This window comes from Marmota monax, unplaced genomic scaffold (genome assembly GCF_021218885.2).
Source record: "Marmota monax isolate L192 unplaced genomic scaffold, Marmota_monax_Labrador192_F-V1.1 WCK01_AAM20220418_F8-fsc00076, whole genome shotgun sequence".
Taxonomy (NCBI): Eukaryota; Metazoa; Chordata; class Mammalia; order Rodentia; family Sciuridae; genus Marmota; species Marmota monax.
Window position 1 is genome coordinate 471,940 of NW_026692843.1, and position 143,667 is coordinate 615,606.

The window sequence follows — 143,667 nt, forward strand, 5'->3', positions numbered from 1 at the left end:
CTGGTACCAGTCCTCAGACACACTAAGCGCATGGCACGGGTTGGTGCACAGACTGTTTGTTTGTTCAGGGTTGCGGTCCTCAAGTGTTCCTTTATGCTTTGGTATATGAATCTACAGCCAGCGTTTTTCTCAGGAAAAGAAAGCTCTGAGAGTTTACTGTCCACTCTAGTCTTGCTATAGGACAAAAGCTAACTCCCTCCAACAAAAGGAGGGTCACCAACGCCACCATCTCTCTGGCAGGAGACAGAGGGGCCTTGTTGGGTTGTCCAGGGCTGCCCAGAAAGGCAGGAAGCCACACTGATGTGTTGAGAGAAGGCTGGAAGCAGGATTTGGGGACTGTGGGTGTCACCCTGTCCCTCCCAGTATCCCAGCAGGGAGGCCACCCACATGAGCGGAATCTTTACTGCCATGTGAGCTCTGAGCCTCAGGATGAATCCGTGTAGCATGATTTCAAAGTTGTGACTCCCGTTAATTTACAAGATGGTACTGGCAGTTGGGATGGCCTTGAGTGTTTGCTGGAGGGGAGGATCTCCAGGATCACCTCTAGCTGCCCTCCTAGGTGGTCATCACTTCACGGATAAAGCAACTGGCCTCCAAGGGCCCGAGTGCTCCGCCAACGCGGTGCAGCTGGCGAGGGCAGAGCTGGGGCCGGAATGTGGCCACTCGCCTTCAGAGTTCCTACCTGCAGCATCATGCCATCTCCCTGGGCAGAGGAGGGGATTTCATGGTTTACCAGAGAAAGATTCCCTGGCACAGCATTCCCGGGAGTCAAAGGCAAACTCTGGGCACTGAAACCGTGAGAGCAAGGATTCAGCCACACACACACTGAGAGTCCAGCTGCTTGCACTGGAGTGAGTATCAAAATCATCTGGGGCTTGTTCCAACACGCTGCCTGCTCCTAGCCCCAGCCACTGTGACTCACCAGGGAGGTCTGGGCAAGTCACAGAATCTGCACTCAGCAAAGCAGCCAGTGATGCTGAGGCTGGTCCCTGGCTCACGTTTGAGAACCAACTCCTGGTGTGGAGACAGGTAGGATCCCACCCTGGCATGCTCTCCAGATAGGTCTGTGGCTTCCTAGGGAAGCGCATGGGAAGGAGGGAGGTCTGACGATCTCTCTCTCGGTTCCAGGGGTCTCCCCACCACCCCTTCAGTTTATAGACTGCTCTAAAGAGCCACCAGTTCTCTAGTGCCCCCTGGGCCATTGCACCCAGTGCCAGGCACACAGCAGGTGTCTGCTAAAGAGTCCCTCTGACCACCACATCTCATGAATTCTGGCAATCCCCAGGGCGGAGGAAGAGCTCAGGATGCTTTTTTTCTTCCCAAGTCATCTCACCTTCAGCTCCGGAGATGAACTGACCCAACCCAGATATGACAAGGGGAGGCCATCGGAACATGAGATTCCAGGAGGCAAATGAAAGAAAAAGGAGCATTTGGCCCAGGGTTCTCTCGATGCCGGGGACAGGCCCTCAGAGCCTCAGAGCCCCGTTCTGGGGGAGGGCGGGACTCAGTGGTAAAGTGTTTGTTCATATTGAGGCCCTGGGTTCAATCCCAAGCATTGCAGAAAAAGAGAGAGAGAGAGAGAGAGAGAGAGAGAGAGAGAGAGAGAGAGAGAGAGAGAGAGAGAGAAGAAGAGGAGAAGAAGAAAGGAAAAAAAAAAAAAAGAACCCCAGATGCCTAGGTGGGCAGTGACGCACCTGGCGGCTGGAGAGAAGGGTCTGCTGCAGGAGCCCTGGAACGAGCTGGTGTCCCATCCCCCTGGGAGCTGTGGCATGCTGGGAGCCCTGGGGCTGAGCTCTTAGCACACTCCCCAAGACACCTGACTTCTGTTTTGCCCCATGGGGCCCGTGCTCCATTTCCCAGCTACGTCTTCTACCCTTCTACCCTTCTATCTGCAGCAGAGATACTGTGAGAACAGTCGGGAGCCTTGGAAGGTCCATGACTTCCTTGGGATTGAGGAGATAATAAAAAGCGCCAGGCCATGATCAGCGTTTAAATTCATCCTGGCCTCACCTCACTCATGACAGGGGCAAAGAGCCATCATCTTCCTGATGGGCCTGGATTGGTTGATGTATTTAAAAGGCCTTCTTGGTGAATTCAAGGATCCTTTTGCTTCTCTTCCCGAAGGAAGAGCCAGTGGTGTGAGAGCACACGCTTCCTAGGGAAAATGGAAAGGGATACATGGGAAGAGAACATACCTGGATAGGGCAGGTATTGCTGGGGACACTGCGGGAAAAGCCTTTGACCTAATCACCTGCAGCCTCTGCTCCTGGCCCGGGAGTCCGGGAATCCAGCCATTGGAAATCCCTTCTTCTGGGTTAAGACACTAATGCTTCCAGAGGTCTGGGGTGTTCGCTCATCTTACGGAAGGATCTGTCTCTTCTGGCTGTGTATCTGTGGGCCGCTAGCTCTGTCCCTGGCTTCTGTCTTGCCACGTGCACCTCAGTGTTAGATGTGTGTAGAGGAGGTGGAGGAGGTGGGAGGGGTTGGATTCTCTCCCCTAAATTGTTCACAGCCTAGTGGCAGAGATAAGATGTGGGCGGAAATAATCGCAACCGAGGAAGTAGAATGTGTGCACAATGTGTCGCGAGGCTTCGGAGGCAGGAGGTTCTCAGCCACTGAGGAAATGACCCCGGCGCAGTACTGAGGATACTTTAGAGCGGCATCTTAGTGAGGTCAGAGGGTGAATGCTCTTCAGAAGGAAGAGGCAGGGGAGCATGGTGTCATCCTCCATGTGTAAACTGAACCCCTCCTGGGGGACGGGCCCTGGTCCTCCCTTGCTGCTCAAGCAAAGATCTCACCCACGGGCCCTGGGGTCTCTGGATTGGCACCCATCACTTTGCAGCTAGGAGGCAGCAGAAGGCCTGAGGGTCTGTGGCTTGAGTGCTTGATTAGATGGAGGTCTGCAATACGGAGAAGCCTCCTGTACTAGTAAGAGCTCGTCGGATCAAGAGCCAGGATACATGGCTGGCCCTTTCACTGGTAGCAAGCCAAGGCAGGACAACAGGTGCCATTTACTTGTCATGACATGCCCACGTTGCCCTGGGGAGGGAGGGGAACTCGAGGACCTGGAGCAAAACTTTGGAGGATGAGATGGAATACAAAGGCCCCAATAGCTTAGCCATGAGTGGGGCCTTGCTCCCCTGGACCTGATGTCACACTGATTCCCCCAAGGCCCCTTGGGGATTGTAGAACACAGCTCCAGGTTGGTTTCGGGGAAGGAATTCTGAGGAGGTTTGCAAAAGGGAATTAAATATTTAGGATCTGAAACATGTCGCTCAAGGTTAAAGAGGGAGGGGTTTCTCCATCTCGGTGTGTGTCAGAGATGTCCGTCAAAACTGGAATGTTTTTTAGCACATGAAAAGTTTTCTCTGAGAATCTACCATTTCTCCTCAGGACCCAGCAGGCTTCACTGAAGTGAAGAGCAGAGAGGACCTTAAGTTACAGGCAGAAGTTTATCATCAGAGAATGCTGACAGACATCAGAAGGCATAGCAAAGGCAGAATTGTTGTTTGTTGTTGTGCCTGAGATCAAACCCAGAGCCTCACACATGCTAGGCAAGTACTCTACTACTGAGCCCCACCCAGCCCACACACAGGGAGAATCTTAAATAACTATGATTAACTTAGTCCCCTATGGGTGCATAAAATTATATATTTTAAAAGGTCTTTTATATAATATTTGTTTTAGCCCATTCTCTGTTGTTAGAACAGAACACCTGAGACTGGATAATTTATAAAGAGCAAAGTTTTATTTTTGCTGCGGTTCTGGAGACTGGGAAGGCCTTGTCATCTTCTTACTTCCCAGAGGACAAATGGGACAAAGGAGCTGACCCCCTTTATAATAACCCACTCTGGCAAAAACGAATCCATTTTCCCAAGAACAAAGTCAGTCCCTCCTGGATGGCCCCAGATGTCTCCTACGTGTCTCTTTCTCAGCACCATCCCACTGGGACTAGGCCTCAACATGAGTTTGGGTGGGGACAAACCACATTCAAAACACAACAGAATCTCACATTTTAAAAACTAGACTGAATTCTCATCAGTAAGTCGCTAGTGTGGTGAGAACTGGAAGTTCGGGAAGTCAGGATCCTTGCATCTTGCTCTTCAGGTTCTGAGGAAGAGCAGGCAGAGATCCCACCCCTGCTACGCCCTGAGAAGGCCTGGGATTGGACAGGCACAGACTCTGGGGAGGGGCGGGGAACCTCTGGACTCCAGCACTCTGCAGATCCTTCCTTTTCCTTCCCTCAACTGTCTCCGTGGCAAGCAAAGCAACTAGGCGGCCACCCCACGGAGTGCAGGTTGGCGTTCATGCCAGGAGGCCAAGTCTCCAGCCAGCCTGGGTGTACACCGGACCCATGAGAAGCAAGCGGGGGTTGAAGGGAAAAGAGGGAGGCGTAGCTACAGGGCTAACCTGATGTTCAGAGGCCCTATGGGCCCAAGACTCAGAGCTGGCAAAGGTGGGGATATGGGTCCTTTGCATCTAAACCCACAGGCTTTCTAAAAAATTGAAAGTCTTCAAAATTTGCTTACCCGCTGCCTGGTATTCTACAAAGTGCAATTTATTATTAGAATAAAGCACACAAACATATATAAATGTGATTGTTTTGGGAGATTATTCAGAAAAAAAATCAAACTGGCCATTAATAGGTACTAATCAAGCAAATTAGAGGATATGCATTTAACTGAACTTCATATGTGGACTTACATTGACATGGAAAAAGATATACAGTTCATGCTGTTGAGTTTAAAAACAGAACATAGGCCTGGGGTTGTGGCTCAGTGGTAGAGTGCTTGCCTAGCACCACATAAAAATGAAGTAAAGATTTTGTCCACCTACAACTAAAAATAAATAAATAAATATTAAAAAGAAAAAAACAGAACATAGCTGGGCGCGGTGGCACACGCCTGTAATCTCTGCATTACGGGAGGCAGAGGTAGGAGGATCGTGAGTTCAAAGCCAGCCTCAGCAAAAGTAAGGTGCTAAGCAACTCGATGAGACCCTGCCTCTAGATAAAATGCAAAATAGGGCTGGGATGTAGTTTAGTGGTCAAGGGCCCTGAGTTCAATACTCCTCCCCCGAAAAAACAATAACAACAAAAACAAAACAAAGAGCCTAGCTATCCACTGGGCACAACTAAACGCTCTATAGATAATAACTCTGAAACAAGTGTAAGAAGACTGTGTCAGGCAGAGAGAGGTCAAGACTTGATAGTGAGTTGCGTGGCTTTCGTTTTGCCTCCTATGTTCTAGAAAACACAGTGCAAAAGCTTGTAACCTGGAAACAACACCAGTGGGTGCAGACAAAGAGAGTTCTCAGGAAGCCCTGCTCCCTCTGATTAAAGGAGCTTGGAAAGAGCAACCCTGCCCAGCTCCAGAGTGCAGCCACTCAACTCCAGCCGAGCGAGCGCCGCACTTGTCCCTGTGGGGCTGGAACCCAGAGTCTGACTCCACACTCACCCCCGCCCCACCCCCTGGGGTGCTGTCAGCAGGCTGGTGGGGAGATAAGACGTGCAGTCACAAGTCTCCCTGCCCTCTCACCGCGTGTTTTGGTGGAATCTGTCCAAGGAGCCTGGACTTCCACTGCCATGCCGGGATTATGAGGTCACTCTCCTAAGTGGGGTGGTGCAGAGGACGGCCAGTGGGAATTCGAACTTGAACTACAGATCAGCAGTCACAAGGCCACCCCCACCCAGTGTCAGTGGAGGCAACCTGCAGAGAAAAAGGAGCTCCCTTGCCCTTCACAGCCAGGCTGGTGTCTCTGTGGCCTCGCAGAGTGTGCTAGAACATCCACGTCCACCCAGCAATAACAAGGAGTGCCCCGATCAGTGGCAGGGGAGGTCAAGCGGAGAGCCCAGAAGTCCATCTTCACCTAGTAGTAAAAGGCAGCATTTTCCTACCTGCTAGGGTAGTGTTAAAGAATTCCTGGTAAAACACAAGAGTTGAGTAAGATCTAGATTCTCACAGCACTACACCCAAATGTCTAGGTTTCAATTTTTTTTTTTTTTTTTTGGTACTGGGAATTGAACTCAGGGACCCTTGACCACTGAGCCACATCCCCAGCCCTATTTTGAATTTAACTTAGAGACAGGGTCTCACTGAGTTGCTTAGCGCCTCACAGTTGCTGAGGCTGGTGTTGAACTCTCGATCCTCCTGCCTCAGCCTCCCCGGGATGACAGGCATGGGCCACTCACTGTGCCTGGCTTAGGTTTCAACTTTTTAAAAATCACTCACCATGCCAAGAACCAAGAAGATCTCCATTTGAATGAAAAAGACAACAGACTGCACTGAGATGACACTGATTAGAATCCCCTGACAAAGTCGCTGAAGCAGCCATCCTAAAAAGGCCATCGTACATAAGCAATTGCAAAAACGCTTGACGTCAGTGAATACGTTCTCGGCACAGAAACAGAAATCTCAGTAAATAAACAGAAGCACCAAAGAAGAACCAAATGAAATTTTTAGAGCTGAAAAACACAATGACCAAAATGAATAATAATGATAATAAAAAACCCTCCCTGGATGGACTCAATAGGAAAATAAAAAGAACAAAGAATCATGACCTTGAAGATCCAGACTACCCAATCTGAAGAAAAGGGAGAAAATAAATGGAAAAATAAAAAGGAACGAAGCCTAAGGTACTCATGGGACCGTATGGAAAAAACTCTGTGACTGGAGGCCCAGTGTGAAAGAAAGAGGTGGAACTGGGGGCATTCAGAGAAACCATGGCTGGGAGTGTCAAGAGATATAAACCTACATGTTGAAAAGCCAGGTGGACCCTAAGTGGGATACATCCAGAGTCATCTATGCCTAGAATCATCCTCGCCAATTCCTGAAATCAAGACAAGTAAAACACCCTCCAAAGGCAGCGCAGAGAGGAGATGGACTGCCGGGTGTGTGAGGGGGGGGTGGAGACACACGCAACAGACCCCAACAGAAAACAACCAGCAAACAAAACCCAGCACATTGGAAGGACAGCAGAGTCTCCATCAGAAACGGTCAGAAGGAACCCACACATTTCTTTTTCAAGGTTGAGGCAATCAACATAGAAGTGCACTCCCAAGTCCAAGGCCCGGTCTTTTGGCAGTGAAAAGGGAGGGGCAGTAACACTCTGCAGGACTGTGCTCTTCACATGCTTGACCTTCAGGCTTCCCACCTACAGGGGAAAACAAACCCAGAGAGGCTGGATGACCTGTCCAGAGACAATCAGCCAGCAGGGTACCAAGCCAGGCTTCTACCCTGGATCTCCTGGCACTACAGCCACACCATGCCTTTTCCAGCTTTGGTGTAATGTCACTATGAAGTCCTTGCTTTCCCTTGAATTCATACCACCATCCCAGGAGATGCTGGAATAGCCCTCCTGAGCAAATAAGGGAAGTGTGGCTCAGAGAGGTTGTGTGAGATACTGCAGGCCACACAGCTACTGATAGGATAGAATAGAATAAAATAGGATAGAATCTGAACTTGAACTCAGATCTTCTGACCACAAATGTTTTGTTCTTTCCATGGCCTTGTGTGCTCTCAGAACTAACTGCATAGAAGTTGGGCACAGTGGCACACGATAGTAATCCCAGCAGCTAGAGAGGCTGAGGCAGGAGGATCGTGAGTTCAAAGCCAGCCTTAGTAACTTAGCAAGATGCTAAGCAACTCAGCAAGATCCTGTCTCTAAATAAAATACAAAAAAAAGGGCTGGGGATGTGGCTCAGCTCAATCCCTGTTACCGATAAATAAATAAATAAATAAATAAATAAAAGAATCAGCTGCATAGGGCAACAAGTTCCAAGTAGTTCTGTCCCCTGGGTATGTGGAAAGGCCTGGGTTTGGTGGGTAGGGAGAGATGATCACGTGCTTGGGGCCAGAGAAGGCTTTCTGGAGGAGGTAAAGCCAACCCAGGCTTAAAGGCAGGGATGTTGCAGTGAGACGGAGTGCCCAGGGTGCTCGGGGGCCTGGTGTTGCTGGACACCTGGACTGGGCAAAGGGCAGTCTGGCTGGAAGGTAGGTGGGCCTTTTACATCCAGAGAGAAGCCCAGGTCCAGAGGCCTCCTCGACCCCTGTGCCCCCGGCCCCCAATTCTGTCCTGTCTTTCTCTTAGAGTCCCTCAATATCCCTCTCCACTGTCCCAGGATGAAGTCCACGCCCTGGGCCTGTCTCCCGTCCTCTGTCCTGTGGCTCTGCCTGGACGTGTCCCTGTGGATGCTCGGCGCTGGCTTCTCCCAGCAATGACTCAGTGAGACACTCTTGTTTCAGGAACCGCATGGGCAGGCCCGCCACTCCCTGGCCAGCCTCCTGCATCCAAAACAAACAGTCTGGCAGCGGCATGTGGGCACCGGGACGGAGGACAGCAGGGCACTTGGGGACAAGCAGGAGAGCTTCCAGAGGAAGTCGCTCCTTGTCAGGAGGCAGGGACGACGGACCAGGATGGGCAGACACCACCATCAAAGCTTCTCGCTGAGCACTTACCACAGACCAAGCCCGTCTTCACAGCCTGAGGTCAGCAGAGGGACCATTTGTCCAGTAAAGGAAAGAAAGCTCCAGGACACAGGCCACCATGCCTCCTGGGCCTTGCACTCAGGGCTGAGGCTCTAGTCAAGACACGGCTGCCACTGTGAGGAAATCAGGATCCTCTATCATAGGTTACAGACACACCTGAGTTAAAGGTGGGGAGCAGTGGGGTCACAGAGGAAAGAGGCCACTACCCCCTGAAAACTCAGAAAATGATCAATTTTGAATAGCAGACAGATTTTTATTCATGAGAGATTAGGGATGAAGGGAAAAGCCATTCTGGGCAGAGGAAGCCACAGGAAAAAAGATGAGAGGAAATGACCTGAATGTCCATCAACAGGTGAATGGAAAAATAAATCGTGGTTTACCCATACAGTGGAATAGTACTCAGTAGTGAAAAAGACTAAATGATTGATAAACACCACATGGATGGGTCTCAAAAATAGGCTTACCAAAAGAAGCCACACACAGAAGAGCACTAACTATGCAACTCCATTTATACAAAATTCCAGAAAATGCAAATGAATCTATAGTAACAGAAAACAGGCCAGTGCTGACAGTTGGGTTGGGAGAGGCAGGAGGAAAGAATGATAAAAGGGTAGAGGAAGGACACTTTGGGGGTGAAATGTTCCTTATCTTCCGGTGATGTCTTCACAGGTGTATTCATAGGTCAAACTTATCAAATTGTGCTCTTTACATGTTACTGCATCTCAATGACACTCAGTAAAGCTATCTTCACACACTAAGGGCTAGAGTGGTCTGGATGTGAGAACCCCCGGCCACTGGAGGAGCCTAAGAAGGCTCTGAGGCCAGGGCAAGGTTGTGCCAAGGAGTTCAGATCTTACCTGAGGCAACTGGGAGCCATGGAAGGCTGCTTCCCTGCTCGGAGGCAGGAGTGGCAGCACCTGGCATTTGGTGGATATGGGGCCAGAGGACAGGAAGGAGTCTCAGGAGGTGAGCAGGTTACTTTTCGTGTGACTGGAAGAGGGGAACACAGCAGGACTGCACTGAGAATTCACAAGGGAGGTGGCTTTTCTGGACAGGGCCTTAGTCCCTGGCTTCTTCAGGGACTAAGAACAGCTTGAAGCTTCCTCTGCCCCTCGGGTCATAGAGCTACAGAGCACTCCAGCCTCTCCGGAGCCAGCCTGAGGCGCTTCACCAATTCCTTCAGCCTGGCAGTGGGCAGACATGGTAGGCCCACCTAGCTGCCAGCCCAGCCCTATTCTCATTCTGACAAGGAGGCCTAAATCCCAAGCAAGCACCCAGGGGAAGTTCATGGGAAGAGCCTGGACCTGGAGTGGGGAGCCCTGTGCTTGACTTGGGCTCTTTCTTCCTCTTAGCTTCAGTTTCCTTATCTACCAACCAAGGTGGATAAGATCCTGGACCCTCAGCCCTGGCTGTGCATTAGAATCAACCGAAGAGCTTTTGAACAGATGCTGCAATGAGATTCCATTACATGTCCATCAGAAGGGCTAGAGTGAAAGTTTGGTGAGAAGACAGAGCCCCTGGAACTCTCTGCTGGGGGGAGTGGAATTGGTGTAGCACTCCGGGCAGCAGTATGTTTATAAAGTTAAGTGTACTCTTATCCTGTGACCCAGGAACACCACTTGATATGCAAGGGAAAAGAATACCAACATCCACCAAAGTGGTCCACAGAATGCTCCAAGCAACTTTATTCATAACAGCCCCTCACCGGAAACTCCAACATCCACCCACGGGAAAGCAGATCAATTGTGCTTTTTTTACACAATGGAATATTACCTACAATACAACACACACTGACCTAGATCCGTTTCACAGATATAATGTTGAATAAAAGAAGTTAGGACCCCAAAAGTATATAACCTACTATGTTATTATAGGAAGTTCCAGAACAGGCAAAACTAACTTAGGATGATAGAAATCAGAACAGGGTGAACTTTGGTTGGCATAGGAATCTTGTGAGGTGTTAAAAATATATCTTGCTCTGAGTGGTGGATACACAGTTTATTGAGCTTTATACTTAAAATTTGAGGACTTTAAGCTGGGCATGGTGACACATGCCTATAAACCCAGCTACCTGGGAGACTGGGGCAAAAGGATCACATGTTGCAGGCCAGTCCCAGAAATTTAGTGAGGCCCTGTCTCAAAACAGAAAGGAGGGGCTGGGGATATAGCTCAGTTGGTAGAGTGATTGCTTAGCATGCACAAGGCCCTGGGTTCAATTCCCAGCACCATAAAAAAAAAAAAAAAAAAAAAAAAGCCCAGAAAGGACTGGAAATGTAGCTCAGTATAGATCCCTGGGTTCAACCCTCAGCATCACACACACATGCACACAGAGTTGTAGACTTTTAAGACTTTAAGTTAAGTCTCAAAACAAAAAGAAGAAGAAAAATAGAAGCCAGTTCCTGAGAGCAGGGATTCTGAGTGAACTCTTGTAAAGCATCCCCAGTGACGACTGCCCAGCAGGGCTTCAGGCCCCTAGCATGATCTCTCTTGAACACCTTGCTTCTCCAAGCTGCAGGGCCTGGTGCACAAGGCAGCTGGGACCTGGTCCTGGAATGTGCATCTGCAGGGTCCCAGGAGGAAGCAGGTGCAAGGCACTCTTTTACCTGAAGGAAGTCTTGCATTAAGTGCTGGTGCAGAGCTGCCTGCTGCAGTCTCCAGCACGGGGCAGCCTGGCTTTGTCCCCAGCCACCCTGCAGACTTCTCAGAGCCAGCCCTTGCAGAGCTGTACACCTGCTCTGGGTGGGGGCCCAGGCTTGGCATCTCTGCTCACCCCTCAAGAGCCTGCTAAGAGGGCAAGAAAGCTGTGGTCGAAAGGAGCCACAGTGGACTGGTGAATAATTGTGAATGGAATCATGCTGCCAACTTCTGGTTCTCACAGCTGCAGATGGGAGATCACCCTGGGAATTCTGAGTGTTGTTCTGTGCTGACTGCAGCTTCCATTGTTGGGCTCTGATTACAGCTTTTGTTTCACCATAAAGTACAGTTATTAAATGCCAGCCTGAACAAAGATGTATTTACACGCCAGGGGGTCGGTGGAGGCAAGCTATTTTTAGAGCTGCCTCTGCTGTTGGGGTGGGGGTGGGGCAGTTGTGGGGGAGGGGAGCAACCTGGAGCTTTTATTTTTATTTATGTATTTACTTTTCAGTACTGGAGTCCGGGGAGCCTTTAGGTGAAAGCGAAGTGTTTCTGAGGGAGCCAGGGAGGATTGAAACCATCACAGTCCTGCCCTGGCATCTTGGGTCCCTCCAAGGCAGGCTCTTCTCCTTCCCCAACATCAGACCCACCCATGTTAAATTCCCCAAGATCCTACACTGTAATCCCATCTCAGTCATCCTGATACGTAATCAATCAAATAAGTCCTAGGGCTGGGGATAGAGCTCAGTTGGTAGAGTGCTTGCTTCACATGCACAAGGCCTTGGGTTCAATCCCCAGCACTGTGGGGGAGGTGTGAATCTAGAACTTTCCTACTGCCTCAGCCAGCCTTGGCAAGGCAGGCTCAGGAACTGAGCTAAGCACTAACTGCTGCCGTTTTACCTGGCCAGGCTGAGAAGCAGGAGCTATTGTCATCTACTTTACAGATGAAGAAATGTTAGAGCCCAATGAAATACCCTGGGTCGGAGCCCACGGTGGCCCCGGAAGCTGTGATTCTGTGCTTTTCTTCCTTGGGGGGGTCAAAGCACAGGTTGCAGCCAGCCTTTAGGGACTCTGGGGGCATTTGTTCTTGTTGTGGAACATCAATAACCTCCTCTGGCGAATGGAGATAGAAGAAAGAAGCCAGTGGCCTTTGACTAAAGGAGCAGGACAGGTCAGGGCAGGGTGTGAGCTCCTCTTTCCATAGGCCAAGGAGCTTGTGAAGCCAAGATGGGCTCATCCCCAGTCTCCCTCAGCTTCTAGAATGTTCTGCAGTTCAACACAGCAATTAGCCACCTAGCTGGGGCTCTGGATGATAGCCTTGACTTCAGAAAACCTTGCTCTTCAAGTCCGAATGACACATGGGTGCAAGAGTGTACGTGTTTGGATGATAGTGGGTAATCCTGCTCCTCAATTTTAGGGTTTACCAGTATCCCAGAATGCCATATGTGGTCAGCACAACACAGATCATAGGACTTCTGGGGAGCTTCAGGACCCCAATACTACCAGGACATTTACTATCACATTTGTCCAGATGTTTAGGGTTAGGCTTCTTATTGCTGGATGATCTGAGGGTCAGAAAGACCTGGTTCTGCCCTCCACAAGTCTTGGAGGCATCACCTCCCCCAACTCCCACTTTTTTCCTTTTGTGGGTTTGGAGCTCAGGCCAGACCCAGCCACCCTGCAGACTTCTCAGAGCCAGCCCTTCAGAAATCCTATTCTTGACATCTGTAAGCAAGAAATATGGGCAGTCCTTCATGTTCTTTCCTGAAGGAGGACTGTGGTCAGCTCTGGGAAGTAAGAACTGGCCGTAGGACACTCCAGTCATCTCATCTGTAGTCTGAGCAGGTCCCTTAACTTGGCCTGCCCTGGGTAATTAACCTAGGACCGTCCTCCCTGTCACTAGGTTGTTGGTGGTCGGGAAGCCTCCTGGCTCCAGTCACAGAAGCAACGCTCTGACCCCCGCAGGGTCTGGTTCCATTTTACACTAAAAAATAGGGAAGAGCTTATTTTTAACTCTCTGCTACTCCATTTTTGGAGGGGACACAAAAGAACAAAGCTGGGTTCAGAGAGCGTACTGTTCATGTTTATTCTTGTTTATTTTAGTTCTGATTTCTTGTAAGGGCTTGACTTCTGGAATTGTTCCTCCTGTTTAACTCCATCCATAAAGCGAGTTTGTGGCATTCATCGTTCAGCAGATGTACCTGTTTGAGGCATTAAGGTTTGACTAGAACAGAGAAGATCTCTGTCCACGTGGAGACTACATTCTAGGACAAGCAGAAAATAAACAAGATAAATGAAATTATATATATATATATATATATATATATATATATATAAAATATGTAAGATATATATTATACATACATATGTAAAAATAAAGTGGAGAAATGAGATACAATATGTGCACAGGAGTGGGGAAGTCAAATACTGTGTTAGAGAGGCAGCCAGAGCTCAGTGACCTTCCCTGAAATTTTGTATAAAGTAAATGCCTTCTTAAAGGGGCTGATGTCTTTAGGGAGGACCCAGGGCCCATGCTAAGCATGAGGAAAGGGATGAAGAGATGTTTTCTAGTGAAACACTCAAGTACTTTATATGTGCAAAGCACCATGATGACAATGACAGTGATGTTCTAAAGGTAAACTGCTGGTCCTTGAATTCAGAGTTTGTCCTTTTCCTTCTGATAACAAAGATCGATGGAATATTCCATCCTGCCTCAGTGCCTTCGTTGTGTCTTTAGTTTCTTGGTTTGCTTTCAGACTGTAATTTCAACAGGGAAATATTCCACATTTCTTTCTTTTAAGTAACACTGAAAGCACTGTTATGTAACAAAAACCTCTCCATCCAAAAAAAAAAAAAGATGAAGAAAAGCAGAGACAGCTTTTTTGTTGTTGTTGTTTGTTTCCTTCTTCTTCCTTTCCTCAGTCTCTGTACTTACTGGCTGATCAGGAGCTGTCAAGTTCTGCCTCAAAGCAGCCCTGGGATTACCTTGCTGTGTGGTTTTGGGCAAACGGAGTCATTTCTCTGGCTTCCCTCATTGTATACAGATTTGGTGCTGAAAGTCAAACAATATTTGGGGTTTCTTTTTTTGAAGGGGTAGTACTAGGGATTGAATTCAGGAGTATTCAGCCACTGAGCCACATCCCCAGCCCTGTTTTGTACTGTATTTAGAGATAGGGTCTCACTGAGTTGCTTAGCACCTCAGTTTTGCTGAGGTTGGCTTTGAACTCACCTCCATCTGCCTCAGCCTCTTGAGCTGCTAGGCTATATTTGGGGTTTCTTTTTTTTTTTTTAAATATTTATTTTTTTAATTTTCAGCGGACACAACATCTTTGTTTGTATGTGGTGCTGAGGATCGAACCTGGGCCGCAAGCATGCCAGGCGAGCGCGCTACCTCTTGAGCCACATCCCCAGCCCCTATTTGGGGTTTCTTATACAAAAAAAAGAGCAAAGGAGCAATATTATACTTCTCAGTTGATGATGTCAAATGGTAGAAACAATTAGGAGAATGATTCCCTCTGCATCCAGAGGGAGTTGGAGGCTCTCTGCCTCAGTGGTCTGATTTCAGGGTTAGGGTTTTCAGATTAAAAAAATCTGTTAAGTATGTCTCAAATATCCCATCTGGAATCTTCTAGGATTCTAGAGCTAAAAAGCTAGAGACTTCTTCCAGATCTTCAAGCCAGGAAAGCCCACCCAGTTCAAATGCCTGGAGGAATCAGGTGACATCTGGATTTTTACGTGAAAACTCTTATTTTTAAATATCAGCCACACATTTAGTTAAACCAACACAAACTCATTGTGTGGATCAAAGAAAACAGTCTGCTCATAGACTCTGGTGAGGCCAAACCCTTTCAACCATTATTCAGATGAGGAAATGAGGCCCCAAGGAGCGACAAGTGTCATTAAGGTTGCATGGGTAAAAAGATTTCTGGGAAGACGACAGAATAATCACCTGGGAGGAAAGGCAGCTGAGGAGGAAATCTGAGAGCCAGCACTGGAACATTCCATGCAGTTTGCAAGGTGTGCTCACCTTCGTCAGTTTATCCAACTCTGAGAACGGTATGTCCTACCTCAGGACATTGTCTCCTGCACCATCTTCACATAGAAAGGATGTTCTGAAAGGTTTTGAAAAAACATTTGGAGGGAGAAGAATGTGATCTAAGGTTGTGCACGGAGAAGAAACAAACACAAAATTATTCAGAGTCTAGTGTGTGCTATGTACCGAGAAAATTATAGTATGTAATTCTTCTCTAACTCTTAGTATCTTTGAAAGATTCTCATTCTTCAGATTTTGGCTCAAATATCACTTCCTCAGAGATTTTTCCCTGACCACCCTTTCTGACACTACCTTTGCAGTTTGTCCGGCTCTTCACCGCATTAAAATCTTTAATGATCTTGCTGGCTTCTGGACTAGCTCCCCTTACCTACCGCAGGATCCCTGAGAACGGTACCTGGCACATGGTAGGTGCTCAACAAATATGTTATAAACATTTGAGAAGACATCCGCCCTTAAAGAATTTCGACTAATTCTTTAAGTTTCGCGTAGCCACCTATACTATTAACAGCATTCTAATTAGGAGGTGGAGGTGCATTTCTAAAGGAGAAAGAAGTGGTTAAGAGCGAAAAATTGTGCTCAGAGGTAGAAAGCACTTTTCTCCAAATCACACTGCAGTCTGTGAATTAATGCCTTCCGTACCGACTGTGAGACGGTTTGCAAACAAATTTATCTGCAAGCGAACGAAGCTTCATTTTAAAGATCCTTGCGCCTCGCAGCTCCGGGCGATGACATCAGAGAACCCGGAGTTCCACCTCCAAGCCTAGCCTCGAGGTCCTTGAGAACTACGCATCCCAGGATGCACGGCGGCGCAGGGGCCCGCACTCCGCGCGCGCCCCGCCCCGGCGCGCCCCGGAACGCGCCCTGGAACCAGGAAGACGTCCGACGCCCGGCTCGCCAGGCCGCTGGGCGCGCGCGGGGCCTGCCGGGACTTGGAGTTCTCGCGCACTGGGAGTGCCCGCTCCGGAATCTCAGCCGCCGTCTGGGGGCTAAGGCGACGCGGCCGCGCGTGCGCAGTGCGCGGGCGGGCCGTCGTGGGCGCCGCTGCCGGCCTCTGGGTGCCTGTAGGAACCGGGGCCGCGGCGGCGCGGGTGCTCCGGGCCAAGGCCGCGGTAAGGTGGGGCGTGTGGAGCGCGGCCGCGCCGGGGCGGGCGAGGAGGGAGACGAGGCCGGATGCGGAGCGAGGCGGCGGCGAGCGGGAGGCGGCCGGGCGACCGCCGCGGGGCTGCCGGGCCGGTGAGCGCCGGGCCGCGCCCCCTCCCGCGCGCCGTGCACCTGACGAGGCCGCGGGGCCGGCTCACCTGCGCGCGGGCTGCGGGCGGCGCCGGGCGGGCGGGCAGGGCGGGGGCCGCGGAGCCTTCGGTGCCCTCGCCGGGAAGCGCGGCGGCCCCTCCCTCCCTGTCTCCGAGCAGCGCCCGGCAGCTGTCCGGGGATTCCCGGCGGCGGCGCCTGTCGAGTGGCGCGGCTCCAGGTCGCGCCCGGCCGACGGCGCTGGGCATCCTCATCCGGGCATCGACTGCGCCTTCCCTTCGGGGTCGCCCCGGCGGGCGTCGCGCAGGCGGGGTGACTTGCCCTCGCGCTGCAGGGGTGCAGACGGCCAGTGGGAGAACCGACTGGTTTGCCCAAGGTCACGCAGGTGGGACCAGGGAGGCGACCCGGAGCCGGGTCTGGGGGCTTTGACGCCAGCCTGCAGCAGCCGCCGCCGCCGACGGGCGGCCCCGCGGGGTTTGTGGTTTGTTTCCGATGCTTTCTATTGACCTCCGGGTGGACGAGCCGAGGGGAAAGTGGTGTCTTAACGAAAGCGGTCCTGCTCTGCTCTCCAGGTGTTGGCAGCCTTTGTGGGTTCTAGGTGGGCTGCGCCGCCCGGCCGAGCGTCGAGGGCGGGTGGCAGTTCCCAAACTCGATTGCTCTGTTGGGGGCAGGTCCAAGAGCAGGTTTAAGGAGCCCTTGTTCAGGCAGTTTGTGCCATTTTCGCCTTCGAGTCCTCTGTAATAACTGGTTTCTTTACTTTGCTGTTGATGGCTGTTTGCTTTAATAAGATTTTCTTTGCCTTAAGTAAGTCACTGCCCTTTGCAAATTAGTTTTCTAACAAGAAAATCTTATTTCCTGTGTGTTTAATGACTGGAACAAGTAGCACACTCTGAGGTTTCTACCATTGTCTTTCATCTTGGAACTACTGAGCGATCTGCATTATTTCCCGCCGAGTACCCAGCGCACATACTTTCTGTGTTTAATGCCATTAAAAGAATTTGCTGCAAAATTTGGGTGAGTGGTATGTGATTCAGAGAAAAACTTCGGAGAAAAAAAAATTCACAATTTTGTAAAACTATTTTCCTTTGGAATCTGAAGAACTTGAACCATTATTTCAGAAATATTAAGACTTATCCTAAGATACCTGTTACTTTTCATACTTCAGTTTTTTTCATATTGACACATTTGAGGCAAAAAATATTTCCGCAAATAAGTTTGTGTGAATATACCTGATCTGGTCAAAATCTTCCTAAGAGACATTACGTTTTAGACTACTGATACACTTAAACAGGAGTATTAAATTTGGCAGAATGGCAGTTAATTTATTTTATAGTGCTATAAAATGGACAACGTATCCATTGACAGGTTTCTCTTGAGAGTAAACTGCATCAAGGTATATGGCTGTGGATTTGTCTTTTGGGCTAAGCAGAGGAAAACTTCTGCATCACTAAGATGTGACAAACGTGTTGCTTTCATCTCACTTTATCTTGTTAATTTGTAGTTTTGTTTTAGTTGGGGTGTGGGGGTGGGGAGCAGGTTTTTGTCTTTTTTTCTTTCCAGATTTAGCGATGTAAGAAAGTAGAAAGAGGTGATAGTAAATTTGAGTTTGTCTTAAACTAGGAAAGACAGTGGAACAGGATAAGTATACAATTGTGAGGAAACTGCCATGAGTTCATAAGCCGGAAGGACCTTTTTAGAAGCATTTAAGGTTGTTAAGAATAGCATTGGGTTTTTTCTTTAAAAAGTCATTGTGGGCATTATTCAAATGCTGGTTGATAATCTCTGGGATGTAATGTTATTGAAGATTCCCAGGAAGATACTTGGGAAAGGCGGAAACATTTTACATTTTCAGAGGGCCTTTTTCCTTAAAAATACTTGCTAGAGCTTTTTAAAAATTGACATTATTGCCTGAGCCTGAAAGTTTTTAATTGTTATTCATAGTCATACTCCAAATCCCACAGTTTATTTGCCTGTATAATTTGTAACCCAGAGTGAAATTTAAGCAGAATTTATAAGCATAATTTAAGTTGAATTTTTACATTGATGTTTTTTGCTTAATGTTAGTTACTCTTATTTTTGTATAAATAAGCCTGTCATTTAAGAATGAGGGAGATTGGGGCTGGGGCTGTAGCCAAGTGGTAGAGCGTCTGCCTCTCACATGTGAGGCACAGGGTTCGATCCTCAGCTCCACATAAAAATAAAGATATTGTGTCCATCTACAACTAAAAAGATGTTTAAGGAAAAAAAAAAGAATGAGGAAGATAGTTTTGTCAATAGAATGTACTAATTATTCAGATGTGACAATAGCTACATTTTGTTTTTATTAGATAAAAAATTATCTAATTTAGTAGATAGAAAATTTTGAATACTATAACAGTAACTGCCTTAAGTACTTCTCCCTTGTGCCAGAACTGTGAGCTGAGGTAATACACAAATTTTTTAAAACATGCTTGAGCAGTGTACTTTTGGTAATATTAAAATGTAATTTTTAAATTTCAAGATTTTTTTAAGCCTAATTTCAGGTCTGCAATAAGTGGATTCAGAATATAAATATTAAAATTTAGTTTTAGAGATTTTTTTTGACCATTTGTGAATACCCATCCTTTAGAAACTTACTGACATGGCGTCAGAAAGAACTTCATGGAGCAGGGGCTTTTGGTAGCTTCCAGTGCTTGTCTATAATGTTTATATAATTTTAAAAACATACATATGGGATGTTTTTATGTGAAAATAAAGTTCACATTGGTATTTGCTGAAGCAAAGTCACTTTTTAAAAAGCTTTAGCAAGTATTTTTAAGGAAAAAGGCCCTCTGAAAATGTAAAATGTTTCCCGCCTTTCCCAGTATCTTAAAATTAATGAGTAGTAAAACTGTTGAAGTAATATTTTTTCCTTGTTCGTACAATGTGCATTTGTAATTCCTAGAAGATATTTAAGCAAACATTTGTTTACTGTTTATTTTAGAATAGCCTTTTTGACTAGTTGAATAGCTTTGCTTCAGAAAGATACTGTTTTGGGGGATTTTTATGTTAAACTTTCTTTGAACTGAAATTTTTGTTCAGTGTAAGAGAATTAGAGTCATTTAGGATTTTTAATTGAATATGGTTTAGAATAAAATATTATTCCCAAATGCAGCTCTGTCAGACTTGTCCATCTGATAGCTCTTTATTCTCCCAAAAGTTAGAGTTTTACTAAATCTTTAGGCATCGTATGTTTTTTATAGTTTTTAACCATTGAGTTCTAGATTCTGGATTCATTTAACCTCTTCTTGAAGAACAGACAGTAGAGTTGAGCAGTTTCAGAGAGCTTCTAGCGTAGTTATTACGCAGTACAGTAAATCACTCTTGAGAATTCCCACGGCATGTGTTCCTTCCCATTCGTGTGTCATCGAGGTACTGAGCAGTCCAAAACTGGTGCAAACAAAAAGACAGTTTTAACTTTCACCATTCACTGCTTTCAACTGTGCTTTGTAGGATCTTCTTCTCCCTCCTCCCTCTGCTTCATGACATCATGGGTAAATGATAGCTTTTCTATCATTTACAGCTATTAAAAGCTCCAGTCTATTCTAGTTTAAACCTTCAATCTCATATTCAGTTTAGAACTCCTTTCCTCCCTTACTCAGGGTCTGGCTGCGGCAGCACTTGGGGAAGGGGGGATTGTGGTATGCTCTAGGATGCCTCTTTTCTCTTAAGACATCTACTTGGACAGGAATTACTCAGAAGAGAAATGGAAAAAGGCAAGTATTTCTTACCAGTTTCTCCTAATCCCTCCACCTCCTTTATTTGTGTGTGTGTGTGTGTGTGTGTGTGTGGACACGTACTAGGGATTGATCTCAGGAGCATTCTACCTCTGAGATGGTCCTCAGACCATTTTATTTTTTGAGATGGTCTCACTCAATTGCCCAGCTTGGTCTCAGACTAGTCATCCTCCTGCCTCAGCCTCCCAAGTCGCTGGAATTATAGATATGTGCCGTCACACCCAGCTGAGATATGAAACTTTGTTGGGTCTAAAGGTCTCTTGATTAACGATGGCAGGCCATTGATATCCACTGGTGAACAACCACACTGACGTTTTTGGTGAACTCTTGCCAGGAGACTCCCTACTGCACATAGTTCCTGGGTATGAAATTCTCTGTAGCTAAACCTTTTCCAACCCACACACCACTTGTCTATTCCTGTGAATGTGGAGTGTGGGTGAGTTTGGGTGAGGATCTTTTTGCTCTGCAGATTTTTTGATAATGGCAAGACTGCTCAAGTATAAGTGCTTTTGCATTTCCCCCTAATCCCGCTGAAAACTCACTTCCTCTGATGCCGTATGATGTCTTATAGACTGCATAAGTAGTGCCCTTTTTCTGTATCCTTCTACTTCCCATCCATTCTCCTTGTTCCCCTGTTCAAATAGGCAGGCAGTCACTCAATCTACCCAATATTTAGACACTGAAATGGAGGATGAGATGCCAGTCTCTCCTCCTTCTGGGGACTTTGATCTTAGTGAGTGATTTTTCTTGGAGGCCTCCACCTCTGTTTTTGGGTGAACACCACCTTATGACTCCTGTGTTCTCTCTGAAGACTTGGAAGATATCTAATTCTTTCCTCTCCTCTGCCACTTGCTTCCATAGAGGGCAGGTGGTGGTTAGGGTGCCAGGGCCCTGAGGTGTTTGTGTGTAGGGAGATGAGGGGGCCAAAACACCACAGAGATTTGATCTTTTTTTTTTTTTTTGGTACTGGAGATGGAACCCAAGAGTGCTTTACCACTGAGCTACATCCTCAGTCCTTTTTATTTTTTATTTTGAGACAGTCTCACTAAGTTGATGAGGATGGCCTTGAACTTGCCGTCTTCCTACCACAGCCTCCTGAGTTGCTGGAATTATAGGCTGTACCAGTGTGCCTTGATCCTTGATGTTTGTATAATCCATTTTCTTTTCACAGATTCAACCAACCACAGTTAAAAAATATTCGAGGAAAAAAATTGCATTTTTACTAAACATGTAGAGAGACTTTTTTCTTGTCATTATTCCCTAACAAACAATATAGTCACAACTCTTTACATAGCACTTATGTTGTATTAAATATTATACTATAAATATCCTGGGTATGCTTTATAGTACAGGGAGGATGTACATAAGTTATGTGCAAATACTATGTAATTTTATATAAGGGACTTTAGCATCCACCTAATCCCTATGGATAAGGAGGGAATGACTATCTTCTCAGCTTTTTTTTTTTTTCCCCAGATTTTGGGGCAACGGGACTAGGTCCACTCGGCATCTAACAAACAATATGAAGTCCTGTAGGCCTAAGAATGTCTCACTGTGCAGAATTCAGTTTTTCCTTTTCTTTTATTTCTCTCTTTTTGATTTTTTTTTGGTTTGTTTTTTGTTTTACTTCCTGGATCCTGACTGGTAAAGTGTTAACTTGTGTATATCTTAATTTATGACTCTTGTAAGATATCCCTACACCTAAGAGCCTAAGTAAAGCTGAAGGACAAATTCAGGGGTTAATAATCTAATTTTAATTATTCCTGCCATATGCTGGCTTTCCTAGGAATATAAATGCAAACAGAAATACAGTATTGGAACTTTTCTCCTTCTGTTAGCTAAATAAACCAGTTAAATCTGCTAAGTGATTTTTTATATGATGAGGAAAAAGTAACTTTCTATCTGAAAGCATCAATATTTGATGTAGTAATTATGGGCTTATTTAATACTTCATTCAGCAAATAGTTTTTGAGTGTCTTCCATGTGCCAGCTGCTGTTTTAGGTATTAGAGAAATAGACATGAATAACATTTAAAAGAAAAAAATTCTTGCTCTCATGGAGCTTGTATTCCAGTGTGGAGAAACAGGCAAATAAATGGCGAAGTATATCAGTTGTTACTTATTGACAAATGCTAAGGAGAAGAGTAAGCAGGAAGGAGAGGGGAGGTGGGAAGAGGCAGGTCAGTTTGGAAGATTTCCAATTTTAGATAAGGTCTTAGGGAATGCTTCATTAAAGAGCCATAGTTGAGTTAAAAGTTCCTGAATGGGGCATCTTGTTTGGTGCTCCAGTAGCCAGATGAGTGAGCAACCGGGTGGGGATGGGATGGGGGTGGGATGGGGTGAGCTGGGAAGTGACGCCTATAGCGTTTATAAGGCTTTGGCTTTTACTTTGAGTAGGATGGGGTCCTATTGAAATAATGCTTCTTAACTTTGGCTGAACAACAGAATTATCTGGTCAACAGAGTATTCAGGGCTGGAGGTACCAATTTGAAATCCTCACTCTTTAGACCTGTGAAACTAAGTGAGCTCACTGAGTGACAATGTAAATAGAAAGAGGTCCACAGTCTCCCTGAGACATTCCAACATACAGAGAGGTCTGGAAGACGAAGCGTCCATTAGGATTCCTGATATTCTTTAGAATAAAGACAATTACAGTTGTTTCATTTTTTAAAAAATAGCTTTATTGAGAAATTGTTCACATTATTTAATTCACCCATTTAAAGTGCAGAATTCAGTGGTTTCTAGTGTATTTGCACTACAATCAATTTTAGAATATTTTTATCACCCTTGGACCTTCCATCCCTAGTCAGCTCATTTCCCTCTTATCCCCCATCCCTAGACAGCCATTAATCTACTTTCTATCCTCAAGGGTTTGCCCATTCTGGGTATTTCCTATCAAGGGAATCACATAAGGTGTATTCTACTGAGAGAGAAGTATTATCTATTAGGACGTACCTTTTAGGTAGATTTGATTCTAAATTGTTTAGTAAAGGTGGTAGGGTTCCAAAAGCTTTTCCATTGTAAAGATGCATTTTCCTCTTTAATACTTCAGTAAGAAAACTGGGGTGGGACTTTAAGGCTTTAATAATATTCTGTTCCCTAACAGTGTCTCATCTGGTGGTTATAGTGTTTATTAAAGATTTTTGCTTAAATTAATGAATAAACTGGGATTGAAAAGTGGTGATTTTTTTTTTTATTACTGTTGTACTCTGAAAGATCATGAGTTTGTAGTTTGTAGTAATTCAGATACATTGTACAGAGGTTTTCCTTCTGTTTTGTGTTTGTTCTTTTTTGTTTGCTGTGAAAATCTTAGTTCCTTTTTTTTTTTTTAGAATTTTTTTAATATTTATTTTTTAGTTTTCGGCGGACACAACATCTTTGTTTGTATGTGGTGCTGAGGATTGAACCCGGGCCGCACATATGCCAGGCGAGCGCGCTACCGCTTGAGCCACATCCGCAGCCCAAGACTTTAGAATTTTTTAAAAAATATTTTTAGTTGTAGATGGACAAAATGCTTTATTTTGTTTATTTAGTTTATGTGGTGCCTGGGGATCGAACCCAAGGCCTCACACATGCTAGGCAAATGCTTTACCACTGAGCCACAACCCCATCCCAGACTTCGGAATTTTTGCCCGTGTGGTAAATGAAAATCATATTTCTATGTAGTTCAGATATTTCTTTTTTTAATGTATTTTTTTAAACTTTTTAAAATTCTAATTTGTTATACATGACAGCAGAATGCATTTCAATTCATATTACACATACAGAGCATAATTTTTCATGTCTCTGGTTGTATAGTAAATATTTCTTTCTTTTTTGGGGGAGATATTTTTTAGTTGTAGTTGGACATAATACCTTTATTTTGTTTTTTTATTTTTACAGGGTGCTGAGGGTTGAACTGGGCACCTCGAACGAGTGCTCTGCTGAGTGCTCTGCTGCCGAGCTATAATCCCAGCCCTAGATATTTCTTGTTTTAGAAAGTTTTTATTTTTATTATTATTATTACTTTTGTACTGGGGATCAAACCCAGCCCATTTTTTTTAATTTTAATTTTTATTTTAAGGCAGGGGCTCGCTAAGTTGCTTAGGATCTTGCTAAATTGCTGAGGCTAGCCTTGAAATTGTGATTCCCCTGCCTCAGCATCCAGAGTTGCTGGGATTATAGACATGCACCACAGGTTTAGATATTTCTAAACTTTACTATTGTGGAGAATTGTGAACATCCACAAAAAGTAGACAAGAGTAATATAAATTGTCCTCATGCATCATCATTTAGCCCAAACAGCCCTCAGCCTAGGCTTCCTTCTCCATTTGTTCCCATCTCCACAATTATTTGGAAGCAAATCCCAGACACATTTTGTCTCTGTATCAATAGACATCTCTAAATGATAACCCATTTTATAACAGCAATAATACCATTATCACCACATAAATATCTTTTTTTAATATCATTAGACATTATTCAAATTCCCCACATTTCTTAAATAGGATTTAAATAAGGTACATATTTTATAATAGGTTTAATCTTCTTTCAAAGTCTTTTTCTGGTTTGTAGGGTCTGACCAGTTCCTTTCTTCCTTACTGCTGTTTTTTTTTTTTTTTGGGGGGGGTGAGATACTGGGTATTGAACTCAGGGGCACTTGACCAACTGAGCCACATCCCCAGCCCTATTTTGTATTTTATTAGAGACAGGGTTTCACCGAGTTGCTTAGCACCTTGCTAAATTGCTGAGGCTGGCTTTGAACTCACAATCTTGCTGCCTCTGTGTCCTGAGCCACTGGGATTACAGGATGTGCCCTGTGCCCGGCCTCTCCTATTGCTTTTTCATTTAATATTGAAGAAACTAGTTGTCCTAAGAAATTTCTGATAGGATAGATTTTTATCATTTGAATCCCTGTGGTGTAGTTTCTCATGCTCTGATTTCACTGCCTTCTGTGTTTCCTATATAGTAGAGTTGGATTTAGAGGATTGGATTCAGAATGTTTTTGTTTTTTCCCCCCAAAGTGTTCATGAATGGTGTCATACTCTTCTGTGAGGAAGTATAGGAAGTCCCCTTGCTTCTTTTTGTAATGTTAGTGGTAATGCCACATTTCTGGGGTTTTTTTGTTTTTTTTTTTTTTTTAGATTTCTCTTATGCATGGTGTTAAACATCTTTTTGTATATTTAAAGGCCATTTTTTAAGAAAGTGTTTTTTTAGTTGTAGATGGACCCAATACCTTTATTTTATTTGTTTTTATTTTTATGTGTTGCTGGGAATCAAACCCAGTGCCTCATGCATGCTAGGCAAGAGCTCTACCACTGAGCCACAACCCAAGCCCTAAAGGTCATTTTTTTTTTTTTTTAAGAGAGAGAGAGAGAATTTTTTTAATATTTATTTTTCAGTTTTCGGTGGACACAACATCTTTATTTTATTTTTATGTGGTACTGAGGATCGAACCCAGCGTCCCTTGCATGCCAGGCCGCTTGGGCCACATCCCCAGCCCAAAGGCCATTTTTAAAGGCATTGTCTGTTCAAGTCTTTTACTCATTTTTTTTCCTATCATACTTTTGATATATTTTCTTTGACCATTTTTTGTAAACTCTTTATATGTTAGGGAGATGAGCACATTGTGATAAATAAGTAGCAAATATTTTTTACTTTGATTTCACTTATCAAGTTTTTGACAAGCAGAAGCTTTTGAAAAGTTACTTGTAGTCATTTATCAATGAAATGAGTTTTTATTTCTTCTGGATTTTTTTATTGCTGCTTTTTGAAGTTATATACAGCTGTCTATTTAAAATGTACAGTTTAGCCATGTATATCACTGTAACTCCAGAAACCAAGGAAGCTGAGGAAGGAGGGTCAGGAGTTTTAAAGCCAGACTCAGCAATTTAGCAAGACCCTGTCTCAAAAGTGAAAAAGGACTAGGGATGATGCTGAGGATGGAACCCAGCGCCCCACGCATGCCAGGCGAGCACGCTACCTACCACTTGAGCCATATCCCCAGCCCAGTAATTCCTTTTTACTGTAGAGCAGTCTTCAATTACATAGATATTACTCATTTTATTTATCTGTTCACCTGTTGATGCACATTCTGGGTTATTTCTAGTTTAGGATTTATGAATAGTCACTCTAAACTTTTGTCAGTCTTTGTGTGCATATGTTTTTCTTTCTCTTGGGTAAACAGGTAGGAATAGAATGACTGGATTATAGGATAGGTATATGTTTGGTTTTATTGAGAAAACTTTTTCTAAAGTGGTTGTACCATTTTACATTCCCATCTGCAGGGTATAAACTGGATGTTCTACATCTTTAATGACATTTTGTTATCAGTCTGTATAGTTTTATTTGTTCTGGTAAGTGTGTATTTTTTTTAAATTTAAACTCAGGATTATTGATTTATAATATAAATTTTATAAATATAAATATAAATTTTAAAATTTATAAACAATCAATTTTACCCATTTTTAAAATGGGTCTAGTTCTGTGAGTTTTGGCATTTACATACAGATGCATAATCATTAGCAATCAAAAAAAGAAAATAATATTTTCCTCCTGTCCTTTGTTGTCAATTCTTCCCTCTGTTCCAAGTCCGAGCAATTCTGATCTGCTTTCCATCACTGTAGGGTTTTTTTTTTTTTTTTTCTTTTGTGGTGCTGGGGATTGAACCCTGCAAGGCATGCACTCTACCTATTGAGCTATTTCACCAGCCTCTTTTTACTCTGCATGTGATTAAGGTCATGCAAATGTGGTATTTAGGCTTAATAGTTTTAAGACATTCATAGTCTTGTATCTCACCACAATTAAGATGTAGATCAGCTCTCCCACCTCCAGAATTACCTTCTGGAATGAACTTCTTCTACCCAGGGATCTGTTCTCCTGACTTCTTTAACTTAGCAAAATACGTTTGAGACTCATCTGTTTTATATATTAATAGTTAATTCCTTTGTATTGCTAAGTTGTATTCCATTGTACTGAATATACCATTGTTAATTATTTACTCACCAGTTAAAGGACATTTGGGTTGTTTCTGGATTTTGCCAATTACGAATAATGCTCTAAAAGTTTACATGAACAAAAATACCTAGGAAGGGAATTGCTGTGCTGTATTATAAGGATTTGTTTAACATTATAAGAAACTGCTGCTAAACTGATTTCCAGAGTTGTACATTCCCACCAGGAATGTATGAGAGCTCATTTGTTCCACATTTTTGATAACATTTGGTATTGTCACATTTTTTTGTCTTTGTTTCAGCCATTCTAGTAAGTACATTGTAGTATCTCATAGTTTTTTTTTTTTTTTTGGTAATAACTTGTAGACTAATGATGATGAACATCCCTTTTTTTGATGCTTATTTACTATTTGTGTGTCTTCTTCGTTCAAATACCTGTTGAGTCTTTTGCCTATTTTCCTGTTTGATTGTCTGCCTTACTGAATTGTAATAATTACCTGCCTGTCCTGGATCCCATTTTGTGGCTTGTTTTTATGTTTTTTTAATCCCAGTTGCTGGAGATTAATGCATCACCCATCATGCCAAATGTGGGAACACCTGTAAAAACTTAAACTGAGCAGCACATTTACTATTTACAAAATAATTATGGTTTGGGAGATCTATTCTTTTTTTAAAATATTTTTTATTTGTCGATGGACCTTTATTTTATTTATTTATATGTGGTGCTGAGAATCAAACAGTGCCTCACACATGCTAGGCAAGTGCTCAACCACTGAGCCACAACCCCAGCCCCCAAGAGATCTATTCTTTTGAAGAAAGGTAATAGATAAATGAGCATTTGGACATACGTGTTTGTGAACATACATTAAAAGGATATATAAGCTCTGGATTATGATTTCCAGCCTATTTTAATGCATCTGTATCAATTTTGTTGAAATATTTGCAGAATTGAAAACTTGCGACTCAATGGAAGAGCAGACTTTTTTAGGGGGAGGTTGGGTACTGGGGATTGAACCCAGGGGCACTTAACCACCGAGCCATTCCTAGCACTATTTTGTATTTTATTAGAGGCAGGGTCTCACTGAATTGCTTAGCACCTCGCTGAATTGCTGAGGCTGGCTTTGAACTCATGATCCTCCTGCCTTAGCCTCCTGAGCCACTGGGATTACAGGCAAGTGGCTAAGAGCAGACATTTTAAATTTTGATTAAATTCAATGCATCAGTTAGGTGGTTTAGGCTTTTTATATCTTATCTAAGAAATCTTTGTCTATCCCAGAGGCCATGAAGATATATATATATATATATATATATATATTTTTTTTTTTTAAACATTTATTTAGTTGTAGACAATACCCTTATTTATTTATTTTTATGTGGTGCTGAGGATCGAACCCAGGGCCTTGCACGTGCTAGGCAAGCGTTCTACTGTTGAGCCACAATCCCAGCCCTATTATGTATTTTCTTCTGGAAGTTTTATAGTTTTTAGACTATAGCTTTGTGTGTGTGTGTGTGTGTGTGTGTGTGTGTGTGTGTGTGTGTGGCGGGGGTGCTGGGGATTTAACCCAGGGGTGTTTTACCACTGTGCTACATCCCAATTCTTGTTTTTTTTTATTTTGAGTCAGTCTATCACTAAGTTGCTGAGAGTCTTATTAAGTTGCTGAGTCTGGCCTCAAACTTGCCATCCTCCTGCTCCCCCTCCTGAGTTGCTGGAATTACAGGTGTGCACCACTGTGCCTAACTCCTAATACTGGCTTTTGCTCTCTTTTTCACTTGGTCCACATAGCTGTAGATTCATACATTTTTTTAAAAAATTATTTATTTATTTTTATTTGTTCAATTAGTTATACATGACAGCAGAATGCATTTTGATTCATTGTACACAAATAGAGGACAACTTTTCATTTCTCTGGTTGTACACGATGTAGAGTTGCACCATATGTACACAATATGTATATTACTCTTGTACCTAGGATAATGATGTTTATTTTACTTCACCATTTTTCCTGTTCCCATACCCCCAATTCTTCCCTCCCTCCCTCCTCTTTGCCCACTCAAAGTTCCTCCACCTCTCCCCCCATTATGGATTAGCATCCACTTATCAGAACATTGGCCTTTTTTTTTTGGGAATTGGCTTACTTCGCTTAGCGTAATATTCTCTAACTCCATTTATTTACCTGCAGATGCCATAATTTTATTCTCTTTTAATGCTGAGTAATATTCCGTTGTGTATATATACCACAGTTTCTTTATCCATTCCCCTGTTGAAGGGCATCTAGGTTGTTTCCACAGTTTAGCTATTGTGAATTGAGCTGCTATGAACACTGATATGGCTGTGTCACTACAGCATGCTGGTTTTAAGTCCTTTGGATGTAAACCGAGGAGTGGGATAGCTGGGTTAAATGGTGGTTCCATTCCAAGTTTTCTGAGGAATCTCCTTACTGCTTTCCATAGAGTTGCAGCACTTTGCAGTGCCACCAGCAATGTATGAATGTACCTTTTTCCCACATTCTTGCAAAGACTTACTGTTGCTTGTATTCTTGATAATTGCCATTCCGACTGGAGTAAGATGAAATCGTTTTGATTTGCATTTCTCTAATTAGAGAATTTGAACATTTTTTCATATATTTGTTTATCAGTTGTATATCTTCTGAGAAGTGTCTGTTCAGTTCACTAGCCCATTTATTGATTGGGTTATTTATTTTTTGATGCTGAGTTTTTGAGTTCTTTATATATCCTGTAAATTAGTGCTCTATCTGATGTGTATATAGTAAAGATGTTCTCCCACTCTGTGGGCTCTCTTTTCACATTATTGATTGTTTCCTTTGCTGAGAAGAAGCTTTTTAGCGTGATTACATCCCATACATTCTTGATTTGATTTCTTGTGCTTTAGGAGTCTGGTTAAGGAAGTCAGGATCTTTTTCTTCTATTAGGTTCAGGGTCTCTTGGTCTAATTCCTAGGTCCTTGGTCCACTTTGAGTTGAGTTTTGTGCATGGTGAGAGAGAGTGGTTTAATTTCATTTTGCTGCATATGGACTTCCAGTTTTCCTAGCACCATTTGTTGAAGAGGCTATCTTTTCACCAATGTATGTTTTTGATGCCTTTGTCTAGTATGAGATAACTGTATTTATGTGGATTTTGTTTCTGTGTCTTCTATTCTGTACCAGTGGTCTACTTGTCTATTTTAATGCCGATACCATGCTGTTTTTGTTACCATAGCTCTGTAGTATAGTTTAAGGTCTTGTGTTATGATGCATCCTGCTTTGCTCTTCTTGCTAAGGATTGCTTTGGCTATTCTGGGTCTCTTATTTTTCCAAATGATTGCTTTTTCTATTTCTATGAGGAATGTTATTGGGATTTTAATTGGACTTGCATTAAATCTATATAACGCTTTTGGTAGTATGGCCATTTTGACAATATTAATTTTTTCTTTCCAAGAACATGGGAGATTTTTCCATCTTCTAAGGTCTTCATTGTCTTTCTTTGGTGTTTTGTAGTTTTCATTGTGTAGGTCTTTCAACTCTTTTGTTAGATTAATTCCCAAGTATTTGATTTATCAGTTTTGTTGGTTTGTTTTTTCAAACCAGTTTTGGTTCTAGTTAACTTACTTTATTGTTTGTTTTCTTTTTTTTTGGCACTGGGGATTGAACTCAAGGCCATTCAACCTCTGAGCCACATTCCCAACCCAATTTTATATTTTATTTAGAGATAGGGTATCACTGAGTTGCTTAGTGCCTTGCCATTTCTGAGGCTGGCTTTGAACTTGTGATCCTCTTGTCTCAGTCTCCCGAGCTGCTGGGGTTATAGGCATGCGCCACCACGCCTGGCTATTGTTCGTTTTCTATTTCATTAATTTCTTTTTTTTAATTTTTAATTTTTATTTTTTAATTTTAGTTTTAAGTGGACACAGTATCTTTATTTTACATTTATGTGGTTCTGAGGATTGAACTCAGTGCCTCAAGCATGCTAGGTGAGAACTCTACCACTGGGCCACAACCCCAGCCGTCATTAATTTCTTTTCTAATATTTATCATTTCTTTTTTTTTTTTTTTAATATTTATTTTTTAGTTTTCGGCGGACACATCTTTGTTGGTATGTGGTGCTGAGGATCGAACCCGGGCCTCATGCACGCCAGGCGAGCGCACTACCGCTTGAGCCACATCCCCAGCCCTATCATTTCTTTTTTATTTTGTTAAATTTTCTTTTGGTACCAGAGATTGAATGAACTCAGGGACCCTTAAACACTGAGTCACATCCCTAGCCCAATTTTGTATTTTATTTAGAGATAGGGTCTCATTGAGTTGCTCAGTGCCTCAGCCTCCCAGGCCGTTGGGATTACAGGGGTGTGCCACCACACCCGGCTATTTTGTTAATGTTTAATTAGGTCTATATGACGGCAGAATGCATTTTGATTCATGGAACACTACTTTTCATTTCTTTGGTTGTACACTATGTAGTGTCACACCATATGTGCAGTGATACTTGTACCCAGGGTAATGATGTCATCTCATTCCACCATCTTTCCTGTTTCCATACACCCTCCTCACCCGCCCCCCTCCTCTGCCCCATCAAAGTTCCTCCATTTTTCCTACCCCTCTCCCCCAAGTTATGGATCAGCATTCACTTATCAGAGAATATTCGGGCTTTGGTTTTTTAGGATTGACTTATTTCACTTAGCATGATATTCTATTTTGTCAAATTTTAACTGTTCTTTTTTAGCCCTTTTTGTAACCAATTAAGGTGGCACTTAACATCATTGATTTTAGAGCCTTTTTTCTGATGAGAGCATTTTAAAGCTGTAAATTTTCCTCTAAAACACTTCTTTAATTGCATCCCACACAGTTTGACCTTTTTCTTTTTCATTTTCATTCAGTTAAAAAGATTTTTGGATTTCTCTCAATTTTTTTTTCTTTCATCTGTGGTTTACTTAAATGTACATCATCTTAATTTTCAATAGCTGTCCAGGTGATAATTCGATCTATAGCATTAAAAACTAACAAAAATCCAGAATGTTGTATGGTAGTATATACCTGTAATCCTAAAACCACAAATTCGAGGCTAGTCTCAGCAATTTAGTGAGACCCTCAGCAACTTCACAAGACTCTGTCTCAAGATTACAGAACTGAAAGGACTGGGCGGGTAGCTTAGTGATAAAGCACCCCTGGGTTCAATCCCCAGTACCAAAAAGAAAAAAAAATCCAGCAGGTTATAATAATAATACAATTCCTTGAATGTTTTATGCCGGTTTCTCATTTCAAATTCACAAATCTGAAATGCTTTGACATCCCAAACCATTTGAATGTTATGTTGGCACTCAAAAAGTTTCAGATCTCCACTGGGCATGTGGTATATGTCTGTAATCCCAGCTACTCTGGAGTCTGAGGTAGGAGGATCATAAATTCCAGGCCTTCTGGGCAATTTATTGAGATCCTGTCTCAAAATAAAAAAGGGTTGGAGATGTATCTCAGTGGTAGAGTACTTGCTTAGCATGTGTGAGGCTCTGCATTTAATCTCTAGTATCATACAAAAACAAAACTGTTTCAGATCGTGGAGCATTACAGATAGCAAATTTTTTGATTAGGAATGCTCAACTGGTGAAGTCTATGCAAAAATCCCAAAATTCTAAAAACTCTGAAACTTGAAATGCTTCTGGACCAAAGCATTTTAGATAATGGGTAAGATTGTTTTCTTTTTTCTTTCTTTCTTTTTTTTTTTTTTTTTTGGCGCGTGCACACGTGTGTGTGTGTGTGTGTGTGTGTGTCTGTCTGTCTGTCTGTCTGTCTGTCTCTGTCTGTCTTCTAAGAACAATTCGTTGTCTTCCACTGTTCTTTGAATTGACCCAGCTCACTTGGGCAGTTTCTTCCCTGGCTCCCTCATGCAGTTGCTGTCCCACGGCAGCCAGCACTCCAGTCCTCTGCAGCTTGACTAGGCTGGATGATCACCAGAGCCAGCCTCTTGCTCTGCTGGCATGACCAGGACAGCTGGGTGTGGGCTGGCCACTTCTCGCTACACAGCTTCTCTGTGGAATAGTTGGCTTTTACACAACATGGGGGTCTTAAAGGTAGTCTCATTTTGCATATAAGTTGTTTTTACATAGGTAATTTATCTGGTCTACTTTTTCAAAATAAGTAAGGTAAAATTCATTGGGGTAATAAGATATCCTGTAAGTTTACTTTTATAAATTGAGGTGAAATTAACATAAGACAAGCATGTTAGTGTTTTCATTTGCTGGCATTTAATACATTGTCAGATTTATGCAAACCACCATCTTAATCAAAAAGTGTCAAAACACTTTTATACGTATTACTTATACTTCCCTCTCCCCCCCACCCCCCACCTGGCAATCACCAGTCTGCTTTCTGTCTCTTTGGATGTATCTTTTCTAGATCTTTCATGTAAATGAGTTGTACAATGTGTAGCTGTTTGTTGCTGGCTTCTTTCACTTAGCGTTTAGAGGTTCATCCAGACTGTGACATATATCAGTACCTTAATTCCTTTCTCCTGTTCTGTCTGAATAATATTCCATTGTAGATACATACCCTATTTTATTTATCCATTCACTTGTTGGTGGCTGTTTGGGTTGTTTCCCCTTTTGGCCATTATGAGTTGTGCTGCTATGAATCATTCATGTTCAAGTGTTTAGTACTGATTTTCAGTCCTGAGTATGTCTGGAGTGGAATCGCTAGGTCTTATGTAATTTTATGTTTAACCTTTGAAGAACTGCCAAGCTATTTCACACAGCTGTGGTACCATTTTACATTTATACCAGTAATGGAGAGTTTCAATTTCTCCATGTCCTTGCCAACATGCTATTTTCCTGTCTTAATTATAGCCATTCTAGTGGGTATGAAGTGGTATCTCATTGTGGTTTTGGTTAGCATTTCCCTAATGGCTAATTAAATTGTGCATCTTTTTGTGTTATGATTGGCCATTTTTATTTCTTCTTGAGAAATATCTCAAGTCTTTGTCCATTTTTAACTTAGTTTTTTTTGTTATTGAGTTATAAGAATTATTTATATAGTTTGAATGCTAGACCCTTATTAGATATATAATTTGAAGATAGTTACTCCCTATAGATTGTCTCTTCAAAATATATAATATGAATGAACGCCCCCCCCCCCAATATGGGATTGAACCCAGAAACACTTAACCACTGAGCCACATCCCCCGACCTTTTTATATTTTATTTTGAGACAGGATCTCACTAAGTTGCTTAGGGCTCTATTAAGTTGCTGAGGCTGGCTTTGAATTTATGATCCTCCTGCCTCCTAGTATTACAGGTGTCCACCACACCCAGCTATTGATATCCTTTGATGCACAAAAATTTTTAATTGATGAAGTCCAGTTTATCTTATTTTTTCTTTTGTTGTTCATACTCTTAGGGTTCATCTAAGAATTCATTGCCACATCCAAGATTAAAAAGATTTACCCCTTTATTTTAGATTGTTAATGCATTTTGTGTTAGTTTTGGTGTGGTATGAGGTAGGGGTTCAGCTTCATTCTTATACCTGTGGATGTTCAGTTACATCAGCACTATTGGTTGAAAGGCTGTTCATTCCCCTTGAATGGTGCTAGCATCTGTGCTGAAAATCATTCAGCAATAGTATCTGGGTTATTTCTGGGCTCTCGGTTTTATATCATTGGTCTATGCCTGTGCTCATGGCAGTACCACAAAGTTGATAGTTTTTACTGTAGTGTATGTTTAGTATAGAGTATTAATTTTTTAAGCTTTGATTAGATTTTAGATTTGGAAAACTTGAGTAAAAAGATTATTTCTTTGTAAGTGCTAGATTTATAACACACTTTTTTTCTCTACATTTTTTTTGGTGCATTATTGTACTTATTGGTTGTTTTTATGTATTTATTCATACACAGTCAATATAATCTGACCAGTGTCATTTCCTGATGTTTCCCGTTTTCTTTCCCTCCTCCTTCCCTAGGGTCCCTTTCCTCTACTCTGCTGATCTCCCTTTGATTTTTCATGAGATCCCTTCCCCTACATCTTTTTTTTTTCTTTTTCCTCTCTGCGGACTCCCTCCCCCGCCTGGGGCTTAGGTCATATGTTACAAGAGAAACATATGACCCTTGACCTTCTGAGTTTGACTTATTTCATTCACCATAATGTTTTCACATCCCATCTATTTTCTTAAAATGACATAATTTCATTTGTGTGTGTGTCTGTGTGGTGCTGGGGATTGAACCCAGGGACGTGTACATGTGAGGCAAGCGCTCTACTATATCCCCAGCCCTCCTTTTTTTTTTTTTTTTAATGGCTGAATAAAACTTTATTAGCTGGGGTGTAGCTATGTATGTGGATAAAGCATGCTAGCCCAGCATATATAAGGCCCTGGGTTTGGTCCCCAGCACCACCAAAAAGAAAAAAACAAAAACCTTCCATTGATAACACACATTTAATGGACAACTTTATTTGAAACTTTTTGATGTGTTTCACTATTTCTCTACATATAAAATAATGATATACAGTGCGTATATCAAACTACATTGTTATTGAATCTTCTGTTGTCTTACAAATTTAAATATTCTAGTTAATTTACCTTGAGCCTTTAAATGAAGAACTAATTATACAAATTCAGTCTGCCAAAAGGTATAGTGTTGCTGGCTCTGCCAGTATAGGAACAGCTATCCGCAGAGTGGACTAAGCTTCATGTCAGGAAGATTATACATCTATAGTTTCTAGATCAAAAATGGTTGGAAACGTCACTGTTTACCCAGATCCTGGTTTACAACAATAGTTTCAATACTTTAGAACCAGAATATGTTATACTTCTTAAGTTTCTTTTAACCTGTACCTCCTCTTTTTCTCTCTCCCTTTTTTTTCCCCTGTGGTAATTTATTTGCTCAAGAAACTGGGTAGTCTGTCTTTTAGTTTCCCAACCTGGCTTTGGATTGGATCTCAGTGTTGCTGATTGGATCCCTGTGGTGCAATTTAATATGTTCCTGTGTGTTCTGAATTTCTGTCTTTGGTAGTGGGATATAAAGGGACCGAGTAATTCAGATTTAGATAACACATTTTTTGATGTTATTACATGTTCACTTCATAGAGTTTTAGAGAGATAGGGTGGTGTAGAGTTTAAGAAAGGAGCTCTGGAGTCCAGGAATCTGGGTTTGAGTTTTGATTCTTTTCCTACTAGTTCTGTAATCCAGGGCAGTTACTTACTGTCAATGTTGACGTTTTTATTTGTGAAATGGATTGGTGATGCCTACACTTAGGGTTGTTATGAAGATTAAGATAATGCATAGAAAGGAACATTGCACAGAACCTATACTAGAGTAAGTGGTCTATAAACATTAGCTATTATTACTGTTGTCTTACAAATTTAAATATTCTAAAACAATCCAAAAGGTAGATTTTCTTGCTAGGAAATTAAAATATGGAAAGCTAATTTTTGACTCACTTGAATTTATTTTAGGGTAAAAGTAAGTAACTTATTCAGCTAAGGGGTACACAACTCTTCTTTGTCCCTATCAATGTGAACATAAATTTATTTTCTAAAGTGATGTATTTTCATGCTTTAGATGTTGGCATAAATTCTTATTAACTGGTTTCGCCTAACATTGAGAAGAGTAGGCTTCTTATTAAACGACTGCATCATAGCACAGATTTAATCTTGCTTCCTATTGCAAAATTCTTTTCTTTTTTCTAGGGAGCTTACTGTTAATGTTTTATTTTACAGGGTAATGTTCAAGCCCAGAAATGCCTTATGTGGATCGTCAGAATCGCATCTGTGGTTTTCTAGACATTGAAGAAAATGAAAACAGTGGGAAATTTCTTCGAAGGTACTTCATACTGGATACCAGAGAAGATAGTTTTGTATGGTACATGGATAATCCACAGGTGTGTAAAATCCAAAGATTACCTTTAAAAAGCATAGTAAAGTTTATTTATTACATGATTTGACATGCTGTATAGGCTTTAGGATTTGTCTTTTTAGGTTATACTATGTTTATTATTACACTCTCTGTCTTATCTGTACCTATGACCCTTATTGTCTTGTTTGAGTTTCAGAAGGTAAAACTACATCATTTGATAAAAATTGTGTGTGTGTTTGTATGTGTATATCCTTCTTGGGAGAGAAGTGTTACCTCCAGTGGGATTTTTTTTTTTTTTTTAATCTTGCTATTTATTTAAAAAGTTGAAAAGTTACATATTCTAGTTTAACAGTTACTTTCCTGGAAATTTCTGTCCTTTAAGCATATGTGTAATTTAAAATTTAAATTAGCAATATTTATCAATCTTTTAAAAACAAATTTTTGTAGTTGTAGATGGACAGAATGTCTTTATTTATTTGTTGGTTTTTTATGTGCTGCCTCACGCATGCTAGGCAAGCACTCTGCCACTGAACTATAGTCCCAGCCCTTTATCAGTCTTAATACATCAAAATGATAAATGTTCCAGAAACTTGGAAGGCTAAGCAGGAGGATTGCAAATTCAAAGCCAGCCTCTGTAACTTAATGAGGCCCTAAGCAACTTAGCGAGACCCTATCCTAAAATAAAAAATAAAATGGACTGGGGATGTGACTCAGTGATTAAGTGCCCCCTGAGTTCAATCCTGGGACCAGAAAGAGGAAAAACAACAACAACAACAAAACAATAATCCCTGTTACCAAAAATACAGGTATAATAATAAATATGTACAGATTTTTAAATTTAGGTTTGTATACATTCAAATAATTTAATATAAAATTCTGTGAACCAAAATTACTGCATAATTGTGACCTACAAAGAGGACTCAGTCTATCTGTGGCACTGAGTAGGAACCACACCTGGGATTAGGCTTCTGCAAATATGTTTTCAGCTTGTATACCTACCTTGTTTATGTTCACATCTTAACTACCACAAATGCTTTTCCACCTATCTAAAATCTTATTCCTTTGAAAAAATAGTATGTATAGATGAGATATAAAACCCTTTTTAACTCTGAATGTTAAAAGGGGTGTACATAGTTCTGGTAGAAAATTTTTAACTCATTTGGTTGAGATGTTGTATGTAGGATAGGGATGATGATGATAATTATTATTATTTTAATGTGGTGCTGAGGATTGAACCCAGTGCCTCACACATGCTAGGCAAGCACTCTAACACTGAGCCCCAGCCTCAGCCCAAACTATTACTTCTTTTTTTTTTTTTTTTTTTTAGTTGCTCAAGACAATACAATGATCATGACATATCATACATTTGATTCAAATGGGGTATGGAGGATATACAATCAATCAACAATAACACGAAAAAATGCTCACCATCTCTAGCAATCAGAGAAATGCAAATTAAAACCACTCTAAGGTATCATCTCACTCCAGTAAGAATGGCAGCCATTATGAAGGCAAACAATACAAGTGCTGGCGAGGATGTGGGGAAATAGGTACACTTGTACATTGCTGGTGGGACTGCAAATTGGTTCAGCCAATTTGGAAAGCAGAATGAAGATTCCTTGGAAAGCTGGGAATGAACCACCATTTGACCCAGCTATTCCCCTTCTCGGACTATATCCAAAAGACCTAAAAAGAGCATACTATAGAGATACAGCTACATCAATATTCATAGCAGCACAATTCACAAACTGTGGAACCAACCTAGATGCCCTTCAATAGATGAATGGATAAAAAAAATGTGGCATTTATACACAATGGAATATTACTCAGCACTAAAAAAACCCAAAATCATATATAGTTCTTTTATAGTGTAAGACTTGACTGTCAGTCATTGTAATGCCATATGTGAACTGAAATATATTTAAATTTTATTGTTGCTTTGCAAGTCATTGGGATAAAGATCACAAATTAAAAATTAGGATCCCAGTTTCAAATTATGTGAGAGACTTAAAAATAGAAATCATCTGTGAGTAATTTTAAAATTTATTTGTGGGACTCATTTCAAATAAAACTTGATACAAAAGTTAAAAACAGAAATGTATGCTACAAGAAAATATATGCAAAGCAGGGGTGAATCCCTAGCAAATGTCTTGCCCAGTGGGTTTTAGATATTTGAAACACACATTACTAAAAAGTAATTATATTTGAGACAGTGTTTATTATTTTTTTCTGTGAGTCAAAATCTAGTTCTTTGCATCATCTAACCATTAATCTCACTTTTGCCCTCCAGTTTTCTGTTATCTAAGTTTTAAGTCTTTATTTATAGGCAGCCTTTCACTTTTAATTCACTTGATATTTTTTGAGTAGTGACTTTGTATTAGACATATTTTGCTGGGAACTGTTTGCTACTACTATCTTTGCAGAGCTTATTGACACCCTGTTTTATTGCCTTACCTCTGGGTCTAACCACCTTTCTTTGGAGTTAGCCACCTGATGTGTAGTCACAACTTATTACCTTTATTTACTTGGCTAGAATCAGTGGGAGGAACAATAGGTCAGCAAAAATCAAAAGTTCATCTTTGCTTTTTTTTTTTTAAAAAGTATAGATCAGATTCCTCCCTTTTAGGACCGCAGTTCTTTATCTGGGGCATGGTCCCCTCATAAACTTCTTTTCCCCAGGTAGAAACTGAGAACTCCGTGACTCCCTATAATTGCTGCTTGCCAGATTCCAGCTCCTGGTTCTTCTCCAGAGCCATCACATAGTTTAGCCTGTGTTCTCTCCCTGATAGACCTCTCTCTTTGCAAGGTCTGTGCAACTTATATGTGGTAACATCAAAATTAACCTAGAATGTTGGATATGATTTTGGTCAAGAGGTGATAACAAGTAGTTTATTCCAGGGCTCAGAGTGCTGTGGACAAAGCAGTCAAGGCAAGAGGACCCATGGCACATTTGGACAACAGTTTATCTCTTTGGCAGTGGGGGGTATCTATTGAGGGTTTCAGCAGGGTCTTTGTCACATGAATTTTGGGGAGTGAGGGTGTTACTGGGGACTGAACCCAGGGCCTTGTGCATGCTAACCACAGGTTCTACCTCTGTGCTACATATCCAGGCTCTCACGTCAACTTTTTTGTCTCTCTTGTAATTAGTTCAGTGATTTTTCTGGCTATTTGCAGAATTTAATTTTTTTTAATTCTTATTAATTTTTTGTCTTCTTTCCAGCTTATGAGAATCCTTAAAATCTTGACCTGCTGTTAATAACATTTTGTGTCACCTAAATGTAATGATTAAGACATAATTTTTTGCATGACCAATGTGATTCTGCAACCTGTACACTCAGAAAAATGAGAAATTATACCCCATCTGATTCAAATGTATGATATGTCAAGATCATTGTACTGTCATGTGTAACTAATTTTAAAAAAAGACATAATTTTTTTATGGAAACTTTAGCAAAACATCTTGTTAAGATTATTACATTAGTTAAATCATATTAAATTCCAGTTTTTAGTCATTTTGAATTACTGAAAAATATCAATTTCAAATGATTCAGTCTTATTGTTTTTGTGGAAGTGCGAGACGTGGTTATACTGATTGTAATAACTCTGGTAAAGAAAATCTGTTTGCAACTGTCTTTAGAGAGCCAATTCCTCTCTTAAGTGCTTCCACTAATCACTGGTTTAAACAAATCAATGCTAATGTATTACTAGGTATCAGTTGGGGGCTTTCTGTGTTCTGTTGTGGATGTTGATAATAGTGGAGAATTAAATAATTAAGTAACTGCTAGGAAGTGAATTTGAAGAAACCTTAAAAAGTATTTGGCAAAATGAGTTTAGGAGCTCGTAACTAACAAATGGCTTGTTTCCCTTTGTATCTTAGATGTCTTATTAGTTTATTATTTCTTTTTCATTGTCAAGTAATACATTTTGAAACCTGTTTTTTTTTTCTATTTGAACTTTACAACAGTCCTTCTAGTCCATAGATGTATTTTTAAATATTCCACTGATATTTCCCTCTACTGTGCTACTGTTTATTCTGTGATCCTACGTTTCATACTTTGATTTCTCACTTTCTTACCCAAAGGCTTAGCGCTCTGTCCAGTGAGTTAAAACAATACACTTATGGAAGATTTAAAACAAAAAAAGTTATTTTGAATTAAAGGGTAACTGTTTAAAAAAAATCACTTTAATATGAGTGATTCTTGAAGACATACATTTCCTTATCCAAAATTTTTTTTTAAAAAACAACCTAAGTATAAAATATTAGACTATGACTAAACTTTTAAAAACTTAACATTAAAAACTATAATTTTGTTTTATATACATATTTATTGATTTATATTTGAAAGTTTGGACATCATATACAGTTCAAAGCAGAACATAATGCAGTTTTACTCTACATAAGAGTAAATATTTTGAAAAGACTGTCCCTATCAACAATAACCAGCTCAAGTTTGGGAACCTTAACACTGAAATGTCTAAGCTTTCAATAAGCTTATCTGATGAAGGTACTTCCTAACTATTCATTGGAATAAGCTGTAGATTTGTTTTTTAATTATTTTTCAGTTGTAGTTGGACACAATACCTTTATTTTATTGTATTTATTTATTTTTACGTGGTGCTGAGGATTGAACCCAGGGCCTCGCACATGTGAGGTGAGCACTCTACCACTGAGCCAAAACCCAGCCCCTTTAGATTTTTTTCTTAATGTGCATTATTATAAAGTCAGGAGAAAAGTTGATCCTGTTTCATTTTTAGCAGAGATGGTTTTCAAAGTCAAGATTTAGTTTTACTTTTAAAATCTTATATCATTCTTTTCATTTATATTCTTCATTACTTTTTCCCAGGTTCGTTTTTTTTAGTTTTGCTACTTCCATCTTCCTCTTTTATAAACTACCTAGTTATTATATTTCACGGTGCATTGATTAAAGCATAATTTTGATTATGTATCTGCTCACCAGCCTTCTTCATTGGTTTCAACACTATAAATTCATTTATCCTCATTTGTCTCAACATTCCCTACGTATGATTTAGGGAGAATCAATATTTTGAAAAAAAGTCATCCATATAGATTAAATGTGGTATGACAAACACTAAGCCATTTAAATGAGAGAAAAATCCAGCATTTTTTTTTCAGGATATACATTTGATAAAGAAGTTTTAATAAAACAGTAATATGTGTAGTTTTCTAAAATTTCTTACGGTTTTATTTGTTTATGTTTTCAATGTCTTATCCTTTTTTGTGGCTTTTTAAGCTTATGAAAAAGAACATTAGTTTGACTACAATGATAAAAACAGACTTTCAGTTATAGACTGCATACAAATGGAACAGAGGAGTTGCCACTTTGTTATCCAAGTTTCTATCTTAGTATCAAGCCTTGTGATACATAACAGAGAAAAGCTGATTTCTAAAATGTGACCTTAACAACTCTAATTTCTTAGCTTTAGAATATATGAAACATTATATTATAAATAAATGTATAATGTTGGCTATTAATTATATATTAATAATTTGTTTCTAGAACCTTCCTTCTGGATCATCACGTGTCGGAGCCATTAAACTTACCTATATTTCAAAGGTAATCTTTATACTTTGTTTTACTTTCATATGTGAACTAAAATTCCTCCTAGTGCAAGTGTGAACAAAAGCAGCAGTTTCTATTCATTTAAAGGGTATATCACTCTGAAAACAGTACCTGATTACTACAGGTAGGAAGATCCTTAAATTGACAAAATTGGGAAGAAAATAAATTCAATCTTCAGGATGTGATGAATTACAAAAGTTAATACTAATGTTTGTGGTCAGATGCTTGAACATCAGAATGAGAAAAATCAGTTAACTATTTTGAGAAGATCTGGAGAAGAGTTTTCTAAATGTGTGGTTGTTTTTTGTTGCTATTTTGTTTTCTTGTAGTGCTGGGGAGCTCAGGGGTGCTCTACCATATCCAGAGCCTTTTTAAAATTTTATTTTGAGGCAGGGCCTCGCTACGTTGCTGAATCTGGCCTGGAACTTGAGATCTTCCTGCCTCAATAGCCACCGTATCTAGCTCCTTTATTCTTTTTAATTTTGTTTTAATCATTACTTTATTGCAAGATAATGGATTAATTTTAAATTTAAATTGTAACTTGGTAATCTTTCACCAGGCAATATGTTTTAATAAAAGCAAACCAATTTTTAAAAAGCAATCAAAGAACAACTCAAAATGCAGAATAATGATGAGAAATATTTGGCCAACAGATTTAGCTGTCTCACTAAAAGAAACTTGAACTTTTCTTTTTTAGAAAAAATAAACTGTAATTTCAGTAGATAGCAGTAGAGAAAGATTTTGTCCCGTAGAATAGTTTTCATTTACCCAGTCAGTTGTGTATAGCTGTCTCAACTGGGACAGATACATTTACATAACCGGCTTTGCTTGAGCCTTCTTTCAAGCAGCTGGAGATCTGTAATGCACTTGGCAGTCGCTTCATTTTCCTGCTGTGCAGAGATGCTCTTGTACACAAGCTTCTCCACCCAGTTTATCATGTGTTCCTGTTCCTTTCGATGCATCATATTCTGCACAGAGATATGATAATCCAGGCAATTCTTTACCTCCCTCCAAGGCCATAGCAATGTTATTCCCCTGGACATCAAAAAGATAGTGGTGCTTCTGAACCAGTGCCTGCTTTGACTTCTCCAACTCAATTGGAAAATTCTCCTGGATATGTTTGATGGAAGCCTTCAACTCTTCTAGTTGGGCAATTTTTTGTTCATTATCAATAAATTCTCCAGTAGAGGCACCATATTTTTTAATTACATAGACGAGTAACCCCACTATTGATATGGGAGAGAAGGTCTCTGGGGTAATAATCACATCTATTTCTCTGGATATAAAATATAAGATAAGCCCAGTTCCAAGCATGGAGGGTCCTGTTACTCCAGTTTTAGGATAAAGAAACTGGAAGAATTCCTCAGGGATCAGCCCAAGATGAACTTTTCCTCCATATCCAGGAAGAGGTGGTAGAGGGGCAAGATGTGACTGCCCAGTATGAAAGATCCTTGTTGCCTGCAATATCCCGGTCCTAGGAAGGTTGCATTCCTGAGACAGGGCCGCTTTGGCGGCAGCAAAAAGTACCACCAGGAGACCATGGTCAGCAAATGTCCAGGTAGCAGGCTTAGTGTCCCTGTGACTCCGACCAGAGACTGTAGGGACCCCAGCTCCTTTGTTTTTGACATTATGTTTATGTTTTATTTTGAGGAAAATGTGGACTATCTTCACGTTGAAAGGATGATTTTTATTCCTTCTTTTTACTTTGTTTCTATTAGTTTCTGTTTTCTTTTTTATTTGTTTTTCTGGTGCTCTTATAGTACTATTTTTCTATTATTTTCAAAAATAGAGATTTTATATTGATCAGATAGCTGTTTCCCTTTTCTTTAATTAGTGTTTTAGAAAGAGACATGGAGGTGCTAGTGTGTGATTGTTTTGTTTTACACAAAAGCCATAAGAAGTTTGTTGGTAAAGTATGAGATGCGAAAGGTATCACACAGTGCTGTTAAATAATGTACACTGATACACATACTGTGATTATTGGCAAAGATGGATCATTTCAATAGAATATTGATTATAGATGGGCCTCTGTTCAGAAGACAGATACTTTTTTAAATAAAAGACTTCATCAGTATTACAATAAAGCTATTCATTCTCATTGAAAAAACATATTTTTCTTAAAAAATATTTTTTAATTGTAAATGGATCTTTTATTCTATTTATTTATTCATTTATATGCGGTGCTGAGGATCAGACCCAGGGCCTCACACATGCCAGACAAGTGCTCTACCACTGAGCCATAACTCCAGCCCCGACAAAACATATTTATTAGCCTTCAGACAACAAAGAGGCTGAGGCAGAAGGATCACAAGTTCAAAGCCAGCCTCAGCAAAAGTGAGGTGCTAAGCAACTCAATGAGACCCTGTGTCTAAATAACATACAAAATAGAGGGATGTGGCTCAGTGGTTGAGTGCCCCTGAGTTCAATCCCTGGTACTAAAATAATAATATTAATAACAACAACAACAACAACAGTAACAACAACCTCTTCTCTGTGCAGTTCTGACTTTCTGTCTGTCCTACGGCTTACTGAAGTTTGAGATTTACAGTTTGTACTTTAGTTTAGACATTTCAACTTATTTACCCAGAATTTATTCCCGGAACAAAGTTCAGTGTGACGCAGCTGTGAATTTGTAGTTGGGATCAGAATTCCTTTTGAAGGTACAAAATAGATGCCACAATTATGAGTTCTTCCTCTCGGCAACAGCATAGTGATAGTCATGCATGGGATTCTGAGAGCTTCTTATTTGGGGATAGCAGCAACCAGGTGTAGCTAGTTGCTTCACTTTCTAAAAGGAACCTTGTGCTGCACTTAAGTAAGTGGCCCCATTACCCTCTATTCTCCTGTAAAAGTGGGGATTAAGTACCTTGTTAATTTCTCATAGCATATTAATGCCTTCTGGATTTGGGGACTTCAAATACACAGTCTTCCCCTTGCCCACCCCCATTTCACTTAGAGTTCACAGCTGATTTTGAAACATGACATTTGAGAACAATTCAGAGCTTATAGATTATTCATTGAGGGAGTTTTAAAGATGATGTTAAATGAAAAATATTTATGTGTGTGACAAAGCCTACTGTTTTACTTTCAACTTCTTCATATTTCCTTCAAAGAAAAAAACAAGGTTTTTCAAAGAAAGCATGGAAGTACCATTTGTTTTAAACATTACATGTGAAACTCAGATTCTATACTTAATTGCTGCTGTTTTTCAGTTGCCTTTGAAGTTTAATTTCAGATTTATATGATAAGTGTTCATCATTGTTGGGAAAGTATACATGTGAGAGTTTATATGATATTTGAGTTTGGTTAGAGTAGTGTTGAAGAATTGAATAACGCATCTCTCTCTTTCTTGTTAGGTTAGCGATGCAACTAAGCTAAGGCCAAAGGCTGAGTTCTGTTTTGGTAAGTAGCCATATTTTATGTTACTTACTTTAAATTAGATTGATATAATTAATTCCATCAGAGTAAAAGAAAACAGTCACAGAAAACACAGAGAGTAAACCTGTGGCTTAAAGAGTTATTTTAAGACAAATTTCTTTGCAGTCACCATCCAGGTAAGTCAATAAAACTTTGTCCCAATCCCCAAACCCAAAACTTCTTTCTGTGCCCTATCCTAGTCACAGCCTCCTCCCTGCACCCATGTTATCTTGACGTTTATAATAATCACCTTCAGTGAGATTTTAGGTAATTTTTAATTTTATACCTAGTATTATTCCATATTATTAAACACGTAAATAATGAAAAAGATTTGGTTTTGAGTTTGTCAGTTAGGAGAAATTTATAGTTTGGAGGCAGGAGTAGTTGAGGTTATTAGATTGCCTTGTTGAGCAGATATTTAGTGACTACCTTGTTTGTGGCAGACACTGTGCTTACATTGGGATGATGAGGTGAACAGGAGCAGTTGCTGCCTCTAAGGCTCTCAGAGGCTGGTTGTCTCACATGCAGACACAATGTTAGGTTATTATCATTACATTTATCAAAATACATAAAGGGGGGTATAGTCTATTAAAGGAAGAACCAAGAAAGAACTCCACACCTTCATAGGGGACCTCAGGAGTCAGGGGAACCACACTGGATGAAGTGCTGAGTTTGAGGCCAAGTAAACTCCTGATCATCCTTTACATTGGGGAGAAAGGTAGGAGGACCACATGGGCAGAGGTGTGCCAGGTAGAATATGGTGTGTGTGGGCTGAGCACTTGGTGAAGCTGGGGGCAGTCGTGAGAGGCTGGAGTAAAAAGGCAGGCATAAGTCTGCATGGGGTGGGTTGACAAGTGACCACATATAAATAAATAAAATAAAGTCATTGTGTCCATGTACAACTAAAGAAAAAAAATTTTTTTAAATAATAAGATTTTTAAAAAAAAAGGAAAAAAGGAAGAGAGAAAGTGAAGAGCATATGGAAGCAACCCATAGGTGAAGTAGCTTGGTTTGGGAGAGCCTTGATGCATATTGGTTCAGTCGCATTTAAATTGCTGTACTTAAGGGCCTGAATTACCATGGTACCAATGGGAGAAAGAAGAAGGTTGGAAAAACATTTGAAGTCCCCAAAACTTGGATGCTGGATGTACGGGAGCTGAAGGGAAGAGAGAAATAGCAAGGAAATTTATGTTAAGAAATGAGGGGGCTGGGGATGTGGCTCAAGCGGTAGCGCGCTCGCCTGGCATGTGTGCGGCCCGGGTTCGATCCTCAGCACCACATACAAACAAAGATGTTGTGTTGGCCCAAAACTAAAAAATAAATATTAAAAAAAAATTCTCTCTCTAAAAAAAAAAAAAAAAAAAAATGAGGGAGCCAGGCATTGTGGCGCACGACTATAATCCCAGCAACTTGGGAGGCTGAGACAGGAGTATCACAAGCAAAGCCAGCCTCAGCAATGACAAGAAGCTAAGCAACTCAGTGAGACCCTGTCTCTAAATAAAATTGAAGATAGGGCTGGGGATGTGGCTTAGTGGTTGAGTGCCCCTGAGTTTAATTCCTAGTACCCCAAAAAAGAAAAGAAAAAAAAAAGGAATTGAGGAGATCTGATGCGACAAGGCAAAATGTTTGGTAGGAGGTTGAAGGGGTGAGGGAACTTTCAAGTGGAAATCTTCTGGTGGCAATAACTGATAACTGGCTAAAACTGGAAGATTAAGAATGGAGAAGGTCTAGGGGTAAGCACCACCAAAAAACAAACCAACCAACCATGAATGGAGAACTGGAGAGGGAGATGGTTGAAGCTGGGAGAATTAATATTCTCTCAGAGAATATCCTAGTGGACACTGGTAGTGGGAGAGACAGAAATTAGGAATGGCCAGCTGACATAAAGAGAGACTATTTACATTGTTGTAAAAAAAGTTACTTTGGGAGGCAGAGTTAATGTTACAATTCTTTGCTCTCTCTTACTTGCAAAGGGCAACTTTCTTTGGCAGGCCATAAATTAGGAATAGCATCTGATGGTAATCATATATCCAATAAGAAAATATGATAGGAGCAGGATGGAATACAGCAGTTGGAAAAGTAGCTATGAAGCTATTGCATGGTGGTGCAGGCCTGTAATCCCAGCAGCTCAGTAGGCTGAGGCAGGAGGATTGCAAGTGCAAAACCAGCTTCAGCAAAAGGTGAGGCCCTAAGCAAATCAGTGAGACTATGTTTCTAAATAAAATACAAATAGGGCTGGGGATGTGGCTTAATGGTTTAATCCCCAGTCAACCCCCTAAAAAAAAAAATAACGTATTTACTACAAATTATACTATTGGTTATTAAATAAGAACATACCTAGGAGCCTTACAAATGATGGCTATTGGGGGCAAGTCAAGTAAGAATTTTGTATTTTAGAATATTTAAAGAATATACTTTTTGACAAATCTTTATTTGTAAAATTTCAAACTTAGAGTTTGAAGGAATAGTATAAAGTAATAAATTTGACATTCATAATTTTGGGATATTTAAAATAGATGATTTATTTGGAATCAAAGATTAAGATTAATCACTTACTGGTCTCTCTATAGTTAGTTTATTATTAGTCTTCTATTGCAGTAGAGAAATGAGTCATAAAATGCTTACTTTCAGAGAGAGAGAAAGAGAGAGAGAGAGAGAGACAGACACTGGCTTCTAAAATGAACCACAATTTCCATTTCAAGTTGCAACCTAATCTGACAAATTGCTCCAGAACAGTGGGGACAAGAAACACTCAAACCTCTAATAGACATGTATGAACCTCACTGTATAAAGATAGAAGGAAGATAGAGGAATAACAGGTACCTAGGCAGCTTAGAGGAAGAGGCCAATGAAGAGCTAACCATTTTGGGTCCTTCCCTACCCTGACTCTAGACCTGGAAATTTTCTTAGAAGAGTCAGCAGCCCCATAATCCAAGAGAGTTCACACGGGTTTTTTTTTCCCAAAAAAATTCTTCCCATATTATTATATATATATTTTTTAGATACCTTTATAGTTATACATAGTAGTTGGGTTCTAGTCAGTCTTTTTAACACCTCTTTTTAAAACATGAATAGATAGCCCAGAATTACTTAATATTTAAGGAGAATTATCAAATAGGAAAAGAGACATGAGACAATGCCAAACTCACGTGAAAAATAAAAAAAAAAATCTAAAGGTAGGACAAAGGTAAAGAGGTAAGAGGAGAGAATTAAGAAAATTAGACACACTCTCAAGGAAGTCCAGCATCTAAGAGAGGAGAGGGCAGAAAAAGAATAGATTAGGGGAACCTGACAAAGAATGAGATAACGTGTTTTATCATCACTTAATATGTAACCACAGTTGAGCCATAGTCAGTGCTGGGTTGTGAGATGATTTGTGTTTGCAGTTAAGCTAATGTTTATGCTTTAGTTTTTATTTCATTTATTTTATTTATTTGGATGGTAAAGATTTGGAATAAAGTTGTCCAGGGAAAAGGCAGGAAGCACTCAAGCCTTGGGCACATTCATTGTTCATTGAGCTTAAAAAGATGACAACATAGAGATGTCCTAGTTTTTTTTTTTTTTTTTTTTTTTTTTTTTTAATTCAGAGTCTCTTTCCCTGTTTCCTCTTGCCTCTGATATTGCAAATATACCGCTTTTCAGTAATTTGCTTTATATTTTCCACAATATTTCCATAGTTCGTGAAATCTCTGAGGATGATGATGGAGAATAATATTCTGTCCCAGGCACTATGCTAGGTTTTTGCATGTATCATTTCTACCTCTCAAGGAAGGGGTAGTTGGCATTTCTGTTTCACAGATGTAGAAAATAGGGCTTAGCAGTCAAATGATGTTTATGGGATGATTCTGCTTGTAAGAGCATCAGCCAGTCAGGTCTGACTGATTTCCAGGCTCTGATTTATTTATTTTTTCTACAGCAGATCACTGTGCCTCTCTTGCTGTGATATAATAAAAGTATGTGAGTTTTTATTCAGACTTCAAGGTGTGCCAGAAGTCTTTTAAGAGATTTAGCAGCCTCCCTTCCTTCTCTTAGAAGAGGTTTTTCTAGAAATGTTATTCATTCAGAAATGTGTGTATTAAACACTGACATTGTACCAGGTGTAGTATATTAATTACTGTTGAGATTTTCAAACTCTCAGCATTCTGAGTGGATGCCCAAACAACACTGAGCTGGGAGAAACCATCGTGAGGGCTGAGTCTCAGCCCAAGCTGTGAAAGAGTCTGAAAGCATACTGTATTGACAGCTGAGAGTTAAAAAACACAAGTTGTATATTGACATATATGATGTTCTTGCTAAACATATGTAACTCACTAGTTTATCTTAAAATTTTCTTTATGGTATTTATCATTTCTCCAGTCTTTAGAAGAATATAAAGGAACAATTTACAGTGTGTTAATATTTAGTTTCCAGACTAGTTGTTCAGTGGCACTTCATGAACATTTTTATTTCCTTTCTGAGACCCTCACCTTAATCAAGGAAGCTCTGGTTTGGTTCCAGTCCCAATTTCAAAATCTTGTGTGTTGGTAACTTTTTTTCCCTTGAGGGTTTTCATTTCTTCCTTAGTCTTATTCAGCTGGATGCTAGTACATCATTTCAAGTTTTGGTGCAGACTTTTGAAAGTTATTTTTATATTTTAACAACAGTGTAGCTATTCACATGCAGTGTAACACATTGCAACAGTGTAGCTATTCACATGCTTTAGCTTCTGTAATAATATTTATGTTTTTAAATATAAATCCACATTTTATATAATAAATAGCTTTAATTCAGAAACTATCTTTGTAGCCAGCTATATATGCAGATGTACTTTGCTTTATAAATAGCCCCAGTCCCTATGTATATGTAAATTGCGTTAGAGGCTCCAAATATATGAAAAATTTAAATGTAAAGAAAACTCCTAAGGGCTTGAAAAATGAAGGTCTTTATTTTTCTAATCTTTTTTTTTTATTTTAATTTTAATTTGTTCTTTTTAGTTATACATGACACTAGAGACTATTTTGACATTTATGCAAACTTGGAGTATATCTTATTCTAATTTGGATCCCAGTCTTTATTTTTCTAATTCTAAGTAAGGGAAGTTCTCTAAATACATGAAATGTAGAGGCATTAAAGGAAAAAATTGGTAGAATATTTCTGTTTGATCAAAAAATACCATGAACAAAGTGAAAAGTCAAAATGACAGACTAGGGGAAGTACTTCATGAAACAGAAAGGGTGGATGATAAACAAACAACTCAGGAGAAATATGAGTAAAGCTCATGGAACAAGTACAGATGACTAATAAATGTGCCAAAGTAATTTGTCACAATAATTAAAGAAATTCAAATATAAACAAGGTATAATTATCCACTGATTAGGTTTTAAAGATTTCTCTATCAAAGTCCAGTCAAGAAAACATAAGTCTCAGGGGATTTAAATTATTATAGGTAATTGGTTACTTAAATGTTGAAAGAACATAAAGGGAATGTTGAAGTCACCCACAAATTAGAAAATGTGTGAAGCAGTCTACCCCAGGACCAGAGAGACAAAAATGAAAAGGTAGACTATCATCTAGGATTTGGAGAAGCAACCACTAGGGAGCTGCCAGGGCTCCTGAGGTGCCTGAGGGCACCCTGCCAGGATGGTGTAGGGAGCACCAGAAGGTCCTGGAACAGTAGCTAGTTGTATGCTGCTGTTGGTGGGAGGTCAGGAGCAGAGTAGTCAAGAGTATCCACTCTCATCCTCCTCCCTACACCTTTCAGGCTTCTACTAGTACCTCCCATGGGCAGAACATGACCCTGTTTGTAAGGAAGCCTAGGAAGTTACTTTGTGCAGACTTCAGCCCTAATGTTACATAGCCCTGGGGCTGAAAACAGTAGGTCTGTAACTAGCACAGGTACTAATGACCAGTTCTGGTGAGGAGGAATAAGTGAAAGGAATAAGTAAGTATAAATGGATTCAGCCTTTTTACAAGACAATAACTAATACCTATTAAAAAATTTAAGTGAATTCCCTGTGACCAGCAAGTCTGTGTCAAGAAATCTCATAGAAATACTAGTCCAAATATGGAGAAAGATATGATGGGTTTTTTTTTTTAATTTTTTTATTAGTTGTTCAAAACATTACAATGATCTTGACATATCATACATTTGATTCAAATGGGTTACGTAATCTTAATCTTATTTTTCCACGTATACAGATTGCAGGATCACATTGGTTATACAGCTGTGTTTATACATAGGGCCATGTAGTGTCTATTGTATTGTGCTGCCCTTCCTATCCCCCCCTCCCCTCCCCTCTTTCTACCCAATCTACTGTGACACGTTTCTCTCTCTTTTTTCTTTCCCCCCCACACCATCTTATATGTAATTTTGCATAACAATGAAGGTCTCCTACCATCTTCCGTGCAATTCCCCTTCTCTCTCCCATTCCCACGCACCTCTCCTCCCTATTTAATGGTAATCTTCTTCTCATGCTCTTCCTCCCTGCTGTGTTTTGAGTCGCCCCCCCCCTTATATCAAAGAAGACATTCTGCATTTGTTTTTTAGGGATTGGCTAGCTTCACTTAGCATAATCTGCTCTAATGCCATCCGTTTCCCTGCAAATGCCATGATTTTGTTGTTTTTTAGTGCTGATGTTTTGTTTTGATATTTTATCTAATTTAAAAAATTGGAGATATCCTGAGTGTCTATTGTTGGGGGATTGACGCACTGTATTGTGGTATATCCATTTAATGAAAAATGTGCCCATCAAAGAATTTTCCCTATGTAATTGGGTTATTTTATATAGGCAAATATATTTTGTCAAATCCAAGAAAGTCTCAAAGTGTTGAATCTAGCAAGATTTTTTAGCTGCTGTGAACAAGTTTAGAGGTAACAAGTATAATATTTTATGTTTATTTTTCCTTCCAACAGTTATGAATGCAGGAATGAGAAAATATTTCCTACAAGCCAACGATCAGCAAGATCTAGTAGAATGGGTAAATGTGTTGAACAAAGCTATAAAAATCACAGTAAGTATTTGGATTTTTTTTTTTTTTTTTTTTTAACAATTTTGAGTGTCTGGAAGTAATCTTAACATTTTGAAAATGTACCTACCAAATGTCCCCAGCTTTCTGTCAGGTCACATACTTGAGCTTTGTTTAAAAGACAGATGTTCAGAATGTGAAATAGTTCTCTTGTACCTGGTGACCATCAGACATTTTATCAGCCCACAAATGCATTTCACCCATTATGTACCAATAAGGATATATATTATTGGAGATTTTAACCACTTCTTATGTTGCTGGGGGAAATACATGTAGCATGTAGAGTTCTATCTTGAGGGCATGTCATTTTTTCTTCCAGAGTAGAAGAGGCTTTCTGCCGGGTATGTACCCAGGTGATGGTAATAGGCCTAAGCCCCGATAGGGCAGGAGTTGAAGATGGGAGCAAAACAAAGGGAAATGAAGGCTAAGAAATGAGGTACAATATAGGGATCCAGTGGGAAGATTGTGGCAGCTGGATGGTTCTGCCCAGGTGGCCCTAAGGAGTTGACCTTAGGCACTAGCTTTCTAACCTCTCCTGTGCCTTTTCCTTGAGTTCCAGAGCTTGGTACTCTTTGGACCTTCCTCTACTCCTACAACCTCTTTGCTTCTGACATGAGCTTTTTTTTTCTGTTGAACATTAATATTTATTGATTATTTATACTATGACAGGCGTTGAACTGAAGGTTTTACCTAAAAACCGAGGCTTAGAAAGATCGAGTGACTTGTACAGTTTTCAGAACTGGTGAACTGTGGGACTGGGAGCCCGGGGATGGTCTATCAGGTTTTGGAGCTTAGCTAGCTCTGAAGTGCACTGAACAAGAGCCTATCCTGATGTTTTATTTTACTACTGATGCTGATGGGCAGGAGCATAGGGTGTACTCCTGACTGAGCCTTGCTGCACCTTCTACACTAACAGAGAAACACATTGTAGGCTGCCTGGAAAGGCTTGGGAAGGAGTTCCTGTGAGGATTGTGTCAGCTGAAGGGTGTTTTTTTTGTTGTTTGTTTGTTTGTTTTTTTAAGTTGTAGTTGGACACAATACCTTTCTTTTATTAATTTATTTTATGTGGTGCTGAGGATGGAACCCAGTGCCTTGCACATGCCAAGCAAGTGCTCTACCGCTGAGCCACAACCTCAGCCCCTAAAGGGTGTTTTAATTGTGAGGTTATTTACTGGCTCTAAACAACTTGCTCTTAAAGAACAAAAGCCCAAAAAGTCAGCTTGTTAGTCACTTGTTAGATTCCTTCTAAAATGAATGATCCCACATTTACATTACAGCAGAAGGAGTTACTGTAGCTAAAGCTGTTTACACAGGTGGATTGAATTTTTTGTCTTCAGAACAGTCGGTTACCACATGATGGAACATTAAGTTATTTTGGGTTTGCAGTTTTAGGAAAGGAATATTTTGAACTGATTCAAAAGTATGTATATATTTTTAAAATATTTATTTTTTAGTTGTAGGTGGTCACAATATCTTTATTTCATTTTTATGTGGTGCTGAGGTTTGAACCCAGTGCCTCACAAGTTCTAGGCGAGCACTCTACCACTGAGCAACAACCCCAGTCCCAGAAGTATATATTCTTAAAAAGTTTTCATTGATCATTTTTTCAGTAGATACTCTCTACTTGAAAAATAAAGACAAGGGGCTGGGGTTGTGGCTCAGAGGAGAGCGCTTGCCTAGCCTGCATGAGACACTGGATTCGATCCTCGGCACCACATAAAAATTAAATAAAGATATTGTGTCCACCTATAACTAAAAAAAAAAAAAAAACAATATGTGGTATCTTTCCTGAATTATTTTTTTTACAATTTACAGTAATAAGCATCCATCTTTTTAATGTTTTAAAATGTGGATTTTTAATTAGCTTTTGTGGTTTTGCAGCTTTATTTCATGTTGAAATTTTTAGTTTTTTTATTGATGTTTTATAATTGTGCATAATATTCAGATTCATTGTAACATTTGTACATGTACATAACATAATTTGATCAATTTCATTCCTTGGTACATCCCCTAAAATTTTTAATTTTTGAGGTAAATTTGTTAGTAATGGTTTTTATGATTCACATTTAGGAAATATAGAAATCCTTGACTCAGCTGGGTAAGGTGGCACACACCTATAATTCCAGCAGATTGGGAGTCTGAGGCAGGAAGACTGAAAGTTCAGTCAGCCTCAGCAGTGGCAAGGTGCTAAGCAGCTGAGTGAGACCCTGTCTCTAAATAAAACACAAAACATGGCGGGGGATGTGGCTCAGTAGTTGAGCGTTCCTGAGTTAAGTTGCCAAGGCAAGTTTTGATCCTCCTGCCTTCCTTGGCCTCCCAAGTAGCTAAACCTGGGAGTACAGGTGTGTGCCACCATGCTCAGCTCTACTATAGATTTAATTTAAAAGTCAATTTTAATGTAAAAATTAATCTTTTCGGTTGTGTTACAAACTCAAATTTGACTTTTTTTTTTTTAATGGCCACTGAGAGCAAGTTGAAGTGTGAACTGAGTATAAGACTTTGGTTCTAACAAAACGGTATATGTGCCCAAGAGTGTTAGCTGGGCCTTCTGTTTTAAAGTAATATTTTTAACTGGCATGTCAGGTGGAGAGCACTGCCTCTAAATAAAATACAAAATATGGCTGGGGAGGTCCAGGAATTTGTGTCTGAACCTTTCAGGTTTTAGCTTCAAGTACTGTCTAATTAGTAAATTGAACATCAACCTTCCCTTTAACTCTAAGAAATAAATAGCATTTCCATTTATTTCCGTCATAAATAACAAAGTCTGTTTTATTCATCTCTTTACTCTCTAATTATTTTTACCTTTTCTTTTTTTTTTTAATATTTATTGTTTTTTTAGTTTTCGGAGGACACAACAACATCTTTGTTTGTATGTGGTGCTGAGGATCCAACCCGGGCCACACACATGCCAGGCGAGCGTGCTACTGCTTGAGCCACATCCCCAGCCCCAAATTATTTTTACCTTTTCTTTTCCTACTATTGGAATTTTTAACATTAGATTCATAAGGAAATACATGCTAAAATGCATCCAAATCTCACATGAAAAACAATCATGTTTTTAAAAAAAGAAAGAAAGCAGGGAAAGGCAATAGTCGGACCAGACCTGCTTAGTGTCTGACACTTGCTCTCACCCTCCCCTGTGAGACCACATTTCTGATTCTCATTAACAGTTGACTTATTTGGAAACTTGTGGCTTAGGGTTCTTGAAAATGTAGCTTAATGGCTGAATTTAGACTAACTTTTCATTCAGAGTACCTAAATTTAAAAAAAAAAATTAATTGAAAATGTATTTAATTAATTGTGTGTGTGTGTGTGTGTGAGAGAGAGAGAGAGAGAGAGAGAGATACATTGAAGGTTGATTCTAGGGTTTTGTGTATTTAAGGCAAGTACAGTACTACTGGGCCACTTTCCAAAGCCTAAGTACCTATAATTTTTAAGGGAGTTACATATATTTATGGATATTTGGCTTGTATTGTTCTTAAGATAATAAGGTAACTATAAGTTAGGTAGTTTTTGTTACAAAATGCAATTCTGAGTTAATTATTAGACTTGAACATTGGAGTTATGCTATGTTTAACTTTTGATTTTATTATAGGGACAAATTGGAAGCAGTTGGTTTAACAGCATAAGGAAGGATTTTGTGGGGAGGGTACCAGGGATTGAACTCAGGGGCACTCAACCACTGAGCCATATCCCCAGCCATATTTTGTATTTTATTTAGAGGCAAAGTCTCACTGAGTTGCCTCAGTGCCTTGCTTTTGCTGAGGCTGATTTTGAACTCAAATGATCCTCCTGCCTCAGCCTCCTGAGCTGCTGTATTACAGGTGTGTGCCACTGTGCCCAGCTGAGGATTTTTAATATACTATAATTTTGGAAGAAAAATGGAAAACCTAATATAAATTTCAGTAGATTTTTGAGTTACACTAAAGATTTTTCTTAGGAAATTACCATATACAGCTGAACTCTCAACTTCTTGTAAAAAGGAGAAGCTACTACTTTTTTTATAAGTCTCCTCTTGACAGCACATCTCATCTAATGTAGTTAAAGAGATCATTTTCTCTCTGGTTTCAAATTCTCTTTATGGTGTTTTTGTTTTTTAGTAAGATAAAAGGCGACATTTTCACTGTCAAAATCATTTAGATACATGATGCTGTTTATTAGAAAAGTGTATGTTTCCTCAGCAGGTTGTTCTAGGGCATGATGTTCTATTTTTCGTTGGCAGCTAAAATTCTGTGTACTCCTGTGGTGCCTTTTAAGCAGTCTAAAATGTATAGAACTTGAGGTATCCAGGATTCACTTTCTGATCTTCCTTTACTGTTTCTCTTTTTCTCCTTTGTTTCTGCCAGTGACTGGCATTGTAATATAAGTTCACATCAGAAGCTGAAGGATTGGGCCCAAAGACTGAGTGGAAGCATCACCAGGGAGGCAGGGTGGAAGGGAGAGGTGAAGGAGTTTTAAAGGTCACCTATGAGACAAATCATTTATATCCGTAAACAGTTATGTCCAAGTTTGTGTGGTCTGCTACAGCTCAACATCCTCTCTCACAGGCATGGTCTGTGTTTGCTAATTATTTTGCAAAAAAGCTGCTTTTCTATAAACCTAATGAGAGTGGCATCATATAAAAAGAACACAGGTTTTGGAACAATGTTTTCTTGAACTATGGTTTGTGAAACACATCCCTCAAAAACACTTAGTGTTTTCTCTTACAATATATTGTTTTTGGGATTGCACTCTAGATTTTTTTTTAAATCAGAATTTCTGGATATAAAGCCTGAGGATCTGAATTTGTCAATAATGTTCCTGGGTGATACCTTGAGCACATTTCAGTTTGTGAGAATCCACCCTACCTTGGGATCATACTACTGCATGATTAGGGACTTTGGATACAGCATGAATGGAGTGTCCTTTAGTTCTCTTGGGACTTTGTTAACAGATTAACTATGTAACATTTAATCTTAAATGTTTTTATGCCACTAGTTTTGTGATTTTCAGTAGTATTTATTATAATGTTTCTAAAAGACTGCAAGATCCCCAAATGTCCTTTACATTATGTTAAGTATCATAATTGATGCTGTAGGTTTTACTACATTTTATTCATAGCCTTAAAAATTTATCATTCAAATTCAAACCATAAGCTGGGCGTGGTTGTGTACATATAATCCCAGCAGTTTCCAGAGGGCTGAAGCAGGAGGATTAAAGGTGGGGATGTGGTGCCCAGTGTTCAATTCCCAGAAAAACAAAAAAAAGTTCATACCATGTTTAACAGTCTATAGACAAAAATATTGATTAGCTGAGTATTTTATTTGTGGTCCCTAGTTGGGCCACAAATAAAAGCTAAAGTATATGCTAAATATGATTCCACATCAGTTAGGCATACATGTATGAGATTCTCCTGTTATCACAGTCATTATTTGTTTATACTATGAGTGATTTATCATTGATTTCAGAATTGGAATCTCATCTTTAAATCCCTAATAAGTGTTGTGTTATTTTGAATACCTTGGTTTTTTTTCTATCTTAGGAATTTCGTTCTTTTTTTCCTGCTGATTTTAAATGTGTTTATTGAGTCAGTTTTTCAGCCTTTATTGAATACTTATGTGTTTAGAAATAGATTGGGTCTTGAAGCCATTAAAGATGACTGTGCCACGATCTCTAACCCCCAGACCTTGCGGAATCCTAAGTAGAAATGGAGGAAAGGGAGGGTGGCGGCAAAGATCTACAATCCATGTAAAGTTCTCTATTGAGCAGGGTCCATGATGGTTTGGAAGAGAGTTAAACAGACTTGGCTAGATCTAATACAACCAGGGTCTGAGCCTGTTCCCTAATGCTTCTGGGTCTCTGTTTCTTACTTCTCAAATGGAGATACTGCTTCTTTGCATAGGGTTCACAGAAGGAGTATGAAGAAATGGATCAAGCAGTACCTGTGCCAAGTTAGCACTCAGTATTTGATGGCTGTATTGTAAAGCATTACTAGATCAGAAAATTAATGTGACAACCTATGGGATTGGTACTCACATGTGTGTGCCTATACACTCAGATGTATTTGTCAATTATATATAAATGAACAATTGGAAATTCTTTGAATGTTTCATATAAAACACTGATTACAAACTAACTTTGTTTCAGGTACCAAAGCAATCAGACTCACAGCCTAATTCAGATAATCCAAGTCGCCAGGGTGAATGTGGGAAGAAGCAAGTGTCTTACAGAACTGATATTGTTGGTGGTGTACCCATCATTACTCCAACTCAGGTAATAAATAAATCTTCTATTGTATGAGGGTCTTATTATTCTATTGATTTTTATATTGTCATCAAAACCAAAACAGTGTGCATCTTTACTAAACGAATTCAATACTCAATACTGTAGGAAACTCTTATTTTTGTGTTTCTTAATTCCAAAGTATATGTTTATTACTAAGAAAAATGGAAATCACAGATTAAAATACATAAATTTCATGTTTTTTTCTGAGCCTTCTGTGTACTCCTCCCCATAAATGGAGATGTGAATTATATATTAGATATTTTCCACTTTTATCATGAACATGTTCCAAATCATCTACAGTTACTCTGCTCCCCCCTCCCCCCAGTATTGGTGATTGAACCCAGGGGTGCCCTACCACTGAGCTGTAACCTCAGTCCTTTATTTCAAAATTTTATTTTGAGACCAGGTCTTGTAAAGTTGCTGAGGCTGACCTTGAATTTGCTATCCTCTTACCTCAGCCTCCTGAGTCACTGGGATTATAAGCAACCCACCACTGTGCCCAGCTTTCAATATCATTTTTATTGACTCATAGTAGTTCTGCCATGAATTTACCATAATTTTACAAATACTCTATTGTGGACAAATGGAGTTCTTTTTCCCTTTTCTTTCTTCTTTTATATATAGTGCCATGATGAACATTCTTAAACGAGACATTATTGGTATTTTCTAAAAGATAAGTTCTTGGAAATAAAATTGCTGATTCAAAGAATTTGCAAAAATGTACAGTTTTTAAAACCTGTTTTCCTAAAACCTGTACTAAGTGAACTAAAGAGAGTTCTTGAATACTGATTTTATTGTATCCCAAAAGAATTGACATGCTAGCCTCACTTGGGTACTAAGAAAAATATAAATTTGTAGGCATTTTTTAATGAAATTATTACTTTTTATGAGCTTATATTTCTTGTTTTGCTATTTAGGGAATTAATTTATAATGCAAATTTAATTACTAGTAATTGAGAAACCAGGAATTTTAAAGTAATTATTATTGCCAGTGTTCGTGCATTTTCATTAGCTTCATATCTCTTGAACTTAAACTAACATTTATAAACCTTTTAAATCAAATTATATTATACACCATATTTTTTAGATCTTTGGCAGGGGACAGTGATTAGTGGAAAGAAAAATCATACCATTAATTAATTAGCTGTTCAGTGTTTTCTTTATACTTGGCAAAGGATATTAATTAATAAAACTCCTTGTTCTAGTAGAAGCTTACAGTTTTTACCAAAGTTGGATAAAAAGATACAATAGGATTGCATCTGTATTTACTTTTTTCTAAAAGTAATGATTTTAACTTGTTAAACTTCTGGTGAATATACAGCTAGACTAAGCTGCTTTCACCTGTATTGTGACTTGCACTGACAGTAGGGCCAAGACTCTCTTTAGTTTTATTTAGATATTGTAGCAGTTTGTATCTCCGGCTGTTTCAATTTGGGTTCTGAGGGGGGTGCCATTTTTTAAACACTCTATAATAAAGAATTTTATTGCTTTAGTATTTACCAATAGTTTATAAAATAATAAAGTAGTATTTACTCATTATAAAGCATTTAGGTAATATAGTATCAGGAAAATGTTAAATCTCATTTGCATGATGAATTTATTCAATAAGTTTTATGAAAGCAGTGAGTTAAGTATGTAAGTAGTATTGTCCACCTGTCTAAATGTAGAACAGGTTGAAAAGCCTTAAGGTACGTATACAATTTAGATGTAGGTTTTTCTTGAATTTTAGGAGTTTTTGAATATACCTTTGGCTTATTTGTGGGATTTTAAATTGTTAGATGTTGAAACAAACAAGAAGCCAGTGCTCTGAGAAACATGAAATCCTGGTATAGTTAGAGGTTAAAAACACTGGGCTTACATATAAAACTATACTTTTAGAAAAAGAATATTGTAGAAAATCTTCAAGATCTAGGACTAAATAGAATTTTTAGACTTGACATCAAAAGTATAATCTGCAGAAGGAAAAAATTGATAAATTGCACCTCATCAAAATTAAAAATAATTTGCCCTGTGAGAGACCTTGTTCAGAGGATGAAAGGAAAAGCCTCAGACTGGGAGGAAACATTTGCAAACCACATAGCCAGTAAAGAGCTTGTATCTAGAACATGTGAAGAACTCTCATCAATTAAACCCAACAACAACAAAATCCAATTAGAAAGTGGACAAAATTCATGACAGACATTTCACCAAAAGATGAAATCACATATGATAAGCACTTGAAGATGTTCATCAATAGTCAGTAGGGAAATAGTAAGACCACAATATCATACCTATCAGAGTAACTGAAATAAACTGGTGACAAGACAAATGCTAACAAGGATGAAGGGAAAAAAACAGTCTTTTATCCACTTTTGGTGGGAACGTAAAATAGTTCAGACATTCTCAAAAAAGAGTTTGGCAGATTTTGCTGTTTTGTTACTATACAAATAAATTAACAGTTGCTCTCCAACCCAGCATTTGTACTCTGTATTAGTCAGCTTTTTGTCACTGTGACAAAATATCTAGGAAAAACAACTTTAAGAAGGAAAGATTTAATTTGGCTTACAGTTTCAGAAATTTTAGTCTATGGTCAGCCAACTCTGTTGCTGTGGGCCTGCAGTGAGGCAGAGCATCATGGCAGAGAGGGCATGGTGGGGCAGAGCTGCGTACCTCATGGGAGGTGGGTAGCAGAGAGAGCAAAGAAAGAACCTAGGACAAGATATACCCTTCCAGGGAGTGCCCTTAGTGGCCCACTTCCTCCAGCTAGGCCCCACCTCTTGCAATTTCTACCGCCTCCCAGTAATGCCATCAGATTATGAATCTTTCCATGGCTTCGTCCACTGAAGTGGTTAGAACCCTCATTATCCAATCACCTTCCTGAAGGTCCTGCCTCTGAATACTGCTGTGTTGGGGACCAAGCCTTCAACACACGAGCCTTTGGGGTGGAAAGTATTGCAGATTCAAACTACAACATAATCCTAACCATTTATCCTAAAGATATGGATTATTATGTTCAGATAAAAAGCTTTACATAAATGTTTATAGTACCTTTATTCCTAATTCTCCTAATAGCTAGGAGAACATGCTGTTTAATGGGTAAATGGGTAAAAGTTAAAAAACTGGTACAGTACATTTATACTATAGAATGCAGCAGCAAAAAGAGTTGAACTACTGATATAAGGAATGACCTAGATGAATCTCCAGAGAATTATGCTGAGTGGAAAAAAAAATCAATTTCAAAGAATACCTTCTGCCTGATTTCACTTATATTCTCAAAGTGTCAGATTACAGACAAAGAGAACAGATAAATGACAAAAGGATTGGGGTGGGATCTCTAAAGGGGTAAAGCCTTCTTTATCTTGATTGTGGTGTGGTTACACAGATCTACACATGTGATCAAATTGAGTAGAACTATATGTGCACACAGACAAATGAGTACCTATGGAACTGGTAAGCTCTGAATAAGGTTTATAGGTGTACCAGTGTCTGTTCTGGGTTTTAGTTATGTAATCTATAGTTATACACTTTTCTTATTGGGGGAATCTGGTTGTAGGGTCAGAGGATGTCTTGTACATTTTTGGTGAGGGGGATAAACTTCCTATCAAGAATTTGTATAATTATTTCAAAATAAGACATTATAGGGCTGGGTTGTAGCTCAGTGGTAGAGTGTTTGCCTAGCATGTGTGAGGTTTTGGGTTCTATTCTCAGCACCACATATAAATAAATGAATGAAATAAAGGTCTATCAACAAGTTAAAAAAATAATATATGTATATGTATATATATATATATACATATACATATATTGAGTTACCTGTCCCCCATAAAAGCATTAGTAAGACTTTGTAGACTCACAGAAGTGGAAATTTGTGTTTTAATCAATAAAAGGTAAATTATGATTATATGATTAGGTATCCTGGGTTTATTAGAAAATTCCTCTCTTCAAAATCTGTGTTCCTACTGCATTACAGTAGATACGAAGATTTTCTACTAGGATAACAATATGAAATGAAAGTATGCTTTGAAGTCAAACATGCAAGAAAATTTGTTTCTTTTGTTCCATTTTAGAAAGAAGAAGTAAATGAATGTGGCGAGAGTGTTGACAGAAATAATTTGAAACGATCACAAAGCCATCTTCCTTGCTTTACTCCAAAACCACCTCCTGACAGTGCCGTTATCAAAGCTGGATATTGTGTAAAACAAGGAGCAGTGGTGAGTAACTTAATAAAATGTGTGAGATTATGAAAATGTGAATGTACTAGAAAACTTGCAAGTTAACATTTAGAATGTTTGCATTATTTTATGAAAGTAGAGACTAGCATACTGGGAAGGGCATTAGGACCTAGAGCAGGGGTTGTTCTATGTTTGAAATGTAATGGTAGTATTTCCTTGGTCTAAGGGTTGTTGGGTAAATTAAGGCCTATTACCATTAACCTTCAGTTTAAATGAGCCTTTAACAGTTTAAATTTATTTTGCAAAGTTTTTCTGTTGATACTCTCTATCCTCTAGAATGGGTGAGGGAAAGAGCTCTAGTGCAAAGTGGCAGCCAATAGAAAGTAGAAAGTATAAACTTACCAGTATTTCTAAGGATTCAAAATGCTTTTCTTTAATTTATTCTTTCTGTGTGGGCTAAATTTTCAGAATTGCATGAGAAAATAAACTTTACAATTTGAAAATAGAAGAGGTGGAAAAAACAAACCAGCAACTCTCTTGGCAATTCTGTTTGATTGCTTATCCCTTTCTGGCAACTCTGATTCCCCTAGGTCAGCCCAGGGAAAGTTCTTCCAGCTCTGTTTGACTTCCTCTAGGTGCAGGGAAATGAAGGCGATGATTGAAGGTCTCTCCCTATAGAGTGTCTAGGGGTAGAATCAGAATCGTCACCAAGCCGTGATGCTCTGTTGTGTGTTAATGAGGGATTCCTTTTTGATTTACTCCCAAGTCCAAAATATCATTTAGAGACATTTCAGTATACCCATTAATAAAAATAATTGTAAAAATATTTAAATATATATAAATGTGTGTTTATCATTAACTATTTCATGAATTAAGTATTTATTGCTTTGCTACTACATGTAAAATACTTATAGATGGTTTCTTTGTCTGTTTATTTATAGATAGAGAAACCCAGTGGTTTAATAACATTTCCTGTGCTTGCTGTTTACTTTGTGGGGATGACGAGGAAATAAAAGTGCCTCTTTTAGAGCATTAAAAATATAAAATATCATAAAATCATTAATAAAAGCTGAAATCTAGACACCAAAAGTTGAACCAGAAGTTCAAGTCCTGGGTAGCAAAAGAGAGCCAGTGTTTCATATATTGCCTCACTGGGGGAAGGTAGTGAGGTGTTTTAATCCTTAGCATTTCTCATTGGGGGTTTATAGTGGAATGAGTAAGTAGTGATTAACATTTGACATTCTTGGAAATAAATCTTATATCTGTGTTTATTTCTGGTAGATGAAAAACTGGAAGAGAAGATACTTTCAATTGGATGAAAACACAATAGGCTACTTTAAATCTGAACTGGTATGTTGCTACATCATAAATGTTGCATCTAAAAATGCTTGAGAAGTGTTACAGTGTGGTGGTGTATGGTTTTGTGCGTTCTCTATTTTTAGAATAAGCTGCTTCTAGTTTTGAGAAGCACCTAAAGTTCAGTTTACTCTACTATGAAACTGTTGGTTAATGGTATATTTCTTTCTTTTTTTCTTTTTTAGTTGTCAGTGGACCTTTTTAAAAAATTATTATTATTTATATGCGTTGCTGAGGATTGAACCCAGGGCCTCTCACATACCAGGCAAGCGCTCTACCACTGAGCCACAACTCCAGACCCCCTTTTTTATTAAATATTAATTTTTTAGTTGTACATGGACACAACACCTTTATCTATCTATCTGTCTATCTATCTATTTTATGTGGTGCTGAGGATCAAACCCAGGGCCTGGGGTGAGTGGTCTACCACTAAGCCACAACCCCAGCCCAATGGTATATTTCTTAAATGCATCTTAAATGAAAATGTCATATCATCAAAGAGATTTTCCACCGTGAAAGATCTAAACTTAATTGTCTACAGATGTCCTCCTGAAGGGTTGTCCCTGCAGGCTAACAACACCTTGTATTTCTGCTTTCTCCTGATATTTTCTTTATCTTTTCAGATCAACTCTTAAGTTGTTTTATGTAAGGTGTTTCTCTCCTATCTGAAGGTAGAATCAGAAATTGAGATTCCCTTTCTCACATGTTTGAATGATATCCTTATTTAAAATGTTGTCAGCTGACCTGAATCCTGCAATTGATGGTTGCATAAATTAATGCAATTCTGTACCTCTTCTTGTTGAGGGGAACCAGGCTCTTTATTTGAATGAAGGCACCAGAAAAGCACTATTCCTGTAGAACCTTCTGCACAGCTGGGAGTGTTTGATATCTGTGTTGTCCATACCAGTGGCTGCCTGTGGCTTTTGTGTGCTAGAAATGTGCCTACTGAGCTGAGGAATTGACTTCATTTTACTTTAAAATGAAAACTGAATTTATTTCATTTTCATTAATTAAAATTGACATAGTTACACAAAACTAGTGACTACTATATATGGCAGTGGTGCTCTAGAAAATAGGAAGAGACTATTTTAAGTGTCATCTCAGCTATCAGCTCTTCTAGGAAGCTTTTGTGGCTGTAGAAAAGAGGGAGTAGTCAGCATAGCTTGGTGTGGGCAGTCAGCAATCACACAGGATGAGTTTGTCCTCTTTCAGGGATAGCCCAGCATGGAGTAGGGAGAGGAAAGTGTCATCCTCATGGGGAAGAAGATGGTGGCAGAGATGGGAGAATGGTTACAAACATAAAAGGATAAAATGGGGAAATATATTAAAGATAAAGGAAGCCAAGTTTCTGTCAAACCAAGGAAGGACAAATAAGAAAAATGACAAAATTTTGGTCTTAGATTGGAATTGGATAAATCTGGCATAACTTAGCACACTGAGATAGATGTGGATTTAAATGTATTGTGTGTGTGTGTGTGTGTGTGTGTAATGCATTCCCTAGCTCTGTGTCCCAAGAAAAGTATCATTTCAGAAATGGTTTCCAAAGAGAAATAGCAGATTATAGAGTGGGATAAGAGAAATAAATGGAAGGTGAGCATGGAATGTCTTGTATCAGAAAGCAAGTACTCAGGGGCTGGGGCTGTAGCTCAGGGTTGGCAGAGCATTGTTTAGCAAGTGTGAGGCCCTGGGCTCAATCCTTAGCACCACATAAAAATAAACAAAATAAAGTCATGCTGTCCATTTACAACTAAAAAGGAAGTACTTGTAGAATGATAAAGACAGGTAAAAAGACCCAAAAGCCACTTCCTTCCCTTCCCCCCCCACCTTAAATAAAGAAAGAAAGAAACCAAAAACCAGAGCATTCTACCACAGAGCCATATCCCTAGTCCTTTTTATTATATATTCAGTGCTCATCCCATGAGCCACTTTGAAAACATTCCCTCTCACCAAATTTGGGACAATGAGAGCATCAAAATGAATAATAAGGATAACAGGTTATAGCTCACTGGATAAAGTAGGAATACATATATATATAAATAAATGGTTGAATGGTAAATGATTTGTATGTATAGTAAGGAATGTGATATTTACATTTTCAGAATACTTATTTATGGGAAAAGAGCAAATTTATGGTGAAAAAAACTGGCAGAAAACCCTTTAATCAGACAGGTAAATGATTCAAATGAACTTTTTAAATAAGAAAATTAAAATCACTTATCATCCGACAGGATGGTATGAGAAGGACCCAGCTTTACTTCTATGATATTCTTGCCAAATATGCATAATATGAATCTAATCATGAAAAAACACCAGACACACCCAAATGAAGAACATTCTACAGAATAACTCTTTTTAGTTTTACGAATGTCAAGATTATAAAAGTCAAGGAAAGGAGGAGGAACTGTTCATACTAAGGGAAGGAAAAGTGAGATGGCGCAGATGTAGTCTGATTCTGAATAGAGTGCGTTTGCTCTAATAAAAGACATTTGAGGCTGGGTGTGATTACACACATATGTAATCCCAGTGGCTTAGGAGGCTGGAGAGTTCAAAGCCAGCCTCAGCAAAAGCAAGGTACTAAACAACTCAGTAAGATCCTGTTTTTAAATAAAATACAAAATAGGGTTGAGGAGGTGGCTCAATGGTCCAGTGCCCTTGAGTTCAATCCCTGGACCGGGGGAAAAAACCATACATTTTGGGACAGTGTCCTGACTTATTGGCTATAATGTGATTATGTAAGAAGATGTCTTTATAGAAAATGAGCACCAAAGTACTCAGAGGTAGTGTGAAAGCCAAGTCAGCAGCTAACTCTGAAATGACTTAGGAAAAACTTTTTGTGTATGTGTGCTAGCTTTTCAAGTTTTGTGTAAATTCATGATTTCTTCAATGTTTAAACAGAGACAGCTGGGCACGGTGGCACATACCTGTAATCCCAGCAGCTCGGGAAGCTGAGGCAGGAGTATTGCAAGTTCAAAGCCAGCCTCAGCAATGGCAAGGCACTAGTCAACTCAGTGAGACCCTGTCTCTAAATAAAATACAAAAAATGGGCTGGGGATGTGACTCAGTGTTTGAGTGCCCCTGAGTTCAATCCCCCGTACCCAAAAGAAACAAACAAAAAAACCAAAACAAAATAAAAGGACTGGGATATTGCTCAGGGGTTGTGTGCCTAGGGGTTCAGTCCCAGATACAAAAAAGAAAAAGAAAATACACTGAAGTATTTAGAAAAGTGTATCATATCTATAACTTCAAACATTTCAGGAAAGTATACTCAACATATGTATTCATACACACATGCACAGTGTTGAAGCAAGTGGAAAATATTAATATCTTAGAAATGAGGTGTAAGGTATGTAGAAATTCTTGGTACTATTTTTGTAAGTCTCCTGTAGTCTCAAATTATTTCAAAATAAAACTTTTGTAAAAAACTTTGAAAATTTGATTTCTTGGTGCTACATAAAATAATGTTATGTCTTAATCTCATGGTAGCATATTCAGTGAAATATGGATATAGTATTTTAATGGAATGTATAGTATCAATATTATCCTACTAGAAACCAGTTATCTTACATTTATATTTTTATATTTAGTTTTAGTAGCATGCCTAATCCTTAGTTTTCTCAGGTGAATAGTAGCATGTGTATATAGGATTGTGGAAAGTGTGAGGTAACACATATAAAAGTCTGGTAGATGCCCTGGCACTCCAAGAAATGGTACATATTAAAATAATGTATTTATATAAAAGTGACATATGTAAAATGATAGATTTACATCAAACTGAATGTTCACTGCTCAGGTGCCTTATATGTCAAAGTGACATTCCAAAAGAGGAGGTAGCATGCTTCACTTACTATACACAGTGGGCCTTCCAAGACCAACTCTGCTGGTTCATGGCTTTTAATAAGTGATACTCATTAAGCCTGGAAGCTTTGTTTCAAACAACACACATAGAAGGGTAGAGAATTTGAGCTGTTCTGATGCTCGGTGGTTTAAAAAGGTATAGTTATATCTTAGATGGGCTTAAAGAACCATAATTTTCACATAGATCTCCACATGAAAATAAACAAATCTCCAAATAAGACAACTAAGCCTCGGAGGGATGATAAAGATAAATGTCATACACCTGTTGTTTGCTTTTTTGCCAGGAAAAGGAACCTCTCCGCGTAATACCACTTAAAGAGGTTCATAAAGTTCAAGAGTGTAAGCAAAGGTAAGGAAGTGCTCAGACTTGACACTGGCATAGCTTATTAAGACAGGACTGCCTTGGCTTCATTGACGTGCTTGCAGGTTATGTTTATTTCTATTCTAGTGGGTTCTTTTTTTTTTTTTCCCCCCCTCAGGGGGAGGAGGATTGGAATTGAACCCAGGGCTCGGTACTACATAATTATATCCCAGCCCTTTTATTTTCTATTTTCGATGGTCTCTTTCTACCCAAGTTGCCTTGAATTTTCAGTCCTCCTTCCTCATCTACTCAAGTAGAGATAGGGTCTCACTGAATTGCTTAGTACCTTGCCATTTCTTTCTTTAAAAAATATGTTTTAACTTGTTGATGGGCCTTTATTTATTCAGTTATTTATATGTGGTGCTGAGAATTGAACCCAGTGGCTCACACATGCTAGGCAAGCGCTCTACAACTGAGCCACAACCCCAGCCTGCGCCTTGCCATTTCTAAGGCTGGTTGTGAATGCGAGTTCCTCCTGCCTCAGCTTCCCACATTGGGATTACAAGCTTGTGCCACTGCGCCTGGCTTATCTTTAACTTTTTATAGTTGGAATTTGCTAAAGTTTTCGAAATTCTCCAGCGTATTGGAGTGGCCCAGTCCTGTAATCCCAGTGGCTCCAATCCCAGTGGTTTGGAAGGCTGAGGCCTGAAAATCACAAATTTAAAGCCACCCTCAGCAAAGATAAGGTGCTTAGCAACTCAGTGAGACCCTGTTTCTAAATAAAATACAAAATAGGGCTGGGGATGTGGCTTAGTGGTCAAGCATCCCCGAGTTCAATCAATGGTCCCCTCCCCCACAAAAAATCTCAAAAGTATTGAAATATCTTGTTTATTTTTTAAAAACTAAAAGTTCAGGAATAGCTTATTAATGAGAAAGGAAAAAATTAATATGAGCAACTTATAATTATGCCATCAGATTTGACAAATTGGTATATTAAATTCATTTCTTCATGTATGACTAAAAAAAATAATTAAAAAAATTCATTTCTTCATAGTTAGATGCTTTATTAAAATTATATGTGTAAAAATTTTTGCAAAAATACCCAAAATAAATGGTTTGAATTAAAAACTGATTTTTGTAAATCAGTTTTACCTGTGATATATAATTGTTGACACATACTTGGCACAGATTATAAACAGGTAAAAAAAAAAAAAAAAAAAACTGCCCAACAACTGCTATTTAAATACAACTTTTTTTTTTTTTTTTTTTTTTTTTGGTAACAGTGATATAATGATGAGGGACAACCTGTTTGAAATTGTAACAACGTCTCGAACTTTCTACATACAGGTAAGGTACTTATTTGAAAATCATAGATTATTTATTTATTTATATACTTATTTATTTATATGTGGTGCTGAGAATTGAACCCAGTGGCTTCCATGCTAGGCAAGCACTATACTTCTAGCCCTAGAAGGTTTTTTTTTTTTTTTTTTTTTTTTTTTTTGGTACCAGGGGTGCTTAACCACTGAGCCACATCCCGAGTCTTTTTTGTGTTTTATTTAGAGACAGGGTCTCACTGAGTTGCTTAGTGCCTCACTTTTTTTGCTGAGGCTGGCTTTGAACTTGCAATCCTCTATCAGCCTCCCGAGCCACTGGGATTACAGGCGTGTGCAACCACGCCTGCCTCCTAGAAAGGTGTTTTTTTTTTTTAAAGAGAGAGAGAGAATTTTTTTTTAATATTTATTTTTTAGTTTTTCGGTGGACACAACATCTTTGTTTGTATGTGGTGCTGAGGATCGAACCCGGCCGCACGCATGCCAGGCGAGCGCGCTACCCGCTTGAGCCACATCCCCAGACCCATAGAAAGGTTTTTAATAGAATATTTGTTAGCCAGGTGTGGTGGTACTATGTCTATAATCCCAATAACTAAGTGTTTTTCAGGTATCTCAAAGTATTGAAATTATAGTTGTGCGCCACTGTTGCCAACTTAAGTAAGCTAAGTACTTATCAAGGAATATGGCATTTTGGAATATGACTTCTAAATAGTACTACTAAAAATTATTTCTAGAAAAATAATATGTAAAATGATGTCAAAATTTTTTTTAAATGACAGCTATGTACATATTGAAAGAACAAAATAAGAAGGGCTTTCTTTGACTTCTTCCTTTTATTATTTTATTTCCAGAAGTATTCATTATGGACCCTTTTAGATGTGTCTGATCTCAAAATATTAGTTCTCAACTTATGTCTTGGTATAGTAACTTACCCAGCAAAACCTGGTTTAAAAAAGTATTTCTGCCAGGCACAGTGACACATACTTGTAATCCCAGTGGCTTGGGAGGCAGGAGGATTGAGAGTTCAAAACCAGCCTTAGCAACTTAGCAAGGACTTAAGCAACTCAGCAAGATCCTGTCTCTAATAAAATATTAAAAAGGGCTGGGGATGTGGCTTCTAGTTAAGTGTCCATGGATTGAATCTCCAGTACCCGCCCCCCCACCCAAAAAGTGTTTCCAAGGGCTCCCGTTATAGCTCAGCTCAGTGGTAGAGTCCTTGCCTAGCATGTGTGAGGCACTGGGTTTAATCTTCAGCACACATAAAAATAAATAAATAAAATAAAGGTATTGTGTTCACCTATAACATACATATATTATATATATATATATATATATATATATATATATATATATATATATATATTTTGTTTGTTTGTTTCCAAAATTTTGGGAAACCATTGTCTTAGATAATGATTTTGTAGGTGGCAGTACAAGTTACCAAAATAAATATGTTGGATTTATGGAAGTAGAAGGTACATATTGAGGAAAAATTAACCGAATCCTTTATTTCCTTTAGGCTGATAGCCCTGAAGAGATGCACAGTTGGATTAAAGCAGTCTCTGGCGCCATTGTAGCACAGCGGGGACCTGGCAGATCAGCATCTTCTGTAGGTTTCCTACTCTCTGGGGTGACAGTCCCACAGGTCCCCCGCACCCGGTCGAATTGTTTTCCTTCCTCTCCCCCTAATCCCTTTGGTTTCTTTCTTTCTTTTTTTTTAGATTTATTTGCATGTTAACTTTTAGACCAATTAGACTTGCGAAGAATAATGCATTTCTAATTTAATGCTTCCTTGTAGTGTTACATATACTTAACTTTCTGTGCATTGTATTGTGTTAAATGCACAAGCAGGGCAATGAAAGAATAGACATTTCCTTGCTTTGTTTTAGCAATTCTTAACTTGTCATTAGGTCTAGATTTGGTATAATTTGAAAGACTCTTAGTGTGGAATGTGGCCTAATCACGAAAGGCACCTTTAGTTCCAGCATTACACAGTTTTGTGAAAGTCAATTTATTCTTTACTTTTCTAATATCAGTTAACATTTTGTTTCATTTTTGGTTTTTTTGTTTGGGGGTTAATTTTTTGGCTTAGCATGCCATAAGACTCCTGACCAAGCTGGAACCTTAAATATAGTTTAGTTCTCCCATTCAGTATTTTCTATTTCATGTTTGTTTATTTTGTAGCAGGTTAATTTAAAAGCCTGCTTCAAGCTGCGTGCAATGGTGCATGCCTGTAACCTCAGTGGCTTGGGAGGCTGAGACAGGAGGATCATGAGTTCAGAGCCAGCCTCAGCAACGGCAAGGTGCTAAGCAACTCAGTGAGACCCTCTCTCTAATAAAATACAAAATAGGGCTGGAGTTGTGGCTCAGTGGTCGATTGCCCCTGAGTTCAATCCCTGGTACCCCAAAAATAAATAAATAAAAGCCTGCTTCAGAAAGCTACCATAATTATTTTTGTGGTAGCATGATAATAAAATTGAAATAACTAAACATTCTACTCAGAAGTAGTAATGTCTTTTATATATCTTGTTCAATTATATAATAAGACGTATTTTCCTTTGGAATACTTTGGCCACCGATCTCTCATCTGAAAATACAAATTCTACTGAGAAATAAAAAATGTAGTGTCTTTTTTTTTTTTTTTTTTAAAGAGAGAGGAGAGGGGGAGGGAGAGAGAGAGAGAGAGAGGGAATTTATTTATTTATTTTTAGTTTTTCGGCGGACACAACATCTTTGTTTGTATGTGGTGCTGAGGATCGAACCCGGGCCGCACGCATGCCAGACGAGCGCGCTACCGCTTGAGCCACATCCCGAGCCCAAAAAAAATGTAGTGTCTTAAAGTGTTGCATTGTCAAGGGTAGAATGTAGTCTAGTATGTAATATATAGCTTTTATTATCTAGATTCATTATATGTAATCTGTACTTTTAATACTTTTCCTGGAAGTGTTGTCTTTTAATGTCCTGGTGGTGATAATTACAGATCAGCAAATTCTAGTTATATCCTTTTTGGAATGTCTGAGAAGTCACTTTTGTGGGTGTTAATTTTGAAACTACCTTCATTTTATGTGACCTTTTCAGTAGTCAACTCTGAGATTCTCTGCAAAAACAATGTCTGTTGGGAAGAGGAGAAGCTGGAGAAGGGTGCTTGTGTTTTGTGCTTTGTGGTGGGGGCAGGTGAACTATCTAGCTGTCACTGTCAGCACAACTTTCTCTTTTCCTCCCTCTCCCACGTATAGGTTAACTCTAATCTTAGCTTTGCACTGTGTTCCAGATGCGGCAGGCCAGAAGGCTGTCGAACCCTTGTATACAGAGGTATACATCAAGAACTGGTGAATGCAGCACGTATGTGGGCTCTCACGCAAACGTGCCTTCTTAGTGGAGGGCCTGACTCACTACTTAACAGCTGATCTTAGAAAGTTGAGTTCACTAAACTGCCTTTTGCAGTTGTCATGACTGACTTTGTCAACACTAACACAAACTTTCACTGCAGTCATCAGGTTGAATGTGTATTTTTAAAAAATGTTTATTTTTTAGTTATAGGTGGACATAATATCTTTATTTTATTTTCATGTGGTGCTGAGGATCCAACCCAGTGCCTCATGCATTCTGGGCAAGCGCTCTACCTCTGAGCCACAGCCCCAGCCCTGAATGTGTAATTTATTAAAAAGATTTAAAAAATACAACTTAAATAATGTAAAGAGATATTAAGCTAGGTTCTAAAAATTCACTTACTGAATTGCTACAAGAATTTCTATATTTTATGTTTTTTGAGATATTTTATACTGCAGCACTTGAAATTTACCTTTGTTCCAATAATATATACAAGCCTTGCATGCATATACATTGGATAAACTAATTTGCATGGCATTTTAAATCTAGTGAAATTCAGCCATGTAATAGAACTCTGTTGTGTTTTTGTAATTTGTAGTACTTTGTTTTCAAAGCCACTGGTATCATAAATGAACAGAATATACTAGGAAGTATATGGCACAATGCACTTAGAATGGTCAAGTTTAAAGGTATATTCTGATTTGATCTAGTTAGAAGCATTTTAAAATTCATAATTGATATTACTTCACCAGTTTAAAAATGACTATATGCTCTTTCTTACCTTTAAAATCTTAAACCATATGAATATATAACATTCAAAACTAAATACATGAAATTAGATGAAAAGACCGTGTTCTTATTGGTTGCAATGAAATTTAGGGAATCAAACTAAATTTTATCAGATTGTTAAGATAGAATATTTGAAAAATCTTGATTCCTGATTATCAGAGAAATTTACGACTTTGTATTTTTATCTTTTAAAATACACGGGATAATTCCCATTGTCAATTGAGAATATACTCTTAAATAAAAGGTAAAGCTGGTAGGCTTCCTCTAAATACAGTTCAGTTGCAGTTGGAACACTATCCTGGTTTAGGCTGGCTAAGTCTTCAAAGTGTCATTAGCTGCCAAATTCAGCTTTGATGACAGAACTAGGTTCTTAATAGAAATGGTTGTTGGCTGTCATTGCTTTAAACTCACCTTTAAAAATGCATTTGCTTTGGGAAAGAACTTGCGCATTTATCCTGCATGGCTTATGCTTCTGCTGCGTGTGCGTGTATGTGTGTTTTTCAGAGAATCGAGTCTTACGCTGAATTACTAACCTTATTGTCAATGATTGACAGTGTCTGACCATTACTCCTCTTTCTAGGAGCATTCCCACAGTCCTTCAGAGTCCAAACACACTGTCCGTCCTGCCGGTGCCGCAGCAGCAGCCACCTCACATTCCACAGCCTCTCGCAGCAACTCTCTGGTCTCAAGCTTTACCATGGAGAAGCGAGGATTTTACGAATCTCTTGCCAAGGTCAGGCCAGGGAACTTCAAGGTCCAGACTATCTCTACAAGAGAACCAGCTTCCAAAGTGACTGAACAAGCTCTGCTAAAACCTCAAAGTAAAAATGGCCCTCAGGAAAAAGATGGTGACCCCGTGGACTTGGATGATGCAAGCCTTCCAGTCAGTGATGTGTAAGATGGAAGCATGCAGGGGCCTACCACCATCCATCCTCAGTGTCCTTCATGAGGCTTCTAGCCAAAGATGATAAAGGGGGAAGTGGGTTTTAATGCATATATTATACTGCCTCTTAGATGTACTCTTTGAAAGCTGGTAAACCAAGAATCTAGGGAGTAGCCAAGTGAAATGTCATTTTTTTCAGAAAGAAGGAAAAAAGCTGATCGTCTTCGTATCAACTATCTGAAGCTTTGTGTATTCTCCTTTGGGTGGTAAAAATGTGTGTGTGGTATTTTTTTTCCTAGTGACTTTGACAGTTTAAATGTTTAACGACTTATAAACATTGAAAATGCTTATTAATGATTTTGGTCATTTAAAAAATGCTACTATGATTCCTATTAAATGTTGATATTTAAACATCATTATTGGTTAATATTATTGAATGAAATATTGCCAGACTAAGATTCTTAAGCTCATGATGTCTGTGGTGCTGCAAAATTTATACTGCAATGTAGACTATTTTGAAATCATAACCATTTTTGATGCCCTGGATCTTGAGATGAGTGTTAAATTTTGCACAGAAGATATGATTTAGACCCTTGGTGGGGATGGGGGGTTGTATTAGGCTGGAGAAAGGGGGGGGGGGGAATTAGAATTCAAACTATATTTTAAATATTTGTTTGAAAAAGCTTAGGACTTGCAGCTGTCAGTGCTTTTGTTCAGTGACGATCATTAGGTTGGAAGTATTGGAGATACCTGATTTTCTTAACAAAATTTTGTAAATATTTCTCATCTCCATATTTGGATTGGTGAAAGACTTCAACTTTATATGTGACAACGTAACTGCCCTTAGTCATGAAATTGTGGCCTCTACTTTTTTGTTACTAATAACCTGTATTCAAGTGCCTGTGTTTTTCCATCTTGTTTAAGAATATGTTGAGATTAATATGCTCAAAATTCCTACATGATTGGCTTTAAACATTGAGATAAAACTTTTAGTAGCATAGCTTAATATGTTAAATAATATAGCATTTTATGTTAGAGATACCAGAATGCTGGTATTATACTTACCTGTGCAATATACATGTTTTAAAAAACAGTTTTAAGTATACACTTAATCATGGGGATGTCAAAAATATCAGCACCTCTCTAAAGAATTCTATTGTTGCAATAGACTAGTTTGAGAAAGCGCCATTTTGCAGTTCAGTCTTAAACATTTGCTTTAAGAACACAGTCTTGAATTACACATGCTGCTATTTTTATATTTTACCATTTTCCAGTACTGTTTTGTTTTGAATTCATACATATCACCATTTCTCCTTTTTATTTTCTAAGATGACTTCTTGTCTGAGAGGAAGGAAAATTTTCTACTAGTGTGGTAAGGTCCAGAGCTTAAGATACATAATACTAGAATTAATAGAGTATGAGTTAAAAAATCCAAATGCAGGGGCTGAGGTTGTGGCTCAGTGGTAGAGTGCTTGCCTAGCACATGGGAGGCACTGGGTTTGATCCTCGGTGCCACATAAAAATAAATAAATAAATAAAGGTATTGTGTTCATCTGCAATTTGAAAAAATATTTTTAAAAAATCCAAATGCATAAGAATGCACCACTCACCTTTTTTTATTCATAAGCTAATATTTTTTAAAGTTATATTTAGATTTTTCTCTTTTGCACCTACATTTGAAAAGGATAGAATAAAAAGGTTTTAAATAATTACACTTTTTCTGCTGACCTACCCATTTTAATGGCTCTTTTGAAAGAAGTTTTGTTTCATGGATGCACCTAAGAAAACTTGTATAGAACTTTGCAATATTCAAGAGCTTGATGCTGTTTTCTTTGGTACAGCTTCCACATTGCATGTTCCTTTTAGCATATTTTGGTATTGGTAATTTGATATATTTAATGGTGGCAAATATTAGCTCTATTTTGGGACTTTTTATAGAACTACCCTTGTTCAATAGCATAGGAAAATGTTCTTGTGATTGTCAGGGTCTCCTAGTATTTATCTCAATTCTTTTATAAGTCTATGGAAATTATTTAATTATTTTAAAACTTACACTTTTCTTGTAAATATGTCACATCTGAAGTGTCAAAAAATTACTTTGAATACCCTAATATTTGCTGCATTTTTTTTTCCTGTGTGTGTAACCTGTCTTCTTTCAGAATGGGAATGTGTGCCTCCCAATGTTTACTGTTACGTCTTTTATCTTTATATGTTGAACTGGTTGAACACTGTAATGACTTGAGAATAAACTGCTCAGAATTCATTCTAATTTATTTCTCATTCCATTTGCTTCAGCTCTCCTATGAACAAGTAAACAGGGCAAGTACAAAATGTTTTTGGTAATCGACTTAAATTTACATATTTAAGGATAGTAATTATTTGCTAATCTTTGAAAAATTAAGAAACTTCAGATCTGTGAATTTTAAAGGCATAGCTTCATGTGAAGTTATACAAGGAAAGATGTCAGGGTTTTGGGGGGTGGGGGAGTTTGCAAGCATAGAATCAGACAATCAGGGTTGCTTATCATGCTTGCTCATTGGTTAGATGGTGTGAGCCTAGGCTTGATGAAGAGGCCTTTTGATTCCCAGGTGGGACATTGAGGTACCCTCATAAAAAACTCCATGGGCTGCTGCTTCTCGCAACTTTTCCCTGTTTTTTGTTTGTTTGTTTTGGGCACTGGGGATTGAACTCGGACACTCAACCACTGAACCACATCCCCAGCCCTTTTTTGTATTTTATTTAGAGACAGGGTCTCACTGAGTTGCTTAGGGCCTTGCTAAGTTGCTGAGGCTGGCTTTAACTCTCCTCCTCCTGAGTTGTGTGTGCCACTATGCCAGGCCAAGCTTTCCCTTTTGATAATACATGTTTCTTGACAGCTGTGGTGAACACCGCACCCAGAGCCCTCCCTGTGTGGTTTGTGATGTACAGGTAAAGCTCAAGTCCTCCTTCAATAAGTGAGGACAAGGCATGAAGAGAATGTATTGAACTGTACACTTTAAAGTACTATGTACTTTAAAATACAAATTCTTCACTTGCAATTCTGGAATGTTCTCTGTATAAAGAAACCTTCAATAATCTTAGATGTTTTATTTTATTCTTTATGTCTAGTTCATTGTTAAATTCTGCTGCTTTTCTCCTGAATCTTCATAATCCTGTCCTCCGAGATGCTGCCCAAAATGACTTTGAGCCAGTATCTCCTCTCACCTATTCATGTCCTCTTAGACTCCTCTGTACCACCCTCATCCTGTCATTGCTCGGGGCAGGCATTAAACATTTTGATGTGTGCTCTTTTTTACAAAAGCTGAGTTATATCTTAAAGATCAATCAGTCCAAACCTGTGCCACCAGGAAGGAGAGGATTTGCCCATGGGACAAAGAACTGTTAGGATCTATACCTTGGCTAGAGTCATGTGGGTTGGCTCCTGGTGCCCTCCAGGAGTTCATCTCTCCTCTCCAGACAGATTCATTTAGTGTTCTGCTCTTTGGTCTCGCTCTCATTTTCCTAAGGCCACTTGTTCTCTGAAATGCTTTCTTCTTCATAGGCCCTCAGATCTCTTCATTTATTTAAATGATTTGGTGAAAAACCCACTGAGCAGCTGCTGAGTAGCTTAGTGTGCATTCCCACTCGCCCTTCCCACATTGGGACCACGTTGGCCCTAGAATGCAAGGAACTTGAGGTTTGATCAGTGTTTCATTTTTTAGAAATCCATGGACATTTCTATATTTCATTTGGTAGAAACCCACTTGACATCTCTATACATAGCATTTTCAGTGCTTTCAGAATGGGGAATATTTAATATTGATACTATTTGGGGAAAGCTTTGTTTCCAAGACTTTATCTGAGTTTGATTTTTTTATTAACTATCTGTACACTTATTTTTCTAAAAGATTAAGATTTTTTTTTTTTTTAATTCAAAGTGCCATTGCAGGCTGGGGTTGTAGCTCAGTGGTAAAGCGCTTACCTTGTGCATTTGAGGCACTGGATTTGATCCTCAGCATCACATAAAAATAAATAAAATAAAGGTATTGTGTTGATCTACAACTAAAAATATATATATTTTAAAAGGTATCATTGCATGCTTAGCCCATGTTCCCTTGTTCATGTCCAGCCGTGAGAGACAGTTATAACTTGAAAATAATTTCTAGCACATTTATCTTGGAAGCCACCTCATTGAAAGCTACTGGCCTGCCAGCATCTGGTGCTGTTTTCCCCTCTGGATCACAGATGCTTTATGTTTACCCTTTTGTTTGTGGTTTCTTGATGCTTCTTATGTTCCTGTAATAAGTAGCTCTCTTGCAGATAGTTTTTTATTATTGTTTTTCTTTTTGGTACCAGGGATTGAACCCAAGGTGCTTAACCACTGAGCCACATCCCCAGTCTGTTTTTCCTTTTTTTTTTTTTTGAAACAAGGTCTCACTAAATTGCTAAGGCTGGCTTTGAACTTGCAATCCTCCTGCCTCAGCTTCCCAAGCCACTGGGATTAACAGGTGTGTGCCACTGTGCCTGGCTGAATACATAATTTTGCTTATTCATAGACATAGTTTGTCCATTTTTTAAAAAGATCTACTTAAGACTAATGTGACTATTAAAATTAAACCAACAGCCCAGCAAAGTGGTGCATGCCTGTAATCCCAATGACTCGGGAGACAGGAGAATCTCAAATTCAAGATCAGCCTCAACAATTTTGCAGGGCTGTAGGTTTACTTAGTAGTAGAGCACCCCTGAGTTCAGTCAGTCTCCAGTACCCAAACAAACAATACACAGTTAAAACAAAAATACTGCATTTTTGCCTTCAGTGTGTCTTTTTACCTGAACTTCTCTTGTTGGTCTACATACAACAGCTGTCTTATACTAGGAATTTTGGGGCCTGGATTCAGCTCCAGGTCTGCCACACTTGGGCAAGTGTATAAGTATTTTGAAACCTCACCTTTACATTATAGAAAACGAGAGAATTGTATCTGTCTTGGTAATTTTATTAACCCATGCAACAATTTTCTTCCCTCAAAAATTATTTTAAATGTTTTTAAAGAAACCCCAAAATGAGAAGGAAAATGCTAAGCCTTTTTGCCTTGACAGAAAGGAGTGCCCTCCCTCAGCTTTCCTTTTACTTTTGGTTGCAGCTCAAGGATTTACAACCAGCTGGGCACCTGGGCACCGTGATACATACCTTAGCTACTCAGGAGGCTGGGGCAGGAGGATCACTTGAGCCCAGGAGATCAAGACCAGCCTGGACAAGGTAGCAAGACCCTGTCTCTTAGAAAAAATAAAGAAGAGCTGAGGTTGTGGCTCAGCGGTGGAGTGCTTGCCCAGCACCTGCAAGGCCCTGGGTTCGATCCTCAGCACCACATAAAATAAATAAATAAAGACACTGTGTCCAACTACAACTAAAAAATAATTTAAAAAGAAACTACATAAACCCGCTAACAGTTGTTGAGATAGGAAATATTTGTATCAAAAATGCAAAGATTTAGCCCCGTGTGGTAATCCAAGCAACTCGGGAGACTGAGGAGGATTCAGAGTTTGATACCAGCCTCCGCAACTTAGTGAGACCCTGTCTTAAAAAAAAAAAAAAAGTTGGGGGTGGGGTGTGTGTGTCTGGGGATGTGGCTTAATGGTTCAGGGCCACTTGGTTCAACCCCTGGTACCTAAATAAATAAAATGTGAATAGTGTTTTACTATTGTGTATTCATGGATAATAGCTCCACCTTCTGGTTATCCCATTGCTAAAATTAAAAGTAATTTGGTACCTGTTTCACTTTCTTTACCCAAAACAGAAAATTAGAGAAGATAGATGGTTGCTTAGGATAGTTTTGAAGTTAATATCAAATTTAAGCCACTATTTACAAATGACTTTTTGGGGAGAAGGAGGTATTGGGAATTGAACCAAGGGTCACTTCTAAACTACATCCCCAAGACCCTGTTTTCAAACAGGGTCTTGCTAAATTGCTGAGGCTGGCCTCAAACTTGTGATCCTCTTGTCTGAACCTTCTGAGTCACTGGGGTTACATGTAGGTACCACCATGTCCAGCTACAAGTGAATTTTTTTTTTTTTTTTTTTTTTTTTTTGGTACCAGGGATTGAACTTGACCAATGAGCCACATCCCCAATCCAATTTTGTATTTTTATTTGGAGACAGGATCTCACTCAGTTACTTAGCGCCTCGCCTTTTGCTGAGGCTGGCTTTGAACTCATGATCCTCCTGCCTCAGCCTCCCCATCTGCTGGGATTACAGGCTACAGGCATGTGCCACCATACCCAGCTACAAATGAATTTTGGATTAAACTTTTTGTATAAAATACTTGTAGCTTTACATGTAGTTATAAGAAATATTAGAAACCTTACTCAGTTTTTCACAACTGAAATAATACAGTATTATAACCAGGATATTGAGACTGATGCCATCAAGATACAGAACAATTCCCTCATTCTGACCCTTTTATAGTCACATGCCTCTATTTTATGGTTTGGAAACAGACTTAGTCATTTGTCCAGAGTCACACTAGGATTAAAATGCAATCTTTAAGTACCAAAGTTTAGGCTTCTTACCCCTATGATACTCTTGTCACAGTAGGAGTCTTGAAAACTGCTTTGTTTATATTATTTCTGGTTACTAATAATGAGTTGAAATTTTATTCGGTCTTATTTTCAACATTTTCCAAGACCATAATCAATCATCCATCTTCCTCCCTCCCTCCCTCCCTCCCTCTCTTTTTTCTCCTTCCTTCCTTTCTCTCTTCCTCCCTTCCTCCCTCCCCCTCGAGGTGGAATCCAGGGGTGCTTAACCACTGAGCCATACCCCTAGTCCCTTTTATTTTTATTTTGAGATAAAGTTTCACTAAATTGCTGAGGTTAGCTTTGAATTTGCAATCCTCCTGCCTCAGCCTTCTGAGCTGCTGGGATTATAGGCTTGTGCCACCACACCCAGCCACAACAGTGTTTCAAATGACAGTTGTCTTTATACATTCCTTTAACTTTTTTTTTTTTTTTAATACACTGGGAATTGAATCCAGGGTGCTTTTATCACTGAGCTACATTGCCTGGACTTTTTTATTTTGGATTTTGAGATAAGGTCTCACCAAATTGTTGAGGGTCGCACTTATTTGCTGAAGCTGGCCTCAAACTTGCCATGTTTCCTGCATCAAGCCTCTGAGTTACTAGGATTTCAGGTGTGTACCACCATACCCAGCTCAAGTGAACTTTTAAGAATAATAGATAAGTTTCCTGATCATAACCTTCCTAAAAGATTTCATGCTGACATGAATTAATAAAGATCACCAGGCACAGTGGCGCTATAATCCCAAAAGTTTGGGAGGCTGAGACAGGAGGATTAAGAGTTCAAAGCCAGCCTCAGCAAAAGTGAGGTTCTAAGCAACTTAGATCTGTCTCTAAATACAAAATAGGGCTGGGGATTGAAATGCCAAATTCTTGTACAGGAAGTAGATATAGAGATGGATCATGAAGATAATCACTTTGGTGTGGGCAAGGGTGAGGTGTTTTTCTGTGTGAGAAAGCTTTTGACCCATTGAAGTCTAGTTCAAATCCATGTCCTCAGTGTATGACACACAGCATTCAGGAGGCATAAGGTGATGAAGCCGTCCACAGGAATTGGCCTGAAGAAACAAAAGTATAATAAGTGATAAAATCTAGCATGGAAAACTGCACACCCATAGACTGATGATAGGCAAAGGATAGTGTGGGTAAGAGAAGAGACTTTGGGGAAAGGGCCTTTAGAAAGTCCCAGAGAGAAAAAGTATTTCTTTATAACAGCCACGTGATGTGACAGTTTGTAAATATTGGGTTCAAACTGGTGCATAAAATTGAAATAATTTTCTAGAAGATTTTTGCCTCTTCCTCCTAAACTGCTGTACTTAACCCTCTCATGCTAGGCTTCTGAAGGAGGAAGGGTGAGGGTGAGGCAGGGAATGTGGGGAACTTGCCGTGATTTGGAAACTTGCCCACATCAGGCCTTTTTTTTTTTTCCCTGCCTGTTTTTGGTAACTTCGTGATATGATTATAACATATTTCCCATGGAAACTTAACTGCGTTTTGCAAATAGAGGGCCGTTGGTCCTGGTGACATCCACTCTTAGTAACCATGCATACTTCACACTCATGGTCTTAGGTCATGTTGTCACTTAGGCTGTCCTTCCTTCCCACTCTCCTTTGTTTATGTTTTTAAGGTGGAGAATCTTAGTGGGTCAGGTCTGAGGAGTGACAGGAAGTGAGGCAGTAGGGTAATGGAAAGTGTTTTGGTTTGAAAACTAGAAACTGAGCTAACAAGGTAAAAGAGTCAGGTGTGGTGGCGAAGGCCTGTAATCCTAGTTGCTCAGTGTCCCTTTCCCCATTTCCCATCCCTTCTAGTTCACTCTCTGACACATCTGAAATTGTCTGGCCTGATTTCGAGAATTGGCATGAAGGGGGACTCTGTGCTGCCTCAGTTCACAAAAGACCATAACATCCTATCTTCAGTATCTATGGAAGTAATTTTCTTTCCTTCTTTGGTTGAATTTGGTGAAAAATATTAATCCATTTTCCAATATTTATCATTAATTTTTGACTAAATCCCATTTGGTCAGGTTTGTTTTGTTTTGGTGTGTGTGAGGGGTACTGGCAATTGAACCTAGACCCTCAGAATACTAGGCAAGCTCCCTACCACTGAGCTACACCCACATCCCTTTTTATTTTATTCTGAGAGAGTCTTATTAAGTTGCTCAGGCTGGCCTTGAGCTTGTGATCCTCCTCCATCTGCCTCCTACGTAGCTGTGGAGTCACAGAGGGGTGTCACCTCCCTGATACTTACTATTTTTTAAATATACTGCTTGATTCTTTTTGCTATTTATTGGTGATTTTTGCATGAATATGTGGTATGTGTCTATTTTTATTTTGTATAAATCTAATCTTTGTAGATTTTTTTTTTTTTTTTGGTTTGGGGGTTTATTTTTTTTGGGGGGGGGCACCAGAAGTTGAACTCAAGGGCACTCAGTGACTGAGCCACATCCCAGCCCTATTATGTATTTTATTTAAGGACAAGGTCTTACCGATTTGCTCAGCGCCTCCCTTTTACTGAGCTTGGTTTTGGACTCCTTCCTCAGCCTCCCCCGCCACTGGGATTATAGGCGTGGGCCACCAGCCTGTCTTTGTAGGTTTTTCTTTTTTGGTTTTGGTACCAGGAATTGAACCAACTTGTGCTTAACCACTGAGCTACATCCCTAGCCCTTTTTTATATTTGATTTTGAGACAGGGTCTCACTAAATTGCTGAAGTTGACTTTGAACTCAATCCTCCTGCCTCAGCCTCCCAGGCTGCTGGGATTACAGGCTGCTGGGATTACAGCCTGCACCACCCTGCCTGGCTTTTGGTAAGTTTTGTGGTGTTACACTAGCCTCATGGGAAACACTTGGGAGGTGTTCTTTTTTTAAATTTTTTTTTAAAGTTGTGTGTGGACTCAATGCCTTTGTTTTTATGTAGTGCTAGAATCAAACCCAGTGCCTCACACTTGAGAGGCAAGTGCTCTATCGCTGAGCCACAACTTCAGTCCTGGGAGGTGTTCTTTTAAGCTGTTCCACAACAGCTTTAAAAAAACTGGAAATAACCATTCTTTAAAGTTGGTGGGATTTGGGGCTGGGGTTGTAGCTCAGTGGTAGAGAGCACTTGCCTAGCATGTGTGAGGCAATGGGTTCGATTCTCAGCACCACATATAAATAAGTAAAAAATAAAGGTATTGTCCCCATCTACAGCTAAAAATATTAAAAAAAAAAAAAGTTGGTGGAATTTTCTTATAAAAGTTTCTGGACCTGGAGCTCAGATGTCTCTGACAACTTCCTCGTTTTCTCTGTGAAAGCAGATGTGCTGAGATCTTCTGTTCTGTGGTAGGATAGAAGGAATAAGAAATAGGTAGGATAAGAAATGGGTAGAAAGGAGACATAAAGGAAGGACTAGGAAAAAAATATTTTCATTCACACATTTTCCCAGGCCTGTCACTGCCTACGCCTTACTACCTTCCAGGCCTGTCACTCTCAGATTCCTGGAAAATATGTAAGTCTAATTAACCCCCAGTAAATAGATCCTACAAAGGAAGAGATGGTATCCCTTCCGAGGAACCTATAGTGTAGGGGACTTTCATTATCTGATCAATAATCAGGTCATGATAATACCACGTCAGCCTGAGGGTCCAGAGATTGACCAGACCACCAGAAACTGTCTTGACCGTTACCTTCCCTATCTGCATTTCCATACCCTCCCTCACCAAGTTTCCTTTAACCCAAGAGTTGGGAACGCCCCAAATGCACATCTCTCCCATTCTCCCTTAAATGCCTTAAATGTGTATTTCTTGCTTTACCCCCATTCTCCCTCTGAAGCCAAAACTAGGCAGTCAGTCGGTATAGATAGGTAAATCTCGAGTCAGGTCAGATCTAAGAGGCCAGTTTAGAGTAAGTCTGCCAAGTTGGACACTGTCCCCTGAGGGACTGAAATGTTAATTCCTTCAGAGCCCTTCCTCCACCCTCATCGTGAACCTCCCCCTGCTCCAGCCTGTTGCTAAGATAACCTATCCCAGGAATGGCCCCTGTGTCCTTCCCCCTTCAGCCCACCTGTTTCCCACCTTTTGGCCATCCCACGGAGCATTTATTTCCTAGGCCTGTCAAATGTCAAATGCCTAGTCATGTGAGCAGGAAGGAGAACAAAGGAAGCCTAAGACATCTAAAAAGAGCAGATACCAGGATACATGCTATGGCCCCCTTCTTCCTCCTGGGAGAAGTCTCTGTGACCCCTTTTTAAATAAACCCTGCTTTATGTGCTTTCCTTGGTGTGCTCCTCTAATGTTCAAACTTCAACATGTGGGGAGCAGAACTCGTCACCAGTAACCTGCGGTATCACCTTGAATACTACTTTACTAGATAAACTTCTGTCTATGCCTCTGATTGGCACACGCTGAAATTTTCTATCTTCAATGCCAAGAATACCCCTGGTCCTGAGTCAAGGTCCCCCTTCTCTCCAGGAACTCCCTCGACCTTTCTTTGAGGTCATCTCTTCTAGGGTCAGTTTGATAAATTATACTCCAAGAAAAGTATACCTTTTATCTAAATTTTTACTGTGTTTGCATGAAGCTGAGCAAAATATACAGATCTTCTTTTTGTTGTTGTTCTTAGTACCTCAGACAGGCCTGGCAAGTACTCGCCCACTGAGCCCTATTCCAGCCCTACCGTTCTTATTTAAAGAGAGACACATCAGTCAGGTTTGGGGGGGTTGGGACACAACTGTTAATCCCAATGACAGAGGTTGGCATCAGGAGGATTGCAAGTTAAGGCCAGCTTCAGCAATTTAGCAAGACCATGTCTCAAGACGAAATTTTAAAAGGACCAGGGAGGGCTGGGGTTGTGGCTCAGTGGTAGAGCGCTTGAATAGCACGAGCGAGGGCCTGGGTTCGATCCTCAGCACCACATGAAAATAAATAAATAAAGTTATTGTGTCATACTACAAAAAATAAATCTTTTTAAAAATAAAAAATAAAAGGACCAGGGATACGGCACATGTCCAGCATACACAAGACCCTAGGTTTAATCCCTAGCACTACAAAAAAAGAAGAAAAGAAAATTCATATGATGCCAGGAGAACACTGTAAACTTTGCTGGTACTTATGGCCCTTCCGTGTTCACCTCCTCATCACAGAGTGCATCTACTTGTGTCCTCAACTCCACTGCAGCTGTACCTGTACTGTTTCCTGGATTTCCCACCTTCCTGCCGTTATTCTCACCGTTTCGACTGCCTGGAATGCCACTTTCCTCACAATCCTTGCCTGTTAATCCACCCATCTTCCAATTGTCAGCAAAATCCAACTTTCTCCTTGTGGCACTGAAATCCCTCTCATTTTCCCTGCAGACACCTGATCCTCCTCTTTCCTTGTGTGCCTTTGGTTCAGTAGGCTGGAGCCAGAATTCACTTTAGCTTTTGCTCTTAAACGCTGGGCTGACTAAATAGCTTTCTTCTCTCCACTGCAGTCCCTTTTAAAGCAAACGACTACAAAACTTGAAAGAGATTAGAAAATGGAAACAGCCCAAGTCAGCTCTTGGTTGATTAGATTGGCCCAAAGGCAAATTAGGTAAAATGGAAAACAAAATTCAAACACCCTGGAGGTAATGTGTAGGTCAGATTGACTATAGCGGCAGCAGCAGATGGTCATGCCCTTTCCTACCTGTGTATTCAAATTTACACTGAATTTCAGGGAGTTCACAATCACCCCATGGCTGCCTCAAAGCCTGCAGTGAGAGAAACTAAATGCTGGTTCCCCAGTACAGTGGTTCTCTGGTGTGCTCCCTGAGACCAGCAATACCAATATCACCTGGGAACTTGCTGGAAATGCAATTATTGGTCCCATCCCAGTCCTGTGGAATTATCTCTGGGAAGGAGCCAGCAGTCTGTTTTAGGCAGCCTTCAAGGTGCTTCTGACCATTAAAGAATGAGATCCTTGCCCTAAAGTGTCCATTGCATGTAACAAGTTAACTTTTCCCCTGTGCATCTAGAATGGCACTATTACACAGCATCCTTAGGAGAGCTGAGAAGATGATCATCAAATCATTGTGTCACTTCAAGCGAGGACCCCCACTGAAAAAATGCTACCTGCATGAACCTGCTCTGACCAAGTTAAACAGGTGGAATGAAGAGTGTTCCTTATCCAACAGTCTCAATGGAACAGAGCTGTTTGGTCGGGCATTTTTCCCAGTTCCCTTGGGAAGATGTTTTTCTTACATGTTATTTCCTTCTCTTCCTGCACTCCCAAGCTCTTCCCTAATCTTTCTCTCTTGCTTTAATAACCCATCTCTTTCCCATGACATTCTAAATTCCAAAGAAAGCCACCACTGGGCCTCTCCCCAGCTCAGCATGTAACATGTCCATCTGAAAAGAAAATACCAGAGATGCTGGCCCCAGGAGGCCCAGGTTCCCCTTGAAGTGATGCGCAGCCACAAGAGGCTTGGAGAGGGAGGCAGAGGAGGTGGCAATGCTTTTTGGAGCAAGGCTACTGCAGACTTCCTGCCTTTTGTCCCACTGTCCCGCTTCTTCCTCTCCTAGAAGCTGTTTGCACCCTTACTCAGAAAGCTCTCCTCTATCTTCCTCCAGGCCGGCTTTGAATAAACCTGCTTTCCTTCACCATCCTCTGTCTCCCCAGCTCTAGTGGACTGACCAGTGGTAGGACACCAGAACCTTTGTTCCCAGCAAGTTTCATATATAGACAGAATTTTATCAGGAATTGAGGAAAGTGCTTAAACACTGATCTAACCCTGAGCCTCCTGAAGCGAAAACACTGACTTCTATACTAGGCTTTGTTAGGATGACGCCTAGCACCTTTTTGGGAAGTGAAAGTTCCAGGTATTAAATATTCAGAAACTTGTTTTGTTGCAGGTGACCTGAGTAACCTTGGGACCAAGGCCCTGGGCAGTTTTTTGTAGAGGATGGAAAGTTCCTCGTCTTCCATATTGCCCTGTAGCACCAGGAACAATCTGTTGAGCTGAGTCTGAGGAAATGAGTCCCCTCTGGCTGGAGCACCCTTTGCCTCCCCTGACTCAGACACCTGGTGACATGTCTTCAGCCGACCCAGCTCTTGCTGACTTTCCCTTCCCTGGGGACCCTGCACCCTCAGGAACCACAGCATCTGTGACCATTACTGTACTACATTTTGTTTGCTTTCTTCCTTTGCAACACCAAGAGTTTGTTTGGTTTGAAAAAGAACAGTCTGTTTTTCCTGATTTTTAACTGAACACATTATTGTGGGACATTCGCATAAGCATCCAACAAGAAATAAAATAACCTGTCATCTTACCACCAAGAAATGGCCTGTGCTGACATTTCGGTGATTACCCTCCCAAGCCTTTTTAGCTCTTTGTGTATGTGTACGGGTGTTCCACAGTCTTTGTAAACCAGCCAGACATCACAGGCCACACACTGAAACTATAGAGTTTTGAGATGAGACTAGATTCCCTGCTTCACAAATTTCCTCTGGGTTCTGTCTTGCAAATTTTGAAGAATAAAATCCACAGAAGGGAAGAGTTAATGGAGCAGGGTTTATTTAAGCAAGAAGAGAGAGAGAAATCCTGCCGTGTGTGTGGGGGGAGGGGGTGGGGGGAGGAAGTGGAGTGGGTTGGGGGAGGGGTGGGGTGGCTGATAGCAGAAAAGCCCATTTTGGTGTGCTAGTGTTATGCTCGAATTTGGGACCCCCAAAAGACCACCAGAGACCCAAGATCAATGTAAGCAGCAAAGAGGTGTTTATTGCGAGCTAGCTCGGTCCTCCGCGCACACACAGCAACTGGTGACACTGAGAGGCCCCGAGCCCAGGGTTTGCAGCAGTTTTATACATTCTTTGGAGAAGGCAGGGACCCCCAAATACATCATAGCAACTCTTAGCAAATCATCACACACCGCGGGAAAATCAAATAACAACTCTAAAACATGATTAGCACATTCCCTGGAGGGAACAAGTTGGGTAGGGGTGATTGGTTACTACAAAAGGGGTATTCATTTGAACTGATTGGTTTAAGCCAAGAGGGGTGTTTCTGCTGAACTACATGGTTTCCCAACACGTTATCAACCACCATAAACCACTGGGAGGGTCATCTGGCATCCCAGGTATTTCCCTGTCTCATGCTGATTGGTGGCTGCTAGGGGGTTGCTATGGGTCCCCACCTAGCCTGACTGAGTCAGGGACACCTGGCACAGCAGATCTCTCCTGTTATTTGTAGATAAACAACTTAGCTGGGTGGGAATGTGCCTAGGAGTGCTCTGTGGGTCTTTTCAAGGACAAAGGTCATGTCCCTTCCTTGGACAGGCTTTGCTCAGAGGTAGAGGCTGGTTTTTCACTAGCTTTGGAGCTTATATATGGGTCTGGGTAGAGCATGGAGCAAAATCTATATGAAACAGGCATTGCAAACAGCACCAAAATCATTGATCAAAATCCAGAAAACAGGCACTGAAAAAGTATTGAGGCTGTTGCCTTCCTGTAGCTTCCATTTGGGTTTACCCCAGTCTTCCTGTTTTCTACCTCTGGGACAAAACCGTTGGCTGGAGGGTTCCCAGGGTGAGCCTCAGGGTCTTCTACATCTGAATGGGCCTTGCTGGTGCTCATTCATGTGCCCAGTGAGCCTGCAAGTTTGGTTTCTGCATTTGAACCAGGACCTCTGTTGGGGCCCAGCACTTCAGATTGCTGACCACTGACTATTCTCATTCACACACAGTAAAGCAGACCCCCCACCCCTGTTCTTAGCTACACCTATACACAGCCAAATGTACCTATTTGGGATACTGCCATCCTGTTCTGTTGTAGCCTTTTGGTAATATTGGGCTGCTGTAACAAAATACCTTAGATGGGGTAATTCTTAAGCAACAGAAATCCGTTGCTCACAGTTCTGGATCTGGGGAGTCTAAGATGAAGTCACCATCAGACTTGTGTCTGGTAAGTCCTCGTGCTTGGCGTTAGAGAGGGTAGCTATTGTGTTCTCAGCTGGAGGGGGCTGGAAGGGGCGCAGCAACTACCCCACCCTCTCTTCTGAATGCCCTTATCTCAGTCATGAGGCCCGCCTGAGTGCTACCACATTAGGATATTAGGATTCCAAGTGGATTTGGAGGGTGTTAGAAATGACAAGGTGGCGCTACAAATCAAACACCCGCTAGCTGACTAGATGGACAGGTCACCTGTTTATGTACCTAATATAGCGCTGCCCTTTACCCTAATTGGAGGACTCAGGGGTACAATCTACATGATTGGCTAGTTTCAGAATTAGGGTGGCCAACTGAGCTATATCCCTAGCCCCTGAGACTTTATATTTCTCACCAGGGGACACTGACATTCAGATCACAGCCATAGGTGTTTGGTTACTCTATAGACAGATGATTCTCCCAACTAGGGATCTCTCAGGAGATTGTCTGCAGTTGGGGGAAGGGGCTTTGTTCACACAGGAGGAAACGAGAGGGTCAAGAGGGTCGGTGCTCTGAACTGTGAATAAATCTGCATCATTAATAATAATATCGTTATTATTATTATTTGTGGGGAGGGGTACTGGGGATGGAGCCCAGGGCCTCCTGCATGTTTGGCAAGTGCTTCTATCACTGAGCTACATCCCCAGCCTACATCTGTATTCTGAAGAAGGGTGCCAAGAAGAGCTGCTGACCCAGGACCACAGTGGCAGAGTGGGCACACACACAGAACAAAGGTGATGTAACACAGGTTCTTGTGAGGCTGGAGGGTTCTCATCTCACAAATCAGAAAAATGAAGTACACAGAGGACAGAGGAGAGACTCAGTACCAGATTTATCAGGAGCAAGCAAGAAAAGCCCCCAGCACATGGTTGGCATGGTTGCGTTGGGGGCTCTCTGTCTAGGGGTTTTTATGCTGTTTTTTTTTTAAAATTTTTTTTAATATTTATTTTTCAGTTTTCAGTGGACACAACATCTTGTTTGTATGTGGTGCTGAGGATCGAACCTGGGCCGCACGCATGCCAGGCGAGCACGCTACCGCTTGAGCCACATCCCCAGCCCTTTTATGCTGTTTTGATAAGAGAAACTGACCTTTCTTGGAAAGTCTCTCTTGTTCTCTTTTTTTGGACTCATTTGAAGGTGTACAATTTTGATTTCTTATTCCCATAATGGGATGGTTTAATATATTTGTTAACGTGAGTTTTTTCCTGTACTTTTTTTTAAAATAAGGATTCCTTGAATTCATATCAGCTCTTTGGGGTTGACTCCTGTTAGGCTAGTGCAGGAAGCCTGGGGCAACTGCAGATTGTGGGCATCTGAGATGAGTGGGGCTCTGGTCAGGCTGCCAAGAGCAAACAAGCTCTAGCCCAGGGTTTAACCGGGGGTGGTGGGACCCCAATTCTACCTGCCTATCCATTTCCTGACTCAGTAACAAATCCTCAAATCCATCATTTCCTGTGCCCTTTGTTTTCTTTCTTTTTGCAGTGCTAGGGTTTGAACTTGGGCCATGTGCATGCTAGGCCATTGTTCTGCCTCTGAGCCACATCCCCAGAGCTACCTCATGTGCTCTTGAGGTTGTCTGCATCTATCATTTCTGCTACTGTGCCTCTCTTCCTGACTGCATATTCAATGAGGTCACACATTGGCACAGTGAAAGTTTGCCATGCAAATTGACAAATGCTACCGCCTGAGTGCTACCACATTAGGATATTAGGATTCCAAACCAGGGCATGCACATTTATTGCTTGTTTTGATGATTAGATGAAAGGTTGGCAAACATTTTCTGTAAAAGGCCACACAGTCTCTGTCACAAGTATTGTTTCTGCTATGACTGAGCGAAAGCAACCATCGACGCACAAAGGGACAACAGGCTGTAGTGTAACATAACTTTGTGAGTACTGAAATTGGAATTTCGTATGATTTTTACATGTCATAAAATACAGTTCTTCCTTTTTCCACCATTCAAAAATGTAAAAAACCATGTTTTTCATTGCATGTTGTCCAAAACCGGGGAGGGATCAGACTTAACCCACATGTTGTCATTCGTAAATCACGTGCTGAGTATCCTTCATATCAGAAAAAATTATGATAAACCTTTGCCCCTTTGAGGACTGGTTGCTGAATATTTACCAGCCAACCATTGCTTCAAGGGTTCTGCGAATCTGAGGAGTGGGAGCAGGGATTGGGGCAGCGCCCTGGGGAAAGAAGCTGTCCCCCTCCAGACAGACCACTGGCCCTGGGCAGGGTGAGCCCCCTACCCCCAGGAATTGCTTAGCTGGTGTCTGTGCTGCAGAGGAAGGGCGGGGCATTTCTGAGCCAGAAATCCCTTGGGGATCATCAAACACTATTCCATGTGAGCTGGAGTCAGGCCCTGCAGTCTTCAAGGATGGGCCTGAGAGCAGTCAAATGTGCGTGTAACTTCAGACCAAGGGACTGAAAAGTTCCACACATATAATATTTTTCCCACCTTGGAATCTTTATGTCTTCTCACTGTCTTTAGATCCTCCAGTAACTGTATTCATAGAGCTCCTCTATGTTTTTGTTATTAAGTTTCCAGGTAGTTCTATTCCTCTTTAACAAAATATTTTTTGTTATATTTATTTACAGTTTATTATATTTAATTCTTTATATTTATATTTTTTCTATTTATTTTTATATATCTAATTTATATTTTTAGTTCCATTAACTGGATTCTTTTAAAACCACTTATTGCTAGTCTATAGGGAAGGCTAATGCTTATATAAAGTAACTTTTCAAATTAACCACCTAAACTAAAAATTCATAAACTAAAAAATTACTAGTCTTGGGCTGGGAATATAGCTCAGATGATAGAGTGCTTGCCTCGTGTGCACAAGGCCCTGGGTTCAATCCCCAACACCACGAAAGAAAGAAAGAAAGAGAGAGAGAGAGAGAGAGAGAGAGAGAGAGAAAGAAAGAAAGAAATAAGGAAAATTACTAGTCTTTTTTAGTTGATTCCCACATGATTTTAGTAATATGATAGTATCATCTACAGTAAATGAACCTTTTACCTCCTTCTTCCCAATTTTTATTTGTGTTATTTCTCAAGGAATTGGTCAGAACTCCCAGTGCTGAGCATCCTTGCTTTACTCTGGAAATTACGGGAATGTCTCTTTATGTTTTATAATTTTATTTGAGCTGGCTGTTGACTTGAGATATTCTTTACTATGTTAAGGAAGTTCTTTATTTTTTTAGTTCACAAAAACAAAAGTTCCCCTCAGAGATGGATGTGAAATTTTATTTAGAGTCATCTTGGCAATTTATGAGATAAGATATATCAGTACCTCTTATAATAGTATGCCATTCTTTCATTCATATTTATTCTCTAACAAAATGCTGGATGGATCTGTATATATTTTCTGGGGTAGTTCTGTGCCTGTACCCATGTACGATTTGGGCTGGTAGGTCTTTTTTTGCAGGAGAGATGCGTGCTAGCTCTGACAGATTTTAATATTGGGATGAACTTGCTTTGTAAAATAAATTGGAAAGTTTTTTTTAAAAAAAGGTTTTTCCATACTCCATATCAGCTGAAAGAACATAACATTATCCGTTCACATGAAGTTTCAAAGACTTTAATCATGAAATTATTTGGCTTCAAGAATTTTTTCCAGAGGAGGTTCTTGTTTTGTTGACAATATTTCTTTTTCTCCATCGATAGTGGTTTGTTTAAGGTTTTGTCTTTAGTTGGGATTGGCAATTTATTATTTTTGAGAAAGTTTCTATCCCATCTATTTCCCCTTTTCCTAAATTTTAGCCCACAAGGTCTCACCATGTTTAAAATACCAGCTCTGTCTCTCCCCTGCGCAGACACTTCTGAGAGTTTTCATCAGTAGCTTCGAGTCTCGTGGTCTATGAAGGCCCTTCATGACCTAGTTCTAGGTACCTCCAACTTACTCTGGCTTGTGTTTGGTGTCCTTGTCCTGCTTAGAGTGACAAAAGGGTCTCCAAGAAGGGGAGCTAGAGCTCACTCCCTCACTCTGATGGTTGTGGAAACAACTCCAGGGTGGCTTAATTGTTGGGGATTTTTGCTGACATAACTCAGCTTTGGCTTGCGGCTGCTTCTTGTCCTTAAGCTTAAAGGTAGAACAGATACTAATGAATGCCACAAACATCTGTGGTTGTGCTCAGCCAGATTCTTGCCCAGTAGAAAACACAGTGTGTAATTAAATCCAATCAATATTTTTTTTCCAAGGGCTTCCTATGGACAAAAAAATTGTGCTGGAGTCTAGGATATAAAAAGTAAGTGAGGTGCACTCACGTTACGCCTACTGCAGGACACCTAAAAGACAGCCTATTGATGGAACAGGCTGGATTGTGCTGCCGTCACAGAAACCTCAGAGGTTTGTTGGTCCTGCATGCTGTATGTTCATTGTAGGTTGTCAATAGCTCTGTCCTTTGTCATTTTCACCCTGGGACCCACACACGTTAAGCAGCCTCTGTCTGGGAATTGTCTGGTCATCCTGGCAGAGGATGAATGTCCACTGGTCAACATGCAGTCACTCTTAAACTGCTCAGAAGTGCCTCTAAAGCTCATATTTCATTGGCCAGAGAAAATGGTCAAGCTAGACATCAAAGGATCAGGAGAGTAGTATGGTGAACCATAGGAAATTGGCATTTTATTAAGTCAAGAAGGAACAAACAATCTCCACTGTACATGGCTTAACCTGATAGAATCCTGCCCTATAGGGCAGGCAACGAATATCTGCAATCTACTCCGTGGTGACACTAGCAAAATTGCAAAATATCAATAGTAGCAAGGTTTCCTTTAAATTCAGATGAGGATATACAGAAAACTTTAATTTACAAATCCTTTCACTTGAGATAGCCACATGCAACTAAACCCCTCCATGTATGGAGAGGGGGAGTAAAAGCCCAAGAGTGTCACCTGAGCCTTTAATTGGATTTAGGGACCCTTGTTTTGGATTCCAGCTTCAACGCTCATGTCTCAGTCAATTAATGTAAAATGTGCTGAGTTCTTATATTGTGCCTGGCTCTGTGCAGGGAGCTGAGAGAGGCAGTGACATGGACTGGCAGAGAAGGTGCCTGTCTGTGGGACCTGATCTGGTGCCTGCCCCATCGTTAGCCGTGGATGTTTTAGGACAGGTGGTGTGGGGGATGGAGAGGTCAAGGGAGTTTGGGGTGCACTTTTGCTAGGGCTCATAGGATTGTTGGCCAGATTCATTTCCGAACATCTGTAGATTCATGGCTATTTTCCTCTTCAAGGCCAGCCAGAAAATCTCTCTAAGCTCAGAGCAGTTCCTTCTCTTCATCCCAGGATATTTCCCTTTTGATGAACTTGAACTGATTAGAGATCCTAATTGCACCTGCAAAAATCCCTCCATCTTTGGAATATAATGTAATTGAGTCTCAGAAGTGACATCCATCAGAGCCACCGGTCCTCCTCACAGTGTGTGGGGGGGAAACTGTATGGGGCGTGGCCACCAGAGGGCAGAAATCTCAGAGGCCCCTTAGAATTCCATCACTGTCAGACTCAGTCTTTTCAATTGTAGCTGTTCTTGTGGGTGTGTCTGGTTACTTCAGTTTGGATTTTTCTGACGTCATTGGCCATTTGTATATCTTCTTCTGTCAAGTCCAGAGCCTTTTTTTCTCTATTTATTTATGTACCAGGGATTGAACCCAGGGGTGCTTAATCACTGAACCACACCCTCCACCCCCCCATTTTTTAATTTTTTTTTTTTTGTAGTAGATGGACACAATACCTTTATTTCATTTTTGTGTGGTGCTGAGGATCGAACCCAGTGCCTCACTCTTGCTAGGCAAGCACTCTACCAACTGAGCTATAGCCCCAGCCTTCCTCAGACCTTTTTTGTATTTTATTTAGAGACAGGGTCTTGATGAGTTGCTCAGGGCCTCACTGAGTAGCTGAGGCTGGCTTTGAACTTATGATCCTCCTGTCTCAGCCTCTTGAGCCACTGGGATTACACACATGTGCCACCACGCTTGTCTATTTATTTATTTATTTCTGCAGTGTTGGGGATGGAACCCAGGGCCTTGTGCATGCTAGGCAAGCACTCTGCCACTGAGCCACACCCCCAGCTCCTCCCTTTATTGTTTTTGTTTGTCAAATTTGGATCTATGATCCCTTTTTAATTACTTTTTCTGTCCCGTGTGTACAGGAGCAAAGTTCTGTCTCTGCATATGAATAACAGATGCTCCAGCACCACTTTCCTTTCCCTATTGAATCACAGCTATGCCTTTGTTAAATCAGGTGCCTCATGGTAAGTACCAGTCTGGTCTGGGTTCCCTTTGATTCTATTGACTTATTTGTGTATGTGTGTGCCTATACTGAACTCCCCTCATTATTGTCAAATTATGTTGTGAGAGCTAGTAGACACTGTCTTTAAAAGTATTCTCGGAATTGTCTCTCTCAATGGAGAGTTTAAGGCTATTTCCTTGTACCAGGAAATGGAAAGGTGGAATTGGGGAAGTACAATATACAAGTGTCCAGATACCGAAAGAGTTTTTCTGAAGACTTAAACTTTCTTTTATTTGTGATGTATAGGTGTTAAAGGTCGTGAAAAGACATCCTCATTTAAAAATGTTAGAAAATAACTATCTATCTCACCCTGCTTATTTTTTTAAAAATATTGTTTAGTTGTTGATGGATCTTTATTTTATTTGCTTATTTATATGTGGTGCTAGGAATCAAACCCTAACCCTCACACATATGAGGCAAGCCCTCTATCACTAAGCTACAACTCCAGCCCCTCAGAGGTTTCAATTGTTTTGGAAAGAGCATCACTGGTGCTAGGCTCCTGGGGGCACACCCAGCTCAGTGGCTGACAGAGGGTGGAGATGGAGGGAGGAAGTTGGTAACCAGCAGAAGCAGCCCAGGTGCTGAGCTTAGAGGTGGTTCAGGTTGAGTCTGAAGTGCCCCAGGACAGAGGAGAGGCCACGGTGGCCGGGCCCTTCTGGGTGTGCCCTCATGGAGAAGCTCTGCTTCAAGGAGGACATGCTCAAGACAGTCTTGCATGACCACAGATGCCTTTCTTTACCTTTTTTTCCTTCTGGTTTTAATTGCCCCTCTCCCTAATATTGACGGTACTGAAAATAAAAAGCAGAAAAGACAACCCACGGCCCCTCCCCCCAGAATGCGTCACAGTTAACCTCATCTCCTTCCAGGGTTGCGTCTGAATATCATTTTCTTAAATAATCAGGAGTAGAGTGCACATGGTAGTGTATTCTGCATTTTTTGCTCAGTGTAGAAGCATTACCCTGGGGATCCGATTTCCTTTTGCATCTCAAACCAGGGAAGTTCGGCCTTAGGGAGGATTTCCTGAACTTGGTCTTCTGAAGCTTAGGGTCTTGGGTTATTTCTCTCTCTCCTCCTTCTGAGCTGCAGGTCTTCCTGAGAGGAAGCGGGTGCATTTTTGAGCCTGATTTCCCAAAGTGGTGACTGTGCTTCCTAAAGAAAAAGAGAATTGATTTCATAACTAGGTGCCATGTACTGAACTCAGCATGAGCGTCTACAAACTGCCCCCCGGAGGTGGGGGTGAGAGACACAGTCTCCGCCATGCAAGGTGACAGAACTCTCCTGAAGGATGGAGAAGGGAGAGCTGGCTGAGTGGAAAAGTACCTCACTGTGATTCATCAGGAGAGTGCTCTACTGGTGCCACGCCACCCGCCATCGGGAGTGCAGACAGCGGACAGCTGAAAGTCACATCAAAACTGGAATCATGTTTAAGAAAGTAAATGAAAATCAAGACAAAACTGTGCTCTTTCTGTGCTACACCTGGCTGTGGCTGAAGGCACAGAGAACAGAGCCACCACCAGAGGTGGCTTGTCCAGCCAGCAGTGGGGGGACAATGTGGTGACCCATCTGGACATAGATGGGCTGAATAAGGGTTAAGAGTTAAACAAAATTGCTAGTGTCATGGAATTTCAGACCTCTAAGGTCATTGCTGTGGCTATAGAGTAAGTGAAATGGCTTAAAGGTGCATTCACATGGTATTAGTGCCTAGAAATGGCCTGTCTGTAGTTCTTAGCACTGCTCCTAGTTGGAGCCCTGGGGTAGATGGGGCTTCTCTTGTTTTTGTTTTTGGGTACAGGGGAATTGAACTCAGGGGCACTCAACCACTGAGCCACATCCCCAGCCCTATTTTGTATTTTATTTAGAGACAGGGTCTCACTGAGTTGCTTAATGCCTCGCTTCTGCTGAGGCTGGCTTTGAACTCACGATCCTCCTGTCTCAGCCTCCCGAGACACTAGGATTACGGGCGTGTGCCACTGTGCCCGGCCACATTACAGACACTATGAATGCTCAGTCCCTCCAGGGTCTTTTCTTAAAACATCATTATTGATATAGAATTCACATAACAGATAATTCATCCATTGAAGGTGTACAGATCAATGGTTGTGGTAGATTCGTAGACATCCACAACTATTGCAATTTCAAAACATTTTCTTTCTCTTAAAAATAAGCCCTGAAACTTGAGCTACTCTATCCCTAAATCTCTGCTCAATCAGCTCCAAGCAGCCTTCTCATCTTCCTGTATTTGTAGATTCCGTGCTCAAGGCATCTCTCTCTCTCTCTCTCTCTCTCTCTCTCTCTCTCTCTCTCTCTCTCTCTCTCGGATTGAGCCCCAAGGTGCTTTACCACTAAGCTAAAATCCTAGCCTTTTTTTTCCCCCTGAAATAGGGTATGCTAACTTGTGGAGGGTCTTGAACTTGTGATCCTCCTGCCTCAGGAGGGATTATAAGAGTGGAGTGTGCCAGCCCAGCTCAGTGGGTTTTTCTTTAAAAATTTTTCTCTTATGCAACCAGTTGTAACATAATCAAAACCAGAAAATCAACATTGATTCAGCATTATAACCTACCAAATTTAACTTTGTTCCAGTCCCAGATATAGGCCCTTTTAAAACATTCCACAGATTCTGACCAGCATCAGGAACCTCTGTCACCTCCTCTGGCAGATGAGGACTGTGGGAGCCAGAGGGGAGGATGCCCTCTCTGAGGTCACCCTGCATAATTTAGAGCAGAGTTGTCAGGGTGCCCTGAACCATGGGACACCTTTGTGTGACTTAGGAAAAGCATCTTGTCCCTGGCTGAGTGAGATGGCCAGCTAACTTGGCAAGGGGACAGCGCCCTTGTCTCTGCCTGAGGGCCCAGGGCCCTGGCATGCTGCACCTTCTCCCCCCAGGAGCAGAACTGTGAGGAGGGGGAGGTGGGAGAGCTCCTGGGGCCTGGGATGGCCAGGCTGGCCTCCCTAGTACGGGCATTCTTTATCTCCTCCTTGGAGGGTCTGTGCTTCCCACTGAGGGGAGGAGAGGCAGCTGGCCAGGGCAGAGAGGCACCCCGTCTCTGTTGCCTTCCGTAATCCCAGTTGCCAAATCCACACCTCACAGTCCCTCCTCTCTCCTAGAATCTCCTCTGGGCTCCCCTCCTTGCTCCCATCCCTCAGACCGGCTTCGACTGGGCCCCGATGGTCTTTCTAACACAGGACTCTGACTGCATCCTCTTCCTGATTGAAACCTGTTCTCCTGGATTTAATAAATGGCAGGCAGCAGGTTGTCCCCAATCTGCCCTTCCTCTACAGGGTCTCACTGAATTGCTCAGTGCCTTGCTTTTGCTGAGGCTGGCTTTGAACTGGGATCCTCCTGTCTCAGCCTCCCAAGCCCCACCTGCGCCCCTGTGCCTGGCCACATTACAGAGGCTATGGAAGCTCGGTCCCTCCTGGGTTTTTTCTTAATACATCGATATTGACCCCTCCCCGCCTCACTCTTCAAGACTCCCCGCTCTGGAGTCTCTAGGGAGAACCTCAGAGGCTTCAGGTAGGCTCCACTTGCTTCTCTCCCATTATATCAACTAGAGTGAACCCGAGGTAGACAGGGACAGAAGGGGGACACAGGTGATTCAGTTTTGTGATTTATAACCAGAGTGAGGTCCCTGGGCCAGCAGCATCAGTGTCATTGGAAACTAGTTGGAATGCTCACTCTCAGGCTTGGGTGCAGACCCAAGGAGCTGGAAACTCAGGGGGTGGAGCCCAGCCATCTGTACTTCACGCAGCCCTGCAGGTGTCTGATGCAGGTGCTGTTTGAGGACCTCTAGTTTGGCATGGCTGCAGGGATGCCCAGGCAGGACAGGTCCCTGCACCCTGCTGTGTATCAAGGAGCTCCACGTAGTGTTCCCTAGAGCCAGCAAGTCGGGTGGGGAATATCAGTGTTCCCAGTGCACCTACTATGTGCCAGACCAAGGAAACAGAAAAGCACACTAGGTAAGAGGGTAGAACTGGGTAAGCAAGAACCCAAAGCCCAGAGCAGTCCCTCAAGCAGTGGACTGGGTCTGGAGTTACCCAAAGGAAACGTGAAACTCAGCTGTGGGCGACGGCTCCCCTGGGGCTCAGTGTAGCATCGCTGTTTCTGGATTCTCCCAGCCCCACATGTTCATGGCTCCCATTCATTTAGGAGTTGGGAAAACACTTGGCTGTATGTAAAAAAATAATAATGCAAGTTTGTAGGGAAAGAATGTGAGCCTTCTTGCTCAAGTGGGTTAAAAATGTTGAAATGTTGCTGAAAAAGCCTGGTGGATGCTTCTTCATGCTTATAGAATTTTGGGCCTTCGTCCCTACTGTAGAGTCTATATAATTAAGATAATAAAATAGCTCAAAAGTTTCAAATTCCCCAGCACCCCTTTAAAAATTTCTTGTTACACGCACATTTAAAATTCTGGCTCATGATTTCCTTCCTTCATTCAAAGTAAAACAATTTTGCCCCCAAAGGCGGTGTGTCCTAAACTTGACCTTGCTCGGCTTTATATGCTGTTCCCAAATAACAGAAAATCGCAAGTTGTCATTCACTACATTTTGGCTGCTGCCTGTGGTTCTTTTTGAATTTGCGTCTGACTGATCTTCATCACTGCGAGTAAAGAATTTGGTCACCTGCCATGCACTTTTAATTTTCTAAAGCAAATACGTTGGAAGGAGGCAATTAATGTACAAGTGGAATGTTGGTCTAAGCAATTGATTTAGGGGAAAGGTTAGTTCAAATCCCTCATTAATTTAGTTTCAGTTAATGAAAGATCTGAATTATGGATCTTAAAGAATACACAGAATTTAAACAATTGAAGGGAAATACTGTAACCAGGCCTGGGGTCGGGGTTTAGGGTCTTAATTAATTGACAAGAAGGTTTTGTGATTTGATATTAGCACATCTAAAGTGCTTTAGAAGGTCTCAGAAATATATTAAACATCTTCACCTTGAGTTGTTTTTTGAAGAAGTTTGCATTGAAGAGCTCATACTGAAGTGAATTGTTACAAAGCTAATGGAATTTATTTACTTCTTAGCCTATTGGGTTGTACTGACTGCATCTTCAATTTAATTCAAAATGCTCCTCAGCCTAAAATATAATAATGTACCTATATTTAATAATGTGTTGCAGAATCATTTTTTTTTCCAAGACCTCTTAACAACTGACAAACTTCTCACCAGCACCTGTGTCAAGTCCAAGTTCCTTAGGAGGACAGCCAGAGCCTGTCACATCTGGCTCAGGGGACCCTCCCTTCAGCTGCCTCTCCTGTCCTGGGGACTCCTGTATGCAGCCATCCTGGACAGCTTGCAGGTTCCCCACCTGGATGGACTCATGATACTGACCTTCCCCTCTTCTGTCTACCTGCCCAAATCGTCCCCATCCCTCAAGATGTAGTTCCATTTTCTTTAAAAAAAAAGAAAGAAAGAAAGAAAGAAATTGTAGCTGGGTGTGGTGGCAAACGCCTGCAATCACAGCGGCTTTGGAGGCTGAGACAGGAGAATCCTGAGTTCAAAGCCAGCTTCAGCAACAGTGAGGCGCTAAGCTACTCAGTCGGACCCTGTCTCGAAATAAAATTCAAAATAGGGCTGGGGATGTGGCTCAGTGGTCGAGTAACCCTGAGTTCACTCCCCGGTACCAAAAAAAAAAAATTGAAATGTTTTTAACTGACATATAATATTTTATGGATTTATAGGGTGCTGTAGGATGATCTAAGATACACACATATAAATAAAATGTGTAATAGTAAAATCAGGGTAAATACCATTTGCACCTCCTCAAACACTGATCACTTCCAAATGTTGAGATCCTTTAGACTCTTCTAGTTATTATTATTTTGGAGGGCGATACCAGGGATTGAACTCAGGGGCACTTGGCCACTGAGCCACATCTCCAGCCCTATTTTGTATTTTATTTAGAGATAGGGTCTCACTGAGTTGCTTAGCACCTAAGCAAGGGAGTCCTAACCAGCTCAGAAGTTGCCAGACACGGGTGCTGATGAGGCTGGCTTTGAACTCGCTATCATCCTGCCTCAGCCTCCCGAGATACTGGGAATATAGATGTGCGCCACTGTGCCCAACTTTTCTAGTTATTTTTAAATATGTCATAGATTGCTGTAGGCTGTGGTTACTTGACTGATGTGGAACACCAGAACCAGCCCCTCCTGGTTAACTGTGTTAGGATGCTCACTCCTAACCTCTGACCATCTCCTCTCGACCCTACCTTTCCAGTCTCTAGAGGCCACTACTCCACTCTCTTCTATGAGATGGCTTTGTAGCTTCCGCACATGAGTGAGAAGAGGCAGCTATCCCTGGCTCCCTTAGCTTAGCCATCTCCTCTTAATATCCTGACCCTTTTCAGGGTGGGATTCCCCCTTGTCACGCTGCCGTTGTTTTCTGAGCCCCTTCTCTGTGGGGCCAAAGGTCTTAGATGATTCAAGGGGTGCACTCATGTGGCTATTTACATTTAAATTAATTAAAATTAGGTAGAAATAAAAATTCAGGTCCTTGTTTTCACTTGCCACACTTCAAATGCCCAGTGGTCACTTGTAGCTAGTAGCTACCCTCTTGGGAGCACAGGCACAGAACTGCAGAAAATGCTGGGCCTCAGCTCCCCAGACACCCAGCTCCTGCAAGCCTGCCTCTCCAGCACTGAGCAAAGGGCCTGGGCCACAAAAGCTGCAGAATGGACATGCGAGTGTGCCTGGCACTCAGGAAAGGGAGTCCTACCAGCTTAGAAGCCACCTGTTGTCAGAATCAGCCAGGCTTCTGTCACTATGGGAAAATGGATGGCTGGGGAAAGATGCCTGCTGCCCTGGGCCCATTGAACAACCTGCCTTGAGTGCCACTCTGGGTGACACTGTGGAGGACTTGGGAAGTCAGCTTGGACTTCATCTCTCTGGGGCTAGAGCCCCTGGAAATCAGGGAGTTGGGGAGTGTAAGGTTATAAGAAGAGTCAGAATCATGAATACGGTGCCTTGGGTTTTAGGTTCTGTGAAGTAGGACAGGCAATCTGAGCCTCCGACCATTCTGGGTCTTTGGTACATTTGAGAGAACAGAGCCTTGGGTGACAGATCCTTCCTCTGCTGGGCAGCAACCAGGGCACTGGGTTCCAACTCAGGAGCCTCATTTCCCGATCAAGGCTTTGGCCGTGGTGCGCTTCGTCATTCATTATTCATGAATGGACTCCTCTGTTCAAAAGTAAAGCGCAAATGCTGTAAATTAGGGCTGCAGAGAGGATGGCAGGGAACTTGCCGGTTTGCCTTCAGCACTATCCTCTCTAGGAATTGGTGCCAAGACTTTGTGGGTGAGAAATGAATTTTCATGATGCATCAAAAAATGCATGTTTTAAGAAATCACCTTTATAAATGGGAGCAGGTGGGGAAGAATCTGAAGGAGAAGGAGCAACGCTTGCAGATGAAAAGCACAGCCAGCAGAGGAGGAGGCGTGAGGACACCACGAAGACCGGGGATGGGCTTGTGATGCTGGGTTTTTCTCTTTCCTTCCCACATGCACACAATGGTCACGTGCGAGGAAACGCACACACAGACACACAGGCACATGTACAGCACTCTCCTGTGTGGACTATTTAGGGCTAATCCTTCCAGCAGGACTTTATTTCTCTCAGGGTTGAAGGATTTGTTGGGGCCAGCTATGGTTTGAATGTGGCTTGAGTGTGTTCCCCAAAAGCTCATGTACTGGAAGCTTGGTCCCCAGCTTGGTGATGCTGGGAGGTGGTGGACCCTGAAGAGATGGGGCCTTGAGGGAAGTGACTGTGTTCTTGGAGCATCGTTGGGAGAAAGTAATGCAGTACTCAAGGGACCCCAGTGAGTTCCCAAGAGAGTAAGTTGTTAACAAGAGCAAGCTTGGCCCCTGGATCCCTCTTATTTCTGTTTCCCATGTGACCTCTACCTCTTGTGTACATTCACTCCCATCATGATGCCATCTGCCAACTTGTGATACACCAGAAAGGCTTCACCAAAGGCTGAACTGATTTTGGGCTTTCAGCCACCACAATGGTGAGCTCTTCTTTCTTCATGACCTAGCCTCAGGTTTTTTGTTATAGCAATGGAAAATGGACTCAGACCCTCTGTTAAGTTGCTTGTTTACTTAGTGACCTGTAAGAGCACGAGAGGTAAGGTGTACTCACAACTGGGAGATGATGTTGTGAAGAGTCTCTGCCCTTGGGCATTGCAAGTTCTGCCTCTTGGGTACCATGTGGTCCTCCACTCCTCCTTCTGAAGCCCCCAGTATGGCTCTCAGTGCTGGGGTGATGCTGTCTTCCTTCTCTAGTATGAGGCCTACTCTCTAGGAGGCCCATGTATGTCTTGTACTTACTCTTGTCCATGGCAAACGTCCCTTCCAGGTTGTTCTCCTTCACAGGGGTGGCCTCACCTCAACAGATACTTTCTAAAGGGTAGGCTGTGTCACGGCCCTGTGCTGGTATTGGCATGTTCAGAGACCAGCAGGAGTGAGCCACTACCCCAGGGATGGGGTGACGAACTAGGGCAGTAACAGCCACATAGGGTGGCCACAGGTGAGAGACAGAGGAAAGGGCACTAGGCAGGGATGTGAGGGTGGAAGGGGGGAGTGCCAGATGAGACTGGAAGGAGCCCTGAGCAAACGGTGCCTGAGTGCTGGCCTTAGGCCGGTCACTCCAGGAGATGGACAGTTACTGCCATTTTCCTGGTGAAACTACCTGCTGTTCTCAGAGTCATAGAATTCAGACCCAGAGTAGGATGTGAACCAAGGTCCCTCAGATGACACTCTGTTTCATTAGGTCACACAGGTCACATGAGGGGAGGAAGGGCATTTCTGGCAGTGGGAAGAGCTGGAGTAAAGGCATGGAGAATTTGAGCAGGAAGGCATGTTCTGGAAAGTGCAGTTTATTCTGTACTGGGTGAAAGGTGTGGGTGCAGGGGGGTGGAGTGGGTGGGGATGATGGGGACTCAAGCAAGGGAGTGGAAATCCCTCCCCAGCTCCAGTGGGGTAGCTGTGGTCACACTGGTAAATCAGCTGGTTCACCCTGTGTCTGGCCCCTTGGTTGGAGGATGAGGGTTGGGCACAGGGACAATTTACTCCTGTGTGATGCCCCCCTCCCCTTGAGTCACAGCTTTCTGGTCCTGGGTTTTATCTAGAAAATAAGGGAACTGGACACACAGAGGTTTTCACGCCACCACATGCCCATTTAGTCCATCTGCCTCCCAGGAGTCCCTCACTGGTGATCAGCTTTGATACAGCCCCCCCCCCTTGTTTTTCCAAATTAACCACAGATAGCAGGATGCTCAGGTCTTGAATGAGGTAACTTCCCCCCCCCCCCCCCCAGTTTCCTGGGCTGAGTGGATTCTGGGTCAAGGCTTTGCTTTCCACAGGTGGATTCTGGCTTTCATTTCTTTTTCTTTTGGGGGGTAGGTACCAGGGATTGAAGTCAGGGGCACTCCACCACTGAGCCACCTCCCCGGCTCTATTTTGTATTTTATTTAGAAACAGGGTCTCACTGAGTTGTTTAGTGCCTTGCTTTTCTTCAGGCTGGCTTTGAACTCCGGATCCTCTTGCCTCAGCTTCCTGAGCCACGGGAATTACAGGCGTGCACCACCGTGCAGGTTTCTGAATGAAATGTAGTGGGTTCAGAGGAAGTCAGACTGGGGACCCCTAACATTTCTCATGTCCAAGGCTGCTGGCCTCTGGCTTTCTTTGGACCCCTCTGTGGACTCCTGGACCCCAGGCTGCTGGCCTCCAGCCTCCTGTGGACCCCTCTGGAACCTGGATGCGGAACAAGGCTCACCTCTGGGACGGGCTTTGAGGGAGTCGGATTTTACTCTTTAAGCTATTTTTCTTGGAAAGGGAATGTGTGCACAAGGGAACAACTCAGATCAAGACTAGGAAACCCTGCAAGCCTCCAGGTCCCAGGCTCACGGTCGCGGGGGCCTCTGCGCAAACGCCTCCGACCGTGCTCTAGGATGGAAGCTTTGACTAGCTGCTCAGCGTTGGTCAAGATCGTCACCCAGCACAGGGAGGGGACTCCAAGTCGCTCTTGCCCTTCCTGGCGATGCCTAGACTCGCCTCTGTCCCAAGGACGCCCTGAAGACTCTCAGGGGGAAGACCAAAGGCGAGCTCTTCTATTTGATAACAACCTTCTGAGACAATCACGCGGGTGGGGACAAATTTAAACCACACACGGTCCCTCCCCGACAAATTTAAACCGCTGCTGCCCATTCTCACCTCCGCCAGGTACGTCTCTTTTCGGAGGTGCTCCCGTGTACTGGCCCGCCCACCAGCGATATCAACTTTAAAAAAGAACCCGATGCAAGCATTACATCCTAGCGTATTTCTGCTCTTTGCCTTTTTTCTCCTAACCATAGGTTTGGGCGCTGGCTTCCCGCCAGCCCCGCGGACGCCGCCCCAGTACGGCTGCATGGGTCCGCGGTCACTGACTTGCGTGCGGGGTACAGGGGTCAGCTTCAGTGAGTGACCCCGGGTGGCTCGGCCACTTTCCGGGTCTGTGCAGGGGCTCCTCCCACTCGAGATCAGCTCTGCCGGCGATGCCGGGGCGGCTCCGCAGCCGGGAGACCTGCGGGAACTTTTCCCGGTGCCCGTGCGCGGGGCCCAGGCAGGTTCGACAGCCTGTCGTTTTGGTTTGGTTTTAAGATCGCGAATCGCGGCGAAAACCCGCGGAAGGAGAACACAGGGGCGCGTAGAAGGGGAAACTGAGCCCCGCGGGCGGGAGGATCGCGCTCCGCCCCGACCCGCCCTGTCCGGGCGCGCCCGCCCTTTCCCCGACGTGGGCGGTCCCGGGCCAGCTGCCCGCCCTCCCTGCGGCCAACCCCCCTCCCGGGCGCCAAGCCCATCCCTAAGGCGGCTCGTCACCGCCGGGAGGCCAATAGGCTGGGTCGAGCGGCCACGCGCACTCGCACCCGCTGCCTCCGAGGCCCTCCCGCGCCCTCTCCGGCGCTCCTCTCCGGCCCTGGTCCAGCCCGCCGCCGTCGGATCCGCCATGCAGTCCTTGCGCGCCGTGCTCCTCCCGCTGCTGCTGCTGCTGCTGGCCGCGCCTGCCTCGGCGCTGCCGCCCCGGGCCGGCCGCTCTGCGCCTGCTGCCACCGGGCCAGCTGCTGGCTGTCCCGAGCGCTGCGAGCTCGCGCGCTGCGCCCCGCCGCCCGACAACTGCGAAGGTGGTCGTGTCCGAGACGCGTGCGGCTGCTGCGAGGTGTGTGGCGCCCCCGAGGGCGCCGCGTGCGGCTTGCAGGAGGGCCCTTGCGGCGAGGGGCTGCAGTGTGTGGTATCCTTCGGGGTGCCCGTCTCGGCCACCGTGCGCCGGCGGTCGCAGGCCGGGCTCTGTGTGTGTGCCAGCAGCGAGCCGGTGTGCGGCAGCGACGCCAATACCTACGCCAACCTGTGCCAGCTGCGCGCTGCCAGCCGTCGCTCCGAGAGGCTGCACCAGCCGCCGGTCATCGTCCTACAGCGCGGCGCCTGCGGACAAGGTACCCCTCCCGCCCTGCGCTACCGGGCAGCTTCCCTGACCCTCCATTCCACCCTGGCCTTCCCCGCGGGGCAAATGGGCCAGCCGAGGGGCAGCGGAGCGTTGTAGGGTGTTTCAGGGCGTCCGCTCGCCAGGAGAGGTGGGTAGGGCTCTGGGATGGCAGCATTCACGGGCTCCCTCGGAAGCGAGCGCTGCGCCCAGCCCGGGGTTGGTCGGCGCCTGGCGTGTTCTCGGCGCGCTCTGCCCGGCAGCCCCGGGCCAGGGTGACAAGGCATCCCGCCCTGTGGCCTGCCGCTGGATGCTCTGCGCGGAACCACAGCACCCGGGACTCTGGAAATAATACAGGAATGTAAACATAAGGAGGGGAACGTTGAGGACTGAGCGGCTTTGGGACCACAAGAACTTACTTCTGTTGCTTCCCTCCTTCTATTCTCTGCTCCCCTCCTAGCTTTGAAATTACCCATGCAGCATTTTTTTCCATGGCTCCTCTCAGTGAAAAGTTTAACTTTTTGGGGAAAGAAACAGCGTTGCCGTTGCCCGTAGTTTCCCCAGATGGTCTCCCCCGGGAAGGACTGTGTTAGGACCACTGACGTTTCAGCACTGTCGCTGCCTGTCTCGCTTGTTTTGAGCAGGAAAAAAAAAAAAAAAAAGTGAAAGCAGCTTCTTTTGAATAAACTAAACTCCAGCGCTGGATCAGAAATCTGCAGAGCCAGAGGCAGGATGGGCTAGGGATGAGGAGGAAGATGACCAGCTCTCCCTCATTCAGCTTGTCTGTATCCAGACCCCTTCTGACCCAGAAGGTGTGTGTGTGGGGGGAGGGGTGGGGGCAGGGAGGACAGTGGAGAAATGCCTGTCCTAACTTTAGGGAGAGATGCTGTGTCTCCATGAAGAGATGCCATGTGGAAAAACAATACAGAGTTCAGCCCCAGCCAGTCTAGTGGTGTGGGGACCAGCCAGCTGGGCTTGGCAGTGCACTTGGCCACAGCCACCCGGTGGCTGCCCAGACCTGGTGTCACCTTCTCAGTGTATGCATGTGGAGAGAGGGATGGGAGCGTGCAGGACTGAGGGTCTAGACTGTTCTTTATAGGAGCATGACCACCTGGCACAGCTTGGCTCGCATGGAGAGGAGGGTGCCAGAGTGGTACAGGGAGTGGCCGGAGGATGTGCATCCACTGACACGGGAGCACAGAGCCCAACCTCAGCCCTCAGGAAACTGAACTTCTTTAAGGAGAGGAGAATTATTTCAGAGACAAATGATCTGAGGGCCAGGGAGGGGCGTGGAGAAGGTTCACCTTCGGAGTGCAAGTCCATTGCCAGGTGCGTCGCCCCAGACGCTTTCAGTCTTGATAGCCTCTCCGGAGGAAGCTTCTGCCTCCCCTTCCTGTTTTACACAAGTGAAGCTGAGGTTGAATCATTGTCCAAGGGCACTCAGCTGAAATCTGAACCCAGATAGCCTTATTCAGAGCCAGCCCTAGGGCCCAACATCAAAGCCCTGGGAGAGGGGCTTTCTAAGAGGAAGGGATCCAGGGGGTGCACCCTACATCTGGGGTGTGGAGCAGCCTGAGCAGAGCCATAGTTTTGTTTGGGAAGTGGGGAATGGATCGGGGTTGTGGGCATTTGGGAAGGGCCAGGAATGATCCGGGCTGGGTGATCAGAGTCCCAGGAAGGAGGAAGAGGGACCGTGTCACGTACAATGACGTTCTTGGCAGCTCAGAGAAAGCCTGGCGGGGGACTAGCCTAGTGGAGGAGTGAGAATACCAGAGGGTGAGGAGTTTGGGCTCCTGCCAGAACCTGAGTGTGTAGTGACAACGTCAGGAAAGCGTATTTTGGTCAAAACAAGGCAGCGTTACTGTTTGTAGTCTGGCTGCACGGGGTCCTGAGTTACTTTCACCATGTGAACAGCCTAATTTATTGCCACTGAAGCCGGGTCACTTAACGAGCTCTGGAGTTGGCAGAGTCCAAATACTTGTTTGGTTGAGTTGCCTCTGGAGAGAAACAGGTCCCTCATTGGCCCTCTGTCTACCAGTGGTTCTCCAGTGCACTAGGTGGGAACAGACACAGAAGAATGAGCTTGGAGGGAGACAGAAGGGGTGCAACACTGGCCTCATCCATCCCTCCTACTTTTGCAAATATTTATTGAGTTTGTAACATGTCCGACACTGTTTGTGTGTCTGTCTGCCTGGCACATAGAAAGCACCCAATCGGTACGTGGGTGGATGAATGAGTGGATGGATGAATGAATGAGTGCGTAAATAGGAGGTGCTGGAGACTCGTAGCCATCCTATTGCTAGTGGAAGGCGTTGCTTTGCTCTGCCCCTTGCTCCCCATCTGACACTCTGCCCTAACTTCCCAGAGTTATTTCCAGGACGGGAGCCTGGGTGCCAATGACCTTTGATCAGCCCAAGCCCCGCTCCAGCTCTCTGCATCTGGTGCCCAGGGTAGGTCAGTTGACATCATAGTGAATGAGGAGAGTTGGCCGCCTGTTCTGGTGCAAGGGTTGCCGGAGTGCAGCTTTAGATGGGTGGACACAGAGGCCTTTAGAGAGGTGCTGTTTGGGTAGAAGATGGGGCAGGGTGGGGAGCACTCTACCGTAAGGGTGGTCCAGGATCACAGGAATTCAAAGGAGGGTTTGTCTGGGCAGTGTGTGGGGGAAGAGAGGGGGATGCTGTCAGAGGAGAGGTCTTTGGGCAGAGGAGCCATCCATTGGAGTCATGGTGGCCCTTTGGGTGGAGGAAGTGTCACCATTCAAAATAAAGCACTTTTGTCTGTGAATTATTTAATGAAGACCTCAGAGAACATCTCTAATTATGGAATTGGAAGTGAAGGCAAACCATCAATTTCAGAGCTCATCGCTGCTGGCAGGTCTCCTTGGAAAACTATAGTTATAGCAGAGAACAGGCATTTGTCATGTGCTATGGTGGTTAGGAAACTACGGGGAAAAGATAGAATTGCAATTAAGAATAGGATAATAATAATAAGGGCTCATGTACACCTCGTGCTTCTTTTGCTCTGGGCATTTATTTATCAACTCTTCATCCTCCTAACAATGGTTTTGCTATACTCTCCCCTGTCACAGCTGGGTGACAATCACATAGCAGTGCCTTTTCTTGCACTTGGACCCATGCATCTGGTTCCAGAGCTCTGTTCATAACCCCCACTCTGTGCTGTCGACAGAGCAGCAGCGATTATAAGCCAACTGCAGCTAAGCCACAGCTAAGAGCTGAGATAAACAGTGTTCCAGATGGCTGTGGCCTTAAGCAGGACAGATCCCAGCTCTCCCTCTGCAGGCGCAGGATTTTGAGGACAAGGTTTTCTTCAGTTGCCATCCTTGTAGCCCTGCTGAGGAGAAGCAAACTAGAAGGGGCTGTAGTTAAATCATTTCCAAACTAGAGTCCCAGGCCCCAAGCTGCTCTTGAGAGAAAAAGGCCCTTCTGGATCCCTGGAGATTCCAAAAGATGAGCCAGGACTGTGTGGCACTGCATGTCTCTGCTAAGTGGACGAGAAGCCAGGAAGGAGCTCCGAAAAAGACTCCCCAGACTGTAGAAGCCCAGTTCATTTCTCCTCTTAGTACACAGTCCAGACAAGCCCACCTTATCCCCAATGGTGGCCCCGATGAGCCTAGAGTCTCCGAGCCTCAGGCAGGAGGAGGATGCCCAGGGGACCCCTGCACTGGAGGTTCTCAGGGGTTGCTGGGTCCTGGACTCTCCCCAGAGCCTCTGAATATGGGGGTCACAGAATAGACAGTTGCTTTATTTCTTCAAGGCTCGCACCATTTGTAGACTCTATTTAAGTGGTTCTTTTATGGGTTCCTTGAACCTTAATCATTGTTATTTGAGGACCAGACACTTTGCTGAACGTGGGGGAGACATCGAGGAATAAAACAAAGCCCCTGCCCCTGGAGGCTTAGGCTTGACACAGTCGGGGAGGTACCAGCCTCCATCACCACAAGTGCAGCATCTGCTAGAGGGTCATTTCCACTATCTGCACTTCAAACACATTTTTAAGAAATAAGCATGCAAGGGTCAAGGCTTCATTTTAGGGCAGGGTTGGTAGAAAACTTTGAGTTTCCAGGTTTCAGTCCTTTGAAACTTGGAAATTTTAATATAAAAGACTTTGCTCACTGTGGTTGCTTATCTACTTTTATTGCTCTGATGGTTTTACTAAAGAGTTAAAAACTATTAAGCGTTCATAAAATTAGTAAGCTAACAGGATCAAAAGCCAAGCATTTGATTTACTTCATTCTGTCCAGGAGAGCTGTAAATAGTTGCAATGGAGCTTAAAATAACTGCAGTCTGTAGGTGATTATGGCCGGACCATGAGCTCACGGTGGCCAGACAGCCTCAGCACAGCGGGGCTGGATTGAGTAGGTTTGGAGTTTTGTGATCCTGGACAAGTTTTGTGCCTTGGATTCAGAAATCAGACTTTCCATGAGCTTATATTTCTAGTGAATAAATAGCTCTGGTTAAGCTTAATGAGAAGGAGAAATCAAGCTTGGCAGGGGTTGAGGTTCCTTGGAAGACCAGCTGGGATGGCAGGGCCGGAGGGCTGACACCTGGCCCTGGCCTCTGTGGGCGGTTACCTGACCGATGACCAGCTCCTCCTTCTGAGCTTTCAGCAAGGAGAGGACTGGACCAGCTGATCTCTGAGGTCCCTTCTAGCTAGAATGGCCTGTGCTTCTTGTAAGAAAATCAGTCTCAGAGGAGATTGGAGCCCCAGCCTTTCTATTTTGAAGGCTGAGTGAGTTGCCCAAAGAGTTACTCCGTTTTTGAAAATTGCAACTGTCAAAGCCAAGGTTGGCACTGAATGGATGTGACCCATCTAGAGCCTGGTTGTCCTGAACTTTGGTTCTGTGCTGGCTGCTGGAAGTCCCTGGGAGACTGTGGGTCACATGTCTACCCCCAAGAACCCGAGGCTCTGGGGCCTGGTGTCCTTCCCTGGGGCCTGAGGCTGGACTGCCTCTGGTCCTCTGGAGTGAGTCTCCTACTGAGCCAGCATGGCTTGTCTTTTTCCACCTTCTCTGCCACTAAAAGAGAAAAGAGAAAAATGCCATCAACGGAGAAGTTAAGACCTGTAGCCATTCTGAGTACTTGTTCAAAAGACTCCCGGAAGTGGTGGGGAAGTTGGTGTGATTCAGCCCTGCTCAGTGATGTGTGTTTAAAACCACAGGAGGACATTAGCCAGGACAACATGCCTCAGGACAGAAAGAAGTGGCAAGGAAGAGGCCTGTCTGTCACTGATGGATGGGTGCGGAGTTCACCTTTCAGGCTCAGTGACGTGAGGTCCATTTCTAAGTTCTTTCAGAACATCTGTTGAATAACTACTGTGCATTGAAATGTACCCAGTAGAGGGAGCGAGGGTAAGACCCAGTGTCCCCTGTTCTCATGGTGCTCATCACAGGTTGTGTGGTGCCCAGCTTGAGGGCTGGGCTTTGGGAGTCCGGTCGCCACTTGGAGGATGTGTGACTTCTTGGATGTCAACTGTAAAACACTCATCAGCACTAACAGAGATCCAGTGAGCCTGTGCGCGCTTCGTGAAGTGCTTTGTGCCTGGTGCTTTTCTAGCGCTCCATCAGCTGTATGAGCTGTAACAACCACTGTGACCGACACCCAGGACTGCCAGGGCAGCCAGCCCAGGGCAGAAGTGGGAGAACGTCTCTTCTCCCCAGGGTGAGTGGGTAGGCTGGTTAGGAAGGCTTCATCGAGAAGGGGAGCCGGGACAGGTGTCCTGGAGGCTGGCCTGGAATTACCAGTTCATACCTCAGGAAGGTCTCCGGGCAGAGCGAGTCAGATTCCAGTCTGTCATACTCTGATGGAGATCCAAGAAGTATGTGGCTTCCCTTGAATTAAGAGCCCAGTGTCTGGGACACCTGGGGTTTTACAGATGTCATCTTGTTAACCCTTTCTGGAGTTTGTTAACTCCCCGGGGATGGCAGTTTGGAGAAGCCCTGGGGTCTTCTGGGACAACATGTGGCTGGGTTTTCCGTGCTCTGGGAATTCCTTACAGGGAAAAATTTGTCACAACTTAAGGAAAAGTTGGGCCGGGAGCCCATGAGTACCCTACAATTTTAAATTCCTAGGACAAATTGTCATGTAAGCACATTTCATAAGCACTGCCCTCCACAGCCTGGAAGGGCTGTAGCTGGTGCCTCCGCGTGGGAGAACCGCGTCTCCCTGCACATGAATGTCTCCGAGGGCATAGGATTGTGGCTGGAATTTCTGATCATTTCCAAATTTGAATAACCTCGTCTTAATGAGTCAGAGCCTTGTGCAATAGTTTAAGTTTAAGGAGCATCTTTTTCAGTAGTTGTGCAATAGCCAGAGGAGCTGGTAGGCCTGCCTGCACGAGGAGCCATGTTCTCCTCCCCTGCACACCAGCGGGGCAAGACTTTGCCCACTTGTCCAACACTCGCATCATCTCACACCCTGTGATTGAGATGAACTCTCTCTGGTGCCAGCATTGTAAGTGGCAGTCACTGCACTGGGACAGACACAGAGTTCTGCCACTTGGGCTTGCCAGGCAGATGGCTGCCCACCGGATGTGGGCCACGGAAGGCTCTGCGGTCACTCTGCTTTTCCCTGGCGTGGAAGGTGCTACGTGGGGAAGGGAGTGCTACATTCCCAGGACAGGCTGGATGGGGGAGGTGCCACCATGCAGGACAGTGACCCAAAGAGCTGTCATCTCCATGTGCTTTCTTGAGCTGGACACAGACCATTAGGTTCCAGATCTTGCCTGCTGCCCAGGGAGGGAGAGGTGCCATCTGGGCTACCCAGCCCCAGGGTGGATGAAGCTCTGGGAGGTTCACCTAACTCAGCCAGTAGGCGGAGGGAGGCAGAGCCGGGGTTTGACCCCAAGTCCTCTCACTTGGGAACTGTCCCTGAGACTTCTTTGCCTCAGTGTTGCTTGGAAGTATTGATTCACCTCTGGGTAGTTTTCTATCATGAATTCTGTTATTCATTTCTACTTTAATTCTGCTGTGGTCCGAGAACGTACTTCTTTACATGATTTCTCTTCCTTTAAGCTTGTTGGAGTGCTCAGTCTTGGTGACTGCTCCCTGCTAGATGGAGGACAGGTGTCCACTGGCCATTGTGTAGATGTAGGGGAATGATCGTGCTGTTCAGATGGACTGGATTCTCACTGATTTTTCTGCCTGCCCAAGAAGGACATTGAGGTCTCCTGAGTAGTCTGAAACACTGAACTGCTGTCCTTTATGGACTACCAGCCTTAGGAAACCTGGATGTGGCCCGGCATGGACCTTTTGGACAAGTTGCTAACTCCCTTCAGCCTCAGTTGCCTCATTTATTACACAGGGACCGTGGTGCTGCCCAGGAGACAAGAGCAGCATCAGATGAGGTAACAGGTATGAAGGGCTTTGTCAACTGGGAGAACTGAAGCATTGAAGGTCCAAGGGAGTAGGACTTCTAGTTGGCTAGACTCTTCCAGGACTCCAGGTAGAACCAGGACCAAGAATGGAGCTGGAAGGATGGAAAATGATATGCTTCTTAGCTGTCCAGGCATAGGTGTCCTTTGGGCACTGTGGTAGTCAGTTTTCTGTTACTATCATGAAATATCTGAGGTTGAATACTTTAAAAAGAAAAGATGTTTATTTAGCTCACAGTTCCCAAGGTTCAAGGGCATGGTGCCAGCCAGAGTATGCTTGGCTTTGGTGAAGAACTCATGGTGGGTGGTGGCATAACGGTAGGAGTGCATATAAAAGGAAGAGGTCACATGACCACACACACACACACACACACACACACACACACACACACACCAGGAGGGGCCAAGGCCTGCTTTTTTATAACAAGCCTCTTGCAAGAGCTGACCAGGATCCCAGGGCAGCACCCCGATCATCCAGTCGTATCCCACTAGGCCTTGCCACTTAAGGGTTCCACACGACCTCCCAACATCGCCACCCTGTGGCCCAGGCTTACAACACACCAACCCTTGGGGACACGCTCAGAGTGTAGCAGGCGTGTTCTCTTGTCCTACTGAGATGTGGTAGCTCAGGAAGGTCAAAGGCAGAGTTCACTACCATTATCTCCAAGGGCAAAATACTAAAACACTTTGTTCCAAAACACAGCATCCCAGTCATTGTACGGAGCACGTAAGTGTCTTGAGCCAGCGTCACAGAGGGCACGTTCCCCATCATGAGGCTGTGTCTGCATAGTGTCCTTTCAGGCTGAGTTTCTTCTTTTTCTGTTTTTGTGGTACTGGTATTGAACCCAGTAGTACTCCGCCACTGAGCTACATTCTCAGTCCTTTTTATTTTGAGACAGGGTCTTGCTAAGTTGCCTAGGCTGGCCTTGGATTTGTGATCCTCCTGGGTTCTTGGGATTACAGTTGTGTGCCACCACTCCCAGCTTCAGGCCAAGTTTCTGTTTAACATTTGCTGGTCAGGAAATGGCCTGAGCTGACATGCCTCCGATCCTAGCCGGACATTTCTCCACCAGTCTGAGATTTTTGGCTCTGAAAAGTACAGCTCAATATGGTTCAGCTCCCCTTGGCCAAAACTCAGCAGGAAAACCCAGGTAATTGTCCGGGAGATGCGGGAGGGAGGGTGGAGACTTGAGACAACCCCGAGGGTCCCGGTGCACTGAGGTTTTGCTCTCCCTAAGCATCTGCAGTCTGTCCCCTTGGAACAGTCATCGCTGGCCAACACAGAACCCCTCCACATCCTCTGAAAAAACATCACCAGCTCTCACTTCCCACGTCTCTAGCCATATCAACTCCTCGTTTTCCTGCTTTCTTGGACCTTGTGGACGAGGATGCTGCCTTCCCTGCACCGATGTGGTAGCTAGCCAAAGCCACCACCTGCCTTGTAGGGCAGATGTACCTAAAATTGGAGCGTAGACAGTCTTGCAGGTCCTACAGCCCAAACTCACTTCACAGATGGGAAACTGAGGCACCCAGTGGGAACGAGAGGCACAGCTCATTCTGGGCGCCTGGGGCACCTGACCCAAGGCCCCTCCCACAGCCCCTCCCAGCTGCCTCCTCCTGCGGGAGCAGTGGGTGTTTGGGAGAGGATGCTCCCCAAGGCGTGATGGACAGCGGGAATCTTCACCTACTCTCCCTTTTCAAGATGGTGCTGAGGATAGCTTTTTTTTCCCCCCAAATAACTTTTTTGTTCTCTCGGGTTGGAAGATGAATGCAAAGCAATTCTATGACTGGCTTCTCCCCTGGGGGGTTGGAAGCACCGTGAAGGCTGGGGTGGTAATTATAGTGCTCTTGCTGCAGGCAAAACAACCCGCAGAAATATCATGGTGGACACATGGTGAATCGGCCGAGGTGAGGCTTCAGTGCTTTTTTTTTTTTTTAAAAGAGAGAGAGAGAGAGAATTTCAATATTGATTTTTCAGTTTTTGGCGGATACAACATCTTTGTTTGTATGTGGTGCTGAGGATCAGAACCTGGGCCGCACGCATGCCAGGCGAGCGCGCTACCGCTTGAGCCACATCCCCAGCCCGGCTTCAGTACTTTTAGCCTGTGGTTGGTTAGGTTTCTTTTGGGATAAATCTGCCAGGTTTTTCCCCTTAGCATAAAGGCTCTTTTTAGTTTGTTTTCCCCACATTGTTGAGCCATCCTGGGAAGTGCGTTCATGCACCTGACAGCATGTTGTACTGTGTCCGTTTTTTAAAAGTTAGAAATATCATCTAAACACATCAAAGATAAAAGAAGGGAAAAGATTCGTGAATTTTCCACCACCAGGGTTCCAGCAGCATCCTCATTTCTGTCCCAAGCTTTGCCACTGTTTGGGTAGCAATCCTGCTGATGTCCCTTTGGGCCAGAGCAACAGTGCAGAGGCATGCATGGTCATGTTCATGGCTACTTAAGTTTCTTGGGTCATTCTCTTAGGATGGACACCGAGAAGTGCAGTAACTGGATGGAAGGACGTTACTTGTGAATTGCCAAATTATTTTCCAGAAGGTTGTGGCAATATTTGTTGCCATCAGTTATAGAATTTCAACCTCTTAAGTCACTGAAGGTCAATAAGAAAAATCCTTGAGGGAAATCCTCTGGGATAGATGGAAAATGATGGTCCAAACCAGCCATTCTGTTAGTTACTTTCTTGGTCTTCAAAGTTACCTTTATTTTGAGGTTCATCTTCTGTAAGGGATAAGCGATGTTTGGGCAGAATGAGCACTTTGGACATTCATTTTTACCTGGGTTTAGGGAGAATTGTGATCACAGACTGTCTGACCCAGGAGGGTTTGTGTGGCTGTCAGGTCCAGTGTGCCTGGGCTCAGTAGGGGAGATGTAGGCCCAAGGTCATGAGGCAGGACATGTCAGAGCTGGATTTCTTGGATGCCCAGCTCAGGGACTCTAGCAGGGCATCTCCAGGATGCAGGAGGAGGCCAGACGGTTTTGTTTATTTTGAAGAATATGTTCATTCAAATATTTGCTTGTTTGTTTGTTTTGTGGTGCTGGGGATTGAACCCAGGTCCTTGCACATGCAAGGCAGGTACTCTACCAACTGAACTGTATCCCCAGCCCCATTCAAATGTTTTGTACACTTAGAAGTAGAATGTGAGCCACACATAAGAAACTCAATTTTCTAGTAGTCACACTAAGAAAGTAAAACAAAAGGAACATTAATTTCATAGTAACTTCATTGAGATATAATTCACCAGTTGTGTTGATGTGCACCTCTAATCCCAGACTTTGGAGGCTGAGGCAGGAGGATCGCAAGCTCGAAGCCAGCCTCAGCAACTTAGCGAGACCCTAAGCGTCTTAAAATAAGAAAAAGGACTGGGGATGTGACTCAGTGGTAAAACACCTCTGGGTTCAATCCCTGGTACCACAAACACACTAAATAAACAAACAAACAAGCAAATAAATAAGACATTCTTCCCTTCTGCCTGGCCCTAGCCAACCTCCTGTCTCTGAGTTTGTGTTTTCTAGATGTTTCCTATAATTGGCCTCATTTAGCGGCTGGTCCTCTGGGACTGGCTCCTGTCACTGAGCCTGTTTTCAAGGCTCACTGTGTGGCTTTAGGAGGGCCGTCCCCCTGCTGTGGAGCCTGACACCAGCCCTGGACGCCGAAACTGCTGAGGCAGTGCCGACGGGTCCTGTCAGAAGAAAGCGGAGCCCGGCCAGGACGGGCATTGAATATCAGGGCATTCTGTGTGGGCGGGAACCTTGTATTGGGAGAGCAAAAACATGAGGAAGTGCCGTTTTGGGATTCATTAGCTCATATGCTTTTCTTGGCTCTGGAAAGGATGTGGGAAGTGGTCTGGCCTTCCCCCTCATCTGACAGACAAGGTAACTGAGGCCCAGAGCAGGGAAGTGGCTTGTCTTGGGTCCCAGGTCCACTCTTCACTCCTTGCTTGAGGCGGAATTTCCTTCTGGTGTCTGCTGAGGCTTCTACGGTCCCCTCATGAGCCTCCTTGGGCAGCTCATGGGCAGTGGGCCTTGGGTACTGCTCGGCCTCTTCCTGGAGGCCGAGGCTTGCTCTCCATCACCTCTCCCCTGGGGCTAGTCTGACCCTCCCTCTGCCCCCAGGCGAGCAGCCTCTACTGGCCCTGCCTCCTCGGCCTGCAGTGCCTGGGCAGCCCCAGACAAAACAACCCCAGGAGTCATGGCAGGAAGAGAGGCCAGTGGAGAAATCTGTGAAGGTCAGGACGGGAGCCAGATGCTTATCAGAGGAACTGTTGATGGCCTTGTAGACTGAGCAGTCAGCTGTTTCCCCAAAGATTATAGATGCATCATGTGGGGCCTTCACACACTGCTGAAAAGAAGTGTGCTGTGGAACATGATTGGAAACTTTCTTCTAGTACATAAAAGAGGCCAGAAAAGTCAGTCAAAGGCAAGGATCTGGAGCGAAGCCAAGCATTCTACACAGGCTGCAAGCAAGGGTTACTGTCACAATTTTTTTCTCCTTGCTACTGAAACTGAGAAGCAACTTTCCAGTGGCAGGCACCTTTGAGCAGAGACACGTTCTGGAAAAGGCACCCTTTCCCAGTAAAGCCAAAGCTGCAGAACTGGGCTGAGCTTGTGAGTCACAGCATAGTTAGGGGCTCGCAGCCAGCTGGCCAGGTGCCCCCAAAGCTGGTTCCTGATGCGCCTATTTGAGGGAGACTGTCCTAGACTTGTTTGGGTGATCCTTCTGCTTCCCTTCACCTGCCGCCATCGACCGCAGCCTTGGCCCAGGCCCTGTAAACAGGCCCTGCTCAGCGCACCACCCCGGGCAGCGCGGCCTGAGGTCCGCTGTCGGGTGAGCCTTCCCCCTCGGAGCCGCCTGGGAGACTGCACCGGAAAGAGAGGTGCCTCCAGCTCTTGGAGTGCCAGTGTGGGCTGGAGACGGAGGCCAGGCTCCCGCTCCACCCCTCTTCCTCCTTTATTCATTAAAAGGAAAGAAAGAGGTCACATGAGTTCTGTTTCTTTCTATGCAAAGGACAGGGCGGGTCTCTGCCCATTATTCAATTTTTAATCTTAGGAAAAATAACTGTTACTACTTGTGAATTCACTGTATTTTAGCAAGAGGGGTTCTAAGGGCCATTGGCTGTGGGAAGATTGACAGGACACCAAAGGGACACGGGGGGGGGGGGGGGGGCACGTCTTTCTGTTGCGTTCTTCCTTCGACTTGGGGATGATGATGCTGGTGCCTGGGCTTTTCAGGTTGATTTTAGACCTCAGCTGGCCACTGTGGCCACAGCTTGGTGATGCCTGTGTCCTTCCTGGGCACAATCTCCATAGGGCTCTAGGAGACCGCTCTGCCTGGGCTCCTCTGTGCCCCGGGGGGGCCCCTCGCCCTGGAATCTACAGCCCCAGCACTGATTAGGATGGGGGTCTGGTTTTCTGGAATGTGCAAGGTGTCACTTCTGCTTCAGCGTCTCCACGCCTCAGACCAGCCCTGAGCCCGACTCTGGCTGCTGCTGACGAGTTTCCTTGGAATTTAATGGAGTGGCGTGGACAGAGCGCAGCCACCCAAACCGAACACATGCAGCCAGCGGTCTTGTGGGGCATCTCTGGCACTCGCTGGGTTCTGCTTTTCCTTCCCCAGGCAAACTCTCTCGCAAGCAGGAGGCCCCATCCATCCCCTTGCGCTTGGCGACTGATTCAGATAGATGTCCCCTGGACCTGCAGGGAGAAGGTGGCCAGCCCTGATGGAGGAGGAGGAGGAGAAGCAGTCCTGCTCCACTCCCTGCCCACCTCCCTCCCTGCTCATCCGGCTTCTTCCCCCCTTGTGCCTCTCAGGCCATTCTCAGATTCAGCAAGAAACCTCTCAAAGGGAGCATTTTTTAGGGGAAGACTCATCCCCCTTTCCCTCCCTGGAGGCACCCAGCACCCCACCCCAGATGCAGGCAGCACAGTAGTTAACCGCCTGTCTCCTGGTCCTGTCTCAGCTTGCCACCCATTCCTGGGACAGCTGTGCTGATTGGCCCTCAGGTGCCTACGCTCAGCCAGAGAGACGAGGCGAATTCCTGAGGGGGGACCCAGCGTTGAGTAAAGATAGTGTTCCAGGTCCTGTCTTCCCCCCGCAGTGACAGGCCAGTTTGGGCACTTGGTGTCGGTTACCCTGGGCCTGCAGCCTGCTTGTTCCCACCTCTCTGTCGCTGTGTTTCTGTTAGTGCACCCCCTTATCCGACGTGCTGCTGGTGGTGGGCTTTGGTTCAGGGGCTGCTGGGAAGCAGGAGGACTGGTGGGGGTCGGCTGACCTGTGGATCCCCCCAGCTGCTCCCTTGTGTCCCGGCCCTTGTAAAGGTGCTGGACTATGAGTAGAGCAGGTGGGTGAGGACTTGTCCGTGGGTCCCAGGAGTGTCATTTCCTCCTGGGGGTCCCCAGTGGATTGGGGCCTGGATTTGCTTAGTAGCGTCTTTGTGGTTTCCTCTGGCAATGCTAGGGATTGATGGGAGGGCCAAAGGAACGTGAGAGTGGCCCTCAGACTGCGCAGGAATGAGAGGACGCCTCAGGCAACAGATTCTGGGTGTCACTGCAGGAGGCTGGACCTCTGGGGCGGGGCTGTAGGAAGGTGCCATGACAGTGAGGAATGGGCCCCACCCACCCCAGTTTGCTCAACGCCCACTGGGGGGCTGCTGTGTTTGCCTTCTTTGTTTACAGTTTCCCTTCCAGGGAGACCCAGAGCAGTGAGTAAAGGAGGCCAGGGGAGACTTTCCTGGGCAGCTGGGCGGAGCTTTGAGCCCCCAGCAGTGGAGGCCGCAGCACAGGCTCTCCTAGTCCCCAGATGGTCAGAGTGGCTTCCTGGCCCTCCAAGTGTGCAAACGCTTCCTGTTGCCCTCATTTCCAACCTCTGCATGATGGATTCAAAAAAAAAACTTGCATGCTTTTGTCTCTGGCCAGGTCCAAGTGGCAGAAGAAAGGAGACGTCCAGCCGTCCTCACCGACCACCGGCCTGCCCGGTGCCTTAGCTTGTCCCACGTCCTAAAGAGCAGTCCCGTGCCCATTCTGCTGTATTTTTGACTGGTCGTTTTCTTCACATCTTTCCTGTCCCCTGAATCCGGGCGGTTGTTGGAACTGGGCTGTGCCCTTGTTTGAGGTCTGGAAAGCCTGTGCTGGTGTTCAAAGTTGAAGAAATTAGGTCAAAAATCACAAGTGATTTAAAAACAGGAAGGGACCTTAGAGGTCACCAAGTTAAGTCTCCTCATTTAAAAGTTGAGGAGTCCCCCACCTGGTGGGCCTGCTTAAACTCCTGCAGCTGTCCTTGGCTGGGCGCGGGCTGTCCGGCATTGCAGGTCGCTGAGGTTGGCCACTTCACCTCCCACACAGCGGGGTGCTGTGTCAGCCCCTGCAGAGGGCCACGGGCACCTGTGCTCCACAGACTGAGGCCACAGTTCCCGTAGCTCCTGATCTGCGTGTAGCACCTTTTGTTACTTTATCTGGATTTTGGTTTTAAATGAAATGAACTTGCAATGCAGGCCAGGCAGGCTTCCTGGACATGGGCCTGCGCAGTCACACGGGCCCCGTGTTCAGCAGGGTCCCACCTGTCTTAATGCTCTGGGGTTGCTGTTTTGAGATCCCTAATAATTTTTGAACAAAAATTTCATTTTCATTTTGCCCTGGGCTCTGCAAATTATGTAGCCCGTCCTGAATGTAGGACAGTGCATTAAAATGCCAGGGATTTGATCAATCTGTTCTTGCAACTGATTTGAATTTTGGGAACATGCTGTTCCCTGTGAATAAAGGGGGATTCATTTCTTTTCCCTCGAATACACTGTGTTCTGTTTTCCAAATTAGCTCTACTTATCAACTCTGCTGAGAAATTGGATGGTGGGATTGTTCTCCCTGGAAAGGAAGGTTGTGCATCCTGGCCCTTATTTCTTGGGCTGGAAGTGCAAAGCACGTCCCACAGTGATGGAGCATGGGAAGCTCCAGCTCGGGAGCTCCATTTGGATGGGGCTGGCCTCCGGCCTCTGCTACTTGCCAGGGCTGAGGCTCTGAGCATGGTGCTTTCCTTCTTTGACACTCTGTTTTTCCATCTTTCTGTAGACTGGACATAAGTTCTACCTCTCAGGCTTGCAGGAAAAATTAGAGAGCACATCTGTGTCTAGCATTGTGCTTGACATATAGTAAGTGCTCAATAAATAACTAATATTACTCTTACTGGTGTATGATTTTGTTGCCAATATCGAAGGTTGGGTGGGATTTGACTAGCTGTAGTGGGGTAGAATGAAGTGTCCCAGGCAGGAAGGAGAATAAGTGTGAATGCAGGGGATCAGGATGGAGCACAGCATCTGGGGGGCTCAGGGAGAAATGAGATGCTTAGAAGCTTTGGAAGTATGAGAGGAGTTCTTGGAGGTGTTGAAATGCATTGACCCGGTGCTGGGCTAAGAGCTAGGACACGGTAACCCGGAGACCATGACCTTGAGTGTGGGCCATGAGATGAGTGTTTTATATGCATTCTGTCACTTAGGCCCCCCCACCTGCCCTACATGTCACAGGGTTCCATGTTCCAGGAAGGGAGATGGAGGTGTGGACAAGGACAGCTGCTGCCTGAAGTGCCCCAGGTGCAAGAGGCAGAGGAGGAGTTTGATGCTAGTTCTGCCTCTGAAGCCAAAGTGGCTTTCACTGGGGGCTTGTGACTTTTCATAGCCTCGCTGACCCTGCTGGGACTGCGGGGGGGCTGGAGTTCAGCTCGGCCTTCCTGCCCACCCTGGACGCTCCTGAGTTTGTGAGCCACAGTTGCCATGCCAGGTTGGGAGAGGGCAGGCAGCTTGCAGGGAGAAGGACAAGGGACAAAGGACTGCACTGAGGACAGAGCTGAGCTAGTTCCAGTGCTGGACTGGCCAGGGGCCAGGGCTGGGAGAGTTGCTGGCTGTCGTAGTGCAAGGGTTGGCCTGGGGTTCCAGAGCTTTGCATATTTTATTTAGAGATAGTTTTGCTAAGTTGGTAAGGCTGGCATTTGAACTGGTGGTCCTCTTCCCAAGTCGCTGGATTATAGGTGTGTGCCACCATGCCAGACTACCCCTGCACTTTTTTTGGTACCAAGAATTGAATTCAGGGGCACTTGACCACTGAGCCACATCCCCAGCCCTATTCTGTATTTTATTTAGAGACAGGGTCTCACTGAGTTGCTCAGTGCTTCACTTTTGCTGAGGCTGGCTTTGAACTCACGATCCCCCTGCCTCAGCCCCCCAAGCCTTGGGGATTACAGGCATGGGCCACTGTGCCCAGTTTACACCTGCACTTTTCTTTTTTTTTTTTAAGTTTTTTTTTTTTTTTTTTAGGTGTAGTTGGAGACAATACCTTTATTTTATTTATTTACTTTTATGTGGTGCTGAGGATTGAACCCAGGGTCTCCCATGTGCTAGGCCAGTGCTCTACTGCTGAGCTACAACCCCAGCCCCTACACCTGCACTTTTCAGGTAGCCCCTTCCCCTTTATTTTATGGCTGTGGGCTCATTGATCACCTTTTCAAGTGACAGTGATTTCATAAATTTCCTACAGAGAAGAAGCAGTTATTTTTATATTCATTATTATTTATGTTGCTAGGAGTAATTCAGTCTATCTTCCGGCGTATTTCCCTACTACCCACATACAGTCCTCTGGACCCCCACGTCATTTCTGGTCTGCAACACGGGGCTGGCGGTGGGTGATAGCAGTGTCCCCAGAAGCTGCATCTGTACCAGGACAGGCAGGGTCATCTAAGTAGACCCAGAAGTGACTGCAGCATATGCAAACACATCTCACTTAACCCGAACAAAATGATTCTCCAGTTTTACTTTCCCTGATAGGGAATTGCTCTGTGATGGAGGAAGGGACTTGTGGCCTCTGCTACCTGCAGCTTAACTATTCCCCTCCAAGATGCATGATGACTCCGCTTTCCCAGGGCAAGGGGGGTGAGCTAAGCTGGAGCTCTCTCGACCTTCACTCTCCACTCACCTCTGCTCTGAAACACTGAGCCCAGAGACACCAAGCAGAGGTTCCTAAATGTGCACAATTCATAGCACCTTTAGCATCCCAGTAATTTTTTTCATGACTTTCAGACCAAATGGAATACCCAAGGGTTCTGCTGATCTAGTAGTTAGGTCCCAAAGAACCTACCAAGTATTTGTGTCCTTACAACATGGTAGACATTTGAAAAAGAATAAAGTAATACTTCACTTTATTTTTCAAGAACTATAAGTCCCCATGAATAGAATTTATGCACCTGTTAGGTGCCACATGACCTTTCAAATCTCAAATTCGGATTGCCCTGCCAGCCCTGTCTCCAGTTCAACATTGAGTTTCATGTGCTTTGTTCCTTTTATCACAGCAACTACCAGACACTCAACTTTGCAAAGGTGTGACTCGCAAAGAGGAAGGTAGTGCCATCCGATTTGAAACTGAACTGCTGGAGCTAGTTCCCAAGGTGTCCAGGGGATATGCAGCCTCGTGTTTCCCCAGAGAACGTGCAATATCTTTTGAGCTTGCTGTGATGTTCTGGGAACCTTGGGGCAGACATTGAGGAACGTGGCATTAGGACCATAAGCATGTACTTCTTTTCCTCCTGCCTCAGTTCTAATCTTTATCTGATGTGTTTGCTTTAAAGATGAAACACATATTGATGTATTTAAAACACATCCAATGTATGCTCATTCTCCTGAGAGAAGCAAAGAGAAAAGTCTGTTCTTGGGCTAGGGAACAGTTGGTAGAGTGCTTACCTTGCACGCACAAGGCCCTGTGTTCAATCCCCAGCATCACACACACAAAAGGTCTGTTCTCGGGTTCACACTTCTTGCGTGTGACTTCCATTTTCACTGCAACAAATTTTCTTTCTTTTTTTTTTTTTAATATTTATTTTTTAGTTTTTTCGGCGGACACAACATCTTTGTTGGTATGTGGTGCTGAGGATCGAACCCCGGCCGCATGCATGCCAGGCGAGCCACATCCCCAGCCCCGCAACAAATTTTCTTAAATGTGATAATGGATGTCAAATACAGTCAGCCTTCTGTATCTGCAGGGTCCTCTTGCATGGATTCAATCAACTGCAGGTAAAAAAAAAAAAAAGAAATATACATCAACAAAAGCAAACTGCATCTGGCTGCACACATACAGATGTTCTCCTTCCACTCTTCCCTAAACGATTCAGTACAACTATTTAGACGGCATTTACATTGTATTAGGTATGGCAAGTCATCTAGAAGCGACTTTGGGTACATGGGAGGCCATAAATAGGTTGTATCAAGTACTCTGCTCCATTTTTCTATAAGGGATTTGAATAGGCAGGGATTTGGGTTCTGAGGAGGGTCCTGGATCTAATTCCCATGGACACCGAGGGTCGCTGCACTTACTCCCTGGCACTCTTCGGTAAACACTCTTCAAGGGAATGTGATTTTTGAAACTTCTCCACACTGAGCAGTCTCTTCCTAGCAGTTGTTGATGGTCGTTAAGATGTGTTTGTATTTGTAAACCACCGAGGAGGGTGGGCCCCAAGGAAGCCACATTTATGAAGTTGTGTTCTTGACTAGTAGTTTTTAAGGAGGAGAGAGGAATCTGTTATTATCTTGGGATACAATCCTGGCAACGTGAAACTCATAAAGTTAGAGGAAATGCCAGCCACTCTGAATGGGTCCTTCATTGTGTTAAATATCCAGCGTAGTGAGCCACGGTGGTGGCTTGCGCTTCTAATCCCAGCACCTGGGAGGCTGAGGTAGGAGGATTGCAAATTCAAAGCCAGCCTCAGCAACTTAGTGAGGCCCCGAGCAACATAGTGAGAATCTGTCTCAACACAAAAAATAAAAAGAGCTGGGGATGTGGCTCAGTGGTTAAGTTCCTCTTAGTACCCCAAAAAAAGGACAAAAAGAAAAGAAGTATCAGTAGTGATAAACATGTATTAGGTAAGTGGAAAGATCTGTCTCTGTAAAGTAGTGTGACTCATCCTTCTGCTAATCCTAGTTATTTACCATTTTTTTTTTCTGTTTAAAAAATGAAGTCCTATAGTATAAATCACTCAGTTTTTGTTTTTGAGAATGTTTTGCATACTTGAGATTCTTTGGTTTCCACATAAATTTGAAAAATTTGTTTCAAATTTCAAAAAAAAAATATCTGCTGAGATTATTCATGGGGAATGTGTTTAATCTGCAGATCACTTTAGGGAGAATGATAGCTTAAAGATAATGAATCTTCAAGCCACAAGTATGGTATCTGATTTATTTTGACAGTGTTTGGGAACTTTCGGTGCACAGTTTCTGCATGTATTTCATGACACATTTCCCTGAGTATTTAGTGTTTTTGATGCTCATCATTGATGTTCTTAAAAATTTTGATACCAACTTTTTATAGACAAATACCTAGAAGTACAACTGATTACAGTCTGTACTTCTGGGACACTGGTCAGCACACCGACTCGAGCAGTCTGTAGAGCTGAAGCATTTTCCAGAAAGACTCTCCAGGCAGTTTCCTCTGTCCTTTCCAATCTCCGTGCCTTTCCCCTTCCTTGCCTGTTACACACCTTTCCCTGTATGGCAGCCCGAGCCAGGATCCGTTCAGGACAGTGACCCAGCAGTTAGAAGGGCCAGGCCTTGACTTTGCAGGGTCTCCTGTCCTCACGACTGGCTGAGGCCTCAGTTCTCGCCTAAGGGGATGAAGCAGGGGGAGCAAGGTCTGGCTTCCCAGGGGCCAGAGTTGCCTTCCTCTGGGTTGTGCCCATCTGGGTGCCTGGATTTCCTGCTGACTCAGCCCCTGCCCCTCCCACAGTGGCTGTGGGGTGAGTTTCAGCCTCCCCTGGATCAGTCCTCCACAGGGGTGGCCATGAAGACACTGCTGGGAGGAGCCTGGGACCCATGTGCGTTGCCAGGGTGGCACCTTCGCCTCTCCCTCTCCTTCTCTGCTGTCCTGCTGACCACCCTGTGCCAGTTCCTTTCTTTCTTTCTTAAACTTGATGCATGGCTTGGTCAAGTGCTTCCTGTGCATTGCTCAGAAAGGCAGCACAGCAGGCACTGAGGTGGGTGCTGCTCTGGTGGCACTGCAGGACAAGGGGTGGGTTTGAGAGTTTGTGATACAGCCGGGACCACACAGCTAGTGGGCACCATGCCCAGGGCCACATTCTGCTCCACCTAAGGCCAGAGCCAGGCCCAGCACGCCCCCCCCCCCCCTTGCCAAGTGGCCGGGACGCCCCAGCCTCCCCAGCCTCCGTCTCTCATCATCCCTTGCACCACAGCTCATGGCAGAGTCTGCCTGGCCTGGCCTCACCCATGAGCTGTCCCCACCTGGACTGACCCTGCTTCAAGGAGGACAGTTGACTGGCAGCTGAGGTCAGAGCCAGCCAGGGTGTGGTAAGGCAGCAGCGGCTCAGGTTCCAAGTGGATCAGGAATTAACACCCAGCCAGGTGCTCCTTTAATCCTTCAGTCCTCGTTCTGGTTGGAGAAGCCAAACATTCTCCTCGGGTTGGCTTTTTGGCCATCTTTGAACAATTCATTGATGTTCCTTGTGTTCAGTTGTTTCTGTTTAGTTTCCTGTGGATGCTGGTCCACGAAAAGATGGTCTCGAAAAGTCAGAGGTCATCTGACCCACACAATTCAGGCCTGTTGTGGGCTTTTTGTCACCATCTGTCCTCCTGCTGCCCCTCCCTCCGTTTACTCATCTGCCAAGTCGAAGAGCCCTGCGCTCACTCTTAGTCTAGGGCAGCTCATTCTAGAGGCACTGGCCCCATTTTGCAGATGGGGACATGGAGACAGAGGTCATTCTGCGGAATGAAGATGGACCTCAGGCCTTCTAGTGTTCAGGTCAGATTCCTGGTCACTTTTTCTAGACTAGTGAGAGAACACCGGCTTCTCCTCTGAGCCGGGAACCCCTGGGTTCATCTTGCCCTGCTGCAGGCAGGTTCTCCCAGGCCTGCCCAAAGTGGGACCTCCGAAAGAGGAAGTGAGTCAATGATCCACAGCGGGCAGATCCAGTAGTTGTGCTTCTGGAGAGATCCTCAGGAATGCATTAGCTCTTGGGAGTTGCTGGCTTTGCCTGAGTCACACTCTGCCCTCTGCCCAGCCTTTGCTCAGGAAGCCTGTCCCAGGAAGCCCAGATGCTTTGTTTACAGCCACCTCTGGGTGATATTCACCAGGCTTCGTGTTTGAAAGGAGCATTTCCATCCCCTCATTTCTATCTTGCACACCTAGGAGGGCAGCAGATATGTCTAGGGAGAGTTCCGAAGTGGGAAAGTTGTGGATTTGGAGAAAACATGGAGTCAAGGGGCCTTGCTCAGATTTTCCTGTCATATATGCATGCTATTTATCTATGGAGAAGTCACTCAAAAACCTGTAAGCCTCAGTTTCTCCAAATATACTATGGGAGCAGTATCTGATATTTTTTCTTCTTCCAGAAGAAGGTACAAAAAACTAAAATGAGGTAGCACATGATAAAGCAAATATAATAAAAGCAGCAATAATAAAATGATGCTATCGTGTATTTGTCAGATTAGTTGATTTCCCCTAGTAGTAGCAGGGCTTTTTCTGATCTTTCTATGTAAAAGGATCAGATTTCAACCCTGAAAAGCTTGTTAGAACCAGGGAGCCAGGCAGAGAGGGCCTTTGTCTATAGATGCTCCCTCACTTCCAATAGGAGGCGCTCCAGAGAGGCAGGCTGGCCCTGGAGTGTCCCTCTGTGCAGTGGTATGGAGTTGGGTTGCTGAGGTCCCTGGTGGCACAGCTGGGGAGGAACTGAGACACCATCTTCAGATGCTCAGGTGCTGCCGGGGGGAGGCTGCAGATGGGGAGCTGTGACCAGTCACAAGAGGGCCTGAAAGTGTCCCAGTTTTCACTCAATCTAGAGCCTGGGGAATGGCTGCTTTCCTCGAGTCAAGGGAGACGTGTATGTGTGTGCAAGCATTCATGTGAGACTAGGTGTGCATGTATGTAAGCACCTGTGTGTGCATGCATGTGAGCATGTGAGCATCTGCATATATATGCATGCATGCGTACGAATATATGTGTGTGCACGTGCATGTGTGAGTGTGTATGCATTTGAGTGTGCATATGCATGACTGTGAGTGTGCAGGCTTGTGTGTGTGTGTGTGCTTGTGAGTGTGCATGGTGGTGCTGTGATGCACGTGGGCTCCCTCTAACCCATCTCCCTCCAGGCCCCGCGGCACAAAGCACAGTACGGTTAAGTGCCTGGTCTTTTCTTTGTTCTCAGGGCAGGAAGATCCGAACAGTTTGCGCCATAAATATAACTTCATCGCTGATGTGGTGGAGAAGATTGCTCCTGCAGTGGTTCACATCGAGTTATTTCGCAAGTAAAGAGGCCTCCTTGTTTGCTCTAACCTGAAGCTTTCAATGACAAATGCTGCCTTTAGCAAAACACCAGTGCTATTTCTGAGATGCATTCAAGTGTCAGAGTGTCACTGAGTAGATTCTTGCCTTATGATAAATGCTTCTCTCTTAGGACATTTTTCCATTTGACTATTTAAATCTACATTCTTGACCCTTCAGATGCTTTAAGAACGTTTGGCTCTGCAGAGATTCCCCAAGAATATTTTCTAAGTGGAATTTTTCGATGTGTTGCAAAAACTGGCACAACGTTTCGTCTTGGGCTGTTAAACCTGGTGTGTGAAGCAGCGATTCCCTTCACACAGAACCAGTCCCCAGAGCCTCGGTGGGCGCGGTGCACAGATCTGGGATTGGGGGCTTACCTTCTGTCCTTTGGTTCCAGGCTCCCTTTCTCCAAGAGGGAGGTGCCAGTGGCCAGCGGGTCTGGGTTCATTGTGTCAGAAGATGGACTGATTGTGACCAATGCCCACGTAGTGACCAACAAGCACCGTGTCAAAGTCGAGCTGAAAAGTGGAGCCACCTATGAAGCCAAAATCAAGGACGTAGACGAAAAGGCGGACATTGCTCTTATCAAGATTGACCACCAGGTGAGCGGCTTCTGTGTCCCTGACAGTGCTCCACCTGCAGAGCCCAGATCTCAGACATCCTAGCCAAGATCTTGGCCAAACCCAGACCTGGTAAAGGCACCTGGGATCTGACTTCCTGGGATCCCAGGGAGAGGCCTTGGGGAGTATAGCCTAGAGCAAGGGAGGGCAAGGGGGTCAGAAAAGCTGTGGGAAAAAGCTGTCTCCTTCCAGGTCAGAGAGTTTCACAACAGATATTTAAACTGTTTATAAAATAAAGCAATAGGTTGGTAAAGAAATAAGTAGGTGGAGCTGGGTATGGTGGCGCATGCCTATAATCACAGCTGCTTGGGAGGCCGAGGCAGGAAGATCACAAGTTCGAGGCCAGCCAAAGCAACTTAGCCAGATCCTGTCTTCAGACCCTGGAGAGAGATATAACTCAGTGGTAGAACATCCTTGGGTTCCACCCAGAGTACCAAGGGAAAAAAAAAAAGAAAGAAATTAGTAGGTGAACAGTGGTAATTGAGTCTCCTTCCCATTTCTGATCCTGAGGCATCTGTTAAAAGTTTGTCTGTCTCCACGGGTATCTTATGTGTTCACCATGTAGCATAGACGTACCAGGTTTTAGGATGAGCCATCTTTGACACCAAACAACTACTTTGAGAATAAAACAGGTCTCCCCAGTTGGGGACTTTGCAGGGTAACTAGATAGGCTTCAATCCATCTTCAAACTCAAACAGTTTGGGGGGATGGTATACAGCTCAGGGATAAAGCACTTGCCTGGCTTGTGCTAGGCCCTGGGCTTCACTCTCAGTACCTCAAAAGGAAAAGGGCCAAGGGCCTTGGAAACCAATTAAAATTAAAACAAAGCTAATGGATTTCTTCTTTACAGAACTTCTCAGAGCCTTTAATATGCTAATGTACACCTGCCAAGGGGGGGGGTGCGGGGGTGGTGGGGGTGGTGGTGGTGGTGGGGGTCGGGTGGGGGTGGCTGGGACTGCAATGTTTGCTCAAATTAGAATTCTCTGAGTGTTCAGGTTTTTTTTTTTGGCAGGGATGGGAAGTGGGATTCAAAGCTGAGACAGAGTGAGCTCCAGTTGGGGAATGTTGTATTTGAAAATGTGTTTGGTGTTGGGAACACGGCTTAGTGGTAGGGTTTCCCTGGCATGCATGCAGCCCTGGGTTTGGTCCCCAGCACCAGAAACAAAACAAAAACAAAAAAGAAGATGTTTCTGTTTGACTAGTCTCCTCGAAGTCATTTTTGCTTTGCAGATTTCTTAGCAAAGTCTTCATGCCTGGAACGAAATCCAGTTCTTGTTGGATCATCAAAAATTCCCACTCATCGTCATGTTGATTACAGAGCATTAGTTTAGTTTGCCAGGTGCCAAGTGCAATGAAATTGCTTTTTCTGTTTTTTTTTTTTTTCTTCACATCCTTACAGTTTTCTAGACTCCAGATGGAAGGAGGAATAGGGGTCAGCTGGAATCCTGTGGCTGGACTAGGAAGAGACCCTAGACTGAGATCGGGGGCCGGGGTCTTGTCCGGCTCCCCTCCAGCTTCCCCTGGGTGTTGCCTGTGAGGTCAAACAGGTGTGGCTGCTTGGTGGAGCTAGTTCTGTGTTCAGTTTGGGCACAGGATTCTGGATTCTGGATCTTTCATTTTATTAATTTATTTTTTAACAGCACCAGGCTGCTGCTCCTTCCCAGACAGCTTTTCAGAAAACACGAGCTTTGAGACATCTATGCATGTTCCCTCACCCGCTCGGCTGTGCACCCCGGCCCAGGCCAGAGAAGCTCAGGGTAGATCCAGGCTCTGTGCTCATGCACAGAGTAAATGGCCTTCAGTGAGACCACAACTGTGTGTTATTCTGGTAGGTCACCGTGGAATTTCTAGCAACAGCTCATCTTTGAAAATTGTTTCTTGGTCACAAGATAATTGGGCCAGGCCCCACTTTCGTTTACTTGTATGCAAGATAACTGTATCATCCCCATTTTACAGAGGGAGAAACAGGGCTCAGAGAGTGTAAGTGATCCATCTGAAGCCACACAGCTGCACCTAGTTACCCCAGCCTCCTGGTCAGTCAGGCTTCTGCTCCCCAAGTGCCCAAGCCCATGGCCACGAGCTCAGGGATGGAGCCTGTCCTCTTTGTGATGGGACAGCTCATTCTAAATAGCCTGTAGGAAGGCTGGCACATCCCCATTTAGAACTCTGCTAGAAAGGTGTGCAGGACGTGGTTGTCTCACCGGAAGGAGGGCAGCCAGAATAGCACGGGCTGTGGCCACATCTGTGACTTTCAGCTCCTCCGAGCCCTTGGAAGGTGGCCAGTGTGGGGCTGAGCTGTCTACAGGCGGGTGCTGGCCTGCACGGTGCCTGCACTGTCCCCGCAGAGTGACTCTGTGTTTGGAATGTGTGGTGCATTCCGTGCGATTGCTCCTGGCCCAGGAATCTTCTCAGATTTTGAGCCAAAGTGGAGCCTGGAGCCTGTGTCATCCCTGGCTCTCCAGGCAAGATGTGGGCGCTCCAGCAGGCGGACACGGCTGTGCTGTCCCTGGGAGTCCAGCTGTGTAGCCAGCAGCCTGCTGCGTGACATGTGTTGCCAGCCCCCAAAAAAGGGTGCTGGAAAATTTAAAATTGAACTGATGTGGCTTTTCAAAATGGAATCGGAAATGAAAGGATATTAAATTGCAGACACCCACACAAAAGCCGCTTTCCACTGACTAACTGCTGTTTTTTTTCTTTCTTCTTTTTTGCTGATTAGCTGGAAGTAGGGGGGGAAAAGACACCTCTTCCAGGCTTTTCCCTTTTGTCCCCTTGTTTTGATGAGAGCCAGGTGGGGGTGGGGCAGCAGTCTGGCTGGTCATGAGGCTCCATTTGGAAAGAGCCCCTCACCTGGGTGAGTGAATCCCTGCACAGATTCACCCATCTGCACGTGATGTCTTAGGCGGGAGGTGGGCAGCAGATGGGGCATGAGCTTGCCTGGTATTGTGCTATCTCAGGGACAGTGACAACACAGAAACAGACCAGGGAAACTCGGGGAAGGCAGGCAGAGCCCCAGAATCGGGCCCTAGGAAGGAACTTGGTTACGGCAGCACCTGGTCGTGAAAGACTATGGCCCAGTCTCCCCAGGGCCATCTATGAAGAGCCCCGTGAAGAGAGTGTGGCCACCTGCCACATCTATGGGCCCAGTAACTTGGTGGCTCACAGTTGGGGTTCCGCTGCAGCGTCATGAGTTACTCAGAGGGTTCTCGACCACTCACACTGCTGCTGCCCTTGGAAGGTGGCATTTCTGACACTTTTAAGGAAATGGAAGGGGCCACGGACATCTGTCCTGTGCAGTCCCCACAGACGTTCCCTTGGAATTGCCGACCACATCGGGGTGCTGCCCACAGAAGGAGGGTGGAGGAGCCACTGTGGCCCCGCCCCACGGGGAGCCCAGCTCTGGGCTTCTCACCTCCTCCCGCCCTTGGCCGCCCTCCCATCTCCAGGGCCTTGCAGTTGCCAGAGCTGTTTCTGGGATCGTGACCAAAGAATTCGTTTTTGCCTCTCTGCTGAGAAGACATTATGCACCCACTTTGCCGGGCGTGTTGAGACCCTGCAGAAATTTGGGGAACAGCCCACCGAGCAGCCCTCTCGCCCCGCATGCTGGAGGAGACAGGGTGTCCCCTGCAGGCCCAGCCCTCCAACTTGACCAGAGCTCCCTTTCTACAGTGTTGCCCGAGGGTCGAAAGTCCCCTTTCCTTAGGACCCTCCACGGGGCCAGCGGGAGCCTGGAGGAGGACAGTCCCAGGAAGTAGGGACAGTGTGTCTGTAAACACTTTAATGGAAAGCAGCTTCGAGGGCAAACTAGTTCAGCTTGGGATACAAACTGTTTCCAAATGTGCTTGACATGAGCCACTGGCCGTGTGCGCAGAGTATTTTTAACCTCATCCAGCGGCAGCTTTTTGTCCGCGGGGTTCCTTTTTTCCTGAGCAGTTTAGAGAGAGAGACAGATGTGGGGGTGGGTGGAGAGAAAGGGGAAAGGGGGCTGTTGGGTTTCTTTAGGCCAGGAGCACAGGGCAGAGATACCGGGAGGTATGGAGGGAGGCAGGAGGGGAAAGTTACTTTGTTACAGCTGTTTTTCCAGCTGTGCTGGTTCTCTCAGAGGGTGTCCTGCCTGTCCTGTGTAAAAGCTTTATGGACTTCCCACTGTTGCTCCAAAGAGGTCACAGTGTCTTACCTGGGCTATTCCTACTGATCTGAAGCCCTCTTTAAGTTCCCTCCTCACTTCTGCCCAGCCACCCCTGACCTTGGGCATCTCCTTTCTCTGAGGCCTCCCCATCCTTCAGGTCTGTGATCACATCCTACCTCAGACCCCAGAGACATCCCTTCCTGACCCCCTGTGTGGCATAGCTCCCTATCCCTCAGCCCCTCCACCCCGACCCCTCATGTGGGAACAATGATCCCTATCTTATGCCTCCTCACCTCTTTAGCACAATTTATAATCAGCTTACTTGTTAATTTATTTAGAGATGGGAGTCCTACTCTGTGGCCCAGATGGCCTTGAGTGATGTCCCTGTGTCGGCCTTCCCAGTAGCTGGGACCGCAGGTGCGGGCTTCATCGGCTGGCTTCATTTATTTCCTGTATGCATTTGGTGCTGCGGTTTGAACGCAGGGCCTTGCACACGTGAAGATTATGCTCGACCACTGAGCTACACCCCCAGTCCTGGTCTCACTTATTTTTGATTCAACTTTACCTCTGCTGATGGAGTGGGACACATTCACCTCATCCACCCATCAGAGTGTGGGTGTTCCACGACAGCGTCTTGAGTGGACATGGAACCATCTGTCCAGGGAGAAGCTGGGCCTGCTGCTGCACAGGTGGCCCCTGCCTCTGCCGGCTGCCAGGGCTTTGTGGTGCTGGGCTAGGTCTGTGGTCTCGGGTAACTCAAAGTACTGAGGCAGTCAGATTTCCTGTGGCTGCTTTTCCCTGACGCTGGCCGCCAGGTAAATATTTGCAAGCAGCTGTGGCGAGTCTTGTGAGCTGGTTTTCTTTTTTCCCCCCAGACCTGTGCCACCTTCAGGCTGGTGACTCCCACAGACCTGTTTAAAGTGGCCAAAGCACAGCCTGAGGGCTGGGGTGCTCTGTTTGCAGAGGGTCTTTTTACCTTGAGCTTGCTGACGGAGCAGGATGGCTGTCACTTGATCATCAGGTTCAGAACAGGGTCACTTTGGGGTGAGGGGGAGTGAGGACACTAGGCCTTTCACATCCAAGTCTCTCCAGGCCCAGCTATCAGAATTTGGCCTGGCGTGTGGTGACTCTGCCCTGAGTTATCTGAGTGAGGAGGGTCCAGGCAGACTCTGGGGACAAGGCAGTGGCCAAGGTGGGGGTGGCGTGCCTCAGTCTGACTCATGCTGGTTCTCTCCAGGCGAATTGATTGTCAGAGGGCGCTGACTAAGACGCACAAGCTGCCCAAAGCGAGTCGGAGAGCAGGGCCTGCGTGTCCTCCAGAGCCCGTCGCGGGTCTCCCTAGAGCAGCTGGCCGGGAATGCACACTCTGCAGTTGCCCTGTGATTTGTCTCTGTGTTTTTCCATTCTGGATTCTCCCCCACTCCCTCTGCACCACTGTCTTGTGGTGTTCTTTTCCTTCCAGAACTCAGAGGGCTCCCGTCCCGTTTGCTGTCGTCGCCAGGGACCTGCTGACGTCATGTGGCTTCTATTACCAAATTGATCTTTACCGTCTTTGGGGAGGTGGGGAATGAATATTTCATGAGGGATGGAAACCCAGACAGCGAGTGGGAGCTGGCTTTCGTCCCCTGAGCCGGCCTTCGTCCAGAGGTGAATGGGGACGGGGTTCCTTCATTCCCTTCTGCTCTTTTTGGCATGGGAAGACATTTCAGTTCCCCCAAACCCTCTGAACTGGAGCCCTGTGTGTTTTCTGGCCCTGTTTCAGGAACTTCTTTGATTGTTGAGGAAATTCTTTGGCTCTTGTTTTTTCTCTTAATATGGCAGTGACTTTGTCCTGCTGGCACGCTTTTCAGGGAATGAGATGAAGACTGTTCCTCATGGTTCTGACCGAGCAGGTCCCAGGTCCCAGGTTATGGGGACTGAGTCTGCAGGTGCCCCCATGGGAATGTCTCCTGCTCTCTTCACTTTGAGGAGACATAATTGGTTCCATTTGGCAGTTCAGTGAGTCTGACAGTGTGATGACAGTGTATTAGAGTCCAGGGTCCCCAAAGAGCCTGCAGTCCAGATCCGGCCCTCCACCTGATTTTGTAAATAAAGTTTTATTGGAACAGTGTTGCTCCTTCATTCATGAAGAGCCTATGGCTGCTCTTGTCCTGTACTAGCAGGGTTGGACAGTTGGATTGGAGACCCTACGACCTGTGAAGCCAAACATATTTGCTTTTTCGGGCACTACATAAAAAAAGGCTTGCCAACCCCACTGGTGGATGGTGACCTCATCCTGGAGTTGCTGACAGTGGCTGAGAAGTAATGCCCCTAAGAACCAAGTGAGGAGAAATGCTAAGTGGCCCAGGGAAGGAGGCAGAGAAGCCGGTTTGTTTGCTCTTCCTCCTGGGAGGAATCATGCTTCTTTGCTGAAGGTGACACTTTGGTCTTGCCAGATACAGTAGAAGCCTTGTATTTGCCCATTGGTTTGTGATTTTGGTAGGAATGGAGTTTGCTCCAATTCCACAGTATTTTTACAGATTATTATCTGACTTTAAGATCCTACCGGATCTTTTAAAGTCAGTTGTTCCTAATTCGTTTGCTGATTTCATAAATGCCTGGTGAGCGTCTGTCTTGGGCAAGTTCTCTCTGAGGAGCTGAGGCTGTGGCAAGATGGGGAAAGCCGTGGAGAGGCGGGTCTGCTGTGGGAACAGGTGAAGTGCGAGGAAGGAGACAGGAAGGTAGGGCGTCGGGCCTGGGAAGGCCTCCAAAGGTGGTGTGGACAGGGGAGCTTCTGTGAGAAAGGGATAGCCCACTGAGAGGAAGGACAGAGAGGGCCGGCCCCAGGGCCAGTGGAGGGATGAGCACTGAGGAGGGAGTTACTCAATTCTCCTTTCATGCCAAGCCTGGAGGACCTAGGTCTTGGACCATATGCAAACGGTTATTTTCCAGTGAGTTTATTAGAACCTTCCAGAATGAAAGCCAGTGTTTCTGGTTAGTTGGTTTCTCTGTCTGTTGTCTATTTCTTATTGGCCTTGGTTCTTTGGGATTCCTGCTCATACTCTAGAAAGCTCCAAGGTCATAAGGAGTCAATTTCCTAAGAGTTTGAAAATACAAAGGATTCCTCCTGACCCGGCCACCTTTCACTCACAGCAGGAGATTGGGGTCTCCTGTGACTGTTTTCCTAAAACCATCCACACCTCTCTCTGTCCAAGGGAGAAATAAGACCTCTTGGTGAATCGAGGACTGATCATGCTAATAAACGTGCTAATTAATCGGTCACTTTTGCTAAGCAGGGCACTGGAGTCTGATAACTGGAGCATGTGACTCACAGTGTTTCCTTCCTTGCTTTGTCCACCAGGCAGCTCTCAGAGTCCACTGGCCTCCCTATGTCCCATGTCATGGTTTGAATACATATTTAATTAATTGTGCCCTTTGTCATTGAACGTCTCAAATTGCTTTTATCTAGAGGAGATTATACATCTTTAAAAACATTTAGAAATACAGTAAAAAACACCACAGCATCCCCAGGAACCTCCCCTTGCGAGCACTTGGGTGCTGGGGTCACGAGGTGCCGGAGCGCCCTCACTTCAGTCAGCAGGCGCTGAGAGGCCGCTCTGAGCTGGGCGCCGCACTCCCCAGGAGTGACAGCTGGCAGGTGGAGCTGAGCCTGGCTCGCCACCGCGCAGACAGCTACAAACCAGGCCTCCTGAGTCAAGCTGCCTGAGCGAAGCGCCAGCCCCAGCCAACCAGGTGTCGTCTGCTTTTTGGATCCCGATGGACTTTTGCGATCTGGCGGTTCGTTTTCTCGTTTATTCACTGACTTCATAAATATTTACCGAGCGTCCGCCATGGCCTAGCCCTGCCGTCGCCCTGCTGAGGTCAGTGGATAGCAGCGGGTGGAGCAGAGGCACTGAGTGTGGAGAGGGCGGACGGTGGACTTGGCCTAGGCGACGTCTGGGTGCACAGAATGTATACAGTCACTGGCTGCTGGGCGCCCATACGGAACTGTTGACATTTTGTGGTTTGAGCATGAGTAAGAGGATATTTGGAATGGCAGGCGTTTCTTGATACCTTACAGGAGACTAAATATCACGGTGGTGTCGTAAACGGCGAGGAGGAAGGTGGTGTCCTTTCCTTTGCGCTCTCCCTCCCCTCACTCCCCTTACTCTCCCTCCCTCCATCATCCCGTTTCTTTCCGCTTCATCCCCGACAGCAGTAACAGTCGTCTGGGCGTAGGATGATGGCAACTGGTGGACAGTTTCTTCTGAGCCTGACGTGCTGTGGTCTCAGTACCCCTGGCAGGTCCTTCCTGCCCTGGCCTCTCACCTCCTTGGTCTCATCCTCCACTCACCGCAGCCACCTTGACCTTGTCAGCCTCAAGACTCCTGACTTGGTCCTCACTGACAACCCTCATACTCTCTAACCTGAATCCCAAGGATCTCCCTCTTGGCCCACCACCTCCTCGTCCCCTGGCAGGGCACCTTCATGGGCATGTGGCCTGTATACACAACAGGCTCTGGGCCAGAAGGGCCTCATACTCCAAGGTCACCATCCTAATCCTGTGTTTGAATTTGTGTCATCTGTTAATCAACCAGTGAGATGGGAGTGCACATAGGGGGCTTGGAGCCTTGCCTCCGCTGGACAGGTCCTTGGCCTTCCCACTCTCTGTCTCCTAGGACCCCAACCCTGCTTGACCTTCCCTCCCATCTCTGCAGTGGTCACTTCACCCCACATTGCTGAAAGAGATGTGGGCAAAGGCGGTGGGGGGCTGCGCATCACACCCCTTAGCATCCCGTGGCAGCTTGGTGCAGGGCTCAGGCTGATGATGCTCCGGTGTATCCTGCAGGCCACTGGGCAGGAGCGAGCTGCTTCTACCCTGATCCAGGTACCTAATGTGTCCTGGCACAGGGGTGGCAGTTCCGTTTGTTGTCCACTGTCTGTGGGCTGGGACAGTGGGCCTTTGGAAAGGAGACATGCCTGGCTCAATTCCATACCCCCAACAGCGGCACGGTGTGTGGGGCGCGTCACTGGCTGGTGGAGCACTGAGTTGTGAGGCCCCCTTGGTGTCTTGCTGCTCTTTGAGTATCTTTGTTCTCGAAGGACCATGACGACGATAACTAGCAAATAGAAACCATCAAGATCAGTGGAGAGAGAAAATGGAAGAAAGGAAAAAGTTTTGTATTTTAGTGCCTTTAATGTCACTTTTAACCCACTTTATGAGCAAGGGGCGTGTGTGCTGGGCCCTAAAGGCCGTGACCTGTTGCAGCAGGTCTCTGTCTCGTGTGGCCGTATTCCACGAGTCTATCACTCTTCCTCCCCTTCTCACCCAGGTGGAGCACTCGGGCCTTTCTCTTGAGCGTGTCCTTACACCTAGCATCCTCCCGGCAGCTCTCCCCCACAAGATTTCCTTAGGAGGCACACGCGCTCTTTGCTGGGTCCGGGGGACATGCTATTTCCTCTGTGGCATGTTTCTTAAAGAAAATGAAACGTTAGCATAACTGTTTCCAGAAGGCACATTGAATCACTCACTTGAGTGGCAGCCAGTTGCTGCAACATGAGCCTTTGGAACAGACTTCAACCAACGCAGGGACGGTCTGGAAGCGCCGGCCTCTGAAAGTGAGCTGAGCGTGCTGGGCGGCTGGCGGATGGGGTGGATTCTGCAGACTCAGCAACAAAAACATTTCTGTAACCGAGGAGCACTTTGTAGTTTTCAAAGGAGAGAAAGAAGGGATTGACTTGGCTCATTAAGTTACGGACAGATTGCCAGCTTCTCCTTTAATTTGGTTTTATTGGTTGCTTTACTGCTCTCCTCTCCAAGCTTCAGGGAATGAAGTTGCAGTGCAGAGCAGCCGCGGGTGGTGAGGCAGAACCCAGAGCAGCAGCTCTGGTGGCTCCTGGCTGTTTGGGCTCCTCCCAGGGGGATGGCTTAGCAGGCCACCACCTGGAGGATCCCAGGACTCCCCTTTCCTCTCCTGCTGTGGAAGGGATTGTCTGACCCCATTGGAACTTGTATGCAAAGAGGTTTACTAAGGCTTCTAGTTTCAATCTTAATCCATTTAACTCTTTTCCACTAATAGAATTTTTGGAAACAGTGACGTCTTCTGGAAAGAACTCTCATTGTCAGGGCTCAGATGACCATTGGCTCTCAGCAGGCTCCGCTCCCTTATTTTAGAGGAAGGAAAACCCAGACTCAGATAAGCCAACCAAGTGGCCCAAGGTCACAGAGTGATGCAGGACCCAGACCAAACCCAGATGCCCCGTTGCCTGGGACAGTGGAGCCCAAGGTGCTCACGTGCACGTGTGCACACACCTGCGGTGTCGTCTAGGTCTTCACTTCTGTGCCTCCCTGCTGATGTTGGACCGTGAGCCCAAGGTGAGCTGTGAGCCCACCACTCAGCACAGGCCTGCTCTCCTGCCCTAGAGAATTTTGGCATTTGTGGCTCATCCAGGGTCCAGTTGTGGAAACCATGCCTCAAGGCCCAGGCCATGGCACCTCTACCCCCACCCCCGCCAGGGCTGGGCTGCAGCTGCAGGGGCTCCCGAGAGGATACTATGGGACATAGCAAGGCCAGACCTTCACTGCAAGGACGTGCTGAGCCAGCGCTGTTTGCTGGTCTCTGTTCTTAACGCCCACGTGGCCCTGTTCTGTTACGCCCACCTGGTGACCTGCCTCTGTGGAGTGACTGAGGGACAGAGCAGCTCCTTCCTTGGTGTTGGGCTTGTGAGAAGAGCTGGAGTGAAGGTCTGGGGGAGGTTTGAACTTGGGTCCCCCACATGCAGCCTGCCCCCCATCTGTCCTGCAGAGCAGTTGTGGTACAGGCCGCGTGTGTGACAGCAGGAAAAAGTGAGGGGCAAGCTCAGGGCAGGTGCAGGAGTGGGCCTGCCCGCAGTGACCCGGCTGTGCTCCGATCACCTCCTCTTGACCCAGTGGAGGCATAAGGCCCCCCGTGGACATTTGGGACCACTTCCTTTTAAGGAGATTTCTCCTTCCATCCCCACCCCTGAAAAAAAAACAAACCTATGCATGGAAGAGGAGAACTTATTAGAGACCTTTCTGACACCCCTGGATGCTGTGCAGGGTCACCCCCGCAGGCCAACCTTCTCCCCATGTCAGGGTCAGCTCTGCAGGCTGCTCCCCACCTTCAGCCTTTGTCCTCATCAGCAGAGCCCTGAGTACCTTTTAGGCTCACATCCTTTGCCATAGGGAGGGGGCCTTATGCCTGGGTGCTGTGACGCCCTGTGAGGAGCAAGCTGGGGCACCTTTGGAATTTCCTTGCTCTTTGGAGGAGTCATGTTTCCACTGGGCTAACGTGGCAGCCATCTTGTGACCATGAGGACAGCCTGGAGTGGAGATGGAAGGGAAGGAGCCTTGCTCTTGATGTTGTCCTCGAGGCTTTGAAGTTACCAGCCCTGTCCCTTCTGCCCTTGGATAGGTGACTGTTTGGTCCATCTTGAGCTGAGTTTTCTTTTATTCTTGGCTGAAAACACCCTAACTAACAAGCACAGATCATTTCCAATATTGATACCTTGTGGGAGATTCTGGGCTGAGCTGCCTTTGGCACGGAAGATGGACCCTGTCCATTTTTGCTCTGTGGGCCCTGGTGGCTTGTCTGTGCCTCTGTCATCAGTTAGGAAGCCTGGAGGGTGAATGTCTTCAGGACCCCTGGGCTGTGCATGGAGGAGACTCCCCGAGTGTCAATGAGGGGTCCTTCTAGGTGGGCGGGTTTCCCATCAGCGAAGCTCCAGGCTTGTGGTGGGTGGTTGTGATCTAAGCAGATGGTCAGAGCCTTCTTTAATCATGCTGTGGAGCACGTCCTTCCAGACACTGGCGTTCGTTTCCTGC

At 43.6% G+C, this 143,667-nt stretch overlaps 2 protein-coding genes, 1 long non-coding RNA gene, 2 other non-coding genes and 1 pseudogene across 9 annotated transcripts in view; 2 read left to right on the top strand and 4 right to left on the bottom strand.

Annotated features, from left to right (window-relative positions):
• Window positions 1-13,181: 13,181 nt before the first annotated feature.
• LOC124095638 (uncharacterized) lies at window positions 13,182-15,943 on the bottom strand. The gene is made up of 3 exons (XR_006852548.2): window positions 15,814-15,943; window positions 15,070-15,232; window positions 13,182-13,321 (listed from the first exon to the last, which is right to left on the bottom strand). It is a non-coding gene; the product is annotated as an uncharacterized LOC124095638 (long non-coding RNA).
• A 208-nt stretch (window positions 15,944-16,151) lies between these two features.
• Window positions 16,152-77,469, top strand: Plekha1 (pleckstrin homology domain containing A1). Of its 5 annotated transcripts, none has more exons than XM_046448826.2 (13): window positions 16,152-16,283; window positions 36,801-36,961; window positions 42,456-42,512; window positions 45,875-45,920; window positions 52,828-52,925; window positions 59,067-59,192; window positions 63,251-63,394; window positions 64,637-64,705; window positions 68,851-68,915; window positions 70,151-70,214; window positions 71,718-71,807; window positions 73,470-73,540; window positions 74,898-77,469. In XM_046448826.2, the coding sequence occupies exons 2-13, from the start codon at window positions 36,821-36,823 to the stop codon at window positions 75,109-75,111; spliced, it is 1,185 nt and encodes a 394-aa protein (XP_046304782.1). In that variant the 5' UTR covers window positions 16,152-16,283; window positions 36,801-36,820; the 3' UTR covers window positions 75,112-77,469. The 5 variants fall into 5 exon arrangements, with proteins under 5 accessions (XP_046304782.1, XP_046304783.1, XP_046304781.1 ...); XM_046448827.2 differs by having other exon boundaries at window positions 73,470-73,510; XM_046448825.2 differs by lacking the exon at window positions 73,470-73,540.
• Window positions 25,417-25,488, bottom strand: Trnaa-agc (transfer RNA alanine (anticodon AGC)). The gene has a single exon. It is a non-coding gene; the product is annotated as a tRNA-Ala (tRNA).
• LOC124095524 (ATP synthase F(0) complex subunit B1, mitochondrial-like) lies at window positions 43,329-44,059 on the bottom strand (annotated as a pseudogene).
• On the bottom strand, window positions 64,935-65,007 carry Trnat-ggu (transfer RNA threonine (anticodon GGU)). Its single transcript has one exon. It is a non-coding gene; the product is annotated as a tRNA-Thr (tRNA).
• A 30,386-nt stretch (window positions 77,470-107,855) lies between the features above and the next one.
• Window positions 107,856-143,667, top strand: part of Htra1 (HtrA serine peptidase 1) — a 46,350-nt gene continuing 10,538 nt past the window's right edge. Inside the window, exons 1-3 of the mRNA XM_046448792.2 lie at window positions 107,856-108,415; window positions 130,978-131,077; window positions 131,494-131,698. Of these exons, the coding sequence (XP_046304748.1) occupies window positions 107,932-108,415; window positions 130,978-131,077; window positions 131,494-131,698 (789 nt within the window). The 5' untranslated portion in view covers window positions 107,856-107,931. The remainder of the gene's footprint in view (window positions 108,416-130,977; window positions 131,078-131,493; window positions 131,699-143,667) is intronic.

Coding starts and splice junctions, on each gene's coding strand:
- Plekha1 (XM_046448825.2), top strand. CDS start 36,821: ATGCCTTATGTGGATCGTCAGAATCGCATCTGTGGTTTTCTAGACATT. Junction 36,962..42,455: donor GGTACATGGATAATCCACAG/GTGTGTAAAATC, acceptor ATTTGTTTCTAG/AACCTTCCTTCTGGATCATC. Junction 59,193..63,250: donor CCATCATTACTCCAACTCAG/GTAATAAATAAA, acceptor GTTCCATTTTAG/AAAGAAGAAGTAAATGAATG.